At 54.9% G+C, this 140,669-nt stretch overlaps 2 protein-coding genes and 1 pseudogene across 7 annotated transcripts; 2 read left to right on the forward strand and 1 right to left on the reverse strand.

Annotated features, from left to right (window-relative positions):
- Positions 1-7,650: 7,650 nt before the first annotated feature.
- On the forward strand, positions 7,651-74,797 carry LOC133083659 (serine/threonine-protein phosphatase 2A regulatory subunit B'' subunit beta). 5 transcript variants are annotated; one of them, XR_009699218.1, is made up of 14 exons: positions 7,651-8,482; positions 31,813-31,998; positions 60,987-61,090; positions 61,327-61,429; positions 62,196-62,270; positions 62,920-63,006; positions 64,190-64,346; positions 68,333-68,381; positions 68,928-69,017; positions 69,425-69,600; positions 70,247-70,365; positions 70,484-70,590; positions 73,366-73,653; positions 74,001-74,086. XR_009699218.1 is itself a non-coding variant. In XM_061179761.1 (13 exons), exons 1-13 carry the CDS (start codon positions 8,150-8,152, stop codon positions 74,149-74,151), a joined length of 1,737 nt encoding a protein of 578 aa, XP_061035744.1. In that variant the 5' UTR covers positions 7,652-8,149; the 3' UTR covers positions 74,152-74,797. The 5 variants fall into 5 exon arrangements, 4 of the variants coding, with proteins under 4 accessions (XP_061035744.1, XP_061035745.1, XP_061035747.1 ...); XM_061179761.1 differs by lacking the exon at positions 73,366-73,653 and having other exon boundaries at positions 7,652-8,482; positions 74,001-74,797; XM_061179762.1 differs by lacking the exon at positions 73,366-73,653 and having other exon boundaries at positions 7,652-8,482; positions 70,247-70,350; positions 74,001-74,797.
- Positions 74,798-100,475: 25,678 nt separating this feature from the next.
- Positions 100,476-112,266, forward strand: LOC133083660 (putative GTP-binding protein 6). Of its 2 annotated transcripts, XM_061179765.1 has the most exons (10): positions 100,476-100,832; positions 105,610-105,747; positions 106,317-106,387; positions 106,515-106,645; positions 106,973-107,043; positions 107,892-108,050; positions 109,448-109,656; positions 111,020-111,168; positions 111,468-111,620; positions 111,869-112,266. In XM_061179765.1, the coding sequence occupies exons 1-10, from the start codon at positions 100,484-100,486 to the stop codon at positions 111,990-111,992; spliced, it is 1,554 nt and encodes a 517-aa protein (XP_061035748.1). In that variant the 5' UTR covers positions 100,476-100,483; the 3' UTR covers positions 111,993-112,266. The 2 variants fall into 2 exon arrangements, with proteins under 2 accessions (XP_061035748.1, XP_061035749.1); XM_061179766.1 differs by lacking the exons at positions 106,317-106,387; positions 106,515-106,645; positions 106,973-107,043.
- Positions 112,267-117,126: 4,860 nt separating this feature from the next.
- Positions 117,127-122,050, reverse strand: LOC133083658 (PI-PLC X domain-containing protein 1-like; annotated as a pseudogene).
- Positions 122,051-140,669: the final 18,619 nt, after the last annotated feature.

The following is a 140,669-nucleotide window of genomic DNA, read 5'->3' on the forward strand; positions in this document are numbered from 1 at the left end:
GCATTTTTCAACGGACCTTTTATGTTGCCAAACAAGTGGCAGTGAGAGGGCCCAGGACCAAGAGGTGTTTGTCAGGGTCTCCTTCCGCTGGATCAGGATGCAGGCCTGAGAAGTTATAGGGGAGGGAGGAGCAACCCCTGTGCTCTCTTGTGAGACGGGGTGCCAGCCATTCTTGGCTTCTTCTGCTTCTTCTTTTTCTTCTCCTCCGACTTGAGACCCGCAAAATTGACACAATGTACTTATTAGAGTTTCACAGAGCATCTCGGACAACGGGGCTGGATTAAAGCTCAGATTTCTGGACTTTCCCCCCAGGACCACCCCATTTTCACAAGGACCCAGAGTGTGAATGTCCCGGGGCTGCCGTAACACATCACCCAAAAATGGGGGCCTTAAAATCCCGGGCATCCATCCTCCCCCATCCTGGAGACCAGCCGTCTGAGGTCAAGGTGTCCCAGGGCCACACTCCCTCCAGAGGCTCCAGGGGAGGGTCCTTCCCGCCTTTTCCAGCTTCTGGGGGCTCCAGGCGTCCCTGGGCTTGTGGCCGCCTCCCTCCCTTCCCTGCCTCCGTCTTCACGTGGCTTCTCCTCTGTGTCTGTGTCTCTCCTCTTCTGTGTCTTAGAAGGACCCTGTCATTGGATGTAGGGCCACCCTCATCCAGGCGGACCTCATCTCAGACTCTTCACTTCATCACACCTGCAAAGATCCTGTTTCCTAATGAGGTCCCATTCACAGGTTCTGAGGTCAAGATGAGGGCATAACTTTTGGGGTCCCCCGTTGAATCCCTTACACCGGGGTGACGAGGGAATAGTCATCTCTGTCAGAACAGTGCTTCCCTTTTCAGAGGCCACACGAAGCTTGGGATGACTTTGCCGGGGTTTCGTTCTCCAAACTTCTCCGGCCACTTGTCAACTTGCTTCAAATGCCTCCGTCAGTCACACACGGCTGGCTAATCAGACCTACGTCACCAGGCGGTTTTAAGGCAAAACGAGAAGCAGCGCTCGCCTTGGTGCTGAGTCGGCTCGGAAGCCTCAGGTATTCAGGGGCGGCCGAGGAGACATGCCACCACGTCCAGTCTTCCGGCTCCTGGCCTGAGGTCCCTCTCTTGGCTGTTTCCCATTTTTTTCTCTACCTGCGTGCTTTCTTTTCTTTTTTTTTTTAAATTAAGGTGAAATTCACATGATATAAAAATAAGCATTTAAATTGGACAACTCAGTGACATTAAGCCCATTCACAATATTGTGCAACCACCACTTCTGTCTGGTTCCAGAACATTCTATCACGCCGAAAGGAGACCCCATCCCCATGAGCTGTCACTCTCCATCCCCCTCCACCAGCCCCTGTCAACCACTGATCTGCCTTCTGTCTCCATGGATTTGCCCGTTCTGGACATTTCACATAAAAGGAATCACACAGTATGTGCCCAGACATTGCACTCACTCAACAGACTTTATTTTGTTGTTGTTTTGTTTGTTTGCTTGCTGTTGGCTATGGCACATGGCTTGCTGGATCTTAGTTCCCCAACCAGGGATCGAACCCAAACCCCCTGCAGTGGAAGCACAGAGTCCTAACCACTGGACCGCCAGGGAAGTCCCCAACAGACTTTAAATGGATGCTTAAAATAAGCTCAAAGAGCTAAAGGAGACCAGGAGAATTTTAATAAAGAGACAGAAATTATAAAGAGGAAGCAAGAAGAAGCAGTCTTTTCTCTGCTTCTGAGTTCTTTGCTGCTTTTTTGACAGGTGAGGTTTCCAGGCAATAGTCATGGCTACCGTTCACGATGTCTCATGTTCCCAAGACCCCTCCCCAGCCCACCCTTTCACCTGTTACGGGCTGAACCATGTCCTTGAAATTCCTATGTTGAAGTCCTGACCCCCAGGGCCTCAGAATGGGGCTGTATTTGGAGATGGGGTCTTCAAAGACGTGATTAAGGTAAAATGAAGTCTCTAGGGTGGGTCCTGATCCCATAGGACTTCTGTTCTTATAAGAAGAGGAGATCAGGACACAGACACACACAGAGGGACGACCACGTGAGGACACAGGGAGGAGACGGCCATCTACACGCCCAGGAGAGAGGCCTCAGGAGGAACCAGCCCTGCCCACACCTGGATCTCAGATTCCAGCCTCCAGGACTTGGAGAAATACATGTCTGTTGTTTAAGCCCCAGCTGTGCTACTTCCTTATGGCAGCCCCAGGAAACTAATACCAGTGGTAAAAGGGACTTCGCAGATGTCATGAAATCAACGGTGTTGAGATGGGAGGTGATCCTGGATTATCTGGGTGGTCCCAATGTCACCGCAAGGGTCCTTTTTGGAGGAGGCAGCGGGAAATTTGAAGGCAGAAGAGGTGAAGGCTGTGCGACTACAGAAACAGAGATTGGAGTGATGAGCTTTGAGGATGGAGCAAGGGGCCATGGGCCCAGGAAGGCAGCTGTCTCCAGAAGCTGGAAAAGACACGGCACAGATTCTCCCCTGGAGACCCCAGAAGGAACCAGCCCTTGACTGCAGCCCAGTGAGACTGATTTTGGACTTCTGACCTCCACAACCGTGAGAGAGGACATTTGGGTTCTTTTTAACCACTGAGTTTGTGGCTTTTTGTTATAGCCGACCTAGGCAACTAATGCACCCGCTAAAATCCCTTACAGCCTTGGAATCGTTGTCTAGATTCCCATGCCTGTAACTCATCTTCCTCCTCACTGTCAGAGTTAAAGGCCTCAGACATACTGGATCATTTCAATCCCTGCCTTTTGCGTTTCAATGGTCTGCCTTTTGTGTATCAGGCAGTTAGTGGTGTGTAATGACCATCCCCAAACTCTGTGGTTACAATAACAATCATTTCTTCTCCATTGTGCATCTGTATCCATGGCTGGGAGTTGGCTGACGTGGGCTGGCCCTTCTCTCTAAACTCAGTGACAGGGATTCTGGGCTCTTTCTCAGAGTCCCCCACCCACAATTTGCCCACTCTAGTTCTTTCAGAGGTCTTCACAAAGGGAATCAAACCTGCATTAGGTCTTTTCTCCAAGGTTGTGTTATAGTGGACACACTTCTGATTGGATGAAAGAAAATGGATTCAATTTCTAACCCTGCAATTTGGGGGCTTGCCCTTATTCTCTGTAAAATTCTGGTGGCAAACTGGCCCATTCTTTTCTTTTCTTTCATGTAGAAACTGATGGAATGCAGTTGGTCACAACCAGCCTGCAGTCTTGTTTTCAGATGGTTTCCCAGAGCTGCTGGTGTACAAGGCACATGTTTTGCCTCCCAGGTTAATGCAAGTCATGGTTTTACCAACTATCCCACCATAACTTAACATGATCACTATGTTTCCTCATGGTTCTACCAGCTATCCCACCATAACTTAACATGACCACTATGTTTCCTCATGGTTTTACCAACTACCCCACCATAACTTAACATGATCACTATTTTTCCAGCCTCCTAATTTAAGGTATTTGTGCATGAAAACGTCCAAAGTCTCTGCCTGGCACAGAAGCCCTTCACGACAGACCCTCAAACAATGGTTCTAGCTTCAATTCTTGTGTGTTCTTTCCATGCAGCCTGCTTTCCACTATTAATCATCCTTAACAACTCTGCTTAAATAGCGCTCTCCCCGACCCCCCGCAAGCCTGTCCTGTCTCCCCACGTTCACTTTTCTATCATCCTTCTGCATCATACTGTATAATTGAACGTTGAATTATCTAATTAAATAATTCCCCTCTCCCACTCCATTCCGCTACTGGATCTCCGAGATCACGAGTTGTTTTATTTATCTGTGTCCTCAGGCGTGTCGCGCACACTCAGACGACCCAATACTAACCCGTTTAATTATGCTGCGTCCCAGCATAACAAATAAATTGTTAGTAAATTAAAAGACAAGGGACTGATAGAGGCAGGCGAGCTGATGTCGTGAAGTTACAGCCGGATCACAACCATTACAGCTGACAGCTGGACAAATACAACAAAAAACGGGGCAGGGTCAAAGGTCATTTAGAGGATGGGGTCCTGAGCCACCATTTAGAACTGGGATGTTGAATCAAGACCACCAGTGGATGTCTGGAAAGTTTCGTTATAAATAGTACAAAACCATGCACATACTCAACTTCTGTAAAACTCTTTCTTGTGGATAAAAGGGCAGATTATATGCACACTCCCCAATTTTTTTTTTTTTTTTTAGTTTTCATTGGAGTACAGTTGATTTACAATGTTGTGTTAGTTTCAGGTATACAGCCAAGTGAATCAGTTATATATATACACTCTTTTTTTTCATATTCTTTTCCCATATAGGCCATGACAGAGTACTGAGTTCCCTGTGCTACACAGTAGGTTCTTATTAGTTATCTATTTTATGTATAGTAGTGTGTGTATGTCAATCCCAATCTCCCAATTTATCCCTCCCCCCTCCAATCTTTAAAAAAAATTTTTTTTTAAATTTTTAGCATTTGAGATTTTTCAGTTCTCTTTAGTTTGGTTAGAACTGCTATGAATTTGTTTCATTTTTCCTCTTTTGTTCAACATTCTTATTCTTTGAAAGCTTATCAAAATGGATGCTAACAAAAAATTTTTTTTTTTAATTATCAGGTCCATATCGCATTTTACCTAAAATGCTACTACTTATATAGGAAACATTCAATGGATTTCCCCCTCCTTTTTGTCCTGGCTGCAGAAAAACCTTACACATAAGGAATGCTGAAAAAATGTTCAAAGGCCATTTGATCCCTGGTTCTGTGTCTGGAAACCTTTCCCTGAAACCACCTTGCTTTCAATGGAGGGAAACTCGGGGGCACTGCGTCCGGGGTTTGCCTGAGTCCCACAAGTTAGAGGGTGCAGGGGTGAGCGAGGTTCACAGGAAGGAAATGGTTCCTCGACGATCAGGGAATGTGCAGTATTCCCGTAACGGCATGTGTCTGCCGGGGCTGCCCCACAGTGATGGGATGCACCAGCCACTTCCTCCACTTTCACATTGTCTGAAAGGAAGTCTTATCCAGCAAGAAACCAAGGCTGAAAAGGAAATCAGTCGGGAATAAAGCAAAGCAAATAAAGACAAGGAAGGGAAAAGACAGAGATGGAAAAGACACGCCAATCAGAAAAGAGCCTCCACACTGTACTTGATGGAACTCCCCATTAAGTACTTTGAGAGGAAGTCACTTGAAATCAAACACATGCACCCTCGTGGCTGTTCAGGAGTCCGTTTTCACGAGAAAGACAAAGACCAAAAAAAAAAAAAAAAAGAAGAAAGAAAGAGAGGGAGGGAGGGAGCGAGGGAGGAAGGAAGAGAGGGAGATGGAAGGAGAGAAAGAACGGAAGAAAGGAAGGAGGGAAGAAAGAAGAAACTCAGGTGGAACAGCTGTGGCAGCTGTCCTAGCTGCACAGGACACGTATATTTGGAGCTCAGGGTCAGCCCAGGACCAGTGAGACTGACCACATAGGACACTCTGTCCAGGGCGTCTTCACGCCTCACGCCTGAGTGTGCAATCAACCACCCGACCTGGGCTCTGGTGACAGGCAGGTGTGACTCAGAGCCACAGGATGTTCTGAGCGCCTGCCTTTCCGAGCAGCTCCACCTGGGGCTTTGAGTTGATGACCACAGAGGGACCTGAGCTCCCGTGGACGAACGAAGGACTGCCCTCCCTCCCACTCCCCTGGATAAGCTCCGCCTTCCTACATGGGGAGCATGCGCAGTGCATGCCCTCCCCACAGGGGAGCCTCTGGAACCTTCCTCTCCACGTGCACGCTCTTCACCCCCACCCCCACCCCCCCCCACCCCACCCACCGCCCTGAGACCTCCGCCACCCCTGGCAGGCGGTTGCAGCCAGCAGCGCTTCCATTCCTGCCATCAGCAGAGTCCTGCCTCTGTTCAGGGGTGGGCGGTGCAGGCCCCTCCGGCCTCTGCCCCACCGGCCTCGGGCCACACAGCACCTCTCTGTCCCCTGCGGCAGGATCCACCGCACAGACTGAAGGAGGTTCTGTTTCCTTCACGGAGTTTGTTGCTGTCCCGTTGGCAGACGCACAGGCCTTTCCTTAGGCCCCGCCGAGCCCCGGGGTATAAAGCCGTCTTGTGCAGGGACTCAAAAAGACCATTTCCCCCCCAAAACCACATGGATGAATGGCAGCTCGTTTACAGACCCCGAGTGAAAAGCACATTTGTTCTTGGACAAGATGTCTGTATGTGATAAACTCAGAGACATGTATTAATATTTACTTCTCTCCAGAAGTGACAGCCTGCGCACACAAGCATTAGCTTCCCAATGAATAGAAATAACCGCACAGAATTCCTGCGTTATGGCCCTGTCCTGACCCAGGATACTCGGATTTTTATCTTCAAGCCATATCAGTAAACAAAGGATATTGCATCCATCAAGCCCTCAGCCACTGCAGGCACCCTGGACTGTGCACCCTGGGGGGACTCAGGATGGAGAAAAGCAGGATCCTGGTCCCAGATAGCATATCAAAGGAGTGATTTCCTATCTTTAGCATCTTCCCATCCATAGAAAAGTGCTAAATTCATTAACTTGAGATGCCTGTTTTTCTTTCATTAACAGTAACCTTCCAACTATCTTATTTTTTGTTGCAAAAAAGGCCTCTGTACCCTGGCTCCTCCCTGACCTCTTGGAAGAAGTCCCTCAGAGCCATCTGAGAGGCTACCTCCCTGGCTTAAGTCCTCAGCAAGTCCACGGAATAAAACATAATTCTCAACTCTTAGGCTGTGCATTTTTCTTCAGTCAACAAACACAAATGAAGTTTGAAATCATTGTAGGCACAAAATAAACCCATAGTTTAAGAGTTATTTAGTGAGTCTAGCTATATTTTTACTCCTGAGAAATAGGAGAGCCCGGCTCATAAGACCTCGAAATTACCTCCTAAAAGAGAGCAAACCCAAGTGAAAACTCATAATGTTAAGAGAAAAAAAAAACTTAGAAAAAAGATCAAGGCATTAAAAAAAAAGAGGTGCATGTGTGCTGTGTGGATGATTTATCGACACTATTAAAAGGATAAACTGAAATAAGCTAGTCATGGGGCCAAAGTCATTTAAGTAATTACTTCCACTTCCATCAAAATAGATTTATTATTTTTGCAATTACAAAAGCAGTTCATTCTCAGACTGAAAGGCCAGCTTTAAAGCAGTTGCACGCCTCCAACCCGTCACTATCATCATTTAACAAATTTAACGTAACCGCAACCATTGCGGCATGAAGGGGGCTGTTTTATCTAAAAACCGCATTTCCCGGCAACCGCCGCCACGCCCGCCCCCCCGCTCGCTCCCGCAGCGCGCGTGCTCGCTCCCGCGGTCGGCGGGCACGCCCTGCGCATGCTCCTCCCCTGTACCACGCCCTCTCCGCGCACAATGCCCGGCCTCCGACTAGCTCCCGGCGGGCACGCACTGCTCATGCTCGACCGACAGGCCTCCCGAGCGCCGCCACTACAGGCATGCACTGCGCATGCCCAACAGACCAGCCGACTACCCCCCGCCCATCCCGGCGAGATCGCACCGCGCGTGCTTGCACTTCCGCGGACATAAGGGCACGTCGCTGGTGCGGGCCGCACGCCAGGAAAGCCTAAAAGCCGAAAGACGGGGTGGGGTGCCCGCCATCCCCCGCCCCCGTCCGCACTCCAGCTCCTGAGCGCCCTCCAGCCCACCGAAGCGCCCCGGCACAGCCGCGGCTGGAGTCGTGGGCGCCGACGGGCGGCGCCGTGATGACGCCACGCGTCACGGTGACGCACGACATAGGCGACCTTCTTTGAGAGCGCAGCCGGCGCGCCCGTTTTGAAGCTGCCCTGAGCTGGGCGGGCCCCGCCGCGGTCCAGCCTTCCGCCTCCGCCGGGCCCCCGAGTCCGCGGAGCCCCTGGGCGCGGCGCCGCCGTACCCCTACCCATGACCCCGGGCCCGCGACGCCCGCCGGGCCGTTGACTCCACACCAGACCCCGGGCCCGCCACGCCCGCCGGGCCGCTGCCTCCTCACCGGGCCCCGGACCCGCGACGCCCGCCGGGCCGGCCGCCTTCACCCGGGACCACGAGTCCGGGACCCCCGTGGGGCTCGTCCCCTTTGGCGGCCGTTGCCTACTACGCGGAGGTCCATTCAGGCCGGACTTCGGTCCCGGCTCCAGGCACCTGTGCAGGAGGAAGGGGTCCCCCTGGAAGGAGGATCCGAGCCCCGGAGATGCCGCCCGGCAAAGTCCTGCAGCCCGTCCTGAAGATGAAGGTGGACGAGCTCTTCCTGTGCTGGCTCAGCGAGTCCAGCACGCAGGCGATGCTCCAAGACTGCTTGCAGAGGATCAAGATGCCTGGGGGGCCCGAGGGGGTCGCGGGAGACGCAGGGCAGCCCGGGCCCCCGTTCGCAGCCCCGGCCCTCGCCTGCAGGCCGCGCGGGTTGGATAGCCCGGGGGCGCCCAGCCCGTCCCCCGCGTCCACCGCTCTCCCCCTGGGAGCCGCCTCTAGTGCCCGGAGTGGACCACCTGTTCGAGGGCCTCGTCGATCCGCAGGGACGAGAGTAGTAAGTTACTCTTCCTTCTCCTAACGCCTGCGGAGGTAACTCGGGTCGCCTACCGACGTGTAGCTGAGGGTGGTCGAAGATGCTGGAGGAATGTCAGGCGTGAAAGCGCTTGCACGTCTAGTCTCTTCCCCCTGCCAAGAAAGTCTCGCACACAGAAAAATGTTGTCTTTGACAGATTCCCAAGTTGGTCGTCATTCTGGAGTTTGTTTCCGGTTGGTTTTAGTTATCCATGTCTCAGCTTCTTCTATTCTGCCTAGCTTCTGAACCTAGAGGTTTTATGCCTCATTTATCTACAATAAGGACAGCTGGACAGCAGTATATTTAATTTAAAAAAAAAAAGGGTGCTTTTTGATATTTAATACTGTGTCGGTTTAAAGTAATAAAGCGCCTCCAGGTGCTATGGGAAGACGTATGGTTGGTGCATATCGTACCCCTAGCGTACGCCTAAGCCTGAAGGAGTGTGCCTGTTCCATTGGGACTTGCTGGTAACATTTAAGTTTTTTCGGTTGAGCCCGCATCCATCCCATCAACAGCACTGAGCGTATCAGGAGGAGGGACTTCCCCCATCACTTAGTGTGCTGGTTTCCCAGCCACGAAGGGGAGAGTGAGAGGTGGATGTCAGTCCAGAAGGAACTCGCCTGGTTCCAGGTGATTGGAGGGTGTCTGACATGTTCTCACGGATCAAGGATATTTTCCAGAAAGTGAGCCTCCAAGGAGGATGGGAGGTAGACCCAGAGGCAGCTTGGGAGACCCTGTAGAAACGCCCCGAAGGAGGCTTATCTGGATCTGCAGGAACGTGTGTCCTGGGACCCATCCCTGAGTCTGACCGTCTGCAGTGCCCCCACTGACCTGCAGAACCACAGTGCTCCAGAAGGCCTGCCTGAGCCCCCATTGAACTGAGGAGGTGGGTACGTGAGGGGGGCCAGGGCTCAGTAAGCCCCCTCTAGCAGTGACAGCCCCCCGCCCGTCCCCCCCCAAGGCGCTCTTCCTCCCTGGGATCCCTCAGGTCTTCTGTGGGGAGCTCCCCACTTTGTCACTAAGTGTGCTCTGGTGACACCGCTGGAAGATGAATTCTTGCGTTTCGTGACCCCATGACCTGGTGTGAGTCCCCTTAGGTCTGGAAATGTCTACAAAAGGTCAGCTCGTGCAAGGAGGGTGACCTGGATGCATGTGAAGAGAATGTGTTTCTGCGCAGCAGGTAGGAAGTCACAGACCAGTGGAAGTTAAGTTCCGTAGGTGTTCACAGCGGGGAGAGGCCATTCCTCTCCGTCTGGAGGGATGGGGCGTGGAGGAAGTGAGCTATGGGACTAGGGGGTGCCCTGAATTAGGGGAGGGCGCCTGCGGGGCGGAGGGGACGTGGGGGGGGCCTATGTTCCAAGTGTGAGGACCAGATGTTTATGCTCAGAGACCAGAGCCGTCGCACGGCGGGCTGCTGCGTCTGGGCCGCACCAGCCGGATTCGGATTGAGCCAGAAGCAGAGCTCAGGGCTGGGTAATCTCTCTGCCTCTGTGGCCGGCTGCTGGGCTTCCCGAGGGCAGCGACACGGCGGGAGTGGTGTTTCCCCAAGACCACGTTATTGCATTGCTCTGCACTGCATGGGGCCGCAGAGAGATGCGCTTCTGCCTGGAGGGGTGGGGCGTGGCCTGGGGGGCGTGGCCAGGATGGAAAGGGGGTGAATGAAAGGAAGTGCTGACGGAGGTGGGGTGAGACTGAAGACCCCTCCTCTGGTCTGTGGTTTCCATGACCAGATAAAGCAAGTCAGCATGAGAAACCGGTTTTGAGGGAAAACAGAATGACTTTCTCTTAGTCGTCCCAAGAGTTTTCAAAAAGTGATGACGGACCTTGTCTGGTACTTGAAGGTGACTTTAAACACGTCTCAATGTATTTGGAATTTATGGCGTGCTTCACTTGGATTTCGAGAAGCGAGTAACCCAAAAGGATGTTTGTCATTCGGACAAAATGATAAGAGCTCTTTTGCCTCAAGAAATGGATAATTAATTTCAGAAAAACGTTCATACATAAAGTGCTGTGAGAAAAGTTCTGAACCTTTTTTTCTTTAAGAACTAATAGGAAGCGAGTCAGACTCACGTGAGGCCCTCACCCATGGGAGCGGTGGGGAGGAGGCTGGGTCCTGACCCTCCACGCAGAGCCCAGGACACCTCAGAGTCCTGGGAGTAACAGGCAACAATCCACCCTCCCCCATCCTGGAGACCAGATGTCTGAGGTCAAGGTGTCCCAGGGCTGCGCTCCCTCCAGAGGCTCCGGGGAGGGTCCTTCCTGCCTCTTCCAGCTTCTAGGGGCTCCAGGCGTCCCTGGACTTGTGGTCGCCTCCCTCCCGTCTCTGCCTCTTGTCTTCATGGGGCTTCTCCTCTGTGTCTGGGTCTCTCGCCTTCTGTGTCTTAGAAGGACCCTGTCATTGGATGTAGGGCCACCCTCCTCCAGGAGGACCTCATCTCAGACCCTTCACTGCATCACATCTGCAGAGACCCTGTTTCCAAATAAGGTCCTGTTCTGAGGTTCCAGTGAACATGAATGTTTGGGGCACGGTTCTGCCCCTCCACTGGGCACTGGTCCCTCCCCCTTTGCTGCTGTGCCTCCTCTCCCATTGCCATCGGAAGCGGAGGGCTCAGTTTTATCTCTCTGCCGCCTGCTGCGTCCCGGGTGCCTGGACACACTCAGACCTCCACGGCGGGTTTGCTGAGGGGTGCGCGTGCCGGCTGACCCCGCAGCCCGGCAACAGCCGAGCCCCTCCCCGAGTGTGGAAGCAGAGGTGTCAGGGAAAGGGGGGCGGGCTTGTTCTTAACCCTTGATTTTTGAAAAGCCCAGTTTGTGGGGGGTTAGTTTACATACAGCGAATGGTGCCTATAGGTGTGCGGGACGGTCGTCACACTCGCGTGTGAACACGCCAAGGAGCAGAGCGCTTCCCGCCCCCAGGGCCCCGTGCCCCTCGCCCGTGCCCCAGGCAGCCACTCCCGCTCCCAGGATCTGTCTGAGGTGCTGCGGGCCCTGCTTCCCTCTCCCTGCCGAGTAGGATCCCGGTGCGTGGATGGAGCACAGCCTGATTGTCACTTCAGCACTGGGGGCCACTCGAGCTGTTTCTGCGTGTGCTTCTCATGAATGAAGCTGCTGAGAACCTCGTGTGGACAGCTGTTTGCATCTCTCTTGGATGAATGACCTCGGAGTGGAGTTGCTGGGCTGTGCGCTGTGTGTGTGTTTAACTTAAAAAGCAAACTGAAAAGCCTCCAAAGCCCCTACACTGTTCTGAGGCAGGTGTCATGTTCCATTTCCCCAGCCATGCGTGTGGGTCCTCGTTCACGCCTCCCCGGCACTGGCTGTCCTTAGACTTGTACTTCAACCGTCCCGGCGGGCGTGTTGTGTGTCATGGTTTTATCTGCATTTCCCTGTTTTCTGGTGACGGCGAGCCTCTTTTCATGACTTATCAGCCGTTGTGCACCGTCTGTCCAAATCTTCTGCCCATTTTGAAAACTGGGTATTTCTCTGTCATTGAGTTGTAAGGGCTCTTTATGTAGAATCTGGATGCAGCTCCTTTATGAGACACATGTTTTCACATATTTCTCTTCAGTCTGTGGCCTGTTTTGTCATTTGTTTAACATGTGATTTGAAAGCAAAAGCTGTTTGTTTTTTGATTCTTTCAATTTTATTCTTTTATGGTTCTTATTTTTTACATCCGATCTACGAAATATGTGCCTATCCCAAGCTCTCAGGGTTATCTGCTCTTTTCCTTCTAAAAGCTTCCTGGATTTCGCTTTTGCATTTAAACTTCTGATCCATTTCATGTAAGTTTCTGCATGTGGTGTAAGATATCCAGGTACACAGCAGTTTTGAAATCTCTCCTTTTCCCATTGAGTTGCACTGTCTGAAATCAATTGGCCGTATGCGTCTGGGTCTATTTTCTCATCCCTAACCCACTGATCTGTGTTTGTGTTCTCACTCTGGGGCGCTTGTAGACTAACGTGTGGAAAGTGGGTGGTGTACGGCCAACTCTGTTCTTTTAAAACAGCTCTGGCTATGCTGACATTCGCATTTCCACCTAACATTAAGAATCAGCTTATGAACTTGTACAAAAAAGTCTATTGGAATTGTGATTGGGATTGCACTGAATCTGTAGATCAATTGGGTGTAACTGATACCCAAAAACAGTTGAGTTTTCCAGCCCATGAGCTCTAGATGTTTTTCCATTTACTTACACGTCCCATAATTTCTCTCAGCAATGTTGTGTGCGTACAGGTGTCACGCCTCCTTGGTTAAATTTATTATCCATCTATGTAGATCTTGCTCTGCAGCCGTTTTGTAGTTTTGGGGGTATCCAGTTAACCGTTGATTCCCTCAGGACATGCGACCATGTTCTAGGTTAGAAGTGCGTTCCTTGGAGACACACTCGTGTGTACGTGCAGATGCGTGTACACACAGCAGGCACGTGTGTTTACTTTGATGCGTCCTTAGATTTTCCTGCAGATGTGTTGGAGACAGAAAGGACCTGGAAGTCCTCGGAGCAGAAGGGTCAGGATCCTGAGAGCGTTTCTGACGGGAGCCTTGAGTTTGCCCGGTGACCGTGACTTCACAGAGGGGCTGAGCTTGGCCACGTTCCATTCTGTGGATCTCTTAGTGAAGAACGATTTCCAGTTTTCGTAGTTGGCATCAACGAGAATCTCTGTGCAGGAAGGAGGGGAAATACTGAGAACTTTTTATCGCTGGTCAAGAGTTTGCCACATTGAAGTGGCACGAACCTAGACGCTCTCCATTCTCTTCCTGACGAGTGGAACCAGGAGGTTTCTCGGGATCACGTGGTGGGGGGTGTGTGAGTGCTCTTTTCCTGTCCTCCCGGGCCTCCCACACAGGGCCCTGCACCTGCAGCCTGCATGTGCCCGCCAAGGGCACCTCACTCTGGTACCCAGCGTCCACCTGGGTGCTGCCTGGGCCGCCACTCCTGTTCCCGACTGGCCACAGAGCGGGCTGCGTGAGGAGCCTGAGGGGCCTGAGATGCAGATTGGCCACAGCCCACTCCCCAGCGATGGTGGGTATCGCCTCGCCCCCAAGTCCTCAGCTCCCCCAAAGCTGCCTGTGGGCGGGCCCCCTGTGGACCAGCTTCCCCCGGCCTTGTCCAGGCTGCTGGGCCGAAAGGGGCCGACTTGAGGCTCGGCCACTGGATGGCCACTGAGGCCCGGGGGGGGGGACACTACATGGCAGAACCCAGTCCAGGGGAGCCCTGGATCAGAGGTGTGCTTCTGGAGCCCTGGTTCAGTCCTGGCAATTCCGTCCTGGTTCAGGGCCCTGGTTCAGTCCTGGCAATTCAGTCCTGGTTCAGGGCCCTGTTCAGTCCTGGCTTAGTCCTGGTTCAGGGCCCTGGTTCAGTCCTGGTTCAGTCCTGGTTCAGGGCCCTGGTTCAGTACTATTCAAGTCCTGGTTGCAGGGCCTTAGTTCAGTCCTGGTTCAATCCTGTTTCAGTCCTGGTTCAGAGGCTCTGGTTTAGTTCTGGTTCAGGAGCCCTGGTTCGGTCCTGGTTCAGGGCCCTGATCCAGTCCTGGTTCAGACCTGGTTCAGGAGTCCTGGATCAGTCTTGTTTTAGGAGCCCTGGTTCAAGTCCTGGTTCAGGAGACCTGGTTCAGTCCTGGTTCAGAGGCTCTGGTTTAGTTCTGGTTCAGGGACCCTGGTTCAGTCATGGTTCAGGAGTCCTGGTTCAGACCTGGTTCAGTCCTGGTTCAGGGCCCTGGTTCAGTCCTGGTTCAGTCCTGGTTCAGAGGCTCTGGTTTAGTTCTGGTTCAGGAGCCCTGGTTCAGTCATAGTTGAGGAGTCCTGGTTCAGGGCTCTGGTTCAGTCCTGGTTCAGGGCCCTGCTTCAGTGGTCCTGGCTCAGTCCTGGTTCAGTCCTGGTTCAGGGCTCTGGTTCAGTCCTGGTTCAGGGCCCTGCTTCAGTGGTCCTGGCTCAGTCCTGGTTCAGTCCTGGTTCAGGGCTCTGGTTCAGTCCTGGTTCAGGGCCCTGCTTCAGTGGTCCTGGCTCAGTCCTGGTTCAGTCCTGGTTCAGGGCTCTGGTTGAGTCCTGGTTCAGGCCCTGCTTCAGTGGTCCTGGCTCAGTCCTGGTTCAGTCCTGGTTCAGGGCTCTGGTTCAGTCCTGGTTCAGGGCCCTGCTTCAGTGGTCCTGGTTCAGTCCTGGTTCAGGGCCCTGGTTCAGTCCTGGTTCAGGGCCCTGGTTCAGTCCTGGTTCAGGGCTCTGGTTCAGTCCTGGTTCAGGGCCCTGCTTCAGTGGTCCTGGTGGCTCAGTCCTGGTTCAGTCCTGGTTCAGGAGGGTGCTAGAGCTAAAGCCGGGGAGCGTCTCCATGCGTTCCCCATAGAGCAGGTACCTTCAACCTGGGTCTTTATCCCCAGGGCCCCACAAAGGCAGAACACGGCCATCACGTTGCCCCGTGTTGGATGGGACCTTTGAATGGGGCTTGTAGGGGGGCAGGATCAGGGCCCTCCCCACCCCAGAGGACTCACCTGCGGAGTCGCCGGTGGTGTGTGCCTGCAGGGGGGCCCTCGTGGCGGCGCCTCGGAGCCCAGGGCCTCAGGAGCTGGGTTGGTGACTGTCTAGAGCAGGGCTGTGCACCACCCCTCACCCCTGTTGGTGACGGAATTGCCTAGGATTTACGCTTGTTTCTTTGGAGCATTCATTTTCTCAGCACTAGGCAGTACTGTGCGGGCCGCATCAGGTCAGCGCCAGACTCGGGGGGTCTTTCAGAGCCTTGAAGGGCAGTGTGGGAGCAGGTCCACAGCAGAGAGCGCTGTAGGAGCCTCTGTGAGTGTTGTGACCTGGTGACCTGCTTGGCGGAGCTGATGACATCCTTCAGGAGGGCCCTGGGGACGGATGGATGAAGGGACAGATGAGACGGTCTTCGGGGCAGGTGGGCCGTGGATGGGAGGGTCCTGAGGCTGGATGGACGTGTGGGTGTCCTGGGGACAGGCGGACAGGTGGAAGGGAGGCCCGTGAAAACAGTTGCTGACCCCTTTCCAGAATTCCAGTTTCGGGGGCTGCGGTGGTGGTGGAATTTGCGTGTCTACCCCGTTCCAGGGTCTGCTGCTGGGAACCCCTGGGAGGACCCGTGCTCGGAGCAGTGGAGACAGTCAGTCAGTGCAGGGGACGGGGGGGCTCTGAGGAGGCACTTCGGACCCCGCAGCAGGACCGGGGCCCTGCTGTCTACACAGTCTTCACCTTGGCCCGGAAGCGGCGTCGCCGTGGGAAGCGCGGCTGGAGGGGCCGGCGTGCGTGACTGCGGCGGGAGCTGGGCCCACGTGCGCCCGCGTGCGCCGCCTCCGGTCCGCGCGGTTAGGACGGGATCGGGGGTGCCAGACCGCGTCGCGTCGGCTCCCTGCGGGGAAGCTGCGGAGCAGGGGCTCTGGGGGCTCGGAGCCGCTGTGCTCACACCACGGGCGGGCCTGCTGGGGGGCCACGGCGGAGGCGTCCGTGCTTTCGGAAGTAGGTCCGTGGTGTTCCCATGGGTCGTGGTTGTCCGAGCGACCCGGTGCCGTTTCTGGAGTCTGTGCTTTTCAGGATCAGGTGGAAGTTGAGCTGCCGGTGCCCCGAGACCAGCTCCCAGCACAGAGCCCGGGGGCCAGTGAGTGTGTCGGTCTGGGGCCACAGCACCGCTGCTCACCCGGCGGCCGCGTGCGCCGCGTTTCTGGTTGTTGCAGCTGGGGGAGGGGCCCCGGCCTCTGGGGTGGAGACCAGGGCTGCCCTCCCACCCACCACCCCCCCCACCCACCACCCCCCCCCACCCACCACCCCCCCCACCCACCACCCCCCCCCACCACCCCCCCCCCACCCACCCCGCAGAAGGTCGTCCAGCCCCCACCCCCCCGCCGTGCGCACAGCGCCGAGGCCGAGGTCTGCTCGGGAGGCCCGCTGGCCGGTCCCTTCACGATGTCCCCTCCTTGCCCCGGGCTGCAGTGTCCTGACGAGCACAGAGCCAGCGGACCCTGTGGTGGGTCAGAGGTCAGACCCCGCTGTCCCGGTTCCCTGTTCGCCTGCTCTAAACAGCGTGGTTAGGCTTGGGTGTCCAGGAGGGCGCGGTCCCACAGGAAGCCTGTCCACGCAGACGTGTTCCAAGGGTCCGTTTGTGTGCTGAAGAGCACTTCGTATCCCCACGCGGGCTGTTGGCACGAACGCGTGTGTAATTAGACCGGGATGAAAGGAGGAGATTTCGGGAGCGCCGTGGATCAGAGTCTTCTGGGCAGAGTTTGCGTGTCAGGGGCCGGGTGCGACTGTTCCGGGTCCCCCCAGGGGAAGGCGGCAGGGTCCCCGTGGATGCTCCCCCTGCACCTGCCGGGGCCAGAGTGCTGGTTGTCTCGCATGTGGGGGGTCGGGGGCAGCATTTGGGCCTGGGCTCCCGGGCTGTGCTGCGTGTCCTGCCAGCTTGACCACCCACCGTGCACCTCTTCATCCCCTGGAGCCGCCTGCTTCTCATCTGTCTGCGCTGCAGCCTCGGGGAGGTGAGGCGGGGCCTTCCCTGCGCCTTGCCTCTTGCAGGTGCCCCATCAGTGGTCCTGGAAGAAGGAAGCACCTTTGCAAGGCTGTGCTGGAAGGGAGAGTGAGGACGCGTGGTGCACGGGTCCCTGAGGATCCCCAGGGCCCCAGGAGAAGGGACGCAGGGGCACCCTGGAGGACGCTTGCTGGGGAGGATGGCGGAGCTCTGGGGGTGGCACCAGCACCCAGCTGGGCACCCGGGCAGGGGTCAGAGGCAACGGAACGGGGCTCCTCAGGATACAGAGGACAGGGGCTGAGGGGAGGGTCGGGGGGCTGCACGAGGAGGTGGATGCAGGGTCTTCAGGAGGACGTGGGTGCGGGTGGTCTCCATGAGGAGGTGGGGGGCAGCTGCTGGTCCTTGGACTTGCGGGGCTGCCTGTGGCTGACAGGGGTCCTCTCAGGCCTGCAGCTGCAGGGCTCTGTTGCCGCCCTGGGTGGAGGTCCTGGCTGACTGTGACCCGGGCTTCTCCAACTGCTGTGGAGTGGCTGGGAAGTGCCGTTCCCCGTGTGTCAGCCGCGTCTCCGCTTTGAAGTGGGGTGGCCTGGTGTTGGTAGCGTCGTGTGCTGGAGGGTGCTGCAGGTCACCGGGCTGTGCAGAGGTGCGGCAGACCGTCCAGGGCGGTGCTGTAGTGTCCCTCTGGCTGGCCGAGAGTGGATGGCTTAGTTTTGGAGATGCGGTGCCTTCCCATTTAGGGTTCCAAGGATGTGAAAAGTTGTGCACAAACCCTCTCCCGCCTTAGCCACCCCCTGAGGCAGCCAGGGCTCTCAGCAACGTCCATAGCAGTCCGAGGTCTCCTCTGCAACTGCAGGCGGACTTTTACCAGCTGCGTTCACGTGTCCTTCTTCCCATAAAGGTCACCGAGTTCAAGTGCGTGCTTCTTCGCCTCGTCTCCTTGCTGAGCACTGCTCCCTGAGCGGGGGTGCCTCGTGTGGTGCCTGCTGGACCTTGGGCCTGTCCCGGGCTTTGAGCTCACGGGTACTCGTGTGAGCACATTCGCGTGTGAGTCCTCGTGAGGACCGTGTCTTCACTCACCTTAGGGACGGGCCTAAGGAGGAATCGCTGGGTTTTATGGCACATGTGCCTTTTGCTGTCTAAGAGACTGTCAAATTGCCTTACAAGGGGGCCGCGCGGGGGGTGTTCCTGCCCCATCCTGACCAGCCCTGGGTATCGCCAGGCCTCTGACCTGCCCCGTTCTGGAATGTGGGCCTCTGGGGGCACCTCTGCGGCTTTATCTGCCTTTCCCTGGTGACGGTGATGTTGGGCTTTTTTGCTGAAGTGTCCGTTCAGATCCTCTACCATTTCCCCCACTGGGTCTTTGGTTTTCTCATTCAGTCGGTAAGTCCTGTGTGTTTGCTGGATACAACTCCTTTATCACGTACAGGATTTGCAAATTGGCTTCCTAGTGAATGACTTCTCTTATGTTCCATTTCTTCCACCTCTTTTATGAAGATATAATTGACACTCAGCACTTCATAAGTTTAAGGTGTACAGCATAATGATTAGACTCACGTAATCGTGAAATGCTGATCAGGATAAGTATAGTTCATTATCTCATATAGATACAACATTAAAGATATATAAAAAAAGATACTTTTTCTTTTGTTGTGATGAGAACTCTTAGGATTTACTCTTAACAACGTCCATATGTAGTAGTGTTAATTATCTTTACCATGTTGTACATTACATCCCTAGTACACATGTATCCCTTAACTGGAAGTTTGTATCTTTTGACCTCCTTCATCCAATTCCCTCCTCACACCCGCACTTCCTCTAGTAAGGAATCTGATCTCTTTTTCTATGAGTGTTTGTTTTGAAGTATAATTGACCTATAAAACTATGTTCTTGTTATACAAGATAGTGATTTGGTATTTCTATGTATTTCAATGAATCTAGTAATGATATGTCACCATACAAAGATGTTACATAATTACTGTTTCCCACACTGTACATTTATACCCTTCACTCATTTATTTTGCAACTGGAAGTCTGTATCTGAGTCTCCTTCACCTTCTCTTATATTCTTATTAGTGTTTTCTGAAGCAGAAAAGTTTTTAATTTTGATGAGGTCCAATTTATTACTTATTTGATGTTCCCAAAAGTATAATCCATAATCTAAACAATCTTTGTCAAACCCTAGGGCAGACAGGTTTTTTCCTGTGTCTCCTCTAGAACTTTTCCAAATTTCGCTTTTATGCTTAGACTTATGGTCTCTTTCAAGTTAATTTCTATTTGTGGTCTGAGGTAAGTTTCAAAGTGTGCTGTTTTGTACGTGATTACTCAATTGCTGCAGCGTTGCTTTCTGAAATGATTTCCCATTGAATGGTGCCGGCACCTTTGCCGGAAGTCCCGTGTCCGCAGGTGTCTGGGTTGGTTCCCGGACCCTCTGTCCCGCGCCTGTGGGCACCTGTGTGCGCACTGCAGGTCTCTGTGCAGGTCACCCCGCGTTCTGGTGACCTGAAACCAGCACCCCGCCCCGGTGCACGACTGTTGGGATGGCTTTTCTGGGTGCTTTTTGCTTCCGTGGACTTTTAGAGTCATGGTGCCAAGTTCTACACAAAAGGGCGGCTGAGGTTTGGCTCAAGGCCGCGTGGTCTGCAGACCCTGTGGGGCAGTGGCCGCCCGGCAGTGCGGGTCCCCCGTCATGGAGGCGCCCGTCCTTGTCCGCGGGGTTTCTGGCTGGGTGGGCAGGTCTTACGGTTCCTCCCCTAGACGAGTTCCTGGGGCGTTTGTTCCCTGTGGTGCTACTGTGAGTGGAACTGTCTTCCCGTCACCTCTGCGTGCTCACTCCCGACAGCCGTGCACTTGAGTCCCCACCCTGTGAAGTCGCTGACCCGCTGATGAGTTCTGCGGTCAGTAGATGCTCGAGGACCCTGCACCAGGATCGTGCTGGCGTGAGGGACAGCTGTCCCGCGTCACCCCTTCCGGCCGGCGTGCCTGGGACTTTCCTTCCTGCCCGACACTTCAGCTGGGGTCTCGGGGCCTGGTCAGGGGTCAGCGCTGAGAGCGGAGGTGCTCGATTTGTCCCGGCTCAGCCAGAAAGCATCCCATCTTCCTCAGGATGACATAGATACAGGTGTTTATATAACGCCCTTCGCAGGTTGAGGAAGCTACCCTGTATATTTAGTTGGTTGGGAACTGTTAACATGAATGGGTGTTGAATCTTGTCCAGTTCTTTATGATCACGTGATGTTTTCTCACTTGATCTGTGGGTGTTAACCAACCTTGCTTCCTTGGGTGAATCCACTGATCCCAGCTGATGATCTCACACGTTGCTGGGCTCTGAGGGCTCCCATGTTGTGAGATCAGTGTGTCTGTGGTCGGGGGACACCCGTTTCCTGTCTTCTGTGTGATGTCCTTGGCGGTGGTGTCAGGGCGATGCTGGCCTCCCAAGAGGAGCTAGGAATGGTTACTCCTTGCTCTGTTTTCTGTAAGAGTGTTCAATATCGGTATCATTTCTTCCTTAAAATGCTCTATGGAATCTAGGCAGGGGGTGAATCTGGTCTCCATTCCTCTTTTGTCTGGAAGCAGAAGTTTCACCGTCCCTGTTGAAAGATACCTCTCTGGGTGTTGAGTCCCAGACCACAGAGCCCGTGTGAACAAACGTCACATCCTTCCCGTCCTACAGACCACACGCTGTTGTCACAGAGCAGCGTAGAGATCAGCGTTGTCAGATAAGTCCAGAAACTTAAGAACAGACTTCCAGAAAACTCCTTTGCCAGAGGGGAAGTGCCGTGAGCTTTCTGAGATCGCTCAGACCACACAAGGAGGCTGGCACTTCTTCGTCTCTAGCCGCTTCCATCTGGGGGCCTCGTGCGCACGTGGCCTGGCCGCCTCTGGGCCTTTTAGGAGCCGGGGCAGGAGATGGGCCAGGGCCGAGTTGACTCTGTAGCCGGGTTGCAGAGCTGATCGTCGGGAATCGTTATTTTATCTGAATCGACGCTAAATTGTGGACAGGACATCACGTCTTAGTTTTTCTGGCCAGCATTTGGCTCCGAGCTCAGAGAATCATGGGATGAGCAACGTGGGGAGGGGGTGCTGGTGGCAGGGATCGGCTGTTCTCTGCCGTGCCGGGGACTTTGGGCCTCCACGGAGACCCGGGGCCTCAGGGGTGCCCGTGGCCTGCTGCCAGCCCCAGGGTCTGCACCGCCGGAGTTGGGCGCCGTCCATACCGGGCGTGGCTAAGAGGAGTTTTCACGGGTGTTTTCCCAGTGAGGGGCCGCCCCCTGGCCCCCGTGGCTCTTTCTGTTCCTCGTGACAGTGTCTCCAGCCTGGCTGGGGGCTCAGGTTCCGGAGCACCAGGGCCTGGGCTGAAGGAGGGGAAAGAGAGCCGGTGATGCTGTGTCTGCACGTGCTGAGTGCCCGCGTGGTTCTGGACGCTGCCTCGGTGGGTGTGCTGCTCTCAGAGCAGTGGCCGCGGGGGGCAGATGTCCCCCGCCTGTGGAGCGCCCCGAGCCGTCAGTCCTGCGCAGCGTCAGCTGCCTTCCTGAGCCAGGCCCACTCCACCCCGTGGCCTGCGGCCTGTTTCCTCACCTGCTCCCTCCGTCCGGGGCTGTCCTGCGGGTGAGCCCTTGCTCGGGGGCAGAAACGTTACTGAAGGTTGCTGGGGGCCTCAGTCTCCCTCTCTCCTGAGCTACCTTTGAGCGTTGGAGGAGCCATGGATTTTTCCCCAGTTTACCTAGAAGTGGAGAAATGAGTAAAAGATTCCTTTTTTCTACTTGGATTAAATTTCTGGTTTGTAGCCAAATTGTAACCTACAAGTGAGGGATCTTGGGGACTCTCTCGGTGTCCGTTTCATGCACCCTCAGCACTGCAGTTGACGCACGCATACCAGCATTGCTACAGAAACTTAAACAGAAAAGTCGAGAGCTGACTCGGAAAGGCAGAGTCTGTATGGCTGGGAGGCCCTGCGGGCAGGTGTGTAGTTCCTGTGCGGCCCCCACCTGCCCCTGTGCTCAGCTCTCACGCTCACTGCAGCAGCGCCGGGCTTTGCTGTGAAAACTCAGCCCTGGGCTTAGCAGCCCCTGTGTTCTCGGCAGGACCTTCCCCAGTCTGTGCCGGCACGGGACCGGCGGCCACCCCGTGGGCTGGTTGGCCAGGGCCAGGCACAGGGACAAGCCCAGGTCTGGGGCAGCGCACGTGCTCTGCCTTCCCCTGGAGGAGCTGCATGGCAGGGGCCAGCAGTGGAGGGCCTGGACAGTTCTTCAAGCTGCAGGAGGAGCTCCTCTTCCCTGGGGTTTGCAGGGGGAGGGGGAACGAGAGGGAACCTGCAGGTGTGGCCGTTCGTGGCAGAGGCGTAGCGCAGAGTGACAGGGCTGCGCCTGGGTCCGGAGGTCTCCCTGAGCCACTGATGACCCGCTGCTGACACCCTGAAGTCAGAAGTTCATCCTGAACCTGGTCCCTGCCTGGGGCGTGGTATTGGGGGCCTTCCTGCATGCTGTGTCCGGGTCTGGACAGGGCAGGACTTAGGCCCTGTAGCCTCACACCGCCCGGGGCGGGTCTGTGGCCACGTTGGGGTGCCTACACTGCCCCTGTCTGTGTGTCTGGAGAACCAGAGGGGTCGCCAGCCAACCTCTGAATCTTTGAGGGTGTTCCAGGAATGGGGAGAAGGACGGGACAGGGTAAAGAGATGGGAAAGAGGCAGAGGAGAAGGACAGGAGAGAGGGCACTCCCCCGAAACAGGAGTTTGAAGAGGAATTTGGGGCGGGGTGATGGTGCAGATGAAAGAGGAAGCGGGTCTGAGAGGCTGCAGCCCTGTGATCCCAGCTAGGGGACACGCCGGGAAGGGCAGACCCCTGCGGTCCCGGCTAGGGGACACGCCGGGAAGGGCAGACCCCTGCGGTCCCGGCTAGGGGACACGCCGGGAAGGGCAGACCCCTGCGGTCCCGGCTAGGGGACAGGCCGGGAAGGGCAGACCCCTGTGATCCCAGCTAGGCTTAGGACAGAATACGGACACAGTAAGAGGTCAGTGTTGGGGAGCGACATGAACATGCCCGGGCCCAGGGGACTCCAGGGCAGCGACCCTGCGCTGTGTGATGCAGTAATGGTGGACACACGTCACTGTGCGTTTGTCCAGACCCACAGAATGTGCACCACCGCGATGCGCCCTAGGGGGAACCGTGGACTATCTGTTCATAGCAGCGTATCAGTATGGGCTCATCCTGGGTGCTCATTGCTGTAACAGATGCAGCACCCAGTGCGGGGTGTTTGTGACGGGGAACCTGGTTTCCTTCCGCAGGGGCAGCACACGGGAGCTCTGTACTTTCTGCCCAGCGTCTCTGTAAAACAAAAACTACCCTCCCCCCCAAAAAAAGTCCATTAGAGAGACAAGGAGGAGGGTGGATGGGTGAAGTGCCTTTCGACCCCTGAGGTCATTTCCCCAACGTCTTTGTCTGGGGGCAGAGGGAAGGGGGCAGGGAAGGTCAGCTTTGGCCGGAGCAGGCGTTCCTGGGATCCTAGGATTTCAGAGGTGGGACATGCAGGCCCGATCTAGACGGTATGTGGGGGGAAAGCCCCGCCCAGAAGGGGGGCCTGGCTCTGCTCCTGGTTCCTCCTCGTGTCCGGGGCTCAGTCGCGTGCTCTCATCGCTCACGTGACACGACAGTATGCGTCATCTGTGTCGTATTCCACACCATGCACACCATCTGTGTCATCTGCGTTCCACTACACTCTACACAGCCGTGTACGACAGGGCGAAAGCTGTAAGACCCCGAATTCCACCCCCACCCCGAGTTTTAAACAAAGGCCGTCAGAGCGTCCTCTGCCGTTTAAGTGTATGTTCTCAACTCCTGGAGGGCTGGAGGGTGCCCCCTTCGTTTGGGGCCGTTTCCCCGACGTACCAGCTCTTGGGCTGCACGTGGGCTGTCGGGCGGGCGCGGCCGGGGCGCCAGCCGCGGGCTCTGTAACAGGTTCCGCTTAGTCCTGGATGGGCTGCCCTTGTCCGGAGAGAAGGCCCACCCTCCCGGGAGCCGGCAGGCGGCGTTTCCAGGTCCGCTGCTCTGGCCGGCCTGCCTACAGGCTGAGCCGAGGGAGGCTCTCGGCGGGAGAGCCGCCTCCGCGCGCAACAGGCCAGCTCGGGGCGGGCGTCCGGCGCTCCGTCCTGCACCGCGGAGCACAGCCCGGGCCGCGGGAGGGGCTGCGCGTCCGCCACGCCTCCCCTGCCCCGCCGCCGCGTGCGCCCGCCCGGCCCTGCCTGAGGAATGCGCGCGCCCGAGGCCCGGCCCCCAGAGCGCCGGCCGGCGACGCATGGAGCGCGCTGAGCCCGGCCGCCCGGACCGCCCCGACCCCGCCGGCCCCGGCCAGCCGCAGATCCAGCCCCGCGAGCGCGCCCGGCCCGGGCCCCGGCGGCCCATGCGAGCCGACATGCGGCTCCGGGACCTGTCCCTGCGCCAGGACCCCGACCTGCGGCAGGAGCTGGCCTCGCTGGCCCGCGGCTGCGACTTCGTGCTGCCCTCCCGCTTCAAGAAGAGGCTCAAGGCCTTCCAGCAGGTGCGGCGGGCTGGCGGGCGGGCGGGTCCGCTGCGTCCGCGGGCCCCTCGCCGCTCTGGCGAGGTCGGGGTGGGGGGCTGCCTGGGCTCGGGGGACTCCACCTGCGCCCGTGCGCGGCTCCCCTGGAACAGCGCCCGTGCGCGCAGAGAGCAGGTGTGCCCGTGCAGTTTGTCAGGGAAAGCGCTGTGAAGGGAAGCGCGGGCATCTCCTTTCCTGGAGTCCTAGCAGCGGATACCCCGGGCGCTGGGCAACGTCGTGGTGTGTCTTGCGCGAGGCGGGGAGGTGTCGACCTCGGGCAGTAGGAGCTTTCGGAACTTGACCCTCCGCAGGTGCGCAGCGAGCCTCCCCGTGTCGTTGGAGCGTGTGGCGCCCTGGGTCATAACAGCGCAGCGCTGCTGGAAAAGGAGAGCGTGGTTTGCCGCCAGCGCCTGTGTTGCTTTAAGGGCTTTATCGCAGGCACGTACCAGCCGGAGCGCCTTTCTCCGCGGCTTCAGTGACGACTGGGCTTGTAAACATCACGGCGCTTCACAGAAGCAAACCCCGTGTCTGTGCCTCGTGTGTGCTTTGTAAATTCGTGTAAGGGGACCATGGAATTTAAAAGTCATGGCCACCTGGGATCTTTTGGCAACTGGAGGTTCTGCTGCCTTACGGGTATTTGGCACGTTAATCACTTGTATTTTCGCCCGTTAAAGGTCATCTCGTGGCCTAAAAAAAGTCACATCGAATCAAACCAGGCTGTTTGGGGTGGGAAAAAAGACCTGCTTTCTGCTGGTAGTGTAATTGGATTTTTTTCCTGGGATCATGTCTCAACTTTTACAGGGCTTCTGGTACTTTTCTGTCTGATCTCTGTCCTTCAACTTGTGAAATTCTGTCTGCAAGTGGCTGATGCTTGTATGTTTGTTGCTTGTGGAGAAGGAAAGTCTATTTAGAATCTGAACGTGGAGACCTTAAAGTGGAATCAGCTAAGGGTGATCTACAGAGAGGAGGTCTGATGTTTGCTGGTTATTGTTTGTGTGCGTGGCGCACACATGGTGCACACAGGCTGCGCCGGGGTGTTCCCTGGATTGGGGAGCCCTCCCCCCTCCCCCCACGGCGGCTGTGACTTGATCTTGGTGGTGGGGGGGGGGGGTCCTGGCTCCACGCAGAACTGTTCATGGAAGCCTGGTTGTTCCAGGACGGCTGTTCGTCTTACAGAATCACTTTTTGGGATACGCGATTCGCGGTTGCCTTTAAGAGGAGGAAGTTTCACGTTACGGCAGATACGTTCCAGTGACGTCTCCCACGAACGTGGGCACGTGCTGCGTGGAGTGAGCGCTTCTCAGGGGCGGGCATCGGGGGAGTGTCGGGGAGGAGAGTGTTCCTGGCTTCCTTCGCCCCTTGGTGTTTGAGTGTGTACTCGGCGCAGAGCTGTGGGTGGTCGGCAGACCTCAGGGCGTGGGGAGGTGGGGGGAGCGTGGGAGGAGATGCTGGGGGGCGTGGGGAGGTGGGGGGAGCGTGGGAGGAGATGCTGGGGGGCGTGGGGAGATGATGGGGGCGCGGAGGGCAGCGGGGGAAGGTGTGGGGAGGAGGGCATGTGGGGATGGGGGCGTGGCCGGAGAGGATGGCCTGAGGGAGGTGGGGTTGGCCTTGTGGGCAGACAGGGACTGTGGAGGGATTGGGGGGGTTCTTCGTACGTGCCGGCCCTGCTGCCAGCTTGGGGCGTCCGCGCTGGACTCGGGGCCAACGGAAGGTGTTGGCCTCCCACAGCGAGGCTGTGTCGTGCGTGGGAGGCCGTCCTGCTCCTGCGGCCCGTGTCCGCCCGCCTGCCCTGCCTGTGGCGCCCGCGCCTTTCGCGCTCGGAGCAGCCCTGAGGCCCCCAGGTCGTCCCCCCGACGTTCCTCAGACCTTGTCCCAAGCGCACGAGGGCCCGCTATGGCCGTGCTGCCCGCCCTGTCCTAGCCGGGTCCCAACCCTCCGTCCCCCGGGGATTGACTCTCGGGCTCTGCACACGCTCTCCTCCGCCGTCACCGTGCCCTGGTCCCGCTCACGCCCGTCCAGCTTCCCCGTGGGGTCCTTCAGGTGGATGCACGGGCCCCACGGGGCACCGAGAGCCCAGCGCAGCCGCCCCCCGGGGGACAGTGCTGGGTGTTGACCCGACCTCTCCTCCACACGGTAACAGCCTGGCCTGGAGACTCTGGCCGTCTCGGACACCGCGTGGGGTCACGGCGCTGCGCAGCGTGGGCCCTGAGTATCCTCTTGATCCGTGCTCCCAGGACCCAGGGGTCGGACGTGGTCCTCCGGGTCCCTGAGCCCACGGATGTGACCCCTCACGCCACCCCCCATCCCGTCCACGCCCCCAGCCCTGCCTTCCGGCCCCGTGGGGCCCCAGCGTCCTCTGGCCAGGGGTGCAGACCCAGCCGACGTATCAGGCCCCTGCCTCGTGGACGTGGATCCCGGCCTGTCCCCTCACGGCAGCCGCCCTGCTCGGCCCAGCTCGGCCCAGCTCCTCGCGGCTCTGAGAGTTTGCTCTCCAGCCACCTTTTCTCCCCTGGAAAGCTCCGTGGCTCATGTGGCCCCTCGAGGCCAGTTCCTCTCCTGTGGTGGCTAGAGGACTTTTGAACAAACCCACGCGCAGGGCCAGCCGTTCTCATCTTTGTTTTGGCGCCTCTGCTTTAAACTTTCACAGTTGGACTCTTGCTGTCCGTCCAGCGGGCCGTTGGCAGGTCTAGCTGGGGAGCCTGCCGCCAGCCGGTGGGGAGGGGCCCTGGGGTCGCAGCAGAAGCAGCTCCGGCCTGCAGGGCCTCTCAGTCCGGCGGTGGCCTCTGGTGGGCGCCGTGCCCGCCCGTGTCCCCGCGCCGCACGCCAGGCTCGGCCGCTGCCCCTGGGTCTCGGCTCGGATGGGGCCGGCCCGCTGGCTGCTGCCCCCGGGCTGTGCCGCGCTTGCCCTGCGTCCTGCCCTGGCCGAGTCGGAGCCACGGTCGTTTCCGCCGCCCCAGCTAGTGCGTCTGCCCGAGGGGGCGCTGCGTGCGAGGCTGCGTTTAGAGAAGGCTGGCCTGGGCGCTTGCTTGTGCGGGCCCACCTCCCGGGGCCCCTGCCGCTGCGCGGGGACGGCCGTGCTTCCCATGAGGCCGAGCCTTCAGCCCGCCTGTGTTCTGGGGGCCCCGGGCGTCTCCGTGATGTCTGGAATCGTGATGAGTCAGGCAGCGCTGGTGTCCGTGCCGGCGACAGAAATAGCTCTTTGCAAGCAGGTGTCATCTTGACCGGTGCCCGGGTGACAGCCGGGAGGCGGGCGTCAGGCGTGTCGCTGGGAGGGAAGCTGCCCTGCTGGGAGCCGAGTGCCCCACCTGCTGTGTTGGCTTCTGAGAGGCTTCAGCCCTGCTTGAGAATCCTCCCTGTCTGTCTGTCTGTCTGTCTCACACACACACACAAACACACACGTGTTTGTGCCACGTCTGCTTTCATTGTGGACGTCCAGCCTGGTCGCAGGTAGCTCAGGAAACAGCCCCCGTGGTCACCTCAGGCTCTGCTGAGGCCTGTTTGGGGCCGGGAGGTGGCCGGCTCCCAGCAGCGCCCCGTGTGCTGGAAAAGAACGCGTGTCCTGCAGCTGTGCCGGCCGCGCTCTATTTATAGCCCAGAGATTACACTGTAAATCTCCCGTGTCCATGCCCAGCTGTTTGTTTTTCCGTCATCCGGTGGTCCGTCAGGGGTGGCGGGGGAGCGGGCCTGGCCTGCCTCTGTGCCGCGTCCCCGCATTTCCCCAGCACCTTGGCTTGGTCGGCGCCGAGGCTGTGCTGGGGCACCGGTCAGCTCCGGGTCGGCAGAGCTTCCCGTGATGGGCGCCCAGTGTGGTGTCCTGACCATCTCTCTCTGTCACATCCAGATCTTCAGCCCTATCTGAGCGTGAATACGGCAATGCCAGCCTTCTTTTCGTCACTGTTGGCTGCTGTATCTTTTTCCACTTGTTAAAAGTTTTCAACCTCTGTGTCCTTTTATCTTACACGTGTTTCCTGTAAGTCTGTCTTACTTTCTTTTTTCCGCCTGATCTTTGTTTTTTAGCTGGAACATTTAGTCCATTTACATTTATAAGGATTATTAATCCATTCTGTTTTATTTTCACGATCTTATTTATGTTTCTTTTTATGCTCTCCTTTCCCTCTTTTTTATATTTTCCTCGTTGGAGTACTTAATACTAGCTTACTGCTCATCTTACAATGTCAGTGCCTTCGTTCTTCTAGGTACAGAGTCAGTATCTTTACCCTCCAACTCAAAACTCTCAAAGCCTTCACTGCCGGCACCCTCTCGTTTCATGATGTTGTCTTGAGAGAGTCTTTAAAGAGAGGTAAAACAACATGCTTGTTACCGATGTGCGTGGCGGGCGTGTGCGTGGATTTACCCACGTAGGCACCACGTTCCTTGCCCTTCGTTCCATCCTGCAATTCAGACCTTCCGTTTGGGAGCACGTTGCTTCCTGCCCGAGCCCAGTTCTCCCGGGAGGGGCCTACGAGCTGACCGTGGGGCAGGCGCCATGGAGCTGGTGACGTGGGGAGAGCTCACCGCGCTGAGGAGGTGAGGCTCCACTCCGCCGTGTCCCTGGCGGGTCCATTTCCCTTGGCTTCCCGGTGGCTGGTGAGGGCGGCGTCCCCGTCCTGACAGCGGAGAAAATAGCGCATGCTGTTGAGCGACACCTTGTCTCTGTGTGTCTGCGGCCGTGGCTGGGCAGGTGGGGACACCTGCCCTGGGACCAGCCGGCCCAGCTGCTTCGGGGACGGGCGATGGTGGCACCCGGCGCTGAGTGCCGCCGTGCCGGGGAGGATGCCAGAGGTGTTGGGGCAAACCGGCAGCCCTTTCTGCAGACGTGAGCCATGAGCTGCTACAGGTGACAGCCCAGGACACGGGGCCTGCGCTCCATCCTGCCCTCCAAACAGAGGCGAGGAAAACTGGGGAAAACTGAACCCGCCCAGAGGAGTGAGACTGGGGGAAACATTCCCCAGGTGAACCCTGGGCGTCCCCAGGTGAACCCTGGGCGTCCCCAGGCGACGCGTGAACCCTCGAATCTCTCCGTCCTCAGGGTCGGCGCTGGGTCTTGCTTCCCCTGCGGCTGTTCTTTGCCGCCGTAGGTGGGCATCACAGCCCAGCAGCTCTGCCCCGAGACCAAATCCCAGAGACAGGATGTCCTTGGGCTGGGAGGAGGGGGTCAGCCTCTGTCCCTGGGCGCCGACAGGGCCAAGTCCGAATGAAACGTGGGCCGAGGCGTCCCGCAGCCCCTCCTGGGTCAGGGGCTCCTCCAGGGCCTGTCCTCCCGCTTCCTGCCGTCCCCCCGCCCCATCCCCGTGCTGTCCCTGCCCCAGCCCGTGGCTGTGCCGGCGCTCAGGGCCGCCTGCCGCCCCTCTCCTTCCCCTCCGTGCACCTCCCCAGCTCTCCTCTCGCCTCTCAGGACTGAGCCAGATCTGCACGCAGCCCCTCAGGATGGTGTTGGCCCCGTGGTGATCACAGAGCTCGTTGCCCATTGTCCCCAGGCTGCCACACAGACCTGGTACAGCTGACTCATGACGGCCGCACCTCCTCTTGATGCGGTCACCGCGCCATGCAAGGTCACCGAGCACTGAACAGCTGCCTCAGCTGGGACCTCAGGAAACACAGGAGACGTGGGGCATCCCCGATGTGACAGAAGGGACGCGGGACATCTCCTATGTGGCTGACGGGACATGGGCCGTCCTGAGATGTGACCGAGGGGACGTGGGATGTCCCTGATGTGACCGAGGGGTCGCGGGACGTCCCTGATGTGACCGAGGGGTCGCGGGAGGTCCTGAGGTGTGACCGAGGGGGATGCCTGCCGTCTGCTGCTGTGTTACGGGTGGAGAAGCGGTCCGGGTTGCAGGCTGTAGGAGTGACGTCCACTCACAACGTTAGAATCAGTGCACAGCGTGACTCCTGAGGGCCGTGTGCTGTGTCTCGGCTGCGGGTTGGTGGTGGGGCCTCTGGCGCTTGTGGGCGTGGAGCTGTGCTGTGTGCACCTGGTCGGGGCAGCTGGGACGGAGGCACCCCGCCGTGAGCAGACCGCCACCCCGCCCCGCCCTTGGCTGTGCGGGCCTGGCTGCCCGCCCCCCTCCTGATGTAACCACTCTTGGCGGGGGCCTGCCCGTGAGCCCTCTCTCCTGCGTTCGCCTTCCGTCTGCTCTTCCGCGTGTGCCTCTGGACGCCCAGGGGCCGTGGGCTCCGTGTGTCCGTAGTGCCCTGTGTGCGCTGAGTTCCCCAGGCCTCGTTGGCGGGCGTACCCCTCGCCGTCCCCTCTCCGGAACACCTGGTCACTCCCCGTCCCCCGCCGGTCCCGTGGCCTGAGGCCTGTGTGCGCCTCCCTCGCTCCAGCGCTTCCCACCCGGACCCTGGGCTCTTCCTGCTGCGTCACGGTGTGTCCGCGTGTCCCCAACCACAGGGAACCTGGGGTGTGTCTAGGAGGTGGGCCGTGGGCTGGACCTTGCTTGCCTGTCCCTGCCCATCAGGGATGCCCGGATGCATGAGTCTCCACGGGCATTACGGGCCGTGACTCGGGGCAGCTGTTTCTGGCACCCAGGAGGCCTTCCCGGGTCAGTGCAGAGGGACACTGCGCGTCCTGCAGGGGGACGGTGCCCCGCAGTCCAGGGAGAGAGCGTCGCCGAGTGCGGCCGCCCTCCCGGCCCCCCAGACCTGCCCCGTCCCAGCGCGTCCACTCCCGCAGGTGCTTCCTGAGTGGTTCCGCTGGCTGCTCCCGGCTGCTCGGGGCGTCGCGAACGCAGCCCTTCTCTGCACACGTGGTGCACGCTTCTGACCCGTGACTGCACCCAGCTAGCTCACAGGTCACCCCGCCGGCCACCGGGCAGACGTCCTGACACTGCCATTTGGAAGGCGCGGTGTGGGCTCCAGGATGGCTTCCTGCCTCTCCCTGTGCCAGGATGCCAAGCCCTCGGGGCTGTGGTGCTTTCCGAGGGCCGCGCCCGGCTACAGCGCTGGCCTCGCCTCCTGTCCACAGGGAGGGACGGTGTGGGGACAGGCGATTTCAGGCGCGAGATGCAAACGAGGGGACAGCCCGCCTGTGCCGACCTTGACCTCCCGGGAGGGCAGGAGGGCAGGTTCTCTCAGCAGCCGTCCTCGTCCTGAGGGGTCACACCCGAGGCAGGATCGGGGGAAGCAGGGCCACGTGTGGCGCTCCGCCACGGGCCGCGTCACCTCCCGAGTCTGCAGTCAGCCCGGCGATGGTCTGGGTTCTGTCCACAGTCGGGTTCGCTGGGCTCGGGGCAGCCGCTCTGGTCCAGTCCGCGCTGGCGGGAAGCAGGTGCCCGCCGTGCTGGGTCCTCACTGCTCTCTCTCTCAGGTTCAGAAGAGGAAGGAGGAGCCCCTGCCGCCCGCTGCCAGCCTGAGCATTCCCACGTTCTACTTCCCCCGAGGCCGCCCGCAGGACGCGGTGAATGTAGACGCCATCATCGCCAAGATCGAGAGGACCTTCGCCCAGTTCCCGCACGAGAGGGCCACCATGGGGGACATGGGCAGAGTGGCCAAGGTGGGTGTCTGCGCGCGGGGACGCGGCCCGCGGTCCCTCTGCGGTCGTGGCCATGCGTGAGCTCACCGCACCTGCGTCCCACTTACTTCGGTCCTTAGTGATCTGAGGCACAGAGGGATCCGTGTTAGGCTTTGTCCTCGGGCGTGTCTGCCGTCCTCCCAGGCGTGGGCGGCTTGGAGGGACCCTGCGCAGGGGCTCTGTGTCTCTGCTGTGCAGGGTGGTGGTGTTCTGGGCGCGCGCGTGTGGACCCACGGTCCGCGTGGACCAGCACCGTGTGTGGGGTTTTCAGCTGAACCCAGGTGTTCCCACGCCGTGCGCACCCGAGCGGTTCGGTGTCTTCTCCTAGCGCGCGCGTCGGGGTCCCGCGTGCGGGCGCCCCGGCGGCTCGGCGTCTTCCCCCGGCCCGCGCGTCGGGGTCCCGCGTGCGGGCGCCCCGGCGGCTCGGCGTCTTCCCCCGGCGCGCGCGTCGGGGTCCCGCGTGCGGGCGCCCCGGCGGCTCGGCGTCTTCCCCCGGCGCGCGCGTCGGGGTCCCGCGTGCGGGCGCCCCGGCGGCTTGGCGTCTTCCCCCGGCGCGCGCGTCGGGGTCCCGCGTGCGGGCGCCCCGGCGGCTTGGCGTCTGCCCCCGGCGCGCGCGTCGGGGTCCCGCGTGCGGGCGCCCCGTCGGTTCGCTTGCTGCACCTTCTGTTGCGGGAACACGCCACGGTGTACTCGTCCCTCCCCGGTGGCTGGCTGGCTGCCCGTGGCGAGGGACCCGGGTTCTGCGCGGTCCCTCTGGTGTCTCACCCTGGGGGCGGGCTTGCTGGACAGAGGACAGTCCTCACCCTCACCTCCATGAGATGCCCCAGGTTGCCCAGAGGTGTTGTGCCCCCGTGGCAGGTTCCCGCGCACCCAGCCCCCCAGCTCTCTGTGTCGTTGGCAGCTGCGTGCGGGCACTTCCTGGCGTTGGAGTTTGTACGTCCCGGTCCCCCGTGGGTCAGGCTGCTTTGCAAAGTGCTTCTGAATTCAGCATTGGGGTTTTTAGTGGGTTGCTTGTGCCTCTCCTTTGCCCCTGGTGCTGCTGGGGTGAGTTCTCTTTTTTCATTCTCCCTCCCCGCCTGTAAAATTTCTCTTTGCGTCCTGGCGGCTGATCCTCTGTCCGTTATGTGCATTCTGAAAAGTTCTCCTGTTCTGTGTGCTGAATAACTTCATGTGCTCCCTTTTGCTTTCAGTTTTCAGCGGTTGCCTTCTTTTCTTTTTCTAACAGCTTTCTTGAGATGTAATTCACATGCCACACAATTCACCCATTTAAACTGTACAGTAAACTCAGTAGTTTTTAGTGTATTCACAGAGTTGTGCAACCATCACTACAGTTAATTCTTATCACCGCAGAAAGAAACCTTATATCCTTTGGCTGTCATCCCCTAATCCCCTTCTCCCCCATCCCTAGGAAACCACTAATCTGCTTTCTGTCTCTCTGGATTTGCCTGTTCTGGACGTTTCCTATAAGTGGAATCACACACTGTGTGTCCTTCTGTCTGGCTTCTCTCACTGAGCAAGCATCATGTTTTCAAGGTTCGTCCACGTTGTAGCCCATGCTTCACTCCTTTTTGATAAATTTATTTGTTTATTTTTGGCTGTGTTAGGTATTCGTTGCTGCACGTGGGCTTTCTCTAGTTGTGGCGAGCGGGGGCTGCTCTTCATTGCGGCTTCTCTTGTTGCGGAGCACGGGCTCTAGGCGCGCAGGCTCAGTAGTTGTAGCTCGCGGGCTCTAGGAGCGCGGGCTCAGTAGTTGTGGTGCATGGGCCTCGTTGCTCCACGGCATGTGGAATCTTCCCAGACCAGGGCTCGAACACGTGTCCCCTGCATTGGCAGGCAGATTCTCAACCACTGCGCCACCAGGGAAGTCCCTTCACTCCTTTTAATATTCCTTTACATATTTATCCATTCATCCTTTCGTGGACACTTGGGTTGTTCCACCTTTTGGCTCTTGTGAGTGGTGCTGCTGTGAACATCCATGTGCTACAAGTTTTTGTGTAGACGGACATGTTTGCATTTCTCTTAGGTAGATACTTAGGAGTGGAATTGCTGGGTTAGACGGTAACACTATTTAACTTTCTGAGGAACTAGGAGACTGTTTTCCAAAGCAGCTGCCCCGCTTTATATTCCCACCAGCACTGTGTGAGGGTTCCCGTTTATTCACATCCTCGCCAACGCTTGTTACCTGTCTTTTTGATTATAGACCATCCTATCTCAGTGTGTGTGAAATGGTACCTCCTTGTGGTTTGGATTTGCATTTCCTTCATGGTTAATGTTGAGCCTCTGTTCATGTGCTTATTGGCCATTTCTATGTCTTCTTTGGAAAAACGTCTCTTCAGATCCTTTGACTATTTTTTCAGTTGGGGTATTTGTCATTTTATTGTTGAATTGTAAGAGTTCTTTATACAGTCTAGATAGAATCCCTTATCGGATATATATAGCGTGCAAGTATTTTCTCCCATTCTCTGGGTGAGTTTTTTCACTTTTTAAATATTAAAGTTGTTTTACATTGTTGTGTTAATTTCTGCTGTACAGCAAAGTGATTCAGTTATACAGGTATACCCATTCTTTTGTATATTCTTTTTCATTATGCTTTATTGCAGGATATTGAATATAGTTCTCTGTGCTATACAGTAAGACCTTGTTGTTTATCCATTCTATATATATTGGGTTGGCCAAAAAGTGCCTTCGGTTTTGGTTTTTGTACTTATTTATTTATTTATTTCTAGCTTTATTGAGATTATTGACATACAACATTGTCTAAGCTTTATTGAGATTATTGACGTACAGCATTGTGTAAGTTTAAGGTGTACAGCATAGCGATTCAATAGATGTATTTATTGCAAAATGATTACCACAGTAATGTTAGTTAGCACATCCATAACCTCACATACTTACAACTTATTTTTTTTTTAATTGGGGTATAGTTGTTTTACAATGTTCTGTTAGTGTCTAGCGTACAGTGAAATGGAGTTCCTTGTGCCATACAGCAGGTTATTAGTCATCTGTCTTATACAGATTAGTGTATATATGTTAATCCCAATCTCCCAGTTCATCCCACGCCCGCTTCCCCACCGTGGTGTCCATATGTTTCTTCTCTGCATCTGTGTCTCTTAATTCTGCCTTACAAACTGGTTTATCTGTACCATTTTTCTAGATTCCACAAATATGCCTTAATATACGATATTTGTTTTTCTCTTTCTGACTTACTTCACTCTGTATGACAGTCTCTAGATCCATCCACGTCTCAACAAATGACTCAATTTCGTTCGTTTTTATGGCTGAGTAATATTCCATTGTATATATGTACCACAACTTCTTTATCCATTCGTCTGTTGATGGGCATTTAGGTTGCTTCCATGGCCTGACTATTGTAAATAGTGCTGCAATGAACATTCGGGTGCATGTGTCTTTTTGAATTACGGTTTTCTCTGGGTATATGCCCAGTAGTGGGATTGCTGGGTCATATGGTAATTCTATTTTTAGTTTTTTAAGGAACCTCCATATTGTTCTCCATAGTGGCTGTATCAATTTACATTCCCACCAACAGTGCAAAAGGGTTCCCTTTTCTCCACACCCTCTCCAGCATTTGTTGTTTGTAGATTTTCTGATGATGCCCATTCTAACTGGTGTGAGGTGATACCTCATTGTAGTTTTGATTTGCATTTCTCTAATAATTAGTGATGTTGAGCAGCTTTTCATGTGCTTTGTGGCCATCTGTATGTCTTCTTTGGAGAAATGTCATTTAGGTCTTCTGCCCATTTTTGGATTGGGGTGTTTGTTTCTTTAATATTGAGCTGAATGAGCTGTTTATATATTTTGGAGATTAATCCTTTGTCCGTTGATTCGTTTGCAAATATTTTCTCCCATTCTGAGGGTTGTCTTTTCGTCTTGTTTATGGTTTCCTTTGCTGTGCAAAAGCTTTGAAGTTTCATTAGGTCCCATTTGTTTATTTTTGTTTTTATTTCCATTACTCTAGAAGGTGGAATTGTAGTTTTGTCCAGATATATGCCCAGGACTGGGATTGCTGGAACATACGGTAACTCTATTTTTAGTTTTCTGAGGAACCTCCATACTGTTTTCCATAGTGGCTGCACCAGCTTACGTTCCCACCAACAGTGTAGGAGGTTTCCCTTTTCTCCACACGTTCTCCAGCATTTGTTATTTGTAGGCTTTTTAATGATGGCTCTTCTGACCAGTGTGAGGTGGTATCTCATTGTAGTTTTGATTTGCACTTCTCTGATAATTAGCGATGTTCAGCATCTTTTCATGTGCCTTTTGGCCATCTGTCTTCTTTGGAGAAATGTCTATTTACGTTCTCTACCCATTTTTTGATTGGGTTGTTTTTTTGTTGTTGAGTTGCGTGAGCTAACTGTATATTTCAGAAATCAATCCCCTGTCGGTTGCATCCTCTGCAAACATTTTCTCCCCTTCCGTAGGTTGTCTTCGTTTTGTTCATGGTTTCCTTTGCTGTGCAAGAAAAAGCTTGTAAGTTTGTTTAGGTCCCATTTGTTTATTTTTGTTTTTATTTCTGTTGCCTCGGGAGACTGACCTAAGAAAACATTGGTACAATTTGTGTCAGAGAATGTTTTGCCTATGTCTCTTCTGGGAGTTTTATGGCGTCATGTCTTGTATTTAAGTCTTTAAGACATTTTGAGTTTATTTTTGTGTATGGTGTAAGGATGTGTTCTAACTTCGTTGATTTACATGCATCTGTCCAACTTTCCCACCACTACTTGCTGAAGAAAGTGTTTTATTTCCATTGTATATTCTTGCCTCCTTTGTCAAAGATTAATTGACCGCAGGTGTGTGGGTTTATTTCTGGGCTCTCTGTTCTGTTCCATTGATCTATGTGTCTGTTTTTGTGCCAGTACTACAGTATCTTGATTACTGTAGCTTTACAGTATTTTGTCAAGTGTGGGAGGGTTATGACTCCTGCTTTGTTTTTTTCCCTCAGGATTGCTTTGGCAATTCTGGGTCTTTTATGGTTCCATATCAACTTTAGGATTATTTGTTCTAGTGCTGTGAAAAATGTCATGGGTGATTTGATAGGAACTGCATGAAATCTGTAGATTGCTTTGGGCACTATGGCCATTTTAACAATATTCATTTTTCCAGTCCAGGAGCATGGGATATCTTTCCATTTCTTTGAATCATCTTTAACTTCCTCTGTTAATGTTTTATAGTTCTCAGCATGTAAGTCTTTCACCTCCTTGGTCAGGTTTATTCCTTAGTTTTTTGGGGTTTTTTTTGTTTTTTGTTTTTTTGGTGTGATTTTAAAAGGTTTTTTTGTTTGTTTGTTTGTTTTTTACATTCACTTTCTGCTCTTTCATTTTTAGTGTAAAGAAATGCATCTGATTTCTGTATGTTAAAGTGTAAAGAAATGCAAGTGATTTCTGTATGTTAATCTTGTATCCTGGTACCTTGCTGAATTCGTTTATCAGTTCTAGTAGTTTTTGTGTGGAGTCTTTAGGGTTTTCTATATATAGTATCCTGTCATCTGCACGTAGTGACAAGTTTACCTCTTCCCTTCCAATTTGGATACCTGTTTCTCTTTCTTGTCTGATTGCTGTGGCTAAGACTTCCAATACTATGTTGAATAGAAGTGGTGAGAGGGGGCATCCTTGTTCCAGATTTTAGCAGGAAGGCTTTTAACTTTTCCCCGTTCAGTGTATATCGGCTGTGGGTTTGTCATAAATAATTTTTATTATGTTTAGATATGTTCCCTCTATACCCATTCTGGTAGGAGTTTTTATCATGAATGGATGTTGAATTTTCTCAAGTGCTTTTTCTGAATCTATTGAGATGATCATGTGGTTTTTGTCTTTTCTTTTGTTGATGTGGTGTTTCACATTGATTTGTATATGTTGAACCATCTTTGTGAACTAGGGATGAATTCCGCTGGGTCATGGTGTATGATCTTTTTTATGTGTTGTTGGATTCGGTTTGCTAGTATTTTGTTGAGAATTTTTGCATCTATGTTCATCAAAGGTATTAGCCTGTAATTTTCTTTTTTGGTAGTGTCTGGTTTTGGTATTGGGTTGATGGTGGCTTCATAGAATGTCTTTGGGGGTGTTCCCTCCTCTTCAGTCTTTTGAAAGAGTTTGAGAAGGATTGGTAAAAGTTCTTCTTTGTATGTTTGATAGAATTTGCCTGTGAAGCCATCTGGTCCTGGACTTTTGTTTGTATGGAGTTTTTTTTTATTACAGATTCTATTTCACTTCCAGTTTTCAGGCTTTCAAATTATCTTATTTCTTGTTGATTCAATTTTGGTGGGTTTTATGTTTCTAGAAAGTTGTCCATCTCTTCTAAGTTGTCGAATTTGTTGGCATATAGTTCATAGTATTCTCTTATGGTTTTTTGTATTTCTGTGGTATTGGTTGATATTTCTCCTTTTTCATTTCTTATTTTGTTTATTCGAGTCTTCTCTCTTTTTTTGGTGAGCCTGGCCATAGGTTTGACAATTTTTGTTGGGTTTGTTACCCTTTCAAAGAACAAGCTTTTGGTCTTACTGATTTTTTCCTAGTTTTTAATCTTTATTTTATTTATTTCCTCTTTATTATCTCCTTCCTCTTGCTGACTTTAGGTTTTGTTTGTTCTTCTTTTTTCTAAGTCTTTTATGTGGTAGGTTAGGTTGTTTATTTGAGATTTTTCTTGTTTCTTGAGGAAGACCTGTTATCTCTATGAACTTCCCTCTAAGAACTGCTTTTGCTGCATCCATCCCATAGATTTTGTATGGTTGTGTTTTCATTTTCATTTGTCTCAAGGTAGTTTTTAATTTCCTTTTTGATTTCCTTACTGACCCATTGGTTTTTTAGTAGCATATTGTTTAGTCTCCATGTAATCTTTTTTTCTCATTTCTTTTCCTGTGGTTGATTTCCTGTTTCATGCTGTTGTGGTCAGAGAAGATGCTTGAAATAATTTCTATACTCTTAAATTTGTTGAGGTTTGTTTTGTGGCCTAGTACATGGTCCATCCTAGAGAATGTTCCATGTGTGCTTGAAAAGAATGTGTATTCTGGTTTTCTTGGATGTAATGTCCTGAAAATATCAATTAAGTGTAACTGTTCTGTTGTATCATTTAGGAGCTCTATTGTCTTACTGATTTTCTGTCTGGAGATCTGTCCATTGATGTGAGTGGGGTGTTAAAGTCTCCTACAATTATTGTATTCCTATCGATTTCTCCCTTTTATGTCCGCTAGTATTTGTTTTATGTATTTGGGTGCATATATGTTGATGAGTGTAATATCCTCTTTTTGTGGTGATCCTTTTGTCATTATATGGTGTCCTTCTTTATCTTTCTTGATGGCCTTTGTTTTAAAGTCTATTTTGTCTGATATGAGTGTTGTGACCCCTGCTTTCTTGTCATTTCTGTTTACGTGAAATACCTTTTCCCCTCCCTTTACTTTCAATCTGTGCGTGTCCTTTGCCCTAAGGTAGGTCTCTTGTGGGCAGCATATTGTAAACTCTTGTTCTTTAATCCAGTCTGCCATTCTGTCTTTTTTTTTTCTGTCTGCGCCGAACGGCTTATGGGATCTTAGTTTCCCGAGCAAGGTTTGAATCTGGGCCATGGAAGTGAAAGTGCTGAGTCCTAACCACTGGACTGCCGGGGAACTCCTCTGTGTCTTTTGATTGGAGCATTTAGTCTGTTGACATTTAAGGTAATTATTGGTAAGTAATGTATTCATTGCCATTTTAAACCTTGCTTTCCAGTTGATTATATGTTTCTTTTTTGTTTTTCTTTTTGTGGCTTGATCATTTCCTTTTATTTTATGCTTGTGTTCTCTTCTCTTTGGTTTTTGTGAATCTACTGTATGTTTTTGATTTGTGGTTATCCTGTTTTTTCAAGTGTGTTAAACCCCTTCCTGTATCTGCTTACGTTAGACTGATAGTCATATAGGCTCAGACACGTTCTAAAAAAGAGAATCTACGTTTTCTTACTCTCCTCCTCCACATTTTATGATTTTGATGTTCTCTTTTACATCTTCATGTTTATCCTTTTGCTGTTCCTTGTGTTTATCATTGCTTTCACAAATAGGTTTTTTTTCTTTTTGATTTGTATACTGGCTTATTTAAGTGATTTATTGCCCAATTGTGATTTCCTCTTTCCTATATCTTCTTGCTTCTTTTCTAGTTAGAGAAGACCTTTCAATATTTCTTTCTTTTTATTTTTAATTTCTTTATACTGGAGTACAGCTGATGAACAGTGTTGTGATAGTTTCAGGTGCACAGCAAAGTGACTCAGCCATACTCGATATTTTTTTTAGGATAGGTTTAGAATTGCTGTATCCTTTTAGTTTTTGCTTGTCAGAGAAATTCTTTGTCTCTGCTTCTATTCTAAATGATAATCTTGCAGGGTAGAGTATTCTGGGTTGCAGATTTTTCCCTTTCAAGACTTTGAATATGTTTTGCTACTCCCTTCTGGCCTGCAGCATTTCTGTAGTAGAGAAATCAGCTGATAGCCTTATAGGGGTTCCCTTGTAGTTAACTCTTTGTTTTCCTCTTGCTGCCTTTAGAATCCTCTCTTTAACTTTTGTGATTTTTGTTATAGCGTGTCCTGGTGTAGGTCTATTTGGGTTCTTCTTATGTGCGACCCTCTGTGCTTCCTGTATCTGGATATCTGCTTCCTTCTTTAGGTTTGGGAAGTTTTCAGCCATAACTCTTCAAATAGGTTTTCAATCTCCTTTTCTCTTTCTTCTCCTTCTGGAATCCCTATTATGCGTAGATTGTCACACTTTATATTATCCCGTAGGTCTCTTATATTGATTTCATTTTTTTTCATTTGGTTTTCTGTCTGCTGTTCTGATTGGGTGATTTCCATTATTCTGTTGTCCGGATCACTTATTCATTCTTCTGCACTATTCTCTGCTGTTCATTGCCTTTAGCTCACCTTTGGTCTCAGGTAATGAATTTTCTAATTTTTCTTGGTTCCTTCTTATAGTTTCTAGTTCCTTTTTTTTACAGTAATCTGCATTTCTGTCGATAGCCTTTCTTACCTCATTATTGACCGGGGGCTTTTTGCAGAAACTAATGCCCGTGGTGGCAGTTTTTATTTTGGCTGGCCCAAAAGTAATTCTGTTATTTCACTAACACTTTGTAGGTTATTACATTCAGTAGTTGCACCTGACACACCTGTTAAATCTTCTAATTTTCGTGAAATGTTGTCTTCAGTCCACTCTTCTGCAGAAGCAAAGGAGCATTCTCCTGCACCGTGAGTTTTGTTTTCACTTTCCGTATCAGAATCAATCACTAAGGTGTTTTGTCTTTTTGTTGGTCTAATGTTCACATTGTCTGAATCAGAACTATATTCTGAAGCACTGTCATCTTCTGAGACACTAGTATATCTGTCGCTCAGACAGTCAGAGAAAGTACCTGCATTAAATTCACCGAAAAATTCTTCTCCACTCAAAAGTTTGCAGTGCGTCATTTTTGAAAACTTTACATTTATAATATACACAAGGTTGGAACAGAAACCTAATGGAGCAAAATGTAAATGATAACGACAGTCATAAGTTGTATAATGAACCCTTGATCAGTTTTAAGCTCTAGCAACTTGTCACTGTGATGTTAATTGTATCACTCTCTACAAACGTATTGATAGGCCTCCAGTCAATAATGTTCGGGTAACAAAAGATGTATTAATGTGTCTGGTCAATAATGTGTTAATTCCTTCAGTATTTTCTTTATTTTTTTTTTTTATTGGCATATAGTTGCCTTACCATGTGTGTTAGTTTCTGCTGTACAATGAAGTGAATCAGCTCTATGTATACATATATCCCCTCCCTCTTGGACCTCCGTCTCACTCCCCCCCCGAATCCCACCCATCTGGTTCATCACAGAGCACCGACCTGAGCTCCGTGTGCTATACAGCAGGTGGCCATCTGTATGTCTTCTTTGGAGAAATGTCTGTTTAGGTCTTCCACCCGTTATTTGATTGGGTGGTTTGTTTTTTTGATATTGAGCTGCATGAGCTCTTTGTATATTTTGGAGGTTAATCCTTTGTCAGTTGCTTCGTTTGCAAATATTTTCTCCCATTCTGAGGGTTGTTTTTTCGTCTTGTTTATGGTGTCCTTTGCTGTGCAAAAGCTTTTAAGTTTAATTAGGTCCCATTTGTTTATTTTTGTTTTTATTTCCATTTTTCTAGGAGGGGGGTCAAAAAAGAGCTTGCTTCAACTTACGTCAAAGAGTGTTCTTCCTATTTTTTCCTGTAAGAGTTTTATAGTATCTGGTCTTATTTTGAGTTTATTTTTGCGTATGGTGTTAGGTATGTTCTAATTTCATTCTTTTACATGTAATTGTCCAGTTTTCCCAGCATCACTCATTGAAGAGACTGTCTTTTTTTCCAGTGTATATTCTTGCCTCTGTCATAGATAAGGTGATCATAGGTATGTGGGTTTATCTCTGGGCATTCTGTCTGTACCATTGCTCTCTATTTCTGTTTTTGTGCTGGTACCGTACTGTCTTGATTACTGTAGCTTTGTAGTATAGTCTGAAGCTGGGGAGCCTGATTCCTCCAGCTCCATTTTTCTTTCTCAAGATTGCTTTGGCTATTTGGGGTCTTTTGTGTTTCCATGCAAATTAAAAAATTTTTTGTTCTAGTTCTGTGAAAAATGGCATTGGTAATTTGATAGAGATTGCTTTGGATCTGTAGATTGCTTTGGGTAGTATAGTCATTTTCACAATATTGATTCTTCCAATCCAAGAATATGGAATATCTCTCCGTCTGTTTGTATCATCTTTGATTTCTTTCATCAGTGTTTTATAGTTTTCTGAGTACAGGTCTTTTGCCTCCTTAGGCGGGTTTATTACTAGGTATTTTATTCTTTTTGTTGCAATGGTAAATGGGATCGGCTCCTTAATTTCTCTTTCTGATCTTTCATTGTGAGTGTATATGAATGCAAGCAATTTCTGTGCTTTAATTTTGTATCCTGCAACTTTACCGAATTCATTGATTAGCTCTAGTAGTTTTCTGGTGGCATCTTTAGGATTTTCTGTGTATAGTATCATGTCATCTGCAAACAGTGATAGTTTTACTTCCTCTTTTCCAGTTTGGATTCCTTTTATTTCTGTTTCTTCTCTGATTGCCGTGGCTAAGACTTCCAAAACTATGTTGAATGATAGTTGCGAGAGTGGACATTCTTGTCTTCCTGATCTTAGAGGAAATACTTTCAGTTTTTCACCATTGAGAATGATGTTTGCTGTGGGTTTGTCATTATATGGCCTTTATTATGTTGAGGTAGGTTCCCTCTATGCCCACTTGTTGGAGAGTTTTTATCATAAATGGGTGTTGAGTTTTGTCAAAAGCTTTTTCTGCATTTATTGAGATGATCATATGGTTTTTATTCTTTAATTTGGTAATATGTTGTATCAGATTGATTGATTGATTTGTGTATATTGAAGAATCCTTTCATCCCTGGGATAATTCCCACTTGATCATGATGTATGATCCTTTTAATGTTTTGTTGGATTTTGTTTGCTAGAATTCTGTTGAGGATTTTTGCATCTGTGTTCGTCAGTGACATTGGTCTGTAATTTTCTTTTTTCTTTTTAAATTAATCAATTTGTTTTTGTTTTTGGCTGTGTTGGGTCTTCGTTGCTGCACGTGGGCTTTCTCTAGTTGCGGTGAGCAGGCTTCTCATTGTCGTGGCTTCTCTTGTTGTGGAGCATGGGCTCTAGGCATGCAGGCTTCAGTAGTTGTGGCACGTGGGCTCAGCAGTTGTGGCTTGCGGGCTTTTGAGCGCGGGCTCAGTAGTTGCGGCGCACGGGCTTAGTTGCTCCGTGGCATGTGGGATCTTCCCGGGTCAGGGCTCGAACCCGTGTCCCTTGCATTGGCAGGCAGATTCTTAACCACTGTGCCACCAGGGAAGCCCTGTAATTTTGTTTTTTTGTGATATCCTCATCTGGTTTTGGCCTTGTAGAACGAGTTTGGGAGTGTTCCTCCCTCTGCAGTTTTTTGGAAGTTTGAGAAGGATGGGTGTTAGATCTTCTCTAAATGTTTGATAGAATTTGCCTGTTAAGCTTTCTGGTCCTGGACTTTGATTTGCTGGAAGATTTTTAATTATAGTTTCAATGTCGTTACTTGTGATTCGTCTGTTTATATTTTCTAATTCTTCCTGGTTCAGTCGTGGAAAGTTGTACCTTTCCAAGAATTTGTTCATTTCTTCCAGGTTGTGCATTTTATTGGCACAGAGTTGCTTGTAGTAGTCTTTTATGATCCTTTGTATTTCTGTGGTGTCAGCTGTAGTTTCTCCTTTTGTATTTCTAATTTTATTGATTTGAATTCTCGCCCTTTTTTTCTTGATGAGTCTGGCTAAAGGTTTGTCAATTTTGTTTATCTTCTCAAAGTACCAACTTTTAGTTTTATTGATCTTTGCCACTGTTTTCTTCTTTTTTGTTTTCTTCATTTCTGCTCTGATCTTTATGATTTCTTTCCTTCTACTAACTATAGTTTTCTTTTGTTCTTGTTTCTCTAGTTGCTAGGTGTAAGGTTAGATTGTTTATGTGAGATTTTTCTTGTTTCGTGAGATGTGATTGAATTGCTGTAAACTTCCCTCTTTGAACTGGTTTTGCTGCATCCCATAGGTTTTGGGTTTCTGTGTTTTCATTGTCATTTGTTTCTATGTATTTTTTTAATTTCCTCAGTGATCTCTTGGTTATTTAGTAGCTTCTTGTTTAGCCTCCATGTGTTTGTATTTTTTTACAGTGTTCTTCCTGTAATTGATTTCTAATCTCACAGCGTTGTGGTCGGAAAAGATGCTTGCCACGATTTTCAATTTTCTTAAATTTTCCAATGCTTCATTTGTGACCCAAGATGTGATCAATCCTGGAGAATGTTCCGTGTGCACTTGAGAAGAACGTGTGTTCTGCTGCTTTCGGGTGGAATGTCCTATAAATATCAATTAAATCTGTCTGGTCTGTTGTGTCATTTAAAGCTTGTGTTTTCCTATATATTTTCTGTCTGGATGATCTGTCCATTGGTATAAGTGGGGTGTTAAAGTCCCCCACTATTATTGTGTTACTGTCAATTTCCGCTTTCATGCCTCTTAGCAATTTGCCTTATGTACTGAGGTGCTCCTATGTTGGGTGCATAAATATTTATAATTGTTATATCTTCTTCTTGGATTGATCCCTTGATCATTATGTAGTATCCTTCCTTACCTCTTATAATAGTCTTTATTTTAAAGTCTATTTTACCTGATATGAGAATTGCTACTCCAGCTTTCTTTTGATTTCCATTTGCATGGGATATCTTTTTCCATCCACCCCCACCCTCTGCCACTTGCAGTCTGTATGTATCCCTAGGTCTGAAGTGAGTCTCCTGTAGACAGCGTATATACAGGTGTTGTTTTTGTCTCCGTTCAGCCAGTCTGTGTCTTTTGGTTGGAGCATTTAATCCATTTGCATTCAAGGTAATTATTGATGTGTATGTTCCTATTACCATTTTTCAATTGTTTTGGGTTTGTTTTTGTGGGTCTTTTTCTTCTCTTGTGTTTCCCTGCTAGAGAATTTCCTTTAACATTTGCTGTAAAACTGGTTTGGTGGTGCTGAATTCTCTTCGCTTTTGCTTGTTTGTAAAACTTTTGATTTCTCTGTCGAATCTGATGAGATCCTTGCTGGGTAATCTTAGTTGTAGCTTTTTCCCTTTCATCGTTTTAAATATATCCTGCCACTCCTTTCTGACCTGCAGAGTTTGCTGAAAAATCAGCTGATAACTTCATGGGGATTCCCTTGTATGTTATCTGTTGCTTTTCCGTTGTTGCTTTTAATATTTTTTGTTTGAATTTAATTTTTGTTAGTTTGATTAATAAGGGTCTTGGTGTGTTTCTTGTTGGGTTTACCTTGTATGGGACTCTGTGCACTTCCTGGGCTTGGGTGGCTATTTCCTTTCTCAAGTGAGGGAAGTTTTAAATTGTAATCTCTTCACATATTTTCTCAGATCCTTCCTCTTCCTCTTTTTCTTCTGGGACCCCTGTAATTTGTACATTGGTGTGTTTAATGTTGTCCCAGAGGTCTCTGAGACTGTCCTCATTTCTTTTCATTTTTTTCCCTTTATGCTGTTCCTCGGCAGTCGTTTCCACCATTTTATCCTCCAGCTCACTTATTCGTTCTTCTGCTTCAGTTATTCTGCTGTTGATTCCTTCTGATGTATCTTTCATTTCAGTTATTGTGGTGTTCATCTCTGTTTGTTCTTTAGTTCTTCTAGGTCCTTGTTAAACACTTCTTGTATTTTCTCGATCTGTGCCTCCATTCTGTTTCGGAGATTTTGGATCGTCATTACTGTCATTTCTCTAGATTCTTTTTCAGCTAAGTTGTCTATTTCCTCTCCATTTATGTGGTCTTGTAGGTTCTTACCTTGCTCTCTCATCTGTAATGTATTGTTTTGATGGGTGGGGCTGTGCTCTCTCATCTGTAACGTATTGTTTTGATGGGTGGGGCTGTGTTCCTTGCTCTCTCATCTGTAACATCTCATTCTTTTGATGGGCGGGGCTGTGTTCCTGTTTCTTGCTGGTGGTTTGGCCTCCGGCGTCCAGTACGGCAGTTTCCAGGCAGTTGTGTAGAGCCGGGTCTTGGTGCCGAGATGAGGACCTCCGGGAGACCTCACACTGCCTAGTGTTCCCTGGGGCCTGAGGTTCTCTGTTACTCCAGCGGTTTGGACTTGGTGCTCCTGCCACAGGAGCTGAGGCCCGACCCCCGGCCTCGGAATCGAGATCCCACAAGCCACGCGGCACAGCAAAAAAAAAAAAAAAAAAAAAAGCAAAGCAGGGCAATAACAAAGAATAAAAACTAAAATAAAATTAGAAAAATAAAAATATTATAAAATTAAAAATGAAACAACAACAACAAGGCAAAACAGAACCACAACAGCAAAAAAAAGAAAAAAGGGGGCTGGAAGAGGCCTGAGGGGTGGGGCTTAGGTGGGGTGCGGCTTAGGCCTAGCGCAGCAGGAGGGGCCCTGGAGGGCTGAGGGTTAGGCCCAGGACCCCAGCAGGCTCGCCGGGGCTCGAGTGGTCGGGGGAGACGCTGGCCACGTTCCCCTCTGATCCCCTGATCGCCTCTCCCCGTCCCCGCTGACCCTCCTCCGCTGTGGGAACCCCTCCGCTCACCGCCCCGAGGGTGCCGGTCCCACCCCACCTCCACGTTTCCTCCCCTCCTCCTTCCCCTCCACGTCCCGCCCGGTCGCTTGGGGACCCCTTCCTTCCCTGTAGATGTCTGAGGCCCCCACTGCACCTGGCCGGCACCCCGCTTGTGAGGAGACGCGAACTCCGCCTCTTCCTGTGTGCCATCTTGACTCCGCCTCCTCCTTCAGGGTGTTTATTGCCCCCTTTTTAACTCGTGTCTGTTAGAATGACGCGGTCTGTTTCATTGTTTGTCCCTTCAGGGGAATTCTCTCGGTCTGTTAACTGCAAGTGGTTTCTTTGCTTCTTGTACTTACTTACGTTTCTCTTACTCTGTGAGTTTAGGAGAAACAAGTATGTATTGTAGTCTTGGGAGGCTGTTTTATGTGGGACTGTCCCTGTGTAGCTTGTATGGGCTTAATGTGTTTGGCACAAGGGCAGCTTTTAGTTTGGATGCTTGCCACCTATTTCCTCAGCGTGTGCGTGCTGTTACCCCCTTAATAGGGGTGTGCAGGGGCGGAGCCCGTGCGCACTCCCGGGGCCCCTACCAGCAGGGGCAGTGATTGGCGCCTGTGCCCAGGTCTCTCAGCAGGGGCACCGGTGGCCCGCACACCCTCCTGGGACCCCGTGCTGGCGGGGGCAGTGATTGGCACCTACTCGCGGGTCTCTTAGGTACAGTGGCAGCCGGCCTGCTCCCGGGATGGCGGGGGCAGTGATTGTTGCCTGCTCCCTCGTCTCTCGCAGCAGCGGTGGCTCACGCCCACCCCGGGGCTCGTGTAGGCGGTGTGCTGTTGCCTGAGAGCGTGCGCGCTTGGGGAAAGAAGCTTCTTTGGTGGTCCTGCCGTTCCCCTTGCACCTCCCTCAACAATCGTGCCTTGCCTCTCTGGGGGGGCCCAGGCTTCTTCCACGTTCATCCTCCGTTGCCACACTCCAGCCCCTTCCAGATGTCTCCGCGCAGCCAACCCCCGTCCTCTCCCCGAGTCTGACCTCTGAAACCCAAGCTTCAGCACCCAGCCCCCGCCCGCCCCAGTGGACGGGTGTCTCAGTCTGGGGCGCACAGGGCAGCAGTGACCACCGTCTGTGCAGGTCACTGTCTACGTCGCCTTTTGCAGACCTGTTGTTGTGCTCTCTCTGAGGCCCTGAAGCTCCCCCTTCGTCCAGGCTGATCTCCCTGCCAGCGAGGGCACTCTCCAGGGTGCAGGAACCTTTCCTCTTCCACAGCTCCCTCCCTGGGGCCCAGGTCCAGTCCCCATTCCTTTCTCTCTCTCTCTTTTTCTCTTCTTCTTTGTTTTGCCCTGCCTGGTTCCATGGAGATTTTCTTGCCCTTTCTGAAGTCTGAGGCCTTCTGCCAGCGTTCAGTAGGTGTTCGGTGAGAGCTGTTCCACACGCAGGTGGATTTTTCATTATTTGTGGGAGGACGTGAGTTCCACGTCCTTCTCCTCCTCCACCGTGATCGCTTTCCTCCACATTTTCCTCTTTGAGTTTTAATTTCCTTTAATGTTACTGCTTTATTTACGGGTTTTAATTTCTGGGGTCAATTTTGGTCATTTATGTTTTTTTCTAAAACAATCGTTGTCATGATTATAAATGTATTACTCTAAAGCTTTTCCTTATCTTCCCATATGATTCTTTGAAAATTTTTGTTTTCTTTTGGAGTATAGTTGATATACAATGTTGTGCTAGTTTCAGGTGTACAGCAAAGTGATTCAGTTATACATAATCTATTTCTTTTTCAGAATTTTTTTTTCCCACTTAGGTTATTACACGACATTGAGTAGAGTTCCCTGTGCTATACAGTATGTCCTTGTTGATTATCTGTCTTATATGTAGTAGGGTGTATATGTTAACTCCAAACGCCTAATTTATCCCTCCCCATTGCCTTTCCCCTTTGGTAGCCATAAGTTTGTTTTCTGAGTTTGTGAGTCTGTTTCTGTTTTGTTAATAAGTTCATTTGTATCATTTTTTTAGATTTCACGTATAAGGGATGTCATATGGTTTTGTTTTTCTCTGTTTCACTTACTTCACTTAGTATGATAATTTCTAGGTCCATCCATGTTGCCGCAAATGGCATTATTTCATTCTCTTTGATGGCTGAGTCATATTCCATTGTACGTATGTACCACATCTTTATCCGTTCACCTGTTGATGGACATTTAGGTTGCTTCCATGTCTTGGCTATTGTGAATAGTGCTGTAATGAACATTGGGGTGCATTTATCTTTTCAAATTATGGTTTTCTTTGGATATATGCCCTGGAGTGGGTTAGCTGGATCACATGGCAACTCTGTTTTTAGGTTTCTGAGGAACCTCCACACTGTTCTTCACAGTGGCTGCACCAACTTACATTCCCACTGGCAGTGTAGGAGAGTTCTGTTTTCTCCACACCCTCCCCAGCATTTATTGTTTGTACATTTTTTAACAATTGCCATTCTGACCAGTGTGAGGTGATACCTCATTGTAGTTTTGATTTACATTTCTCTGATAGTTAGCAGTGTTGAGCATCTTTTCATGTGCTTTTTGGTCATTTGTATGTCTTCTATGGAGAAATGTCTATTTAGATCTTCTGCCCATTTTTCAATTGGGTTGTTTTCTTTCATACTGAGCTGCATGAGCTGTTTGTATATTTTGGAGATAAATCCTTTGTCAGTTGCTTCGTTTGCAAATGTTTTCTCCCACTCTGTGTGTTGTCTTTTCTATTTGTTTTGATGGTTTCCTTTGCTATGCAAAAGCTTGTAAGTTTAATTAGGTCCCATTTGTTTATTTTTGTTTTTATTTTCATTACTCTGGGAGCTAGGTCCAAAAAGATACTGCTGTGATTCATGTCAGAGTGTCTGTCTTTGTTTTCCTCTAAGAGTTTTATAATATCCAGTCTTACATTTAGGTCTTTAATCCATTTTGAGTTTTTTTTTGTGTAGGGTATTACACAGTGTTCTAATTTCTTTCTTTTACATGTAGCTGTCCAACTTTCCCAGCACCACTTATTGAAGAGACTGTCTTTTCGCCATTGTATATTCTTGCCTCCTTTGCCATAGATTAATTGACCGTAGGTGCATGGGTTTAGCTCTGGGCTTTCTATCCTGTTCCATTGAATCGTGTGTCTGTTTTTATGCCAGGACCATACTGTTTTGATTACTGTAGCTTTGTAGTGTAGTCCAAAGCCAGGGAGCCTGATTCCTCCAGTTCTGTTTTTCTTTCTCAAGATTGCTTTGGTTATTTGGGGGTCTCTGTGTTTCCATATAAATTAAAAATTTTTTTCTTCTAGTTCTATGAAAAATGCCATTGGTAAATTGATAGGGTTTGCATTGAATCTGTAGATTGCCTTGGGTAGTATATTCATTTTGGCAGTATCGATTCTTTCAATCCAAGAACATCAAATCTGCACATTTGACCCTTTGTCTTCGTAGGGTTATTTATCTCTCCATTTGACTAGTCATGCTAGAGGTTAACTTATATTTTTTCAGATAAGAATCTGTCAGCTTCATTGAGTACTTTAATTTTTTGTTCATCTCCTTCATGAACCTCTGCTTTCATTTTTGTTACTTTCTTACATTTTTTCTATTGTCACTTTTTTCCAGCTTCTTGAATTGAACAATTAATTTATTTTTCAGTCAGCTTTACTGAGATATAATTGACACAGAGTAAGACTCCCCAGTTCTAAGTATACAGTTTGACAGAATTTGATAAATGTTCACCCCTGTGGATCCACATCACCGGCAAGGTAGGGAACACTAATAACCCAGGGACGTCCCTTGGACTCCTTGATCAGTGGGTTGGGCCAGAGGGAGTGGCTTGGGCATCTGCCTACCCCCTTGGTGGTGCCATGTACAGGGATCATGGGTGCAGGACCCTGCTTTTGCTCCTGGCACTGCAGAAGTGACAGTTAGGTTCTGACTTTTTTGTGTCTTGTTCATAATTTGCCCCAGCTGCACGTGTGTGCAGTTATTTTTAGTCCCTTATAGTTTCTTTGTATCTGTTGCTGGAGGAGACGTTTGTCCATGTGCAAGCCCTGCAGCAAAGGGTCCCAGGTCCCGGCCTACCTCACCATCGCTCCCTGGCCCTATGGTGCTATTGTTTTGCCTTTTCTAGATCATGTGGTGGGTTGTCTTGGGTTTTTCTGGCCTCTTTCACTCAGCCTAATTGTCAATGTTCGTCCTTAGCATTTACTGCTAAGTAGCATTCTGTGCACGCACGTCCCTTGGTGTATCTGTTTACTGGTGGATGAAAGGTTGTTCCCAGTTTTGTCTCATGAATAAAGCTGTTGTGTACGTCTGTACACAGGATTTGTGCAACACCTTTGCAAGTTCTCTGAGGTGAGAAATGCTGCAGAGTTGAATTGCTTGGTCATCTGGTGACTCTATGTTTAATTTTATAAGAAACTGTAAAACCATCTTCCAGTGTGACTGTCCGTTATGTGTGTCCAGCCAGCAGTGTGTGAGACGCCAGTTGCTCTGTAAGCCGTCAGCACTTGGTGTTGATATTTTTTAACTTTAGCCGAGCTGGTGCCCGTGCAGAGGTCACTTACTGTGGCTTCGTGTCTCATTTCCCTAACGATTATGTTCAGTCCCTGGTTATGTGTTTGTTTCTCATCAGCAGCTTTTTCTTTTTTTGGCAGCTCTCTTGAGGTATAACTGATGTGAGGTAAACAGTAGATGTTTGCGGTGTACCATTTGGTGAGCTTTGATGTGTGTGAATCCCCGTGAGACTATGCAGACAGTCGAGATGAGAAGCATTTCCAGCCTCCCCCCAACTTGGCTCCTTTACAGTCCATCCTGGCCCAGCCCCAGGCCCCCACTGGTCTACTTTCTGTCGCTGTGGATCAGTTAGAGTTTCCTAGAACTTCATGTAAATAGAATCACACAGTAGGTACTTATTTTTTTTAATTGTGGTAAAATTCACATAAAAATCTATCAGCACGTTAGCCATTCTAAAATCTAAAATTTAGAGGCCTTACTACACACACAGTGTTGCACGACCCTTACCACTGCCTAGTTCCGGAACATTCTCCTAACCCCAAAAGAAGCTCTGGGCCCCTTGGCAGTCGCTGTATTCCCCCTCCCCCAGCCCCTGACACCGCTCATCTGCTTCTTGTCTCTGTGGATTTGCCTGCTCTAAGTATTTCATGTTAATGGAACCATACACTAATTGTCCTGTGTCTGCCTTCTTTCCTTTACTTGGCATCACGTCCTCAAGGTCCATGCACGTGGTAGCCTGTGTCAGAGCTTCGCTCCTTTCCATGGCTGGGTCATATTCCATTAGGTGCTTGGACCCCATGCTGCTTATTCAGTCATCCATAGATGGGCGTTTGGGTGGTTTCCACCTTTTGGCTGTCGTGAGCAGTGCTCCTGTGAACATTTGAGTACGAGTGTTTGTGTGAGGCCCCGTTTTCAGTTCTTTCGGCTGGGGGGGCGGTGGGCGGTGGTGTGTGTGTGTGTACACATACCTAGGAGTGGAATTGCTGGGTCATATGGTGGTTCTGTGTTTGACTTACTGAGGGACCACCCAACTGATTTCCACGGCAGCTGCGCCATCTTGCATCCCCACCAGCATGCGTGGGTTTCCGTCGCTCCGCATCCTCAGCACGCTTGCTTTTCTCTCTCTTTAATTGTAGCCATTTGTCTTGGTTCAGGCTGATGTACCAAATCCTGCAGACTGGGTGGCTTATAAAGAACAGAAGTTTACTTCTCATAGTTCTGGAGGCTGGACGTCCGAGATCAGGGTGTCAGCAGGGCTGGTTCTGCTGAGGGCTGTCCTCTGGGGTACAGAAGTTTCTTGCTGTGCCCTCACACGGAAGAAGGGGTGAGGGAGCTCTCTGGAGTCCCTTTTATAAGGATACTAATCCCCTTCATAGGGCACCACCTTCATGACCTCATCACCTCCCAAAGGCTCCACCTCCTAATACCATCACCTCAGGGATTAAGTTTCAACATAAGAACTTTGCGGGGTGGGGTGGGGACACAAACATTCAGACCATAGCTCTATCCTATTGGGTATATGGAGATAGTTTGTTTTAACTTGCACATTTCTAATGACTAACAGTACTGAGTGAGCATCTTTTAAATGTGCCCATTTATCATTGTATGTCTTCTTTGATGACATGCTTGTTCAGATAGATCATTTGCCCATTTAAAAATCTGGTGTTTTCTTACTATTGAGTTATATGTGCTTTGCATACATTCTAGATACAAGTCCTTTGTCAGAGGTACTGTGTAGCAGATGTTTTCTCCCAATGTTCGCTTGTCTTTCTGCTCTCGTAACAGTCTTGGGAATTGCAAACGTTTTTCATTTTGATTGTGTCCAGTTTTCAAATTTTTTCCCTACTTGGTTTATGCATTTGTATCCTTGATGGGAAGTGTTGGCAAATCCAAGGCCAGTAGGATTTTTCTCTTGTGTTTTCTTCTAAAGGCCGATTCCGGTAACTCTTCCCTTCAGGTCTGTGCTCCACTCTGAGTTGGGTATTGGCACATGTGGGGTAGGAGGGAAGGTGCATCTCTGCACACGGTGTCCAGTGGCCCCAGACCCGCTCGTTGGGCACCTCGTCCTCCCGCTGACTTGCCTTGGCACCTTCTTCCGACGGGAATTGCCGTACGTGAGTCTGTCCCTGGACGCTCTTGGGTGTCGGTGATGGGCCGTCTGTCACAGCAGGACAGCACTGGCCCCGCTGCTGTAGCTTCACTGCTGTGTTCATGTCTGGCAGTGCTGATTTTCCTGCTTCTCCCTGATTCTCAAGTGCTGCGACTGCTCTGGTGTCTCTGCATTCCCACGTGAACTGCAGAATCACCGTCCCCACGCCTGCGAAAGGAGCCTGCTGGGATTCGGGTTGTGATCGTTTGAGTGTGTAGGTGGATTTGGGGACAGTCCACGCCTTTCCAACATCGAGTCTGCCGGGTTATGACCCCGGCATTTCTCAGACTCTAAGTCATCATTAATTTCTCTCAGTACCGTTTTGTCATGTTCATCTTTCCTCAAACGTATGAATACGTGGGCATAACCCAGTGTTTCATGTCTTTGATGATACTGTCAGTAGCGTTATTTTGCTTCAGTTCATGGTTGTCCCTTGAAGTGTACAGAACTGCTGTTGATTTTTGTGTGTTGACTTTGGATGACACATACTCATGAGATCACTTTTTCAGGTTCCTTAGGAGTTTCCAGTAGACGATCACATCCTCTGCAGATAAAGAGAGTGTCCCCGTTTCCTCTGTAATCTGCGTGTCTTGTATCCTCTTTCCTGCCCTGTTCCCTGTGCTGGCTGGGCCTCCGTGAGGACGTTGACGCGGGGTGTGGGAGCAGCATGGCCCTCGCCCCCCCAGCCTTGGGGCGCGTCATTCCGCGCAGACGCAGCGTGGGAGCTGCAGCTGCTCCTGTGTCCTTTACCAGGTTGAGGAACCTAGTTTGCCGAGAGCCCTTTCACTGGGTAAGATCCTGAACGCGTGTTGAAATTTGCCCAGCGCTTTTCTGCATGTATTGAGTGCTCCTGTGGCTTTTCTTCTTCCCTCAAGCCGTCTTCCGTCTTCGGATGAATCCCATTTCATCATAAATCCTGTCTCTTCCTCCTTACGTGCTTTTGGATTCTGATTGCTTGTGTCTTGTTAGGGTTTAAATCCAGGCTCCGGAAAGACGCCCATCTGGAGATGCCTTGTCTAGTGAGTTCTCTGGTGCGGTAGCAGGGTGGCCTGGCCTCACAGAATTGGTTGGGTTATTGCCCTCTTTTCCGGAGCCGCGTGTTTAGAACTGGGATGGTGTTTTACGTTAAACGTTTGGCAGAATTCACAGTGAAGCGTTTGGGATTGGACATTCTCTCCCTGGGAAGGTTGTGGACATTGAGTTTGATGGGGTAGTTCCCGTCTTTCAAGTGTGTGCCCAGCTCCCATGGCTTGGTGCATTTATTGACACACGTTGTTTATAAGATTCCACACGTTTAGGGTCTGTACTGACTGACGTCCCTCTGCCACTTCTGATGTTGGCATTTGTGTCTTTTGTCCTTATCCTCAGTCAGTTTGGCCGGAAGTTTTTTATTTTGCTGATCTTTTCTGAGAACTAGCTTTTAGTTTTGCTAACTTTTTTGTAATGATTTCCTATCGCATTGATTTCCCGTCTTTATCATTTCCTCTCTTCTGCTCACATTAGGGCTAACTGTTCTCCTTGCAGTTTCTCAACGAGGCAGCTCTGTCCACTCAGCCTTTCTGCTTTGCTCGCGGAAGCACTTAATGCTCTGAACTTCCTTCCGAGCGCTGCTTGACCGGCATCCCAAACGTTGTTGATGTGTTGGTTTTTGGTTTTTTGTGTGTTTTTTTTTTCCCTTCTCATTCAGTGCAAACTACATTTGTGTTTGTCTTGTAACTTCTCCTTTGGCTGATGCGTTATTTAGAATTTCGTTGTTTTGATTTTCAGCTCCTGCAGCTTGTTTAGACATGTTTTGGTTACTCATTTCCAGTTTAGTTCTGTCGTGGGCAGGGGTGCTCTGTCTGGTCTCAGTGCTTCCAGATGTACTGAGACTTGTTTTCTGGGCTGAGGGTGGTCGTCTTGGTAAATGCGCACGTGAAGGTCGTCCAGCCCTTGAGTGTCGGTTTGCTCCCTGGGTTCCGAGCGTGTCCAGGTCCCGGCGTTTCGGCAGGTTCTGCCTGTTCCGTCAGTTACGGGAGAGGGTGCGGCTCCCGATGGTGAGTGAGTGCGGGGTTTCCTTGGGGAGCTGTGGGCTGGGGGTCGTGGCCTTTGTGCCTCTGTGGGCTGCTGTGTCGTGTGAGGCCCTCCTGTCCCCAGATCAGCTCCGTCCTCACACCCCTTCTTCTCTCTCGTCATCGCGACACGGCCCTTGTTCTTGCCGGAGACGTGCTTCTCAGGAGCCTGCGTGCCCGAGATGGGTGGACCCGCTCCTGTGAACACAGAAAGGGGCAAACGGCTGATCCGTGAAAAGGGCAGTCTCTGCTTCCCTTCCCTGCTCACGGGGGCCCCTGTCGGCACACGTGTGGGCTTTGATCTGGGCGTCCTGCAGTTCGTCCCGTTCTGAGCCCTGCTGCCTGGAGTTAGCACGGGGGGTGCTGAGCCCACGGGGCTGCCCCCATTTCACACGCCAGGCCCGAGTCCCAGGCTGTCACCTGTGTGTCCGTCTGGCTCTGGATTCCGGGGCTTCCCACGACCCCCCTCATGACCCCCCTGCTGTTGGTTTTTGTGTGTTGGCTTTGGACGACACACACCCATCAGATCACTTTTTCAGGTTCCTTAGGAGATTCTAATAGACGATCACGTCTATTCCGCAGTTCCGCGGTTTGCTCAGCAGCCCACAGGACTCAGGGAAACACCAGTTCGTCATAAAGGGTTCCTTGTAAAGGGTGTGCTGAGGGGTACCGGTGAGCAGCCTGGAGAAGAGGCGTCAGGGTGAGGCGTCGGGGGCTCCCCAGCGCAGCAGTCTGTCCCCGTGGAGTTGGGGTGCGTCTCTGTCCTGGTGCGGCGGATTTGTTCCCTAGCTTGGAAGGCCCCTGAACCCGCTCCTTCAGGGGATGTTTCAGAGGCTTCATCCCGTGGGCATGATCGAGGTTTCTCTCCACCTCTGCCCTCGCCCTCTGCAGAGAATGCCGGGGCGCTGAAAGTTCCAGCTCGGTACCCATGGCGTGGGCTCTTTAAGGACAGCCCCATCCACGACGAAACAGGCTCCCGTCCCCCCAGGAGATTTCAAGGGACTTCGGGGCTCCGTGTCCGGAGCCAGGGGCAGAGGCCAAATATCAGCGCAGAAGCCGCTCCTGGCACCAGGTGTTCGTGGTGGGAGCGCAGATGCTCTGGGAATCCCTCCCTTAGGGGACCCCATGTGGTCAGGAGCCCCGTGGGGGGAGCCGGGCAAAGGCCAGCGTGCACCTGCTGGTGGTCCACACGCAGAGTCCTGCACGGGTGGATGTCAGATGCCCTGTGCCACGGGAGCCGAGCCAGACCCCAGGCCCCAGCCAGATGCTGCTGTGTTCAGGACAGGCTGTGTGGACGGACGGGGAGCTCCGTGTGTGCGCGGGGTCGGGGGGTGCCGTAAGGGGCGTGAGGGAGGGGATCGGGGTCACCACGGGGCTGCTCCTGACGGTGACGCTGGCCTCGGCGTGTGCCCGGGTCTCCCGTCACGTACACTAGATGGAAGTTATAGACCTGTAAAACCTTACCATGTCGTGTGTTTTTCCCTTCAGGGTGGCGTTTTACCATATTTTTAAACACGTTTCTTCGTACCTCTGGATTTCAGAGTTGGTGTTTACCGTTCCCTTAGAATGTTTGCAGACGGTCCTGAGAGGTAGCGGACGGAGGTCACGGTGAAAGTGTTAGGATGGACTCTCCAGCTGCCTGTGGGGTGGGTGGGCTTGGAAGTGCAGGCACCGCTCGTTCGGGGACGTGAATGCAGGTTTCACCCCACGGGCAAGGGCACAGCTCCTGCCTTGCGGTGGACGGACGCACGGCCCTGGGACGGGACGGTGCCATCGCCCGAGTCCGTCCAGCGAGTTCTCACGTGCCCGCGCGAGCGCTCCAGGCGGGATGACCGAGGTCCCTGGCTCCCCGGTCCCTGCCGCCTGCGCCCTCCCGCACCAGGGAGTGGCCAGTGCCCCCCGCGCCCCGGCTCACACAGCCCCCTCGGGGCCCTGGCGCCAGCATCCCTGGCAGGAGGCCTCCGCTGCCCGTCGCCCCAGGACGTGCGCCCACCTGCGCGGAGCAGAGGCTTTTCAGCCCGCACTGTGCCCGAGCCTCGCCCCGTGGTCCCCGCCCCAGCGTGTGCGCGAAGCCACAGAGCGTCCAGACGCACGGCTCCCGCGCAGCTGGGCTGCTCCCTCCCGGGGCGCCGAGGATAAGGCGCCGGCGCGTTCTGGGCCTGGCGTGGTGGGCAGGAGCGGACTCCGGCGGTCTCCCCCAGGGCGGCCCCTGGCCACGGGCGTGCGTGGCCGGTGCTCGGGTCCTGCCAGACCATCTGCTGGCAGCTCTGCCGCCACCTCCCCGATCCACGGGAGATGCCCGTGACCTGGGTCCTGTGAGCGCCGTTGCCCGTGTGGGCTTCTGTGGGGACCCGGTTTGCGCCTTTCCTCTGCCTCTCCCTCCGGAGTCCCGGCCGTGTTCACACCCTTCTCCCTGCAGGGCCGGGCAGGGCCTGTCGCTCTCTTGGGCCCTTGGCCTTTTTTTCTGTACCTTCGCCTTAGTTTGAAGTCTGTGTGTGACCCCGTTGTCAGGATAATGCCCTGCAAACGTTTTCCTGGTCTGCGGCTTGTTTTTATGCCCTCGGCGACGTCTGCCCCGGAGTTCTGGTGGGGAAGCGGTTCAGTCCACCCACCTTCTCTTTCAGAGTTTTGGTGTTTGAGTCACGTTTAGGGAACCTTTGCTTCTCCAGCATCGGGACGATCTCCTACATTTCCTTCTGGAAAGTTTGGAGTTTCACCGTCCACGCTTGGGGCTGGGATCCCTCCCTCATGGTTTTGTAGAGTTGCCCCGCCGACCAGCTGGGCTGTCACTAGAGACGATCGTTCCCTCTGAGCTGCCGCCAACTTTGTGTGCTGAGTTGGTGGGTGGCACGTGGGGGGTCTGTCCCTAAACTGGTCCCTTCCTCTTTGCCCTGATGCACAGCCTCACTGCTGTGACTGCACGGAAGGCTTGACAGTCATGTGCGTTTGCGTGTGGGCTTTGGATGAGCTGGTTGATTTCTGCAAAACACACCTTGCTGGGTGTGCATTGCCTTTGCGTTGAATCTGTGGGTCGTCTGGGGAACAGTTGACATTTTAACACATTATTGACTGGGAGATTTTTGCAGAAACTAACGCCTGTGGCTGTAATAATGTTTCCGGTCAAAAATGTGTCAACAGCATTAAATGTCCAGTCCAGGAATCTATATGGTCTGTCCCTCCATTTGGGGGGGGTCTTTGATTTCTCCCAGCCACGCTTTCTCGTTCCCTTTGTAGAGGTCTCGCACTTTCAGTTACGTTTACCTGTAGGTTGATGTCTTTTATGCTTTTCGTAGACGGCACTGTTACATTTTTTATTTTCTAATTGCTTGTCGCCAGTGTGTGGAAATATAATTGATTTTTGTACATTGTCCTGGGATCCCGCAGCTTTGCTGGTTTTCTGTTACAAGTAAGTCTCCTACGTACACACCTTCAAGTTGCGAACTTTTAGAGATGCGAACGTGCTTACGGTCAGCGTCAGGCACGAGTGACGTTGCAGCTCGCCCTCCGTCTCCTATTGCTGACGATCCTTCAGTTCTACCATCTCCCACCTCCTCTCCCTCCTCCAGGCAGTAACTCTTCTTGCCTGTTCACTCGATGCCAGCCCCTGTGTGCCAGCTGTTGTACTGGACTACTGTACTTTTCAAGGTACTGTAAAAATGTAAAAATGTTTCTTCATCTTTTGTGTTTGTTTTTTATGTATCATTTGCATGGAAAGTATTGGAAACCTGTTAGAGTACAGTACTATGCAGCCGACTGTGTTAGTTGGGTACCTAGGCTGACTTTGTTGGACTTACGGACAAACTGGACTTCGGAACGTGCTCTCGGAATGGAACTCGTTCGTGTGTAGGGGGACTTAGTGTAATTCTGGTATTTCGTAAACCTTTCGGAACTCTCCCTACCATCGCGTATTTGTGAATTACCAGAGTTTCCTCTTTGTCTCTGCCCCGAGCGTCCCCTCCTCCATCTCTGCTGCTGGAGCCTGTCCCGTTCCAGCTCAGGGCAGAGCCGGCCAGCGCGTGTCCCCACGTGCAGATGTGAGCCGTGGGCTCCTGTGAACGCCCCTGATTACAGTGCTGTGTTCCTTTCTGTTCGTAAGTTTCCTGGCCTGTTGTTTGTTACTGTGACTTTTTTTTTTACTGCTGGATTCGATTTGCTGGCCTGGATTTGTGTGGGATGTTGGCGTCTCTGTTCCTGGGAGCTGAGGGCGCCTGATCTCCCCTCACAGGTGTCAGGGTCCAGGACGTGCAGCCTCGTAACAGGAGTTCGGAGATGTCCCTTGTTTCCATTCTCTGGAAGAGTGTGGGTGCCATCCACGTGATTTCTTCCCTAAAGCTGGGCCTGGGATTTTCTTAGTGGGAAGGCTTTAAGCCACGGGTTGGGTCTCTTGAAATGTAGAACCGTCTGGATGTCCGTTGTCAGTTCTGGTTCAACACGTCCGTTAGTCAAGGGGTCCGCCCGTTTGCCTGCAGTTGTCGCGTTTCCTGGCCTCCAGTTGTTGGGAGTGTCCATTGCCTGTCTGTCCAGCGCTGGCGGGCTCTGCAGTGACCGCTGACGTGGGGAGTGCGCGTTTCCCTTTTCTGCTTCTCCAGGAGTGTTGCTGAGGGGTAATTGCTTGCGTAAAAGCTTTCCGAAGAGCTGACTCGGCCTTGTTGACTCCTCTGTTGCGTATCTGCTCTTTTTTTCTCTTCTCTCAGCTTTTGTCGTTTCCGCCCTGCTGCTGCTGCGTTTTCGGGAGGGAAGCTCAGAGCGTGGGCCTGTGTCCCGGTCAGCACCTGCGTTGACAGCTGTGGCCGCCAGCCCTGCGGTCGCCTCGGCCCCTGAGATGTGCCCGGGTCACAGCCTCACACTCTGAACTGAAGGAGTATCTGTCGCTTACGCCGCCCCGACGCGTCATCGGAGGTGCTGCACGTCCAGGGCTGGGCACGTGGTCGTCGCCTCCCTACAGCTGCCGACGTGCCGCCTCCAGTTGCGGCAGGCGGTCTGTGCCGCGTGCTCGGGAGCGCCGTTGCCGTCGGCGTCTCCGGAGTGACGGCTGGGAGAGGCTGCCCCTCCGCCTAGAGGCCCGTGGGGCTGGCGCAGGCGCAGGCGCTGGGCTGCGCGGTCGGGCTGTCTGCGCGCGGTGCGCTCCTGGCCGCTGCGGGGGCTCGGGCAGCGCTAACCCTGTGTCCCCTCCCCCTCCGCCCGCAGGCCTGCGGCTGCCCGCTCTACTGGAAGGGGCCGCTCTTCTGCGGCGCCGGCGGGGAGCGTACGGGCTCCGTCTCCGTGCACAAGTTCGTCGCCATGTGGAGGAAGTGAGTCCCGGGGCGGGAGTGGTGGCCCGGCCGTGCCTCTGCCTCCACTGGCCGGTGCTCCTGCGGCCGGGACAGTAAGGGACGGAGACGGATGTCCGGGGGTGCCCGGCACGCACCATGTCCCTTGCGGGGCCCCGTCCATCTGTGCCCGTCCTCACGGAGCACCCGACCCCGGAGTCTGGGGAGGGGCCTGTGGACGCGCGCGGGGTGTAGCTGGGGTGCCCTCTGTCGCCCAGGATGCTCCAGAGCTGTCACGATGACGCGGCCAAGTTCGTCCACTTGCTCATGAGCCCCGGCGGCAACTCCCTGGCGCAGGAGGACTTCATCCCTTTCTTGCAGGTGCGTCCCCGCCTCCCCGCCGCACACGCCTCCCATCCCCACCTCCCCTCCGCACACGCCCTTGCCCCCTCCTCGCAGGCGCGCCCCGGTGTCTACACCCCGGGGGCTGGCGGGCTCCTCCGAAGCTGGCTCCGTGCAGCCCCTCCAGACCTGCGTGAGAGGCAGGACGGTGTGGACAGCTGCACACCTGAGCCTGCGGAGCGTGGAGTCGCACCTTCGGGTGCCGGGCCGCCCACGAGAGGCCGCTCGCGGTTTGCAGAATGCTCATTTCCAGATGCCGTTCTGGTTCCTGTAAACACGATTTTGTTTAGCGCTGTCTGTTACATCCTGTAGAGGGGAATCGAAGGCGGTCTCCGGTTACCCGCGTGTTCCACGTGAACACGGAGTAACCGACGTTGCCAAACCATTTGAATGGAAGCGACTTAAAGGGCTCCTGGGACTGCAGTGCTTTGTTAAGTGAGGATATCGCCAATTTTCTTTCTCAGAACCTGGGGTGGAGTTCCACGGTGGTCTTTTATACATTTACACGTGTCAGATTGTTACCTTCGGCCGCGACAGGTGGCGTGCTTCCTTAGCTCGTGGCCCAGATGATTCCGTGTGATCCTTGAATTTGATGTGATTTCACGTAACCGTGTGTCTGGGGTGACGCTGCGTGAGCGGCTCTGTGGCTGGATGTGTGAACCTGGGTGTCGGTAGTGGACACGTGCACGCTTAATCCTGGGCCTGGCGGCACATCCCAGGGCCGTGTCCTGTCCCCCGTGTGCAGGACGTGGTGAACACCCACCCAGGCTTGGCATTCCTGAAGGAAGCGTCGGAGTTCCACTCCCGCTACATCACCACGGTGAGTACGAGCGCGTCCGCTGCCCCTGTGGCTTCCGTGGGCACCTGAGGCCCGGGCTCCAGGCCCGCCGTGAGGGAACGGACACCCAGCCCCCGCACCCATGGCCCTTCACAGCCCGCTTTCTCACCAGGAAGCAGAGCTAAGCCCCGTGGCCAAGGTGGGCCTCACCGTGCAGGGGGCAGGGGTCACTGTCTGGCCTTAAGTTAACGTTTTTCATTCTGTGGTCAGTTGAGCGTCCGTGGAAGCATTGGGAGCAGTGTCTCAAACCACCCGCAGTGTAAGAAGGACTCCCAGCCACGCAGGAACTGCGTGCCCATGCCGTCCCAGCTCAGGTGTGGCCATCTCACCCGGACATCCCCCCGCATGTGGCAGCGGGTCCGCTTCTCCTGCCACCTGTGTCCTCCCTGCAGCTGGAGGCAGGACTGCTTCCCCCCCACCGTCTTTTGACGTGAGGTGCGGTCGCCCTCTGCTGGTGACACGGGGCCCTGCGGCCCCGGGTGCGGAGCTCCTGGTGAGGCCAGGCAGGAGCTCGTAGGCGAGGTCCCAGGCGGGGTACCTGCAGGACCACACATGGGGTTGCTGCACAGTCACGTGCGGGGCCCCCAGCCCCCTGCGTCCCGGTGCTCAGCCGACGGGCCTCCTCCTACAGGTCATACAGAGGATCTTCTACACGGTCAACAGGTCCTGGTCCGGGAGGATCACGTGCGCAGAGCTCCGGAGGAGCACGTTCCTGCAGGTGGGTGGCGGCTGGCCGAGGGGACACGGGGCCTCCTGCATGCCCCCGCCCACTCATCCAGCCTCCCGGCATCCACCGCGACCCATCCACCCATCCCTCCACCCGCCCCCCATCGATCTCCCATCCCTCCACCAACCTGTCAGCCCTCACCCCACCCGTCTGCCCACCCGTCGTCATTACCCCATCCAGCCTCCCTCCCTCCCTTCCCTAGCGTCATCCATTTCTCCGCCCACACGCCAACAGTCCATTCTTTATCCATATACACGTCGTCCGTCGGTCTACCCACCTCTCCACCCACCCGTCGTCTCTCCCTGCACCCACCAGCCTGTCACCCGTCCCTCCATCGGCTGACGCATCACCTGTTTCCCCCACCCGGTCCACCCCCCCGTCGTCCATCTCCTTGTCCATCCACCCAGCCGTTATCCATTCCTCCACCACCCTATCATCTGGTTCTGCATCCATCCCCCACCCACCATCCCCTTCTTCATCTACCCACGCACTCGTCGTTCATTCCTCCATCCCCTCACCAATAGCCCGTCGCTACACCAACCCCTAGATCATCCCTTTGTCCACTCTCCCATCCTCCATCCCCCTCCCTCCACCCACCCACTCTCCATCCCTCCACCCAGCACCTAGCTTATCCGCGGTCACCCCATTCATCTGCCCATCTGTCATCATTACCCCACCCACCTTCCGTCCCTCCACCGTCATCCATTCCTCATCCCCCGACTCGTCCATCATCCATTCATTTTCCTTCCTTTCCTTTATGCATCCGCCCACCCTTTTTCTTCTTCCGTTCATCGTGTACCCTTCCTTTCCCCTCGTCCATCCCGGAGGCACGGCCCTGCCCTCTGGGGAGCGGGTGCACCCGGGTTCTGTGGACCTGTGCGTGTCAACAAGGGTGGGGCTGACCCGCTCGCGTCAGGAGCCCCCAGCCACGAGAGCGTACGTGCTTGGGCTGCTCCGTGCTGCAGTCTCGGGGCCCTGACCGGTGCTCCCCGACCTGCGTGCTGGGCTCCCAGCCCTCAAGCAGGTCTCCACCAGCGCTGACCCTCCACCCTCACGACGTGAGACTCCTGGGGGCGGGGGGCGGAGGGGCGGGGGGGTTCCCACCCGCGGGAGGCCTGTCTCCACGCTGCAGCCGGAGGTGCCTGGCAGCGGTCTTCTGGGTCTGTCCTGGTAGAATGTGGCGCTTCTGGAAGACGAGGCGGACATCAATCAGCTGACCGAGTTCTTCTCTTACGAGCACTTCTACGTCATCTACTGCAAGTTCTGGGAGCTGGACACGGACCACGACCTGCTCATTGACGCGCAGGACCTGGCCCGGCACAGCGACCACGGTGAGGGCGCGGCCGGCGGGCGGCGGGGACGCGGCATGGGACGCACGGGGACCGGGGCGGACGCGGGACACGGCACGGGACGCACGGGGACCGGGGCGGACACGGGACACGGCACGGGACGCATGGGGACCGGGGCGGACACGGGACACGGCACAGGACCTTGGGGACCGGGGCAGACACGGGACATGGCACAGGACACACGGGGACCGGGACAGACACGGGACACGGCACAGGACACACGGGGACCGGGGCGGACACGGCACAGGACGCACGGGGACCGGGGCGGACACGGGGAACGGGGTGGACACAGGATACACGGGGACAGGGGCGGACACGGGACACGGCACAGGACGCATGGGGACCGGGGCGGACATGGGACACAGCACAGGATGCACGGGGACCGGGGCGGACATGGGACACAGCACAGGACGCACGGGGACCGGGGCAGACACGGGACATGGCACAGGACACACAGGGACCGGGGCGGACACGGGACACGGCACAGGACGCACGGGGACCAGGGCGGACACGGGACACGGCACAGGACACACGGGGAACGGGGTGGATACAGGATACACGGGGACAGGGGCGGACACGGGACACGGCACAGGACGCATGGGGACTGGGGCGGACATGGGACACGGCACAGGATGCACGGGGACCGGGGCAGACACGGGACATGGCACAGGACACACGGGGACCGGGGCAGACACGGGACACGGCACAGGACCCTGGGGACCGGGGCAGACACGGGACACGGCACAGGACCCTGGGGACCGGGGCAGACACGGGACACGGCACAGGACACATGGGGACCGGGGCAGACACGGGACACGGCACAGGACACATGGGGACCGGGGCAGACACGGGACACGGCACAGGACACGTGGGGACCGGGGCAGACATGGGACACGGCACAGGACACATGGGGACCAGGGCGGACACAGGACACGTGGGAATGGAGCAGACACGGGACACAGCACAGGGCACATGGGGGTCGGGGCAGACATGGGACACAGCACGGGACCCGCGGGGACCGGGACGCACAGGTCCTGCCGTTGGTGGAGGCGCTCTCTGGGGGGCGTGGAGCCCCCGTCCTGAGCAGAGGTAGCGGCTGCCCCACACAGGCTGCGTCCGTCCGTCCCCCCGCTCTCCCCACCCCACCTCTCCTCCATTTGTCCTCAAGTATTTGGGGGCCACCCCACCCGTCATTTCACGCCAGGTCTCATGATGAGCCCCGGCGTGGGCCAGTCTGGGTGCCGCCCTGAGCCCCCAGCACCTGTTCCCATAGATGAGCAAACTGTTCCCATATGCTGTATCTCTCGGCAGCGTTCCCCTCGCTCCCTCCCTCCTCCCGCGGCTTCCTGCTCTGTGTCGGGGCCTCGAGCGGCCCGTCTGCGGAGTGGACGGTGCCCTGTCTGCGTGGGCGGCTCTGGGCACCGTCCTGAGGCCAAATTCCAGCTCGGGGCCACTGGGGCCGGGGCGGGTGGGACGGCGGCGGCGGGCCCCCGGGAGTCGTCCTGAGGGGAGGGAACGGCGGAGCGGAGACGCGGTTCTCTGAGAGGTTTCACTTCTGGCTTCTGGGTTAGACTGTGAGCTTCCGTGCCTTCTCACCACAGAAAGTCCTGACAGGTTGCACTCCGGCCTCTCACAGTTGGGGAGCAGCAGGGGGGAATCCAGTGTCAATGCTTCTTTGATGAGAGAAAACTATCACCTCCCATCTCCCGTGACAAGAAGTCACATTTTCAGGGTACACAGAGTGGGCCGGAATTTAAGTGCGCCGTGGGTTCTTAGTTTTAGAAACAATTTTCTTAAGACTGCACGTTTTCACGTAACGGATTGTTCACGTACCCACACGCACAACCGAATTTCTGAATCCTCAGGGTGTGGGTTTTGTCTGTGGTCGACGGGGCCCGGACGTGAGCTCCCTGGGGCACTGTCTGCTTGCTATATCTCTCGGACTGGCCTTGTGAACGCTGGCGTGTGGAGAGAGACGTGGGTCTCTCTCAACTCCGTCCCTAAATTTGACGCCTGGTCTCAACTCCAACTCCTTCTGTGATCTCGGGAATAGCTCCAGGCGCAGACCCGTGGTGGCCGGCACGTGGTTCCCCAGATCAGGGGTCACCTGTCCCCGCCCGTCCCCACGACCCTCTCCTGGTGCCCACATCCCTGTGTCCCTGTGTCCACCCCGTCGAGGTCTCACGTCAGGGCGTCTCGTGGGGCCGGTGTTGGGGCTTTGTCACCAGGCAGGGCTGGTGGCGTTGTGGCCTCGTCTGTCCTGGAGACACGACTGACTGTGGGGACCGTGGTCTTGCGGCCAGCACAGGACACTGGGTGGCTTCGGGCAGTCCCCCAGCTGTGGACGTGAGTGCCGTGATGCGTCCCTCCCCTTCCATCTGCCGCTTCCTAACCTACCAGGTCCTGCACGAGAGGTGGCAGGGCTCCTCCTTACGTCGTGGAAAGGAACGGGCAGAGGGGCAGAGCTGACCTGTCCCATGTCCCACGGACGAGTGGGTTCTGGTCTCGGATTGCCGGTCGTGGCAGTGAGTCTGAGTCAGCTGTCCAGTTCCCTGGGGCTGTCGTCATGGCGGGGTGGGGGGGGACCCTCAAAGAACAGGAAATGATCCTCCCAGTTCTGAGGCCAGAGGTCCAAAATCAACGCATTTATGAAGGACTGTCATCCAGGAGGGGCTTCCTGAGGCAGCTGTATCGGATGACCGCAAATCGGGGGCTTAAAATCCATCCTCCCCTAGCCCTGGGGACCAGACATCTGAGGTCAAGGTGTCCCAGGGCCGCGCTCCCTCCAGAGGCTCCAGGGGAGGGTCCTTCCTGCCTCTTCCAGCTCCGGGGGGCTCCAGGCGTCCCTGGGCTTGTGGCCGCATCCCTCCCGTCTCCGCCTCTGTTTTCACGTGGCTTCTCCTCTGTGTCTGGGTCTCTCCTCTTCTGTCTCTTAGAAGGACCCTGTCATTGGATGTAGGGCCACTCTCATCCAGGAGGCCACCTCATCTCAGACCCTTTCACTGCATCACTTCTGCAGAGACCCTGTTTCCATATAAGGTCCCGTTCACAGACCAGGAGTCAGGACGTGGACATGTCTTTCTGAGAAACACTGTTCAGCCTCTGACACCATCCGGTCATTTCCCATTAGAGGTGACTTTCATTGAGGCAGGATGATTTGGGGGAAAAGACACTTTGTCTTTATTTCCCCATTTTTGTGGTTATAGATCTTGGGTATGGGCTGAAAAGTGTCCCCAAAATTTACACGATGAAGCCCTGACCCCCGGGACCTCAGGATGTGACTCTATTTGGAGATGGGGTCTTTAAAGAGGAGATGAAGGTAAAATGAGGTCACTAGGGTGGGTCCTGATCCCATAGGACTGGTGTCCTTATAAGAAGAGGAGATCAGGACCCAGACACACACAGAGGGACAGCCCTGTGAGGACACAGGGAGGAGAGGGCCGTCTACACGCCCAGGAGAGAGGCCTCGGGAGGGACCAGTCCTGCTGACCCTTGGATCTCAGACTCCAGCCTCCGGGACCGGGGGAGAAATAACGTGTGCCGTTTAAGCTGCCCCGTCTGCGGTGTTTCATTATGGAACCCCAGCCGACTGATTTGGTGTCTTTCACTCTTCCATCCTCTTAGTTGCCGGCGGGTTGGATGCATTTGTGTGCTGATCACAACAACTGAGTGTTTGGAGGCAGAGCCTCCGAGAGGGTGGACGTGTGCGTCCTGCCCTTCACCGCCCGCTCTCTCTTGGGGCTCCTGGGCCAGCTCTTCACTCTGCTTTGCCCTGGGCTCAGGTTCTGCACTGGAACGTGCCGGGCAGCGCTGAGGGAGGCCGGGAGCAGGAGGTTCGGTCCCGAGGGTTCCGCCTGACTGGGCTCGGGTCTCGGCCTTCAGACCTGAGCCCGCCCGGCCACCTGCACGGCTGCGGCGCTGGGCCAGGAGCAGCGTGCGGGGCTCACGGCCGGCTTCCTCTTTTGCAGCCATATCCACCAAGATGATCGAGAGGATCTTCTCCGGAGCCGTGACGCGGTGCGTCCCAGCCGCCCAGCCGGTCTTGTCAGGGTTTGGGCTGACGTTCCGCACGCGCATCCGGGTCTGACTCATTTGCTCCTGATGTGAGGTGGCCATGCTCTGGGAGTGCGTGCCATCGTCACATGAGGTCGTGAGTTAGGGACACGCGTACACACCTTTGTTACACGAGGTCGCGAGTCGGGGACACATGCCACTCACATGAGGTCACATGTAAGGGACACGCCATTGTCACATGAGGTCGTGAGTTAGGGACACGTGTACACACCTTTGCCACGAGGTCGTGAGTCGGGCGACACAGGCCCCTGCCCCTGAGGCTGTGAGGCGGCTGTGACCACGGCGGCTGCTCCTGCCCCAGCTGGGCCCCAGGGACCCTCCTCCGGGTCACGTGGTCTCTCTCAGGCCTTGTCCCGAGTAGGAAGCAAGGGTGCAGGACTGGGCCGGGTGCAGGGTTCCCCACGCCCCGGGGGAGGTGGGCTGGGACCCCGCCTCAGGCCGCTGCTGCCTGACGCAGTCTTTGTCTCTCGGTTCCGGCCCTGAATCCAGAGGGAAAAAAGTGCAGAAAGAAGGAAAAATAAGCTACGCTGACTTTGTCTGGTTCTTGATCTCCGAGGAAGACAAGAAAACCCCGACCAGGTGAGTATCTGGCAGCTGCTCTTTGCTCCACTTGCTAGAACACTTAGAAGCAGGGGCTGGTGGTCACCCCCGAGCGAGGGCGCCCCCCCCCCCGCCGTGATCCACCTGGGCAAGGTCAGACACAGGCAGGGCTCGCACTGGGGGAGGGGTCCCCGGGTGGTGGCGTCTGTCCCAGGCGGGGCTCGCACTGGGGGAGGGGTCCCCCGGTGGTGGCGTCTGTCCCAGGCGGGGCTCGCACTGGGGGAGGGGTCCCCCGGTGGTGGCGTCTGTCCCAGGCGGGGCTCGCACTGGGGGAGGCGTCCCCGGGTGGTGGCGTCTGTCCCAGGCGGGGCTCGCACTGGGGGAGGCGTCCCCGGGTGCTGGGGTCCGTGCTGGGCGGCCATGCTGACCGTGGCCCGGTGTCACAGCATTGAGTACTGGTTCCGCTGCATGGACCTGGATGGGGACGGGGTGCTGTCCATGTACGAGCTGGAGTACTTCTATGAGGAGCAGTGCCAGCGGCTGGACAGCATGGCCATCGAGGCCCTGCCCTTTGAGGACTGCCTGTGCCAGATGCTGGACCTGGTGAAGCCTCAGAGCGAAGGTGATGCCGGGGGGCGGGATCCCCCAGTGAGACAGGGACACCCCCGGGGGAGGGGGTCCCGCGACCCCATGGCCCTGTGCCTGTGCTCCTTCACGGCCCACGTGGGGAGCCCAAGCCCGGGACGCCCGGTGTGGGCACTTCAGAGGGCCCCCCGCCCTCGGCTCCCCCTCGTCCGGCCCTGTGCTGGGGCCTCCGGGCTGTGTTTGGTGGGTGTGGGAGCCGGGAGCCCACCAGGTGCGTCCATCCAGGGGCGCCCAGGACACCTTCCAGGGTCAGAGGCTGGCTCTGCCCGGACCCACCCGTCTCAGTCGGTGTCGTGCGTCCGTGTCCTGGGCCCTGGTCTCAGGTGTCGTCACTGGGGGCCACGGTGTCCTGGGCCTTCCTGCCCTGGCTGGGGGCTCCTGCCCCGTGTCCGCGGGTCCAGGGCAGCTCGGGTCCCGCCCTCAGGTGACTCGCGCGCGGCCCTCACTGCGTCGGGCCCTGTCTCCCGACCGCCCCCTCCCTCGGGCTTCTGCCCACACCCGTGGCCTGGTTCGCGGCAGGGGGCGCCGGGTCCTGAGGCGCGTCGTTACGCACGCATGGAGGGGACGCGGCTCCTGGGCGCACGTGGGAGCTGCGTGAGCTCACGTGCCGCCCCTGCCCGCAGGGAGGATCACGCTTCACGACCTGAAGAGGTGCAAGCTGGCCAGCGTCTTCTTCGACACCTTCTTCAACATCGAGAAGTACCTGGACCACGAGCAGAGAGAGCAGGTCTCCCTGTTCAGGGTGAGCGGGGGGTGGGGGGGCGCCTGGGGGGGCGCGGGGGGCGGGGCGCGTGGGCACCTCCGGGTCCCCTCCCCCTCCCCTCCCCCCCCGGGTGACACGACGCGCGTGTTTCCCGCAGGACAGCGAGAGCGAGGGCCCCGAGATGTCCGACTGGGAGAGGTACGCCGCCGAGGAGTACGACATCCTGGTGGCTGAGGAGGCCGTGGGGGAGCCCTGGGAGGACGAGTAAGGGCGCGGCGGGGACACGGGGGCCCGGGACGCGGGGACGGCCAGCTGGGGGGGACGGGGACCCGGGATGCGGGGACGGCCAGCTGGGGGGAACGGGGGCCCGGGATGCGGGGACGCAGGTGTGGAGACGGGGGCCCGGGACGTGGGGACGGACAGCTGGGGGGGACGGGGGCCCGGGACACGGGGTGGGGGGACGGGGGCCCGGGACGCGGGGACGGCCAGCTCGGGGGACGGGGACACTCCCCCCGTGTCACAGCCCGAGGAGCCTGGAGGCAAGAGACGCCTGCTCTGCTTCACGTGCCGCCGCCCCACCCCGGGGACAGGGACCCATGGAGGCCGGGCCCGCAGCCCCCCGCCCTGTCCCCGGGCGCTCACCCTGCTCCCGACCACCCGGCCTCACGCCGCCCCGGCCCCTGGAGGGCTTCCTGCTGAATCAGGCCCTGCCCCGGCTCCACACAGGGTTCTCCGGGGTCCCGTGTGCCATCTCCCGAGCTCCCTCGCCCTCGGGGGTGGGACCGGCAGGCGGCTTGAGGGGCGCAGAGCCCAGCCCTGCGGAAGGGTGGCCGGGGGAGCCGGCAGGGCAGCCCCGTCGGGGAGCGTGGTTGTAGCTCAGTGGGCGCGCCTGCCGACGACGCCCCTCCTGCCCCGTGGCTGGCGGGTGTGGACAGGTGAGGGGGGCCGGGGCCGGGGACTGCGCGTCTCCCCCAGGGCCTTGGTCCTCAGGCTTGAAAGCAGCCTTGCGGTAGAGGAGAGTTGGGGTCCAGCGTTCATGCCTGGGTCCCTGACGGACTCGGACCCCCACCCGGTCCCGCCCAGAGCCTCCCCACCTGCCTCTTCCCCTGACGTGGCTGCTCGGCACCAGGGCCGGGGCTGGCACGGCTCCTCGTGTGTGTGGTGCACGGGTGGCAGTGGAGCCCGGGGCCTGAGGGTCACCCTCCGCCTCTGAGGAGGGGGCTTCAGCTTGCCGACAGCGGCGCTGCCTGCCCAGGGGTCCTCAGACTCCCACCCCGAGGGGGTTCAGAGTGGGCGGGAGTGTGAGCACGCCTGTCACCCCAGACCCCGCCCACCCTCAGGGCCTGTCTTTGGTCCAGGTGTTTGGCCTTTTCCAGAAGGTCACAGAGGTGGAATCCCCCAGCCCCTTCACGCCCGCCTTTGCTCTCAGCACGCGGCCTCTCAGAGCCCCGCGCGTCCCTGGGCGCGTCAGGAGGTTGGGCCCCTTCACACCTGGCTGCGTCCTCACCGGCAATGGATGTTTACTCGCTGGTGTCCGTTGCTTCGGGCCTGGGCACGCGTGGACGGCTGCGCTGTTGAGACGTGCGAGCTGGTTTCGTAGGGCTGTAAGCGCTCGTCTCCTGGCTCAGAACCTGGGTGGGAGGTTCTGGGTCACCTCCACGAGCCACCCACCCATCTTCTCACGTGGCTGCGCCACTTTGTGTCCCCGCCGGTGTCGGGCGTGAGTTCCCGCCGCTCCACATCCTCACCGGCTCTGCCATGGTTACGGTTGGTTTGTTTTTTAAATTGTAGCCACTCGGACGTGTGCAGCAGGATTGCATCCCAGCTTTAGCTGTCCTTGTTGTCCTTTTCTGGTGAAGGGCCGTGTCTTCTGTCTGTTCCCCATCGTGGGTTATTTGTTTCTTTCTGATCGAGTCTCAGGGGTTCTTTACGTCTTCTGGATACAAGCCCTTCAGGAGAGAGAGGACTTGTATTTCCTCGCAGTTTGTGGTGTATCTTTTCCTTCTCCTAACCTTGTGTATCACGGAGGAGACGCTCTGAACTTTGATGAACTGCCATTTGTCATTTTGTCTTTATGGGCTGGGCTTTGGTGTCACGTGTAAGAAATGATTGCCTAATCCAAAGCCACAGAGACTCTTCTGGAAGTTGCAGCGTTTTCCACTTTATGCTGGGTCTGTGATCTGCTCTGAGTGACCTCCCCTGCGGGGCATGGGGTCTGGTCCCGGTTACTTTTTTATGCACGTGGATGTCCAGTTGAACGGAAGGCCACCAGGTCGGCATCTCTGTTGAGAATCAGTTGACCGTGTCTGTGGGTCTGTGAGCTGCTTCGGTTCTGTTGACGCTCGTCTCTGTCTGGCCCCCAGTGCAATGCCGTCTCGCCTGCTGTGGCCTCGGGGTGCGGCAGTGACTCACGTAGCGAGGCCTCCGACTCTGGTCTTGCTTAGAATCGTCTGGGTCACTCCGGTAGAACCGTAGAGTCGGCCTGACTGTCCAGGAAGCGCCTGGGGGACGTTTACTGGGCTGAGCCGGGTCTCTACATGGTGAGACTTGGCACCGTGACCGGGTGACCACCTGTGAGTTGGTCTCGGGACCGTCTGTCCCGTGAGCGGTGAGGCTGGCCTCTGGCTGTCCACCCGGCTGTGCTTCCTGCAGCTGCGAGGTAACCCGGCCTCTGCGTGGTGAGACCCCGCATGCTTCAGCGTGGTGTCGGCTCTTCTGGTTCCTTTGTTTTGACGTGGACGTTTACGAACAAGCTTGTCTCTACACAATATTAAGCTGAGACTCTGAGGAAGGAACGAGCGCTCTGGGGACAGTGACACCTTAGTGACATCGAGCTTCCTGACCCGCAAAGCACTCTTTATAGACGCCTCTGACTTCTCCTGCCAGTGTTGTGTAGTTTTCAGTGTATGGACCTTACACGTATTTTGTGAGGTTTGTACTTGAGTATTGAAGAGGTCCTGCTGAAGTCTCCATCCCAGCAGTTCACTGGTGATGTAGAGAAACATGGTTTATTCATCTTGTGGTTCCTCTACCACCCAGCTCGATGCTGAATGAAAGTGGTGACGGGAGACGGCCTGGCCTTGATCCCACGTCAGGTGTGGAGTCCCCCGCTGCCCGGGAAGCATGACGCTGCTGTGGGATGCTTCCGCCCACGTGCTTCCCCAGCCTGCGGACACTCCGCTTCACTGCCGTTCGCGGAGACACTGAATCCTGCACTTTGTCAGCTGCCTTGGCCAGGTGGCTCCTCGCCTGTCGTCTGCCGATACAGATACGGCGTGGTTCTCGTGGTTGAACCGGCCTTGCCTTCCCGTGACAAACCGGGTCACGGTATGTGGGCCTTCTCGTTTGTTCTTGGATTCTGCTGTGGCGATTACTTGCAGTTTCTTGTGACACTGTGCCCTGCTTTGGCACCGGGGTCACGTGGGCCTCCTGGCAACCATCCTGGAATCGGGGTCACGGCCTCCTGCAACAGTGAGGGTGCCTCCTCCCACCCTCCGGAGGAGTTTGGGTGGGGGACGTGCCTGTTTTCCCCGCAGGCAGGACTCAGCAAGGAGACCGTCGGCGTGGCGGTCCTGCGCTCACGCGTCGCGGGGCTGCCAGCAGCGCCTCCGGCCGTGGGGGAGCACAGATGGGGGGTGCGCCCGCCCGCGTCCTCATCAAGCCCCTCCCTGCAGGTACGAGGCGGAGCTCAGCCCCGTGGACCAGAAGCTGGGCGCGCTGCGGTCTCCGCTGGCCCAGAGGCCCTTCTTCGAGGTGCCAACCGGCCTGGGCGCCGTCGAGCTGTATGAGTACGAGTGCGGGGATGACGACCTGCCGCCCTCATGACCTGTGGCCTCCGTGGGGCGTGAACGCGGCCTCTGCCTCGGGAACAGAACGGTGTGCTTGTGGAGCTCTTTTACAGAAAGTGAAGTGCGTTTGTATGGAGAGACGTTCTTATTTATTCAGCACAGAAGCTGGCCAGAGACGGTCACTGAGGGGGGCCCCACCCGCCCCAGAGGAGCTGCCGCATGCGCGAGAGCCCCAGCCCGGCCTGGCGGCGAGGACACATGTGCCCCAGTGTCCCCGGCAGTCAGGGCGACCTCGGCCCCGCTGTCCAGCTTCCAAGTGTAGGTGTTTCCAGACTCGCGTCGTCTGGCCGACGGTTCACCTCGTCTGGCTGAGCGGCTCCCAGGTGCCACCCCAGGAGATCTGCCTGCGGTCGTGGAGGTGCGCTGACTTCGGGGCGGGGTGTGGTCGTCAGGAACATTCCAGGAGCCCCGGCGCCTCCGTCCCGCGGGCGCCCCCGCAGGGGCCACTGTCCTGGCCACAGCTTCTCCCAGAGGGAGCGCCCACGTCAGCAAATCATCTTTTTTTTCCTGTTTCTGTGTAAATGTACAGAATATGTAAAGTTGAGCTTTATTTGCTGTGCAGAGCAGTTTAAAAACGTTTTATGAGATCACGTTTGTATTTTCAAATAAAGAATTTAAGGATTTTCAGCCCCAGGCTCACCTTGGGACAAAAACGGACACAGCGGCCGGGGATTCCGAACGCAGGTCACAGAGGGACGTGGGGACAGACGGTGGTGTCACTGCGGGGAGACCGCAGGGTGTGGAGGCCCTCAGGGCAAGGAGCCGGGGGCGCAGGTCCCAGGCCCTGGGCCCCGGGGCTCTCGCAGCCTGACCCTCCAGCCACGGTGGGCCCGGGTGGCCGCTCTCGCCCGCGGTCACTTCTGATCTGTGCGTGACGGGGCGCGAGCCTTCCCTGCAGGCACCACAGGGAGGCCCCGACGCCCACCCTCCACACCGCTCGGGCCACCCCCGGGTCCGGCACAGCTGAGTCGGCACCAACCTGAGACTTGAGGGGAGGGCGCGGCCCCGCGTGTCCAGGGGGAGGTGGCCGACGAGCGTCCCCCTGCCCAGGCCAGGGACAGACAGGTCGTCTAAGGTCTGGGCACTGAGCAGACCTCAGGGAATGAGTCCGTCCACCCTGCAGCTGGGCCCGCGGCGCTGGACAGAAGACACGCCCACGGCAGGGCTGGCAGCGAGAGGAGGAGCCGGCCCCCGCAGAGCCACACCACGTGGGACCACACAGGGCCGAGCCCCACGGACGGGAGCAGGGCCGGCTCTGGCACCTGCCTTCCCAGCCGGGCACGGCGACTGGCCATTGAGGAGGCTGTGGGCAGGCGGCTCCCCAGTTGATGGTCACACAGCCCCGTCACCCGCCCCGCAGCCTGGGGGCCCCGAGGCCTGGGTCATCGGCACACGCTGGCCCCTGGGCACCTGGCGATGGAGGAGGAACTGCCAACGTGAGCTCCAGCGGGTGTGGCTCGCCTTCAGTCAGACCCGCCCTGCGGACAGACAGACAGGACAGGTGCTCAGGACACGTGGACGGATGCACAAACGTTAGGGCCCGGGACCGACAAACACGGGGCCAGAGGTCAGCCCGGCCGCCCACAGGGTGGTTCCCACTCAGTTAGGGACAGTTTGGCAAGTGCCCAGAAGGCAGATGGGGAACCCTCACCTGCCACAGCTGTTGGGGCTGTGAAGACAGCCGGGGGCAAGGCCAGCCGCACTCCCGCCCAGAGCCCCCCCCGGGCTGGTGCACTGACCACGCGGGGTCTGCACAAGGTGCCTCGGAGGGGGGCACCTCTGCTCCTAAAGGGCCGTCCCAGGCCCACACTCACCGGGGCTCCGGCAGCACTGCCCCAGCCCAGAGTCAGGAGGGACGCCAGGACCCCAGGGCGCCCCCGACCCAGTGGCCTGAGCCACGCGGGCCTGGGCGCACGTCTGAGGCTCCCGAGCGAGCCCCAGTCTACACCTGGGGTATCAGAGCACCTGGGGTGGCTCAGCGGGGCCTGGGCCACCGGACAACCGGCCAGCCGCAGGTGATGGTGCACACGGTGGCCCTGGGTCACTGGGACCAGGGCCTGGATCCCCGGTGCTGACTGCACAGGGGCCCCTCCCATCCCCAAGCTGGGCTCAGGTCTCACCTGGGAGACACCAGCGGCTGCAGAGTCCCACCTGCTCCCTCGCTGCCCCCCAGTACCCACAACACAGGGGACGCCTCACCTGCTGGACTGGGGACCCTGCAGACGGTTCTGGGTTCCGTGCCGGCCAGGGGGTCCAGGTGGAGCTCGTCCCCACGGGCAGCTCTGCAGTGGCAAGAGTCGTCAGCCGCGGTGGCACAGCAGGGCTGCTGCTTCCCCAGCCGAGGCCGCTCCCTGTTCTGAGGACGCCCGCCTCTCACCCCCCGCCCCCCCACCTCCCCACAGACCCCTTGGGGGCGGCAACGGGTTGTCGACAGGCTCCGCGTCCCCCTCCCCCAAGGCCTGCACGCCCTCGGGGATGAAGTCCCACAAGTGGGCGAGCCTGCAGCAACAGGGTACCTGGATGGGGTCGGGGACGGGGGAGGGGACCCCCCAGGAGCCCACCTGTGCCCCCTCCCCACGCTCACAGCGGCGAGGACGCCGTGCGGGGACACGGAGGCTCGGGGGCGGGGGAGCGCCCTGCCCCGCGGGAATCCCCCCGGCCCTCCTCACCACAGCGCGGGCCGGGCACTCACGCTCTGCCAGGATCCTGCGGAACTGGGCGAGCAGGAGCAGGACGCCGAGGTTGGGGACGCGCTGGCCTCTGTCTTTCCGTCCTTCGCCTGGGGCTCCGGGGCCTCGGGCCTCCGGGAAGGCGAAGGCCTGCCCATCCCTGGGGGCGGGGCTCAGGGAGAGGGCGGGGCTTATACAGGCATGGGCCCGAGGGCGGGGCCAGTGTGGGTGGGGCCAGGTGTGGGCGGGGCTCAGGACAGAGCTGAGAGAAGTGGGCGTGGCTCAGGTGGAGGGGTGAGGCTTAGAGACGGGGTGGGTCCAGAGGAGGGGCGGGACTGCTGGGGCGGGGCCAGAGGTGGGCGGGGCTCAGGACTTGGCAGAGCTCTGATGGGGGGAACCGGAGCTCAGAGAAGTGGGCGGGGCTCAGGCAGAGGGGCGGGACCTAAGCGTACCTGTGCACCCGGTGGGTGGCGTGAGCACCAGGCTGTGAGCCAGCAGCCCGTGGAGTAGCAGGGGACGCAAATGCACTCAGTGGCGTCGCTGCCCAGGCCGTATGTGTCCAAGGACGCGCGGGGGTGTCAGGGGGCACCTCCCATGTGCAGGGGTCTGAGAGACCTTCCCAGTGCAGGGTCAGGGGGCCCTCCCATGTGCAGGGGTGGGCGGTCTGGGGGCACCCAATATGCCAGGGTCCGGGTGAACCTGCAGGGGTGGGAGGAGGCGGTGTCCCAGCTCTGGGGATCCGTATCTGCATGTTTTACCAAGAGAAGCCATCGTGGCCTTGACACCCCCTTTCCTTCCAGGGGAAGGGTGTGGGGCTCCTCATCCCCAACAGAGGCTGGAAAACCTCTGTGCACCGTGGCCACACCCACAGGCTTGTGACCCAGGTCTGAGCTGAGCTGCAGGGGTTTGGACCCCAGACCTGCCTGGGGCCTCCCCCGGCCCCCATACTTCAGGGGAGTGGGCCGGTGTCTGGATCAGGTTGTCAACCAAGACAGCAGGGCAGAGCCCCCTCCCCAGGTGACCCAGGTTCAAGACAATCCAGAGAAGAATCCGGAAGAGCCTCCCCACCTTCGCCTCCCCCAGAGGCAAAATAATGACAGGGTCCCGGGAAACAGGCGTGTGGTCGAGGGAAGCATGACCCACAGGCTGATGCTGTGCAGGTGAACGGGGACCCTTGAGGCTGGAGACACTCAAGGGGCCGGGGAGGGGGGCACAGAACCACAGCAACACACACACACGGAGGCCACTGATCCACGGCCGAGATGCTGGGGGCAGGGTCTGCCTACATCCAGCTACACCCGCACCAGCCATGTCACCTCCGGTCCACGGACGCCGTCACAGCCTTTCAACACGACGACCGGACGGAAACCCGCTGACCGGGGAGACGCTCACGATTCATTACCAAGAGAGAAGGGCACGTGTGGAGTCCGACGTGGCCGCCAACGTTGGACGCTCGGTTCCTGGAATTTGGGGATCGTCTGGACGTCTCGGGCTGCTCCACAACGAGGAAGAAACGAGGCTGTTCCCGCCCAGGAGCAAACTGCAGGAAACCTAACGTGAAACCTGAGTGTGAGGATCTCAGAAACTGCAGAAATGGGGAGGCTGGTCGCCACGTCCCTGCAGGACGGGGAGGGTAAAGGGCGTCCGACGGCTGTCCAGGGGAAGCTGGGCACCTGGCCCGTGCGCAGCCCTGGATCTTGAAGGACCCGTGCCGGCCGGGAACGCCCGCCCAGCGCTCACGCTCCGAGAGGGGCTCCGTCCCGGCCCTTCCTGAGAAACCGCCGCAGCGCGCGAGGGGCAGGGGGTCAACCCCCAAGGGGGGAGAATCCGCGGCAGCAGCAGCAAGCCTGAGGCCCGGGGGCTGCAGGCCGTCCCTACCAGGGCTCAGACACGGCGCCGAGCCCAGACGAGTGGACGAGGCGAGAAGAACAGCACCGCCTCCCCCGACACGCTTTCGGGACCGAGACCAGGTTGGCCCCGATTCAAGGCGGGCTCATCAGAGAATCTGCCGACACTTGTGAGTAACCCCCGATGTGAAGGCAGGGGTGTTGGCGAGGGAAACAGATGAGGAAACACAACCCAGCCTGAGACAGCCACTCGCCACACTCCGGACGCCACGATTCTGGGGTCAACTCTTCCACGAAGACGAAGAATCAGAAAACGAACCTCGCTCCCACGCCGTCATGACAACGTGACAGCTCAGATGAGACAGAGGATAGATAGATGCCCACCCCGAGGGACAGGGAGACCCCTCCCCGCGTCACCGTCGGCAGCACAAGTCCCCAAACTCAACACGAAGCTCACGCACGGGGCCCTCCCTCGTACCCTGTGTAAGGATGGGCCAAGGTCGGGTGTGCGGGGATGCCCAAGTGGGCGGGTCTACGGAGGGGACAGTCTGCAGCCTGACCACAGAGCAGGCGGCTGCAGGAACTGCCCAGACGCCCCGGGATGAGGGACACCTGTCCCCGGCAGACGCAGAAGCACCTGTAGGTAAGTGCTGCCCTCACCCGGCCCCTGAGATGCCCTGGGGTTCCTGCAGACGGCAGGAAGGTCCCGGGCTCAGCTGGGAAAGCCGCCCCCCACCCCGGGGACAGTCCAGCCCAACACAGAGCCACAGGTTACTCCCCAGCCTGGGCAACAGGGCGAGACCCCCCCTCCATGTGCCATCCCCGACCTGTCACATATCCCAATGACACACCAGGGCCGTTTCCTCCCATCCCCTCCTCCTGTCCTCAGGGACAGGACACAAAGGCCAACGTCCCTAAGGTGGGGCTGACTTCATGAGCCACACGGGATGGACTCAGTGTGCATGTCCCCCCAAATCCACATGTGGAGGCCCTAACCCCCCAGTGGGACAGGATTAGGAGGTGAGGCCTTGGGAGGTGATCGGGGTTAATGACGTCACACACGTGCGGCCCCATGATGGGGTCAGAGTCCTTGTAAGACTCAGGACAGAGCTTCCCCTCCGCCCTGTGCCCTGTGAGGACACAGAAGGGGCCGCCTATGACCCGGCCCAGAAGAGGCCTCTCCAGAACCTGACCCGCTGGCACCCTGGTCTCAGAGTCCAGCCTCCAGGACAAGAGACAAATGTCTGATGTTACAGCTGCCCCGTCTGCTGTAACCACTGCCCAACAGGACAGGACACCAGGATTCCCCGTGCCCATGCGCAGCCGAGGACACACTGCAGACCAGGGCGGGTGATTTCTAAGGAGGCAGCAGGTGACGCCGGTGTGTCCCCGCCGTCCTCAGGCCCCGGCGACTCACCGTGACTTCACGCCCCGGCTGGGTGGCCGCGGGGCACCGTCAGACCTTCCAGGCTTCCTGCTGCGGCAGAAGAGCAGGGATGGGGCGTTTCAGAGCCTGCGGTTATGTTCGTCCTGGTCACCGTCTCCTCGAAGGTGTCACCAAAGTGGTGGCAATGCTGGGAGTTGCAGGAAGGGACGGTTACCACGGCAACACTTTAAGCACACACTGGTGGCCACTGTGTTCCAAAACTGAAAGTCACAGAGCGGGGACAGCCACCTGTGGCCCAGCCGCACTTCCTGGACCCCGGACTAACTGTGCCTGCGGTGCCCTCAGCATCCCCCGCCCCTCGGGTCCGGCCTTGGCCCAGCGCGGAGGCGCGTCCAACACCCACCGGGGAGGCTGGACCCTGAGCCTCGTCCTCGGGGCGAGATGCACCCTCAGCAGAGGGTCCAAGCTACGGCCGCCGTGCCGGGCCCTCAACCGGGGACGCTCCTTCCGTGGGGAGGGTGGGGCCCCCGGGCAGCGAGGGGGCCACGGTGAGGCTACACGGCCACGCTGACCAGAGCTGAACTGAGCCACGTGCAGACGCGGCCCCCGGGGGGCACGGAAAACCCAGCAAAGGAAGGTGGAGAAAAAACCGGTGAGACTGTGTCCTCACCCCTTGTAGAAAAGCCCCGGGGGGTCAGAGGTTGAAAACAGAGAAGAACCCGTCCCGAAAGTAAAACTCAAAATAAAAGGCAATCCAGGAGATTGGTTCAAGGTGGCAGAGTAGAAGGACGTGCTCTCACTCCCTCTTTCGAGAACACCAGAATCACAACTGGCTGCTGGACAATCATCGACAGGAAGACACTGGAACTCACCAGAAAAGACACCCCACATCCAAAGACAAAGGAGAAGCCGCAGTGAGATGGTAGGAGGGGCGCAATCACAATCAAATCAAATCAAATCCCATACCTGCTGGGTGGGTGACTCACAGACCGGAGAACACTTATACCACAGAAGTCCACCCCCTGGAGTGAAGGTTCTGAGCCCCACGTCAGGCTTCCCAACCTGGGGGTCCGGCAACGGGAGGAGGAATTCCTAGAGAATCAGACTTTGAAGTCTACTGGGACTAGATTGCAGGACTTTGACAGAACTAGGGGAAACAGAGACTCCACTCTTGGAGGGCACACACAAAATAGTGTGTGCATCGGGACCCAGGGGAAGGAGCAGTGACCCCATAGGAGACTGAACCAGACCTACCTGCTAGTGTTGGAGGGTCTCCTGCAGAGGCGGGGGGTGGCTGTGGCTCACCGTGGGGACAAGGACACTGGCAGCAGAAGTTCTGGGAAGTACTCCTTGGCTTGAGCCCTCCCAGAGTCTGCCATTAGCCCCACCAAAGACCCAGGTAGGCTCCAGTGCTGGGTCACCTCAGGCCAAACAACCAACAGGGAGGGAACCTAGCCCCACCCATCAGCAGAAAAGTGGATTAAAGTTTTACTGAGCACTGCCCACCAGAGCAACACCCAGCTCTACCCACCACCAGTCCCTCCCATCAGGAAACTTGCACAAGCCTCTTAGATAGCCTCATCCACCAGAGGGCAGACAGCAGAAGCAAGAAGAACTACAATCCTGCAGCCTGTGGAACGAAAACCACATTCACAGAAAGACAGACAAGATGAAAAGGCAGAGGGCTATGTACAAGATGAAAAGGCAGAGGGCTATGTACCAGATGAAGGAACAAGATAAAACCCCAGAAAAACAACTAAATGAAGTGGAGATAGGCAACCTTCCAGAGAAAGATTTCAGAATAATGATAGTGAAGATGATCCAGGACCTCGGAAAAAGAATGGAGGCAAAGATCGAGAAGATGCAAGAAATGTTTAACAAAGACCCAGAAGAATTAAAGAACAAACAAACAGAGATGAACAATACAATAACTGAAGCGAAAACTACACTAGAAGGAATCAATAGCAGAATAACTGAGGCAGAAGAATGGATAAGTGACCTGGAAAACAGAATGGTGGAATTCACTGCTGCAGAATAGAATAGAGAAAAAAGAATGAAAAGAAATGAAGACAGCCTAAGAGACCTCTGGGACAACATTAAACACAACAACATTCGCATTAAAGGGGTCCCAGAAGGAGAAGAGAGAGAGAAAGGACCCGAGAAAATATTTGAAGAGATTATAGTTGAAAACTTCCCTAACATGGGAAAGGAAATAGCCACCCAAGTCCAGGAAGCGCAGTGAGTCCCATACAGGATAAACCCAAGGAGAAACATGCCGAGACACACAGTAATCAATTTGGCAAAAATTAAAGACAAAGAAAAATTATTGAAAGCAGCAAGGGAAAAACGACAAATAACATACAAGGGAACTCCCATAAGGTTAACAGCTGATTTCTCAGCAGAAACTCTGCAAGCCAGAAGGGAGTGGCATGACACATTTAAAGTGATGAAAGAGAAAAATCTACAACCAAGATTACTCTACCCGGCAAGGATCTCATTCAGATTCGATGGAAAAATCAAAAGCTTTACAGACAAGCAGAAGCTAAGAGAATTCAGCACCACCAAACCAGCTCTACAACAAATGCGAAAGGAACTTCTCTAAGTGGGAAACACAAGAGAAGAAAAGGACCTACAAAAACAAACCCAAAACAATTAAGAAAATGGTAATAGGAACATACATATCGATAATTACCTTAAACATGAACGGATTAAATGCTCCAACCAAAAGACACAGGCTCGCTGAATGGATACAAAAACAAGACCCATATATATGCTGTCTACAAGAGATTCACTTCAGACCTAGGGACACATACAGACTGAAAGTGAGGGGATGGAAAAAGATATTCCATGCAAATTGAAATCAAAAGAAAGCTGGAGTAGCTTCATATCAGATAATATAGGCTTTAAAATAAAGCATGTTACAAGAGACAAGGAAGGACACTACATAATGATCAAGGGATCAACCCAAGAAGAAGGTATAACAATTATAAATATATACGCACCCAACATGGGAGCACCTCAATACATAAGGCAACTGCTAACAGCTATAAAAGAGGAAACCGACAGTAACACAATAACAGTGGGGACTTTAACACCTCACTTACACCAATGGACAGATCATCCGAACAGAAAATTAATAAGGAAACACAAGCTTTAAATGACACAATGGACCAAATAGATTTAATTGATATTTATAGGACATTCCATCCAAAAACAGCAGATTACACTTTCTTCTCAAGTGTGCACGGAACATTCTCCAGGATACATCACATCTTGGGTCACAAATCAAGCCTCACTAAATTTAAGAAAATTGAAATCATATCACGCATCTTTTCCGACCACAACGCTATGAGATTAGAAATCAATTACAAGGAAAAAAACGTAAAAAACACAAACACATGGAGGCTAAACAATACATTACTAAATAACCAAGAGATCCCTGAAGAAATCAAAGAGGAAATCAAAAAATACCTAGAGACAAATGACAATGAAAACACGACGATCCAAAACCTATGGGATGCAGCAAAAGCAGTTCTAAGAGGGAAGTTTATAGCTATACGATCCTACCTCAAGAAACAAGAAAAATCTCAAATAAAAAATCTAACCTTACACCTAAAGGAACTAGAGAAAGAAGAACAAACAAAACCCAAAGTTAGCAGAAGGAAAGACATCATAAAGATCAGAGCAGAAATAAATGAAATAGTAACAAAGAAAACAGTAGCAAAGATCAATAAAACTAAAAGCTGGTTCTTTGAGAAGATAAACAAAATTGATAAACCGTTAGCCAGACTCATCAAGAAAAAGAAGGAGAGGACTCAAATCAATAAAATTGGAAATGAAAAAGGAGAAGTTACAACAGACACGGCAGAAATACAAAGCATCCTAAGACACTACTACAAGCAACTCTATGCCAATAAAATGGACAACCTGGAAGAAATGGACAAATTCTTAGAAAGGTATAACATTCTGAGAATGAACCAGGAATAGAAAATATGAACAGACCAATCATAAGTAATGAAATTGAAACTGTGATTAAAAATCTTCCAACAAACAAAAGCCCAGGACCAGATGGCTTCACAGGCGAATTCTATCAAACATTTAGAGATGAGCTAACACCCATCCTTCTCAAACTCTTCCAAAAAATTGCAGAGGAAGGAACACTCCCAAACTCATTCTATGAGGCCACCATCACCCTGATACCAAAACCAGACAAAGATGCTACAAAAAAAGAAAATTACAGACCAATATCACTGATGAATATAGATGCAAAAATCCTCAACAAAATACTAGCAAACAGAATCCAACAACACATTAATAGGATCATACACTATGATCAAGTGGGATTCATCCCAGGGATGCGAGGATTCTTCAATATATGCAAATCAGGGCTTCCCCGGTGGCGCAGTGGTTGAGAATCCGCCTGCCAATGCAGGGAACACAGGTTCGACCCCTGGTCCGGGAAGATCCCACATGCCGCAGAGCAACTAAGCTCGTGTGCCACAACTACTGAGCCTGTGCTCTAGAGCCCATGAGCCACAACTACTGAGCCCGCATGCCGCAACTACGGAAGCCCACGTGCCTAGAGCCTGTGCTCCACAATGAGAGAAGCCACTGCAATGAGAAGCCTGCGTACTGCAACGAAGAATAGCCCCCGCTCGCTGCAACTAGAGAAAGCCCGCGTGCAGCAACGAAGACCCAACACAGCCAAAAATAAATAAATAAATAAAATAAATTAAAAAAATATATACGCAAATCAATCAATGTGATACACCATATTAACTGAAGAATAAAAACCATATGATCATCTCAACAGATGCAGAAAAAGCTTTTGACAAAATTCAACACCCATTTATGATAAAACTCTCCAGAATGCGGGCAGAGAGGAAACTACCTCAACATAATAAAGGCCATATATGACAAACCCACAGCAAACATCATTCTCAATGGTGAAAAACTGACAGCATTTCCTCTAAGATCAGGAACAAGACAAGGATGTCCACTCTCACCACTATTATTCAACATAGTTTTGGAAGTCCTAGCCACGGCAGTCAAAGAAGAAAAAGAAATAAAAGGAATACAAATTGGAAAAAAAGAAGTAAAACTGTCACTGTTTGCAGATGACATGATAGTACACACAGAGAATCCTAAAGATGCCACTAGAAAACTACTAGAGCTAATCAATGAATTTGGTAAAGTTGCAGGATACAAAATTAATGCACAGAAATCTCTTGCATTCCTATACACTAATGATGAAAAATCTGAAAGAGAAATTAAGGAAACACTCCCATTTACCCCTGCAACAAAAAGAATAAAATACCTAGGAATAAACCTACCTAGGGAGACAAAAGACCTGTATGCAGAAAGCTAAAAGACACTGATGAAAGAAATTAAAGATGTTACCAACAGATGGAGAGATATACCATGTCCTTGGATTGGAAGAATCAATATTGTGAAAATGACTATACTACCCAAAGCAATCTACAGATTCAATGCAATCCCTATCAAATTATCAATGGCATTTTTTACAGAACTGGAACAAAAAATCTTAAAATTTGTATGGAGACACAAGACACCCTGAACAGCCAAAGCTGAGTCTTGAGGGAAAAAAACGGAGCTGGAGGAATCAGACTCCCTGACTTCAGACTATACTACAAAGCTACAGTAATCAAGACAATATGGTACTGGCACAAAACCAGAAATATAGATCAATGGAACAGATAGAAAGCCCAGAGATAAACCCACGCACCTATGGTCAACTAATCTATGAAAAAGGAGGCAAGGATATACAATGGAGAAAAGACAGTCTCTTCAATAAGTGGTGCTGGGAAAACTGGACAGCTACATGTAAAAGAATGAAATTAGAACACTCATACACAAAAATAAACTCAAAATGGATTGGAGAAGTAAATGTAAGACCGGACAGTATAACACTCCTGGAGGAAAACATGGGAAGAACACTCTTTGACATAAATCACAGCAAGATCTTTTTTGGTCCACCTCCTAGAGTAATGGAAATAAAAACAAACAAATGGGACCTAATGAAACTTAAAAGTGCAAAGCAAAGGAAACTACAAACAAGACGAAAAGACAACCCTCAGAATGGGAGAAAATATTTGCAAACGAATCAATGGACAAAGGATTAATCTCCAAAATATATCAACAGCTCATGCAGCTCAATATTAAAAAAACAAACAACCCCATCCAAAAATGGGTAGAAGATCTAAATAGACATTTGTCCAAAGAAGACATACAGATGGGCAAGAAGCACATGAAAAGCTGCTCAGCATCACTAATTATTAGAGAAATGCAAATCAAAACTACAATGAGGTATCACCTCACACCAGTTAGAAAGGGCATCATCAGAATATCTACAAACAACAAATGCTGGAGAGGGTGTGGAGAAAAGGGAACCCTCTTGCACTGTTGGTGGGAATGTAAATTGATACAGCCACTATGGAGAACAGGATGGAGGTTCCTTAAAAAACTAAAAATAGAACTACCATACGACCCAGCCATCCCACTCCTGGGTGTATACCCAGAGAAAACCATAATTCCAAAAGAGTCATGTACCATTGCAGTGTCCATTGCAGCTCTATTTACAGTAGCCAGGACATGGAAGCAACTTAAGTGTCCATCAACAGATGAATGGATAAAGAAGATGTGGCACAGATACACAATGGAATATTACTCAGCCATAAAAAGGAACGAAATTGAGTTATTTGTAGTGAGCTGGATGGACCTAGAGTCTGTCACACAGAATGAAGTCAGAAAGAGAAAAACAAACACCATATGCTAACACATACATATGGAATCTGAAAAAAAGAAAATGGTTCTGAAGAACCTAAGGGCAGGACAGGAATAAAGACGCAGACATAGAAAATGGACTTGAGGACACGGGGAGGGGGAAGGGTAAGCTGGGACGAAGTGAGAGAGTGGCATGGACATATATACTCTACCAAATGTAAAACAGATAGCTAGTGGGAAGCAGCCACATAGCACAGGGAGATCAGCTCGGTGCTCTGTGACCACCTAGAGGGGTGGGATAGGGAGGGTGGGAGGGAGATTCAAGAGGCAGGAGATACGGGGATATATGTATGTGTATAGCTGATTCACTTTGTTGTACAGCAGAAGCTAACACACCATTGTAAAGCAATTATACACCAATAAAGATGTTAAAAAAAAAAAAAAGCACAGGGTCTCACAGGAAGGAGACCCAATGCGGGGTGTCAAAACCCCCTCCTGATGCCGAGTCTGGCTAGAATGAACCCACTTGACCGGGCGTCGGGACCCCGTGAGGAAAAAGGAGGTGGCCCATCTGAGTTGGGGCTGCACTGAGCGAGTTAGTCCCTGAATATTATGAGACATGAGGAATTAATGTACATACTACCTGTGTCCATTGATGGGTGAACAGAAAACCAAAACATGGTCCATCCACACAAAGGAATGTTATTCAGCCTAAAAAGGAAAGGAATTCTCACACAGGCTACAGTGTGGATGACCCTGAGGGCATTATGCTCAGTGACATAAGCCAGACACAAAAGGACAAATCCTGTGTGATTCCCCTCACACGAGGCCCCTGGAGCAGTCAGATCCACAGAGACAGGTGAGAATTTCACCTTCCGTCATTCTTGGGGTGTAACCTGCACTTTTAAGCAACACCCAGGGGTCCTGTGCAGAGGCTGAAAGCCCAGCCCCACACGGTGTCCAGTCCCCCGTGAGACCAGAGCCCAGGAGGAAGGGTGAGACGGGCCTGTTTACAGGACCAGCATCCTACGGTCTCATGTGAAGCCAACGTCCTGTGACATTGTGAAGCAACGTCCAGGACGTCTCCGCGTCCTGTGAGAGCAGCTCCCCAGGGCGCCACGCGGGCAAGACAGACTGGTCAGGGCCACGGTGCTGCCTTCAGTTCAGGCCCACTCATGGTAGCTGTCTCGCTGTAAAGTGCGGAGGCTCCAGGGGAGGGTCCCTCCTGACTCTTCAAGCTTCTGGGGTCTCTAGGCGTCCCTGGGCTCGTGGCCGCATCCCTCCCGTCTCTGCCTTCATCTTCACATGGCTTCCCCTCCGTGTCTGTGTCTCCGCTCATCTTATAAGGACGCAGTTACACAGGACTGGGGCCACCCTAAGGCCCCTGTCTCACCTACTTACACGACCAGGCCCTACTTCCAAATGAGGTCATGTCCTGAGGCCCTGGGGTCAGGACATGGACGTCTCTTTCCCTGGGTGGACACAGTCCCCCTTCCCTCTGAGATACCAGATAACGTTGCCCAGAAAACAAGCAAGCCCCTTACCTAAGCCAGCCCCTCAAAGAGGTCCGAGCCCGCCTGGTCTCTTGGAACCTGACTGGGCAGGAGAGTGCAACTCATGACCCGAGTGTGAAGGACATCAGGAAGCCCCCGTGCGAGGCTCCCCTTCGCAGTGGCAGCCCTGGACCAGCTGATGAGGTCCAGCAGGGCGACTCCGACCTCCTCATAGGACTCGACCCACGTGGCCTGGGGGCGACAGGCAGCGGTGAGCACACCTGTGAATGTGAACGATTAGGTACACATGACGAGACACTGGGTCTGAGGATAGGGGACCGAACACCCCACCTGGGGTCGGGGGAGGGGACACGGTCTGCAGGCGGGGCCTCAGCCAGGCTTTCTGATCCTCCCTGGGCCCTGAGGGGAGATCACAGCCTCCAGCCTCCATGGGGAGGCTTCCCCGCCCATGTCCCTGCCACAGCCTGACAGCCGGGGTCCTTGACCTGCCACCATGGCCATGAACCACCAGCGTCCAGGGAGGCCCGCATGCATGCCTGGAGGGGCGGAGACCTGTCCCCCAACCCTGTCTGCAGGGTTACAGGGCACCCATCACCCCACCCGTCAGGACCCAGGATGGAGACAGGGAACTCAGGCCAGCGACCAGGGACAGAAGTCCTGTGGGATGAGTGAGACCACAAAACATAGGCAGGGAACCGCTCTCCCTGCGCTTCCGGGGAGGGCACAGCCTATGGGGCTGGCAGGAGGGGTCGAGACCACCGCAGCCTCGCGGGGCCACAGAGTCTGGAATCATGGCAGAACCCGGGGTCATGGTGGAACCCAGGGGTCATGCCTGGAGATGGTGCAACCTGGGGGTACGGTTGCGACAGCAGAAACCAGGGGTCACATGTGGACGCAGTTGCCCGACAGGACTGTGGCCTTCCCCGCAGACTGTGGTCAATGTCCACGGGCTACAGCGCTGAGCCCAGGTGGCTCCCTGCCGCCAACAACTTCATTGCGACAGGCCCCTGATCTTGCCTGAAGGAAGCGCCGCTGACTCAAGTACACGGAAGGGACCTCACCTCAGCCGCATGCTCCCAAGTGTCTTCAGGAAAATAAAACGACAAGTGTACACACACACACACACACACACACAGGTTAAAATGATGCACGTGTGTATGATAACTAACGTGAGGAATCGGGGGGAAGGGTATACGCTCACTCTTTCTACTAATTTTGCAACTTTTCTGTGAGTCTGAAATGATTTCAAATAAAACATCTTGAAGTTCTTCAACACCTTGTCTGCTGCTACCTGGCTCCCCAGCCCTGGATGTAACGTAACTCAGTTAACCACCACTCCCCCTTGGGATATTTACTGCTGTTACACATAATACTGCAGAAAATGCCTTTTGTATCTCTCAGTTTTAACCCACTCCTGAGATGCTAACAGGACAAGTTGAGGCCAAAGGTAAACGTTGCTCCGTGTGGCTGGCAGGGCCGCCCTCGAGCACCAGCGAGCACTGCAGGCACCAGGCTCCTTCCTACCCAGGAGGGGATGTAGGTCCACACCGCACGTGCACTGGGCCAAGAACAGGGCAGGGATGTCTGCTCCTACTCCACTGTGTCCCAGAGTCCTAGTCAGTGCAAGGGAGAGAAGGAAATGAAAGGCCCAATAAGACTGGGAAAGAACAAACAAAGTCACCTCTATTTGCTGATGACATGATGGGCTACGCAGAACATCCCGAAGAATGTAACCAAAAAGTCTCCTCAAACTCAAAACTGAATTTAGCAAGGCCGCAGGATACAAGGTCGGTCAGTATAAAGAAATCAGGCATATGTCTATAAACAAGCAATGAAAAACTGGAAACTGAAACTTAAAAAACAGCGCCATTTAGAAGAGCACCCTAAAAAGTAAACTCTTAGGTATCATTCTAACAAAATAGGTATAGGATCTGTGCGCTGAAAACTACAAGACTTTGATGAAAAAATCAAGTAACATCTTAAGAAACAATGAGATATACCATGTTAATGGAATTGAAAGGGGAAACAGACAGTGCTCTACAGAAATAGTTCGTGGCTTCAATACCCTCTTCTCGGGAATGGGACGGCCAGACAGAATATAAGTGGTGAAAAGGGAAATGAACACAACAAACCAACTAGGTTAACAGGCAAATACTGAACTCACTACCCCAAAACAAAAGCACACACCTTCCACTTATGTGCACAAGGGACATATTCCAGGATATACCATATGTTAGGCCACAAATTAAGTCTCCACAGATTGAAAAAGATAGCTATCATACAAAGTTATCTTCTCTGACAACGAGGGATAAAGTGAGAAATCAGTAACAGAAGGAAAACCAGAAAATTCACAAAACTGTGGAAATTAAACAACACAAATTTAAATAATCAATGGATCAAAGAAGAAATCACAAGGGAAATAAGAAAATATTTAGAGATGAATTAAAATGAACACATAAGATACCGACACTTATGAGATGCAGGGAAAGTAGTGCTAAGGAGAAATTTATAGCTGTAAATGCTTTCACTAAAAAACAAGAAAGATCTCAAGTCAGCAACATAACTTTATAAGTTAAGGAATTACCAAGAAAAAATGAAATCCAGAGCTAGCAAAAAGAAGGAAATAATAAAGATTAGAGCAGAGATTAATAAAATAGACAAGAGAAAAACAATAGAAGAAGAATCAATGAAACTAAAAGTTGGTTCTTCAAATAGATCAACAGAGTTGACAAACCTAAAGCTAGGTGGACTAAGGAAAACAGCGTGAAGACTCAAATTACTAAAATCAGAATTATGAAAGTGGGAACATTACTACCAATTCTACAGAAAAAAAAAAAGGATTCTAAGACAGTACTAAGGATAATTGTACACCAACAAATGGAATGACTAGATGAAATGGAAAAATCCTAGAAACACAAAACCTACCAAGACTAAGTCACAAAGAAGTAGAAAATCTGAATAGCACTATAACTAATAGGAGATGCAATCAGTAATCAAAAATCTCCTCAAAGAAAAGCACTGGATCTGATGGCTTGACTGGTGAATTCTACCAAATACTTAAACAACTAATACCAATCCTTCTCAAACTTCTCCAAACGTATAAGAAGAAGCAACACTTCCTAACTCATTCTATGAAGCCAGTATTACCATGATTCCAAACTCAAAGACACTACAAGAAAAGGAAACTACAGATGAATATCTCTTATGAACACTGATGCAAAATACTAGTACATCAAATTCAGCAACATATTAAAAGAATTATACACCATGACCAAGTGAGATTTATTCCTGGATTACAAAGATGGTTCAACATGCAAAATCAAAATAAGATACCACAACAACAGAAGTAAGGGACAAAACCACATGATCATCTCAATCGATGCAGAAAAAGCACTCAACAAAATTCAACACCTTTTCATGATCAGAAAAAAAAAACTAGGAATAGAAGGAAACTACCTTAACACAATAAAAGCCAAATATGAAAAACCACAGTAGATTAAACTCAGCGGTGAAAGACTGAAAACTTCTCCTCTAAGATCAGGAATAAGACAAGGATGTCCACTTTTGCCACCTCTATTCAACAGAGTACTGGACTTCCCTGGTTGCGCAGCGGTTAAGAATTCCCCTGCCAATGCAGGGGACATGGGTTCGAGCCCTAGTCCGGGAAGATCCCACATGCCACAGAGCAACTATGCCCATGAGCCACAACTACTGAGCCTGCGCTGTAGAGACCGCGAGCCACAACTACTGAGCCCGTCTGCCACAACTACTGAAGCCCACGTGCCTAGAGCCTGTGCTCCGCAACAAGAGACGCCACCGCAATGAGACGCCCACACGCTGCCATGAAGAGTAGACCCCACTTGCCACAACTAGAGAAAAGTCCACGCACAGCAATGAAGACCCAACACAGCCAAAAATAAATAAATTAAAAAAAAAAAGGAAACCTAAACAGAGTACTGCAAGTCCTAGCCAGAGCAAGGAGGCAAGAAAAAGGCATCCAAATTGGAAAGAAAGAAGTAAAATTATCTGTTTGTAGATGATAGGATTTTACATGTAGAAAACCCTAAAGATTCCACAAAAAAACTGTTGGAACTAATAAATTCAGCAAAGTAGAAGGATACAAAGTCAATACAAAAATCAGTTGCATTTCTATACACAAACAATAGCAATCTGATAAGGAGATTACAAAAATAATTCTATTTACAATAACATGAAAAAAGAATAAAATCCTTAGAAATTAATCAAGGAGGAGAAAGACTTTTACAAAGAAAATGACAAAACATTGCTGAAAGAAATTAAAGAAGACAAATAAATGAAACACAATCTATGTTCATGGACTGAAAGAATTAATATCATTAAAATGTCAATATTGCCCAAAGTGACCTATAGATTCAATGAAATCCCTATCAAAATCCCAATGATGTTTTCTGCACAAATAAAAAAACTCATACTAAACTTCATATGGAATTTCAAGGGACCCCAAATAGCTAAAACTATCTTGAAAAAGTAAAACAAAGCTGAAGGACTCACACTTCCTGATTTTGAAACTTACCACAAAGCTACAGTAATCAAAACAGCGTGGCATTGGCATTAAGACAAACACATGATCCAGCAATTCTTCCTCTACGTATATACCCAGAAGAGTTGAAAGCAAGGTCTGGAAGGGATATTTGTACACCCATGTTCATCGCAACCTTATTCACAATAGCTAACTTGAAAGCAACACAGTGTCCATCGACAGATGAATGGATAAGCAAAATGTAGGATATTCATACCACGGAATATTATTCTGCCTTAAAAAGGAAGAAAATCCTGCAATATGCTATGACATGAGTGAACCTTGAGGACATTATACTAAGGGACATAAGCCAGTCACAAAAAGACAAATAATATATGATTCCAGGTCCTCAGAATAATCATAGAGATAGAAAGTAGAATGCTGGTTACCAGGGGCTGGGGGGGCAATGGTGAGTTATTATTTAATGGATGTGGAGTTTCAGTTTTACAAGATGAAAAGAGTTATGGAGATGGTTAATGATGATGGTTACACATTATAAATGTATTTATACCACTGAAGCGTACAGTTAAGGATAGTTATGACAGTAAATTTTATGTTATGTATATTATACCACGATTAAAAACACTGGGGAAAAAAGGAAACAGTGAGATACACCATGTTCATGGACTGGAAGAAAGAATATTGTTGAGATGTTCATTCTTCCCAAAGTGATCTGTAAGTTCCATGCAATCCCAATCAAAATCTCACCACAATTTTCTGTGTATATTAACAAACCAATTCTAAAATTTATATGGAAAGAGAAAGGAACCAGAACAGGCAAAACAATTTTGAAAAAAAAAAGACAAAGCTGGAGGACTCACTCATAAAGCGACAGTAACAAAGACAGCGTGGTGTTTGTGAAGGAGGGTCCCACGGATGGAAAAGAACGGAGTCCAGAAACTGATGCACAGAAACGCAGTCAACTGCTTCTCACAAAACTGCACGGGCAACTCAATGCAGAAAGAATAATCTGACCTACATCTTTCACCTTAGGCCAAAATTAACCCAAAATGGGTCATGGCCCCAATGCTGAGATGTAAAACCATAAAACTTCTGGAGGAAAGAATTTTGCGATCTAGATCCATCACCAAAAAACGTAATCCACAAAAGAAACAACTGATCACAATTCAAACCTCTGTTCTGTGGAGGACACTTGGGAGAGTGAACAGACAAGCCAGCGTCTGGCAAAAAATACCTGCAAAGCACATTCCTGGTAGAGGTCTTTATAAAGATGTCTCAAAACTCAACCAGAAGAAAACAAACAATTCAACAAAAAAAGGCCCAGAGATGATCTCAACAGATTCCTCTGCGAACACATACAGATGGGAAAATCAGCCATGGCAGGACGCTGCACATCAATAGACATGAGGGAACGGAGACTGAGGCCACAGGGAAATGCCGCTTCACAACCACCCCAAAGGCCCACAGCGGCTGGAGAGGACGCAGGGCCACCGGGACGCAGATGCGAGTGTGAAACAGGGACCAGCTGGGAAAACAGTTTGGTGGGTTTGTAAAGCGTCAGACGCGTACCTACCATATGCCTCAGCCACTCCACTCCCGGTATTTACCCAAGAGAAAGGCAGGCATATTTCCACACAAAGACATGTCTCCAAAGAACACACACAGACGGCCGACAGGCACATGAAACCATGCTCAACATCGCTAATTATCAGAGAAATGCAAATAAAAACCACAATGAGGTACCACCTCACACCGGTCAGAATGGGCATCATCAAAAAGTCTACAAATAACAAATGCTGGAGAGGGTGTGGACAAAAGGGAACCCTCCTACACTGTGGGTGGGAATGTAAATTGATGCAGCCACTATGGAGAACAGGATGGAGGTTCCTCAGAAAACTAAAAATAGAATTATTATATGACCCAGCAATCCCTCTCCTGGACATATATCTGGAAAATATAAAAAGTCTAATTTTAAAAGACACATGTGGAATATTTAATAATTAGTGGAATATTTTTTGCTACTACCTTCCATGATTCTTTCAGCCTATTTCCAAACCTCACCTATGAAGTACCTCCTTTTTGTCCTTCGACAGTACAAGAAGTAATACCAGGAACCAATCACACACTTGTTTTATGTTTGGCCCCATAGTCTACAGTACAGTTATATGTCCTTTATTAGAATTCTGTAGAATTATCCCCACATTAGTCTATTTGTTCAAGTTCTCTTTTGTGTACTTTTGAAACACTGTAAAGTTTTATTCATATCTGTACATATTTCACATTCCTTGTTAAGTTTTTTCTCTCAGAAACTTTACATATCTCTTGCATGGTAAATGAAGCTCTCTTATTAAATCCTATCTTCAAACACACAAACACACACACTTTTATAATATGCATATATAAAATTTCTCAACATTATATTGTTGTCTCCATGTGCCCTACTGAATTTTCCTAGAGGTTAAAGCAGTTTTTAGTTGATATTCTTGAATGTCTGCAGTACAACATATTCAAACAACAGTAATTTTAACCATTTGCTTTAAATATTTTTCTTTTGTAATTATTTTAGATAATATACTAAAAATAGTAATATGTGCTAGTCTACATTTTTATCTTGATTTTGGCTTTAATGAGGTGGCCCTAGTGTTTCCCCAGTCAACATGATAAAGACTTTTAGACTGAGACAGATGTTCTATCATGTTACAGAAAATGCAACTCTTCATATTTTATAAATGCTTAAGTCAATAATAATGCTGAGTTCTATTAAATGGCTTACCAACATTGTAAACATGAACAGCAATTAGTATGTGAATTTTCTCCTTAAATCCATTAATTTCAAAAATTGTCACATTATTTCAATACTAAAAAATCTGGACATTTTCAGAAATAAAAAAATTAAAAAATAAATAAAAAATGAAAGATACATGCACCCCAATGTTCATAGCAGCTCTATTTACAATAGCCAAGACGTGGAAACAACCTAAATATCCATTGACAGAGGAGTGGATAAAGAAGATGTGGTACATATATACAATGCAATAGTACTCAGCCATAAAAAAGAATGAAATCATGCCATTTGCAGCAACATGGGTGGACCTAAAAATTATCATACTAAGTAAAGACAGACAGACAGAAAAAGACAAATACCATATGATGTCACATACATATGGAATCTAAAAAAAAAAAATGATACAAATGAACTTATTTACAAAACAGAAGTAGACTCACAGACATAGAAAACAAACCTGTGGTTACCAAAGGGGAAAGGGGATGGGGGAGCGATAAATTAGGAGCTTGGGATTAACATATACACACTACTATATATAAAATAGACAACCAACAAGGACCTACTGTATAGCACAGGGAACTATATTCAATATCTTGTAATAACCTATAATGGAAAAGAATCTGAAAAAGAATATATATATATATATAAATGAATCACTTTGCTGTATATCTGAAACATTGTGAATCAACTATACTTCAATTAAAAAAAAAAGGTTCTCACTCACTCATGCTTAATGCCCAAATGAGAAACTCCTCTACATTTCAGTGATTTGCCCAGTACAACTATCCAAATTAGAGTCGGGCTGCCGCTTATTTTCATATGAAACGCATGAGGGGTGAATAGAGAACAGTAATCCCACTACACGGCAGGCACATCCCCAGGCATCCATGTAAGCCCAGCTAACATGAGGATTAAGTAAACGATGAAATGTCCACTGAATCACATTCTACGCAGTCAAGACACAGTGCTACTTTATGTACTGAAAGTATATGCAGGATACATTTTAAGTTAAAAATTTTATAAAACAATATATACTATATGAATCCACAAACCTGTGTGTATATGTACGTTAAAAAAACTGGAAGACTATATACCAAAATCTTAACAATAGTTATCTCTGTATGGTCATATTGTAGGTGATCTTTATTTCCTTCTGGGTTCTTTTCTGCACCTTCTAATTATCTACACAAATATGTCACTTTCTTTCCATGGAGGGAAAATGCATTTTCAAGCCCAAGTAACGAACGTATATAAATTGAGCAGATCGTTATCCTGACAAAATCCCTAATAAGGAGCGTTTACACACATTCTCAGGGCCACCGCCTTTTGAGACGGACTCTGATTTCATCACAATTTGGCCAGACCTTCATCTAAGGTACAAGAAAAGTCAAGTTGCTAAATGCAGCCCTTGAAGCTGTAAGCCATGTAATGACACTGCCACCCCGACTCACTCACAACATCTCTCCCAAAGGTGCGGACACCCCCAAACCCTGGGGATGTTAAGTGCACAGCCCACCATTAGCCTTCTTAACACCTCTTGTCAGTAGAAGGAAGCAAGTTACAAAAAGGGAGCCACTGAAAAGAAACTGGCAACAACCATGGGGACAGAGGCACCACATCAAAGTCATCGTTTCCCACTGCTGCGAAGGGGGAGAGGTGACCCACCAGCTCTCCTGATTCTAAGTGCACGATCGTCCATGAATCAGAGACTTCTCACCCCCCAAGCAAATCTGTAATGGCTGGGGCTTGTCTGTTTTTTTTGGGGGGGGGCGGAAGGGTGGTAAAAAGTTATTAAATCAACGATGCATCTCAAAATCACTGGTAGGAGAGAATCAAAGAAATGGAATACGTTCCACGCCAAGCTGCAGTCTACACTGCGTCTCCAGCCCTCTGGCTCTCGGTGCACCTTTGGGAACCCGCCATCACACGACGACACCAGGCAATGGTCACTTCTTTCCACCTGGTTTCCCAGCTCCTCCCACAGCCTCATCATCATCATCACACCAACATCTATGCCGTTTACCATGAACGGTAGATGTTCTACGACTGTCTGCTGAGTCGTCTCCGCAGAGGCCTGGATTTTCATCTCGGTAAGGTTTTAGGGTTCCCAGCGTACTCAGGGGGAAACCATCTACCCTCTGTCAGCAGCCATATGACATGCGATCAATAGTAAAGCAGTAAACAACTGCGTTACCTCATGATCGAGTGTGTTAACTCTCCCCCCACACACCCCTGGAAACCCCGGAGAAGGCAGGCTCTGGGGGACAGCCTGGTGACGACGCCAGGGCAGCACAGAGACAAGTCACAAAGCAGAGAAGAGCCGGAGAGGTCTGTGTGCAGGAGGGGACCAGCGCTTCCCTCCGACCGAGTGCTCAGCAAACAGGAGCTCCGGGCCTTCCACCCCCCAGGTAAGGCCGTGCAGGAGGGCTTGGAACGAGGTGACCTCTCCGCATCTCCCGCCAGGCAGCGTGGCAGGACCGGAGCAGCCAGCCACCCTCCCCATGCAGCCCTGAACCACCCCAGCACCAGAGCCGGCCCTCCGGACGGACGCACCCGTGCTGGGACAAAGGAGCTCGAGGTTTTAACAGGACCCGGTCTACGACATTCCTTGGGCCTCCTGGCTGTCTCCCGCCGTTGTGATGGAGGAGGGCAGGGAGACTAGCCACAAAAGGACCAGCCACCAGAACTTACACATTCGTGATTTCCATGTTGCGAGTTTTAATTCCGCCTCTCGTTCTATCCACAGGGAAATGGCCCCCAGGAATGACCACCTGTCCGGGGCTCCACTGGCAACCCTGGGTCGAGATTCTAAGACTTCACCCGTTTTCTTTAAGGCTGATAATCTCCATCTCAATTTAAACTTGTAATTCTGCACAGCCTGATCACACTTGCCAGGCTGTGTACATGACAGGTCCTGGCCTCAAAGGTCCCTTTTCACCCTCTACACCCATTCCTAAATGGAAATTGTGTCTGCAACCCCGTTTCAGGCCACACGTCTCCACGTTCCTCTGGGGTCTCCCTCCTTCTCTTTGTTACATGATGTGGCTGAACATCGTCTCCTGAAACATCAGACAGGCCATGGCTTTCTGCAGATACTTACGAAGGAACATTCCAATTGAAACCGTTCTGTAAAAACAAGAACCCCCTAGAGATGGCTGGGATTCCTTGTGACGCTCTCAACACCATGCCATTTTTAAGTTTTGCCAAGAGGATATGACTGATTACAGTCTGAATGGGAGGGGTGCTCCTTTGCAATCAGCCCGCCTCCCACTTTCTGTGATGCCGTGGACTCTGCTATCATGAACCAAGCTCCATCTGCCAGCCGGATTCGGACCCTCAGGGCAGGGCCTGAGATCCCTAGCATGACTCACACCCTCCACGCTGCACTCAGGCTACCATCGCAGACTTTGGAACACCACCTTGTCCTACTGGGAAGCCCCGACCAGCATTTGGGACCCATGAAGGAGGACAGCATTGGACACTCATGGCAAAGTCAGGGGCCCCTGGGGATGGGCTTGGACTCCCATGGCAGGGTCTGGGACCCAAAGCGCGGCACTCCAACCCCCCAAAGCAGAGCCCGGGAATGCACTGTCACAGACTTGGGCCTGCAAGGCAAGGCTGGGGACTCCCGGAGCTGCACTCAGATCCCGTAAGGCAGGGTCTGGGATCCCCAAGGATGGAGTGGAACCCCCAAGACAGGGTTCGAGACCTCCAGGGATAGGATGGGACCCCCAAAGCAGGGTTCATGACCCCTGGAGTCCCACTAGGACCCGCCCCCCCCTCCCCCGCAAGGCAGGGTCTTGGGCCCCAGGGCTGCATTCCCACACTCGAGCTACCAACGCTGACTTCATCCCCGCAGGGCCAGACAGGAGACTCCAAGGCCAAGTTTGTGACCTCTGGGCCAGACACACAGGCCCAAGGCAGAGTTTAGGATCCACTGCGACTCGCCTGGACCCCCAGGGCCACAGTCAAGCTACCACCATAGACTTCAGATCCCCGGACTGGATTTGAAACCCCCAAGCAGTGTTTGCAATACCCGCCCAGTCCAGACTCCAGACCCCAAGGTAAAGTCCGGGACCTCCAGGAATGGGACTGGATCCCCAAGGCAGGGTCTAGGACCCCCGGGGCCGCACTCGGACCCCTAAGGTAGGATCCGGGACCCCTCCCCAAGGCATGGTCTGAAACCAGGCTGCACCGGGACCCCTAAGGCAGAGTTCCGGGCCCTCAGGGCTGCACTCAGACTCCCCTTGAGGCAGGGTCTAGGACCCGGGTCCGCACTTGTACGCCTAGGGCAGGGTCTGGGACCCTCAGAAATGCACTTGAACCCCCAAGGCAGGATCTGGGACTCCTGTGACACACTCAGAGCCCTAAGGCAGGACCTGGGACCCCAGGGCTGCACTCGGACCATTAAGGCAGCGTTTGGGACTCTCGGGGCCACCCTCGGACCCCCACCAAGGCAGGGTCTGGGACCTCTGGAGCCACACTCGGATCCACCAAGGCAGAGTTCGGGGTTCCGGAGGACGGAAATGATCCCCAGGACCGGACCCCGAACCTGCGCGGAGGCCTGACCGGGGCGCGGCGAGGTGGCAAGCGTGGGGGAGCGCCCACCGGGTTGGGTGCCCGGCCTGGCCCTGCTCCGGCACCACCTGCCTTGGGAGGTCGCCTCGAGCATCCGCGGCGGAGAGAAGCGTGCCCCCAGGCTGCGGCGTCCCAGCCCTGCCTCCCGGCCCAGACCGCGCGCACCAATCTGGCGGCGGAGAGCACGTGACCCGGACGGCCAATGGGCAGCCTGCACGGGAGCATGCCTCCGAGGCCCCGCCCCGTTGCGTAGGAGCGCCTGCGGTATGTGGGCCCTGCGAGCCGCCGTCCGCTCGGGGCACTGGTTCTCTCGCGTGGTTCGCGGCTGCCGGGCTCCGAGGGCCTCGCCGCCGCTGCCGCCTTGCCCCGTGTGCGCGCTCGCCACCTTCCGCGGGGGCCTGGGGGGCCCGGAGGGGCGGGGCCCACGTGCAGATGGCCGGAGAAGTCGGACTGGTGGAAAGGAGGATGAGGAGGAACCAGAAGATGCGGAGGAGGAGGAAGAGGAGGAGGAGGAGCTGCTGAGGAGGGACCCTTTGCTGCCAGCGGGGACCCAGCGCGTGTGCTTGGTTCACCCTGACGTCAAGTGGGGACCCGGGAAGCCGCAGGGGACCCGAGGTGACCGGGACTGTGGCTGCCGACTCGGGGGGTGTTTGGGAGTCGTGAAGAGCGCCAAGGCCCGGAACTTAAAGGGCGGGGACGCTGGGGGCGGGGCTTCTGGGGGTGGGTTTCGAGGTCTGGCGCTCTGGGCAAAGACGCCGAAGGGCGGGGCTTCTGAATGGCCGGGCTGAAGGGGCGTGGTTTGGGGGCGTGACTCTGAGGGCTGAAGCCCGTAGGGGCTTCTGGGAGCGGGACTCCGAGAGCTGGAGCTCGTAGGGCGGGGACGTCGGGGGCGGGGCTCCTGAATGGCCGGGCTGAAGGGGCGGTGCTTATGGCGGCGTGACTCCGAGGGCTGGGACCCCTAGAGCCGGGCTTATGGGGGCGGGGACTCCGAGGCTGGACCGCCCCCACCCGACCCGCTCCCGGCAGCCGCACCCCAGCAGCGGGCCTGGAAATCCTAATTCTGGGCTGGGGCGCCTTCCCCCGTGCACATAGCGGGTCCGGGGCCCCTTCCCCTTTCGGCCGGGCCCCAGGTTGTCGCTCGGCCCTGCTGCCCCGCGCAGCCTCCCCATCTGTAAAGGAAGAGAATCCAACAACTAACGCCAGTTTGCACGGGGTGTGTCCCTCAGCTTTAAGCCTTTATTGACCCGCTTCCACTGTGTATCGCTGAGTACTACGCCCAAAGGTTGTGCACAAGCGTGTTCACACGCCCTTTGTAGCAGAAACCGTGAACCCGGCTGAGTCCCTGAGCCGCCTGGGACCTGCATCCATGGCCCTCGGCCATCAGCAGCCCCACTGTACCCGCCCCGGTCGGGCTGGGGGGACAGCAGACACGCCGGGCAGGAGCCCGCCGCCTGACCTGAGTGCTGTGTTAGAACCCAGCAGGAAGGCGGACGGACGGGGGCGGGGACGGGGCCGTCTCACCAGGGTGGTCCTGGATGGCCTGGGGAGACGGACCCCACAGATGAATAGGGACAGTGTCCAGGGTTAGGGCTCCTGAGGGAGCACGTCCTGGGCCCTCCTGGGACCGCTGCCCCTCGACTGTTTAGGGGCTATCAGAGCCAAGTCACTGCAGTGGTGCAGCCATGCAAGGACTCAGGTCATCACAGGTACTCTGGGTTTGAGCAGAGCAGTGACCCAATTGGGGGGGGGTGGCATTCTCCCTATTCCTTTCCTCCTCTTAGACCTTTATTGAGATACAGTTCGCAGAGCATAAGATTAACCACTTTGAAGGGTGCCGCTCAGAGGCGACTAGTACGTTCACAGTCTTGTGCAGCCACCACCTCTGTCTGGTTCCACAGCATTCTCGTCTCCCCGGAAGGAGACCCTGTACCCTCAGTAGTAGGCCTCCCCCTTGCTTCTCCCCCACCCAACCCCTGGCAACCAGGAATCGGCCTTCTGTCCCCGTGGATTTGCCTGTCCTGGACGTTTCACGTGAGTGATATGTGGTCTTTTGTGTCTGGCTTCTCTCACTGAGCGCCATGTTTCTGAGGCACGTATATGTTGTAGTCTGTGTCAGTGCTTCATTCCTTTTTTTTCTTAAAAACTTTTTTTAGACTGCTTTTAGTTTCACAGCAAAATTGAGAGGAACGTATAGATATTTTTCATATATACTCGCTGCCCTCACCAATGGATGGCCTCTGCCGTTTTCAGCATCCCCACCAGATGGTGAATTTGTTATAACTGACGAGCCTATGTTGACATAACATCGTCACCCCAAGTCCACGGTTTACGTTAATTAGGGTTCACTGCTGGTCTTGTACATTCTATGGGTTTGGGCAAATGTATGATGACATGTATCCAACATTATAGCATCACACAGAGTAGTTTCACCGCCCTAAAAATCCTCTGTGCCCCACCCATTCACCCCCCAACCCCAAACCCCTGACAACCACTGGGCCTTATACTGTCTCCATTGTTGGGCCTTTTCCAGAGTGTCATAGAGTTGGAATCACACAGTCTGTAGCCTTTTCTCACTGGCTTCTTTCACTCAGTCATATGCATTTAAGGTTCCTCCATGTCTTTTCATGGCCTGACAGCTCATTTCATTTTAGCGCTGAATAATATTCTATTGTCTGGATGGACCACAGTTTATTTATCTAGTCATATACTAAAGGACATCTTTGTTGCTTCCGTTTTGACAATTATGAATAAAGCTGCTATAAACATCCGTGTGCAGGTTTTTGTGTGGATGTAAGTTTTCAACTCCTTTGGGTAAATACCAAGGAGTATGATTGCCGGATTGTATGGTAAGAGTATGTTTAGCTTTATAAGAAACTGCCAAACCATCTTCCAAAGTGGCCGTACCGTTTTGCATCCCTCGCAGCAATGAGTGGGAGGGATGGTCCACATCCTTGCCAGCATTTCGTGTTGTCAGGATTGTGGATTTGGGCTATTCTAATAGGTGTGGAGTGGTGTCTCATTGCTGTTTTAGTTTGCATTTCCCTGATGACAGAGGATGGGGAGCATCTTGTCATATGTTTGTTTGCCATCTGTATATCTTTTTGGTGAGGTGTCTGTTAAGGTCTCTGGCCCATCTTTTAGTAAGTTGTTTTCTTATTGCTGAACTTCAAGAATTGGTTTTATGTTTTGGATACCAGTGCTTACGGATGTGTCTTTTGCACGTATTTTCTCCCAGGTCTGTGGCTTAACTTCTCAGTCCGCTGATGACATCTTTTGCAGAGCAGACGTTTTTAATTTTCTGTGTTGTCATGTGCTCAAACTCCGGGATCCTTTCTCTGCCAAGTCCAGTCTGCCAGCAGGCCCACGAGAGGCGCTCCTCATTTCTGCTAGAGCACTTGTGATCTCTAGCAGTTCTTTTTGGTTCTTTCTTGGGATTTCCATCTGTCTGCTTGCCTTGCCCGTCCGTTCTTGCATGCTGTCTACTAAATCCATTAGAGCCCTTGGCATATTAATCATAGTTGTTTTAAATTCCTGGTCCAGTAATTTCAACATCCCTGCCACGTCTGGTTCTGATGCTTGCTGTGTCTCTTCAGATTGCCTTTTGGTGCGCCTGGTAATTTTTTCTTGATAGCTGGACGTGATGCACAAGGTGAAAGGAACTGCTGTAAATAGACCTTAGTGGTGAGGGCTGACGTGTGGGGGAGGGGAAGCCTTCTGTGGTCCTGGGATCAGGGTTCGGTCTCTTATGGTGCCTGTGCCCCTGGGCTGTGACCTGCACAAGTGCTTCTCCGTTTCCATCCCCACCGAATCCTAACCCTGGCCTTCGGGGTGGGGTTGTGGGGTGCCAGACCCCCAGGCAGGCAGCTGTGGGAGTGGCCAGAGGAGCAGTGCAGCAGGAGGGAGGCCGTTGGCACCCGCGCAGGCACTCACCACGGAGCTGGGGACGTGGCCCCTGGGATCAGGAGAGACAGCACCTGCAGGGATTACTGCTGGGTCAGACTTGGGGTTGAAGGACGGAGGTCAGGCGTGACCAAGCACCTGACCTGAGCGACCAGCAGGTGGAGGAGGTGGGACAAGCTGGCGGGCCCATGGGGAGTCACACCCAAGAAGACTCTGCCTCCCCTTGGCCTAGAGAATGGGGGGACCCCGTCCCCCATGTCCCAGAGGATGGGGAGACCCCACCCCGCATGTCCCAGAAGATGGGGACCCCCGCACAGGCCAGAGGATGAGGACCACAGCCCAGAGAATGGGGGGACCCTGCTCTGTGGCCTCAGACCCAGCCTGGCTCCTACTCCCCAGCCTCTGGCCTGTGTCCTGGCTGTGCCCTGAGGAGGGTCAGGTGGCCCCAGAGACAGCAGCACCCAGGTGTCAGGGGAGTGGGGACAGCGAAGCAGGGGCGCCACAGAGGGGCCGCGGCTCTGAGATTCTGTGTAAGGGTGGCCTCCCAGGGGGCGGGGGCACGGGGACGGGATGGGGGGCCGGCCTCCCGTGGGGCTTGGGGCACGCGCTCCACACCTCACAGAGAACAAGCCCGGGGCCCCGCAAAGCTGTCCTCCAGGCCACCGCCCCTCCAGACCTGAGTCAGCCCCATCCACCCCGTCAGGGCCCAGCCCTGGGACACGTTGGCGTCACTGCCCACCTGCCTGCTGTCCCTCAGGGGAGAGTCTCGGCTGCCCTGTGCCCCCTTCCTGCTCGGGAAGGACCGTCAGGAGGAGAGCCTAGGGCGGGGCAGCTCCCGACAGCCCTGCATCCACGGCCTGTGCCCTCAGTGTCCTGGGCTCCTGCCCCGGGTGGGCCCTGCCTCTCCCACCACCCGCCCCCAGCGCGTGCACGCGCACACACACACGCACACACACGCACACACACATCCTGACCGTTCACGGCCAGGGGCCCCGGGTGGGCGCTGCCTTTCTTGGGCCAGGCCCGGCAAGGGCAGCCACTGGGGCCAAGCTAAGACCAGGCTGGGCTCACCCAGGACAGGGCACCCACGGGGACTCAGCCCACCCCGCAGGCAGGGCGGCAGGGTCTATGGGCCCTTGGGAGCCTCACAGGGGATGCTGTCCAGTGGGTCGCAAGGGACCATGAGCCCCCACGGGGCAGACATCCCAGATTCCAACACGGGGGGCGGCCATCCCCGCGTCCCTGCTCGGTTCAGGGCCCTCCTCCCCTCCCCGGTCCTGTGTCCACCCCTCCTGACCATCTGCCCAGAAGAACAGAGCTGCATTTCGAGCAAATGCTGATTGGGGCGCTTTCTCGGGACCTTTGTGTAGGCGGGAAGCAGGAAGCCGTCCCAGCCTGGGGCACGTGGCCCAGGGCCCTGGGCAGGGCTGGACAGGGCCTGGGGCTGACCCAGCCGGAAATGACCCTCACACTGGCCTGTCTCTCCCCAAAGCTGAGTGGCAGGTGGTGGAGGCACAGGCGCTGGTGCACACGCTGGATGGCTGGTCGGTGGTGGACACGATGGTGGTGCCCACCAAAACGCCAGACAGGAAGCTCATCTTCGGCAGAGGGACCTTGGAGCACCTGACAGGTGAGTCCAGCACACGTGTCCCCGTCACCCTCCCAGAAACAGAGCAAGCATGGCCATCCCTCTGTGCCTCACAGGAACTTGGATCAGACGGCAAAAGCCACCACGCCCGCGTCAGAATTCAAACGAGGCCCCAGGACACAGGCGGGACCTTTGAGAGTCGGGCGCACGCCAGCCCTGCGCCCCAGCCCTGCGCCCCAGCCCAGCCCACCCCCTCCCCAGTGCCCTGCGGAGGGGATCCTGCGTGTGACCCCTGCCCTGCATGGACCCCGTCGTCTCCACCCCAAACCCATGTCTAGCTCACAGCTCAGAGCAGGAGACACGCCAAGCGGGGAGCTCACCGCCCATCTGTGTCTAACAGGCACTCAGTCCCCACGGGGTTACGGGACCCCCATGTGTGTGAGATCTACTCCCCTGAAGATGGACCCAGTCCGGTCCTCCCCAACCCACGACCCACACTTGACAAATACTGTGCTCAGAGACTCAGGGTGTCCGGGGAACACGGCCAAAGTGCAGGATCCCCAGACAGACATGGGCGTGCAGACCTCTGAGAGGCCATCCTCTTTTCCTAGAGAAAATCAGAGGGTCCCCGGAAATCACCGCCGTCTTCCTGAATGTGGAGAGGATGGCTGCACCCACCAAGGTACCTCAGAAGCTCGCTGTTTCCCGCCCACGGCGGCTCAGGGAGTGGGTCAGTGTCCCCGTGAGGACACAGGTCTCGACGGGCCTGGGGTCACCACAGGACCCCTCCCTCGCGCTCCGTCTTCTAGAAAGAACTGGAAGCCGCCTGGGGTGTGCGGGTGTTTGACCGATTCACGGTGGTTCTTCATATTTTCCGCTGCAACGCCCGCACCAAGGAGGCCCGGCTGCAGGTGGCGCTGGCCGAGCTCCCCCGGCTCAGGTACCTGCAGAGCCCGGGCTCGGGGCAGACGGAACCCTCCTTGGACCCCCTCTTGCTTTCCCATATCTGGACTGTTGCCAGGGTGGTGAGGGTGGAATGTGGCCAGTGGGGACGTGTCCAAGCAGCACACCTACCAGGGCACGTGGCCCACGAGGAGCGCCACCCAGCAAGGGACCCTCCGTCCCCGCCCGTGAAGGCCCACGCAGCGGGGAGGCCCCCCGCGAGCCTCTTCTTTCTGTCCAGATGCCCACCCCCCACCCAAGGCTCTGTCCCAGCCCCCCACGGGCACGTGCTCCCGTCTCCTGAGCCGACCCGTTTCCACACCAGGTCCCACCTGAAAAATGACGTTGCCCACCTGGGCGGACGAGGAGGGGGCTCTCGCCACATCATGGGGTCAGGTACCGTGTCTGAGGTCTTGTCACCGGGCGCTCAGAAGGGGGGTGTCGTGGCCACCACCCCTACAAAGGGGACGACGTCCCTCAGAGGTCCTGATGGGGCCTCGTCTGTGGTCGCAGTCAAAGGAGGGTATCAAGATGTTTCCCTGGTGTGGCCGTAACGAAGGACCACGAACCGGTGCCTTAAAACCACAGACATTCATCCTCCCTGAATCCTGCAGACCAGATCAAGGAGTTATAAGAGCTGGTTCCTTCTGGAGGCTCCAGGGGAGGGTCCTTCCCGCCTCTTCCAGCTTCTGGGGGCTCCAGGCATCCCTGGGCTTGTGGCCGCATCCCTCCCGTCTCTGCCTCCGTCTTCACGGGGCTTCTCCTCTGTGTCTGGGTCTCTCCTCTTCTGTCTCTTATAAGGACCCTGTCATTGGATGTAGGGCCACCCTCATCCAGGAGGACCTCATCTCAGACCCTTCACTGCATCACATCTGCAGAGACCCTGTTTCTTAATAAGGCCCCATTTGTAGGTCCTGGGGGTCAGGGTGTGGACACATCTTTGGGGCACCACTCAGCCCACTGTGGGTATCATGGGGGGCACTTCTGAGGCTCTCCCCTTGGCCTCTTCCTCCTGGGTAAAGGGGAGCCCAGGTGACCTCAGGGGGCAGAAGTGCGAGGCCACCTCGCGCCGGGCAGAGCCGTCTCAGAACAGAAGGTGTTGGGGCCAAGTGCATAGGAGAGCAGGCTGGGGTGGGGGTCCCTGCAGCCCCAAGAGTGAGCCTGTCCACGTCCCCCACAGGCACCCCCATGGCTCTTGCCCCTTTTGTGTCTGCTCACTGACTCACCATCTTGGGTGTTCCTAGGAGAGTCTTTCCTGCAGGTGCAACAGCGTCTCCTGAAAGATAAGGAAGCGAAGATTCGGAAGGCCCTGGACAAACTCCGCCGGAAGAGGCTTCTCCTGGGGCAGCAGCGGAGGCGGCGGGAGTTCCCTGTGGTCTCCGTGGTCGGATACACGAACTGCGGTGAGGAGTGGGCCCTCCCCGGGGCTGGGCGGGTGTACGCTAGGAGAACCCACTTGCCCACCTGGCGAGATTGAGTATTCGCGGAGGGCTAGCCCAGAGTGAGAAGGACTGGACTTGGGCCCCATCCCTGGGCATCCCAGGGGCCACGGCGGCCCCCCGTGTGACTGCTGTGGGCTGGCATCCCTCTTAGTGGATGTCCTCCAAACTCTGAGAACGAGGAAGTAGTGACAGTTTTAAGTCCGTTGAGAGTGGACAGGATCTTCCAGGGATCAGAGTGGTTCAGATGTTACCGAGGAAAGCTTCACAGTCTGTTCTCAGCTTCGTCTGCACGAGCACATCAGGTGGCCTCCTCGTGGGGAACAGAGTGCAGGGCGTCCTTTAGGGTCACAGGTGCCCTGAGATAAGTGGAAAGCACCCGGTTCCCTCCACTGTGGAGATTCAGTCCACAGCACTTGCTGGGCTCCCCTGAGGCCCGGCCCCACCATGTGCTCGGGAAGCACCGCCTCACGGTCTGCGTCCAGAGGAGGGCGGGAATGTCCCACGAACGTGCACGGGAAGCCGTGGGGCGTCCAGGCTTGAAAAGTCATAAATGTCTACGGGTAAAATCGCCCGTGCCAGGAAATGCCAACTGCCCCTCCTGGCTGCATCCTCAGAGGGTGGCGTGTCCTCCTCTAACTGCCAGAGGATCCAGTGAGTGTCGGCTTGATCCCGACTCTCACCGACCGGGAGTTCGGGGTCCTGCACGGAGCAGGGGCGTCCAGGCTGAGCCCCGCCATCCAGTTACTCGACGGCAGGAACCGCCACCACCTCCTGGTGGACCATCGGCAGGACTTACAGGCGTAACCAGGGGGTATCCCTGGGCTGGACGGTTACTGCTGGCGCCCCTGAACCTGGGCTCACGTGACACTTTCCAAGTGTCAGGAAAGTCTGTGGCGGAGGGTGTCCTAGGCCACCTCAGGTACACACAGCACCGTCTACACCCTTACTACCTGTCTGCACACAGTGCACCCCCTACTCCACCATCCCCTCGTCTACACGGACACCACACCACAGCTCGGTTACGCCACTGTACCATCCCTCCGTCTGTGTGGACGCCTGCCCGCCTCACATGCACGTCACCACTGTCTGTGTCTACGCCGTCTCTCTCGTCTACACCAGCACTCTTGCCCTGGCCCTGGTCCATTTTACCCTGAAGCCTAGACCGTGGCAGCTGAGTCCTTGCACAGCCCGCGCAGCGTCCCACGGGTCCTGCGGAGAGTTCCGAGCGCATAGACCCTCCTGCCCCTGCCCACCCTCCAGCGGCCTGTGGTCAGTGTGGGGCAGCCCCGAGGTCCACAGTGGTCGGTGGGGGACCGGAGGGGTCTGAGACGCATGGTCCCCTTGTGCCCGACGTGCAGGAAAGACCACGTTGATCAAGGCCCTGACAGGGGATGCCGCCATCCAGCCCCGGGACCAGCTGTTTGCCACGCTGGACGTCACAGCCCACGCGGGGTGGCTGCCCTCCCGACTGACCGTCATCTACATGGACACCATTGGCTTCCTCTCCCAGCTGCCCCACAGCCTGGTCGAGTCCTTCTCGGCCACCCTGGAGGACGTCCGCCATTCGGTGAGTGTGGAGGGCCAGGTCGCCTCAAATACCACAAATGGGAGGCAGGTCCCCTCATCCCAACATCAGGGGCCTGGGTCCCCTCATCACAGCATCACGGGCCTGGGTCCCCTCATCACAGCATCATGGGCCTGGGTCCCCTCATCACAACATCAGGGGCCTGGGTCCCCTCATCACAGCATCACGGGGCAGGGTCCCCTCATCACTGCATCACGGGGCAGGGTCCCCTCATCACTGCATCACGGGGCAGGGTCCCCTCATCACTACATCACGGGGCAGGGTCCCCTCATCACTACATCACGAGGCAGGGTCCCCTCATCACACCATCACGGGCCTGGGTCCCCTCATCACACCATCACGGGCCTGGGTCCCCTCATCACAGCATCACGGGGCAGGGTCCCCTCATCACACCATCACGGGCCTGGGTCCCCTCATCACAGCATCACGGGGCAGGGTCCCATTACACAAAACCTCACAATGACTGGATCCCCCCATCCCTGCCCCTCAGTGAGCTGTGCTCTGACTGTACGATTGTAAGTGCTGTAAAGGCAATGCTAATGAAGAAGGGGTTCTCTGCACCTTTTGGCTGCACTGGGGCCCCGAGACAGTGAACCCTGACAGCCTGGCATTTACTCAGGGTACAGGGGCTGCGGGGCCCTATGTGTGACAGATGCCCCAGCACCTTCGAGGTCACAGCAGCTGAGCCTGAGGGCCACGTGCAGCTGCCAGCACCATCCTCAAAAGTTTCTGAAAATCTAGAACTTCTGAACTGAAACACTGATTAAAAGAAAATTTAAGTTCATCAAAAAAAGACAAGCCAGAAGCGAGCCCCCCAAACTGTAAAGGGCACATCCTTCCTGTGGCAGAATTACCCTCAGCTGCAATTTCTCCTTTTCTGTCTTTTCTGAATTTTGCACAAGGTACCTGCCTGTAAAACGTATGGAATAGGGGTGGAAGCCTTTTTAGAACGTGAGCTTGGTTTCACAGAAAAGTGGAGCGGCCCGGAGCCTCGAGCACAGCACCCGCCGGGTTGGGGGTTGGGGACGGGGGTCACTGGCCGCACGCAGGCGTAGGGCCAGCACCTGTCGGGCGGGGACACGAGGCGGCCCCTCAGTCTGGGTGCACCTGGAGCGGCAGCCTGGCCCGAATCGAGGGCACTGGGGGGGCTCCGTGCACAGCAGAGCGGCTCTGTGGTCTCGGGTCTCACCCTCCCCCTTGGGGCACAAGTCTCCGTGGGCAGCCGCACCCACCCCCCACAGAGAGCGGTGTGGAGCCCCCATCGTGGGCCTGGCGGCCCCTCCCGGGCGGGGCCGGACACCGCTGGCCCCGAGCTCTCCGAACGCCCGGCCCCTCTGGTCCTCAGGATCTGGTCGTCCACGTGCGAGACGTGAGCCACCCCGAGACAGAGCTGCAGAAGGCCAGCGTCCTGTCGGCCCTGCGGGCCCTGCAGCTGCCGCGCCCGCTGCTGGACCACATGGTGGAAGTGCTCAACAAGGTGGACCTGGTGCCCGGGTGAGCGCCTGCCGCCCCGCGGCCGCCGGACCCCTCGCGCTGGCGACCAGGGCGCGCGCGGGTCTCCCGCTCGAGCAGCGCTCCGCAGCGCGCGGGGTGGGCTGCGCGTTGGGACCCCTTCGCCCCGCGCGCCCGGACCGCACCCCAGCCCCACGCACGTCTCGCTCTTCCCACCCCCACCTCTCACCTTCCGGCGGGGCCGCGTCCTCGACCGGCACAATCCGAGCCCGTCACGGCTGGGCCTGCGGGCGGGGACCCCGCTCCGGTCCCCCTCGCTGAGCGGGCGGCCGCCCCTACAGGTACAGACCCGCTGAACCCAACGCGGTGGCCGTGTCTGCGCTCCTGGGGCTCGGGCTGGAGGAGCTGAAGGCCAGGCTGGAGGGAGCGGTTCTGAGAGCCACGGGCAGGCGGGTCCTCACGCTCCGAGTGGGGCTGGCGGGGCCGCAGCTGAGGTGCGTCGGGCCGGCCCGGCGGGGGGCGGGGGTGTCCTTGGCCTGGGCGGGGAAGGCGGCGCCAGGTGGGGCCAGGGTGCGACGCTGGGGCAGCCGGTCTGGCTCCTCAGGCATGGAGCAGGTGCCGGCCGCTTAGCCACACGCCGGGGCCGTGGGCGAGGCCGCCTACCAAGAAGCGGGACGCCCTGCTGGGGGCTTCGGGGCTCCGTCGGGGCCACCCGTTCCCACCAAACGCGTCTTCCTCCCAGCTGGCTGCATCAGGAGGCCACGGTGCAGGCGGTGGACGTGAGGCCTGAGGCCGGGGTGGCCGACGTCAAGGTCATCATAAGCGACTCGGCTTACGGCAGGTTCAGGAAGCTCTTTCCAGGGTGAAAGGATGCCCAAGGGTGGGGATGCTCCCCGAGGACTGAGGGGGTCTCCCCGGGGGCCGGGGGGCTGCAGCGTTCCCGCCTCAGAGAGGAGCGGGCGCCCCGCGTGGGCCCTACGCCCCCGTGAGCCTGGCGGGAGGGCCGCTGGGGCTGGGAGCTGGCGTCGATGGTGAGACTCTGAGCCGTTCCGGTTGACCGTCCGGGGCGTCTGGAGAGCTGACGTCCCGTCCAGGGTGCTTGAGCCGCGAGACAGTAAAAGCTTTGTGTGTGTTCGTGAACCAGCCTTTCCGGTTCTTCCGTGCCAGCCGCCCGGCCGAAGCCCTGTGAGCACTGGCCGTGAAGGGGGCAGGTCCGGCTCCCCGTCCCCTCTGTGTCCACGCGTTCACGGCTGCCACTCCTCGCCCTTCCCCACGGTAGCGTCAGGGACATAATTAAAATGTCTCCCGAGAGCCCAGCAAGCAGGAAGAATCTCCCCGTTTACAGGGCCAGGTGGCCGGGACCACCCATCACACACCCGTTAGTTGTCTTTACCCAAAAGAAAAAATACAACTTTGGGCATCTTGTCGACAAGCAGGGAATCACATCCTGGGGCCAAACTCCCCCACGGTGAGGCAGGACCCCCTTCCCGATGTTCACTTTGCAGAGAGGCTCCAGGGCCCCCAGGCAGACATTCCCGGAATGCAAACAGGCCAGGGGTCCTTCTGCTTAAAGAGATTCACACACATCTCAGGGAGACGGGACACTACGCTGCAGGTTTTCTAAAGGGAAAGCGAATGAGAAGGGCGTTCCCTTGCCCTTTTGGCACCAGGAAAGGATTTTTTTCCTTACCTCTGTATTCAGCATTATAGGGGCGTTTCCTGAGTTGTCCCAGGCTTTCAGCACAGCTGGAAGAAGTCTCTGCGCTTCTCCTAAGCGTGTGGATGCAGGGTGTGCGTGTGAGCTTTACCTGTTTTCTGAGGCTCGGCTGTGCACACGCGGCGCTGCAGGCCCCCCACTCAGTCCTTGGTGTGCCCAGGCCTTCCACGCCTGCTTCTGTAACTGCCATCCTGTGGAGTTTCCGCCTGGGACAGTGTGGCAGGCGGAATCGTGTCCCCTACAACGTCCACGTCCTAATCCCAGAGACACCCCCCTGCCCCCGAGGCACCCAGGTGAACCCACCAGCCCCCTCCCCGTGGGTCCCCGCGAACAGGAGGCAGAAGTGAGAGTCGGGGCAGGTGCGAGGACAGAACTGGAGTTTGGACTCAGAGGAAAGTGTGACTCTGCGGAGATGCTGCTGTGAGGTGCAGAGAGGGGTCCCGACCCCAGGAACCCGGTGGCTCCAGAGCTGGGAAAGGGATGAAACAGCCCTCCCTGGAGCCTCCAGAAGGATGAGCCCTGCCCGTCCTGGGCGTCTGCCTGGGGGGGACACGTGCGACTGCTGCCTGCGGGACGGGGACAATTAATCTGTGTGTTTGCAGCCGCCATCTGGGCGCCTGTGGCAGCGTGTACAGGACCCGCGTGATACCCCGGGGGGGGGGCACCCGCATGGAATCATGGGGCACGGGACAGTCAGGATGCGAGCCCCTGAGCCCGCATGCGCAGGACGGCCTTCCCGAGAGGAGCTGCCTCCAGGGACCCCACAGGCCGAGTGCGGAGCGGGACCACGCCCCACAGCCCCATCCGGTCCTCCTGCACGGGGTGGAGAAGGAGGGGCTGCAGGGTGGCACCCGGGCGCAGAGCCTCCTCTCCGAGGGAGGACCAGGCCAGGGGATCAGCCAACCAGGGCTTCACAGCAGGTGCTCCGCTGGCCTGTCCCCTTCCTGCCGCTCAGACCCTGGGGGTCTCATTCCTACAGGGTCCTTGAGGCAGGGGAGGCTTTGCATAGACCCTGCTGGGTGGGGAGCATCCCGGCTCCCGGAGTCCAGCCCCCCAGGCTCCCCGGGTCCAGCCCACTCGTTTGCCAGGCTGGGGGTGCCCACGTGGTCCCAGGGGCCCCGTCAGCCATCCTCCCTGCCGGGGACCCCTGGGCTTGGCTGCCCAGCTCCTCCCAGGTCCAGCCTCCCGGCTCGAGTCTGGTCCACCCCCAACTCTTCCCCGGCGGCAAGACACAAGCAAGGGCTGTAGGGGGTCGGTTCTGGCCTCTGGCTCCCTCTCCTGGTGCCCCTCAGCCGCTGCCCGGGGTCCCCCCCACCCCCAAAGCCCCCTCCCCAAGGACTCAGAGAGGAGGCGAGCTCAGCCCGCGGCTGGCCCCGGCGCGGGCGAGATGCTGCAGGGCCAGACACGCCCCCGCGGGAGCTGAGTGAGCGCGCCCCAGGCAGGAGGACGAGGCGGGGCCTCCCGGGGCCTGGGGGAGGGCAGGGGTCTCGGGGGGCCCGGAGGGAGGGAACAGGCTCGTGTAGGGTGGGAACAGGTATAAGACCACCCCTCCCCCAGTACCCAGACCCTCCTAAGACCCTTCTGCAGAGACGGTCTCCCCTCCCAACCGGGGTCCACTGTGCCTCGGGTTGCCTAGGGCTCTGAGAACAGGCCCGGGTGTGTGGCAGGCTGTCATCACAGGAAGCGGATGTACTCAGGGCCACGTGGCCACGCCGCCTCTGAAGACGTGACCCCGCCCGGCTGGCTTCACCTCCGTGGCCGGCAGCCCGAGCTCCCAGCCTCGACACTGCCCCACCAGCGACATCCTTCTGCCAGAACTCACCCCTCAAATGCGAAAGTCTCCAAAACTCATCTTGAAAACGAACACAGAAGCTTCACTTAATATCCCCATGGGGAACTACAGATATTCCCAAATGCACACCTTTGATCCAGTCCTTAAGTTTAGAAATCAAAATAAACAGGAGGAAGGAGGCATGGTTTGATTTCTGAAAAACTCACCACGACGTGAGAAAAGTGCTCCATCAACTTTGGATTTCTAAGGATCCTCCCCAAGCATTACCATGAAAGCCGCCAACAGCCTCTCGGTTGTTTGGTAACAAAAATCCACAAATGCAACTGACTTTAATGTCTTTTAATCATTCTGTAGAGTTAAATGATCCATGTCGAACCATTCCTGACCCAAATGCGAGGTAATCGCGGTTGGATCCAGCGGGAGACACTGATTATTGAGTCGTAATTACCGGTAACCACACGCCCTGATCTCCACCTGATCCCCCAAGCGTGAGTTCCACGGGGCCACCGAGCAAGTTCAAGGCCGAGGTAGCCCCTCAGATGACCCGTGAGTTTCTTCTTCTGGGTTTCAGGCACCTTTGTTCAGGGAGGGATCCTGGTACCAAAAACAAGCAGATTTTCTAGTGGAAAATGAGTACTTTGATCCCAAAGGGAACGCCTTCCAACGTGGATTAAATGGCCATTTTCCAGGCTATCCGGAGAACCTAGTCCCTGAAGTCCTTGCTTTACAGTAAGACTGTTCCAGAACACGAGACACAGACTCCCCGGGTACCCTCTCAAGAGGGATGTGACATTAAAAGTATGGTTGGGGTCCATCCTTTGGCTGAGATGTACAAAACGAGCTATTTCTGTGCTCTCTGAGTTTGTGAGACTCCTGGTCATCAGAAAGTGAGGCAGAGGCCTCGTGGGCGATGCCCATCCTCCCTCAGGACCAGGGGCAACACGGGGCCTCATTTCTACCTGTGGGGTTGGAGCTTACAGAGGCGCCTGAGCCAACACGGAGAGACGTGACCAGGATGTCCCAACGCCCAGGAGAAGGGACGCCCCGCACAGCCATGGGGGAAGCCGTTTGGGTCGGGAGGCAGAGCGCACAAGGCCACGGAGTGTCCATGGGAATGGCAGACCGGTCAGCATTGGCCTGTCTGATTGATTCCAGGGGCCCCGGGTTGCAGGGATGGCCTCTGCCCGCCTGGGCCAGGCCCCAGGTGTCGGGTGCGGGGAGGACTGTCCTGGCGTGTGAGCCTTGGACAGCAAGGTGGTCAGCTCACATATGGCCGGCACTCCTACGTAGGTTGTTTTATCCTTAGGGGTCAGCAAGCCCTCCCGGGGCAGCCTCCCCCGGGTCTGCAAGGCCCCCCCGGACGCCAGAGCGTCAAGAACACAGAAAATAAGAAAACACAGTTAATGTGACGAACAGATAGTCGAAGAGACCACAGAATGGGGCAAGTTGGGAAACTGATAAATACCCCCTGGGAGAACAAGAAGAGTTTCAGGCGTGGCAAAGATCCAGGCATGGCAAGGAGGCCAAGGGCAGAGGAGGACCAGTCGGCTTCAGTTCAGCACCTGAGGGAGGAGGACAGTCCCGCACCTGGGCTGGAGAGCTGGGTGGAGGAGAGGGGTGGGCAGTTGACAGAGCCAACGTGAGCGGACACAAAGGACAGTTCAGAGGAGGACGAGGGTGTGAGGGCGGCATCCCAGCACCGGCATGGACATTGTGCCATGTCACCTGGGTCCTCACACCTGCACCGTATCATTCACAGCTGTGTCCTTATACCTGTGTCCTACTGGCTACACCTGCATCATGTCACTCACACTTGTGTCCTTATACTTGCATCATTCTGCTTATACCTCTGTCCTCACACCTGCGTCCTTGCACCTGCCTCATGCTGTTTGCAGCTGTGACCTTAACACTGATGTCATACCCCTCACACCTGGGCCCCTAGACCCATGTCCTTACACCTGCGTGGGGAAAATGTCCCAGCAGGGCTCTGGGAATGGGAGGGGCCGTGTGCTCAGCACCACCCGTGTTCGTCTCGGTAACAAACCCCCAACCGGTCCCTCACGCTCACTCCTACGACAGTGGGGGAAACCGAAGGAAACCAGTGGCCCCTAGGAAGCCTGTTGGCCTGGGGCAAAGGGAACAGCTGTGATTTCCTTAGAATCAGACACAGGTTACTCCCGTCATCTGATAAAGGGGCTTTCTCGGTGGCATTCCAGTACGCTCAGTCCCCTCCCGCAGACACGATACTATAGCCCCTCGAGCTGGGGCTCATCGTTCACTGCTGGCAGCCCCCAGGGGAGGGGTCGCCCAGAGCCTCTCCCACCAGCCGGCACAGCGCAGCCGGGGCTGTACCCACACAGACGCCAGGATCCAGGTAAGCGTCCTTCGTGGATGGGATCGCACAGTCACCGTTAATCATCGCCTCGCACGCGGAATCCGCCCAGAGAGGCTCCGAGGAACGAGGGGCCGGGAGCGCTGAGGGCCGTCCGCGTCACGGGCAAGGCGCGGGAGCCGCCGCCCGGCCCCGCTGCTCTGCTCTCCCCCGTTCAGGGGGCAGCGGTGGCCAGCCCCGCAGACGGAGGACAGAGCGGCAGCCTTCGCGGCGCTGGCTTCGCGAGGGCGCCGTCAGCTCCGGAGCAGCTTTGCGTTCCGTCCGGACGAAGGCGTCGGCCCCGATGAAGTCGCCCGCCGTGATGTCGGTGCAGGGCGTGCCCGGCCCCGGGCGCTGTGCCCGCACCCAGGTTCCCAGGTTCGGCAGCCCGGGCAGCGTCATCTCCTCCAGGGACGCGGACGGGTGCGCGGGGACCTACTCCAGGCTCTCCGTCCGGTTGCTTCCGGCCGCGGACAGCCTGCCTGGAACAGGGAGGACAAGGGGCTCACGTGCCCGTCTACGCGGCCACCCACCCACGTCCTGCCCTCCGTGGCAGCTCCGGAGTTTCAGATCTCGGACAGAGACACGAGTTCCGACAGCAGGGGCTCAAAGGGGTGTCAAGTCATTGAATTTCTTCTGTTATTCGGGATGGTGGGCTGAACGATGACCCCAGAGACGTCCACGTCCTGACCCCCATGGGGGGGTCACCAGCCTGTCCCCGGCTGCCTCTGAGCTGCTCTCCAGTGACAAGTGGCTCAGCTCTCGTGGCTATGAAAGGCCGCTGTGTGGGAGCCCAGAGCCACACGGGAGTCAGAGCCTCGTGAAGGCCCCCAGGTGCAGTGTTTAAAAATGGAAGTAAAATCCGCTTAACGTAAACTTCGCCACGTTACAACTGAGCAGCATTTAGCACATTCTCAACGCCGTGTAGCCGCCACCCCCGCCTGGTGCCGAGCATCCTCACCCCGCAAAGGAGACCCCGTGCCCATGAGCCGTCACTCCCCGTCCGCCTCCCCCAGCCCCAGCACCACTGACCCGCTTTTCTACCTATGGATGTGCGTGTTCTGGACGTTTCCTATGAATGCAATCACACACTGTGTGGCCCTTCGTGTCTGACTTCCTTGAACCTTGTTTTCAAGGTCCATCCTCGTTGCTTCTCATGGACAAACAATATTCCACGTGGGGGTGGACCACGTCTGTCTGTCCATCCAGCCGGCCATCGGCGTTTGGGTGGTTTCCACCCTGGACGCTTCCCAAACCTCCTGACACCACCAGGACTGGGACCCGGCTGATTCCAGATCCAGCCAGGTTGGGCTCCAGGACCTCCCCCGGCAGACCCCAGGGTCCGGCTGTTCTCGACAACTCTGCCCCAAAACTGCGCCACCGAAGCAAGGGTGCCTTCTGGGAAAACACACCAGGAGACCCCAGGGAGCCCAGAGGTCAGCACGGCGTCGAGGGTGAACATGGCGGCCGTTTTAGCGGAAACGGGGGTCGGATGGGCAGGAGCAGCCCTCGGATGCCGGCAGAGGTGCTGCAGGGGCAGCTGGGTGAGCACTGCGGGTTTCGTTGGATGGAAACCATTTTCCATCACGTCGGCTCAGAGAAAACAGCGGGTGAGTTGGTACACGTAGTACCAAACGTAACACAGGACGGATTCGATCGCCAGCTGCTGACTGATGACAGGGAACTGAACAAGGGGCCCTGGGGCCCCCAGTGTCCACTGCAGCCATGTGCCCTTGACCCAAATGTAAAACACCTAGACCGGGGGCAACCATCAGTAAAAGTTCCCCTTCATCAGACCAACAGCTACAACAAAGCAAAACATCACCGACCCTCAAAGTAGGCAGAAAAGGGCCCATTTCCTTAAAGAAACCAACAAACCACTAAGACAAAGCAGGACACCCACTCGGAAACACCCCCGGCTGAGAACGTGTTCCCCTAGGGGGGTAGAGGGGCCCGAGACTCCCGGCTGCTCTCCCCAGGGCAGGACACCGGCACCCAGCACACAGCTAGGAGGACACCCCAGAACTGAACAAGTGAAATTTGATAGAGAGAGAGGGCAAGAGAGACAGAGAGACAGACAGAAGGAGAGACAGAGACAGTGAGAGGCACAGAGACAGAGACACAGAGGGAGTGAGAGACAGTGAGAGACAGAGGGAAACAGAGACAGTGAAAGACAGAGGGAGGCAGAGACAGTGAGAGAGAGACAGAGAGACAGAGGGAGAGAGAGACAGTGAGAGAGAGAGAGACAGAAGGAGAAAGAGACAGACAGACACAGAGACAGAGGAGGTGGAGCTGCCGGGCGGGTGGGCGGGCATCACCCTCCTGACCCGTCCATGGGCAGAGCCACGGGTCCACTCAAGGTCTGCTGTGAAGATGGACAGGCTCACGTGTGTAAACCCTGAGCAGCGCCCGGCAAATAGAAGTGCCAGCCACTCCTCGCCCTGAGGCCCGTGTGCAGGGAAACATGCATGACTGAGGGAAAACCACGGTGCATGGGGACCCGCTAAGTCCTGCTGGATGGCACAGCCTCACCCGCAGAGCAGAGCCGGGTGGTGGACCTACCTGGGGAGGCTCCCTTTAGACACCTGTGTTGATGCCGTGTGTATGTGTGTGTGTGTGTGTGTGTGTGTGCACACGTGCACCCGCTTGTGCATGGAACCTCCTGTATAAATTGTGTGGGGATGTGTGTACATGTGTGTATGTCTGTGCACTTACCTGTGTGCGTGGGTGTGTGTACATATACACATGTGTACATGCACACATGCGTGTACACCCTGACACATATGTTTATTCATATACAGGCACACAGAGGCATACACACAGATGTTTGTGCATGAATGTGTACACACAGGCATATACACATGCGTTTATGCGTGGATGTGCACACAGGCATACACACTTACATTATGTGTGTGTATGTACGTGCGCATATGCACACGTGTTCGCGCATGTATATGCACACAGGCGAGCATGCGCTACTGTTGCGTTTCTTCACTTGAACCCGAAGCAAAGCCTGTGCCTGATGGCACACGAGAGACTGGGTGGAGGTGGGGTCTCTGTGCAGAGGGCACCACAAACCTGGGCAGCCGCAGCTCTTCATGTGCTCCAGGTGGTGGACGAGGTCCTGGGGCTTCACCTGGTTCCCCCACCAGTAGGGGACCCCAGGCCACAGCTCCACGTGCCGGCTCTCGGATGCCTCATCCTCGTAGGACAGGATGACCTGCTGGCCCCAAACCACAGCCGGCGCAGCGACGGCACCTCCTGGAGGGAAGAGTCATCGGGGTGCCCGTGAGCCGCGTGCGGAGGGTTACAGCGTCGCCTGTGACGTGGGGCTGGGGGACACATTGGGGTGTCTGTGAGTGTGGACGGAAGCGGGTGGATGATGGGGGTGTGTGAGTGTGGACGGAAGCGGGTGGATGATGGGGGTGTGTGAGTGTGGACGGAAGCGGGTGGATGATGGGGGTGTGTGAGTGTGGACGGAAGCGGGTGGATGATGGGGGTGTGTGAGTGTGGATGGAAGCCGGTGGATGATGGGGGTGTGTGAGTGTGGACGGAAGCGGGTGGATGATGGGGGTGTGTGGGTGTGAGACAGAAGCGGGTGGATGATGGGGGTGTGTGAGTGTGGACGGAAGCGGGTGGATGATGGGGGTGTGTGGGTGTGAGACAGAAGCGGGTGGATGATGGGGGTGTGTGTGTGGACGGAAGCGGGTGGATGATGGGGGTGTGTGAGTGTGGACGGAAGCGGGTGGATGATGGGGGTGTGTGAGTGTGGACGGAAGCGGGTGGATGATGGGGGTGTGTGAGTGTGGACGGAAGCGGGTGGATGATGGGGGTGTGTGAGTGTGGACGGAAGCGGGTGGATGATGGGGGTGTGTGAGTGTGGACGGAAGCGGGTGGATGATGGGGGTGTGTGGGTGTGGACGGAAGCGGGTGGATGATGGGGGTGTGTGGGTGTGGACGGAAGCGGGTGGATGATGGGGGTGTCTGTGAGAGCAAACAGTGGTGGGGACCCCATCTCAACAGCACTGTGGCCTCTGGATTCCCACAAGGCCACAGACCCTGAGCTCACATGGATCCTCAATTAGTGGTAAGTATTTACAATGAAGATGAAAGTATGTTATGAGTTTACACGTCAAAGGACCATCATGCTGTCCTTCTAGAACTGAATGTCACATTTCCCGACCTCCTTCATCCCCAGAACTGTGACGTCCCAGGTGGGAGTTGGAGTGGCCGGCATGTGCCCAGGGCACCGTCTCCCCAACGTTCCCCTAGGGCCCCGAGTACCTGGTGGCCGGGTCTCACGGCAGGTCCGTTGTCTCTGTTTTAGCCCAGGCCACACAGGACTGGTGCTTTCTCCTGTTCTTACAGGATGTAATTGGAGAAACGCCACACATATAAGGGTTTGAAACAAATTGATGTAAACTCGACCGATATGGATGGGGATTTAACTTCTCAGGCTCCTGGGAAACCAAGGGGGGCCACACACCAGCCACCAGCAGCAAACAGAGACAATTATGGACATGATCAACCCACAGCTTGTGTCACAGGCTGAACTGTTTCCTCAAAATGTACATGTTCTGACTCCCAGGACCCCAGGATGGGGCTGTATTTGGAGATGGGGTCTTTAAAGAGGGGATGAAGGTACAATGAGGTCACTAGGGTGGGTCCTGATCCCATAGGACTGGTGTCCTTATAAGAAGAGGAGATCAGGACCCAGATACACACAGAGGGACAACCACATGAGGACACAGGGAGGAGAGGCCGTCTACAAGCCCAGGAGAGAGGCCTCGGGAGGAACCAGCCCCGCCCACACCTGGATCTCAGACTCCAGCCTCCAGGGCTGGGAGAGGATAAACGTCTGCAGTTCTGAGGCTCCTGGACTAACTCAAGGAGTTAGAGAAGACCCTCTGGGGCGCTGGGAAGAGTCCACACGAGGAGTGTTCATTTGCTGACGTCTGGTTTGTCACCAGAGCCGTGAAGGTTAATTCCTTAGCCAGGAGGTTGATTCATACCTTCCTCTGCGTTCCTTACTGAGAATCTCCATTGCTCTTGATCGACATTCTCCAAATTGTTAAACTTATTTCCGGGCATTTTATATTTGTTAATGTAAATGGAATTTAAAAAGATTTTCTAACTGGTAAGTGTTGCTGTAAGTAGCCTATTTCAAGTTATTAGCCAACGCACTATCTTCCCCAGTGTCTGGACCCCGTGGTCAGGCAAGCTCGTCCTCCTCTTCCCTGCCATTCATCCAGGGCTCGGCCCGAGACTGGGGCTGGGCTGTGCCCCTCGCGGACGGGCCCGCGGGCAGGCTGCTGAGGGCAGGACCGTGACGCGGGGTCAGGAGGGGTGCCCCCGCCGTCGTGCCGTGCAGGGGGGACACCCCGTCTCGGGGGGAGCCCTGCGGAAGGGAAGCCAGGCCCTCACGCTTCCACAGGGCTGCCGATTGGGCGAGGTCGCAGCTCCAGAATTTTATCTGAAATAAATCTTACCGTGACTAACATGTTTCCCTTGCTGGGGTTCCCAAAAGGCAAAGGTGCTAAAGAGATAAACAAGGGTCTCATAGCAGATGGTCCGGCCCAGAAGCGCTCCCCAGGTGAGAATAGGCCACTGGGACAGCAGAGTGCGGAGGAGGGCCCTTAGGTGCCAGTAGCATCGGATGCAGAGCTGGGACCCCAGCCAGGCTCACCGTTCTCCTTCACGTCCCCCCAGCCTGGCCCTCGGCCCGTCCACCCCACACATGACTGGGCCTTCCACGGTAGGGGTGATTGGAGCATGAGAGTCCTGGGATGGCCATGGCAAAGGACCACAAACGGGGGGCTAAAAACAGAAGGCATCCATCCTCCCCCATCCTGGGGACCAGCCATCTGAGGTCAAGGTGTCCCAGGGCCGCGCTCCCTCCAGAGGCTCCAGGGGAGGGTCCTTCCCACCTCTTCCAGCTTCTGAGGGCTCCAGGCGTCCCTGGGCTTGTGGCCGCGTCCCTCCCATCTCTGCCTCTGTCTTCCCGGGGCTTCTCCTCTGTGTCTGGGTCTCTCCTCTTCTGTCTCTTAGAAGGACCCTGTCATTGGATGTAGGGCCATCCTCCTCCAGGAGGACCTCATCTCAGACCCTTCACTTCATCACGTCTGCAAAGACCCTTTGTCCAAATAAGGTCCTGTCCACAGGGTCAGAGGCACGTGAATTTGGCAGCAGGCAGGTCAATCCGCACACCTGGGTTTGCGTTGTCTCCCCCCCAGTCCTGCCTTGGGCCCTGCGGGGACATGGGCCTGACACCCAGGGGCTTCTGTCCTCTCTGAAGTTGGCCAAGCCATTCCAGTGATCGGATTCAGGCCATGGTGGGACTCCAGCTGGTGGGACACCTGGGCAGCTATCTGGAAAAAATACAGACTGGATCCTGCTCCATTAAAATAAAACACGTGTGAGTCAAGGATTTAACTGTTTTTTTAAGTCATAAAATTCCAGAAGGAACCCACTCGTGGATGTGAAAACGTGACTAAGCCTCAAAAACATTGCTGAGTGAGAGCAGAGACCCTGGAGTATTCGCTGTGATTCCATCGGTAGAAAGTTCTGGAAGAGGCAACACTGAACTGGGGTGAAAGAATTCAGAGCAGCCTTCTTCCGTGAGGGGAACGTTGGCCGTCCAAAGGCACGAGGCAGTGTTCTGCGTGATAAACTAAAAATCTGTGCTTCCTCTCACATTTAGATTATTTGTTAAAAAAACCTACGTTGGAAAGAGTAATAGCAGGAACACAAATGATCCACACGGTGAGATACCGTCGCTGAGCCAACAGACTGGCAAAGTTACAAGGTCAGCGTCGTGCGGGCAGAGGTGCAGGGACCGGAGGGAATGCGTCACCGCCTCCCCGGGGAGAACCGGGCAAAGGTCCATCCAGACGGGAAACCCGCGTCCTCTTGGACTGAGCCAGTCCGGATCTGCTCATGCGCGCAAGCAGGGCTGTACTGTGCGGTGCCGTTGTCCACGGAGCTTCTTGCTGTAGAAGATGGGAAACGCCTCTGTGCTCATCGACAGGTGTTGCTTAAATTAATCCTGGGCATCCATACAGCGGGATTCCATGCTCGTTTAAAATCGGAGGCAGAAATCGAGGTGATTCCCAACATGGGTGGGTAGGGGGGGCACAGCAGGGTCCCACCTGGGGGACCCCAGCTCCCGTTTGTGGGAAAGGGACAGAGGCCCCCCCAAGTGTGATGCTTCTGTGTGCCCAGAACGTCCTTGAAGGGTTCTTGGACCCCGGGGGCAGGAGTAGGATTCCAGGGAGCCATGGGCTCACCTCCTTTTCTCTCCGTGTCCTTCTGGTGTATCACCTATTTCCAAAAAATGCTCATACAATTCTGCCAAGAGTATGCAGCGTACGAAATGAAAACAGGTGCCCAAACAAATATTTGGACACAGCACTATTCACAGCAGCAAAAACGTGGAAATCACCCAAGTGTCCATCAGTGCACGGATGGACAGATGGATGGACGGATGGATGGACGGATGGACACACAGCGTGGGGTCCATGCACACAGCGGACTATGAGTCAGCCGTGAAAAGGAGCGAAGCTCTGACCCGGGCTGCCACGTGGATGGACCTTGAACACACGGTGCTCAGGGAGAGAAGCCAGACCCAGAAAGACACGTTTCGTGTGTCCATTTATAGAAATGTCCAGAATCGGCAAATTTACGCAGACAGAGGCAGATTAGCGGTGCCAGGGGCTGGGGGAGGGGAACGGGAATTATTATTTAACGGGTACAGGGCCTTGGCCAGGAGACCGACCAAGGGCCCCTCTGTGGGCGCGAGGCCTGAGGATCCGGAAGCTTCCTTCCTGTGAGGTGCCCACAGCCGTCCCCACGGGGAAGCACCTGGCAGGGCTGAGAGAGCGGGGCTGCGGCCGGCTGACCCCGCGTCTGGGTTTGCCGGCGGGCCCTGCAGCCCGCAGGGGAAGGGACGGGACAGGTGGGCGGCGGGTCCCTCTCCTCCCACGGAGCGCGGGGCAGCCGGCGCAGAACCCAAGAGCCGTCAGGAAACGAACCAAACAGAAAACTCCCCCACCCACCGCGAGAAACAGTTTAAAGCCGGCGTCCAAGTGAAGCGGTACTTTCTGTTTGTCCGACCGTCCCTGCAAATGGGAGATGGGCCAAGGCGGCCAGCGGGCGGGGCGGGCGTCACAGAGGCAGGCGAGGTGCCCAGCGTCCGCGCGGCTGCAGGCCGGAACGGGGAGCACCTGCGCCCTCGGGCGGCGGTGGCGCGGTGCTGGCTGGCGGAGGCCCTCGCCTCCCCGCTGCGGTGCCTCGTGGCCATCCCCGCCAGCGTCCTGAGCGCAGGAGTCTCACCCCGGAACGGCTGGCCTTCCCCGTCACCGCGGGGCGCCCCTCAGGCCGAGACGCCCGTCCAGGGCTGAGCTTTGCAGCACGTTCTGCACCAAAACGGGCTCGAGTCAAAGCTTCTTCCGTTTGATTGCAAAGCCCCCGACCGCTTACTGAGTCGTTTGGGGACTGGACCCAACTTTGGACCCTCCAGGTCCAATCACAGAAGACGCTGCACGGCCTCTGACGGAAAACGTGGACGCGGAGACGAGGGGCCTGAAATTCCCAGGGGTCCCTGGGAGGAGGACAGGCTGCCTGAGGGGAGCGCTACCCCAATTCCCCCGGGCTGTCACGTCTCCTGCAGCCTTGCTCTCGGTGGTGCCCCAGGTGCCTCCCGGGCCTCCCGGGAATGAAGTGGGCAGAGAAGGCAAGATGCTCGTGCGTGTGCACGTGTGCGCACGTACGTGCATGCGTGTGCGCGCACACGCGGGGCCCGTGAGGCTTCCCCACGCAGCTCGCAGTCGGCATCCCCGTCGGAACGCAGGGGCCTCCCCCGCGACGGAGAGGTGGTGGAGGGGCACGTCCTCCGGCGGCGAGCACAGCGCCCAGCACAGCGCCCACAGACGTCCGGTCCTCGTGCACATTCCTGGCGCGGGGCGCTCGGGAAGCTGCTGGTGTGCTCGCCTGCCCACCCGTCGGCAGCCAACCCCGTGCGGTCTGGGGAAGGAAACGAGGTTTCGCATCATTAAAACAGCGTGTCCAGAAAGCGCGGTGCTGGTTGCACGGAGGCGCGGCTTTGAGAAAAAGGAGCCAACGGACTTCTTTCAAAGAGAAAGGAAGAGGGAGCGATGGGGAGTAGGGGGGAGTGGAGAGGACTTCTGGAGAGAGACAGACACAGACAGAGACCGAGACCGAGGGAGACCGAAGCACAGAGAGAGACAGACAGACGGGGGAGGGGAAGAGGGGGTTTGAGGGAGAGGAAGGAAGGGAGAGAGAGGGAGGGAGACAGACAGGGACAGACAGACAGACCCCGAAGCTCAAGTCCGCCTTCCCGGCGGCGGCGGCGGCGGCTGGAGCAGACGTCCCGCCCCCAGAGGATCCCACACCCTCGGCTTGTGCTGCAGCCTCTTCCGCTTGGGCCGGCAAGAGGGCCCAGGCTGAGCCTGCGGGGTGTCCAGGCGCGGGGGCTTCCGTCCTAGGGGTGGTGCAGCCTGCGGCCTAGTCCCCAGCCACCTTCACTCCCCGCCTCTTGGGTGCTGGCGCAGGGAAGGCGATTGGAACGGTTCCCAGGAGAAGCGCAGAGCGGACGGCAGAGGGAGACGCCGGGCAGGTTAGAAGCTGGGGCTGACTTCCCCGAGGACCCCCGCGCGTGCCCGGACCTCAGTGCTCCCGCGTCTCTCTGCGGACTGGAAGAGACCTCCTGGGTCCTGCAGTCTCAGCGGTAGCTGCCGCTCTCCGAGTCCCCACTGCAGGCGGCGATGAATTTAGGCTCAGCATGAGCCGACAAGCCGCCGTGCATCCTTCCCACGCCCGCCCGGGGACAGGAGGCTGACAGAGGCGTCCGCGGTGGTGCAGCGAGCGGGTAGGACCGGAAGCCCCAGGCCCCCCGGATGCTGAGGTCAGCACCGCATCCACCATGGTGCAGCCCCCCGACCCACCTCCTCTGCCCAGGGCCTGAACTCTGCTCCCCCAATCCCCGGTTGAAGTCCTGACCCCCAGGACCCCAGAATGTGACTGCTTGGATATGGGGCCTTTCAGCGGTCACGAAGACAAAATGAGGTCACCAGGGTGGGCCCTGGTCCCGTAGGACTGGCGTCCTTATAGGAAGAGGAGATCCGGACACAGACACACCAGGCGCACACCTAGGACCACGTGAGGTGACCAAAACTCTCCTCAACCGTATTTCCCCCAGGCCCTGTGCTGGCCCCGACCTTGGCCCCGTCCTTGCTGGCCGGCACGGCCCGATCTCCTGCTGAGTCAGCGCAGAAATGGGGGCACCAGAGGGCACCGCCCCAGAACGTGCGTCTTTGGTGTGTGGGTTACTTTGAGCTGAAGGCCACCAAGAACCAACAGATGCAGGGGAAAACCTAGAAGGGGGCCCAAGCTTTCCTCCTGCAGAGGAAATTCACATTTACAGAGGAGACGCCCACTGGACAAACCCCGCTAAACACCCTCGTTCACCGTGGTTTCCTGGCTGCCTTCCCATGGCTCACTCCCCTCTAAGGAAGACCAGGGTCTGAGTGTCCCCTCCTCCTGCCACAGGTCAGGTCTGAGTGTCCCCTCCTCCTGCCACAGGTCAGGTCTGAGTGTCCCCTCCCTCCTGCTATGGGTGGCTGTGCTGGGGGTGGAGAGGGACAGGGGCGTAAAGACACTGGAACTCTTAGCCGTCGTGAGACCGAGCAAGGCCACCCGATCATGGAAGGAGAAGTTTAAAACCTCAGTCACCTGGAGACACAAACCCCAACTTTGGAGCAGCTGGGCCCCCAAACGGTCCCCCACTGCGGGCCCTGGTCTTCACCCGTCCGCTCGCCTGGACCCTGACCTCGCTCCTGAGCCTCTGTGCCTTGGCTTCCCCACCTGTGACAAGGACGAAGGCCCTCTGGACGATGTGGAAGGTGACCTGAGGGCCCAGAAATCCCCTCACCCTCTGCGTCCGGGAAAGGGCTTCCCGCAAAGACCCTTCCCCACAAAGACTCAGCTGAGACTCAGGATCCCCCCTTCCCTGACCAGGCCACACAGACCCCTCCCCGGGCTCATCAGCCAGGAGCTGACCCTCTCCTTCACGGGATCAGTCAGAACAAGGGCTGGTGACCCATGGGATCCTGTCCTCGCCGGCCTGAACTGCGGCCACTGCCCTCCACGTGGGCAGAGGCCTCGCTCGGGGCACGTCCTGAGTCGGGGCCTCTGGTCCACGTGCTGTCAGGCCACCTTTCATACCAGCCCCATGCCCGGGCCTTTATCCCTGTGTTTACTCCTCTCCATGGAGAAACCTCCTTTGCCCCAACTCTCCAGATGCTTGCAGACCTTGTCAGGATTTACCCCTATTTTCATAGTCCCCCCTCTACAGTAATAGTCCCCCTCTATTGTCATGGTCCTTCCTCTACAGTAACTGTTCCCCCTATAGAGTAACAGTTCTCCTTTATTGTTACAGTCCTGCCTACATTGTCATACTCCACCCTCTATTGTAATAGTCCCCCCTCTGCAGTAAGAGTCTCTCCTCTACTGTAATAGCCCCCCCATTGCCATAGTCCCCCCTCTACAGTAATAGTCCCCCTCTATTGTCATGGTCCCCCCTCTACAGTAACTGTTCCCCCTATAGAGTAACAGTTCTCCTTTCTTGTTATAGTACTGCCTCCATTGTCATACTCCACCCTCTATTGTAATAGTCCCCCCTCTGCAGTAAGAGTCTCTCCTCTACTGTAATAGCCCCCCCATTGCCATAGTCCTCAATCTACAGTAACAGTTCCCCCTTCTATTGTCAAAGTTCCCCCTCTACAGTAACAGTGCTCCTCTATTGCCATAGTCCCTCCTCTGCAATAATAGTCTTCTTTGATTATAATAGTCCCCTTCTATTGCAATAGTCACCCTCTGTTGTCACAGTCCCCCCTCTAGAGTAAAAGTCCTTCTCCATTGCTAGAGTTCTCCCCCCACAGTAACCATCCCCGTCTATTGTCATCGTCTACCCCCTATTGTAATAGGTCCCTCTCTACAGTAATAGTCTCTCCTCTACCCTAATAGTCCCCACTCCATATTAATAGTCCCCTCTCCATCATAATAGTTCCCCCACTACAGTAACAGTACTCCTCAATTGCAATAGTCCCCTTTCTATTGTAGTAGCCCCCCCTCTGCAGTAATAGACCCCCATTCGTTAGAATAGCCCCCCGCTATGTCATAGTCCTCCTCTATTGTCCTAGGCCCCCTTCTTTTGTAATGGTCCCCTCTGTACAGTAATAGTCCCCCCTCTATAGCGATAGACCTCCCTCTATTGTAATAGTCTCACCTATACTATAATAGTCCCCTCTGAACAGTAAGAGTCCTCCTCTATTATAATAGTCCCCCTTCAGTGGTAAGCATCCTCTCTCTGCAGAAATAGTGCTGCCTCTACTGTAACAGTCTCCCTCTACAGAATGGTCCCCCTCTAATGTAATAGTCCCCTTTATTATAATAGTGCCCCCTTTGTCATAGGCCATCCTCTATTGTAACAGCCCCCCACATTACCATAGTCCTCCCCATTGTAACATTCCCCCCTCTACAGTAATAGTCCCCCCACTACAGCAATAGTCCTCCTTTATTATAATACTCCCCTCTCTACAGTAATATCCTCCCACATTGTCAGAGCCCCCACAGATTGTCATATTTCCCCCTCTATCGTAGTAGTCACCCCTCTACAGTAATAATGCCCCTTGTACAGATATAGTCCTTCCTTTATAGTAATTGTCCCCTCGCTACAGTAAGAGTCCTCCTGTATTATGAGTCCCCTCTCTAGAATTATATAGCCCCACATTGTCAGAGCCCCCACTGATTGTCATATTTCACCCCCTATCATGTTAGTCACCCCTCCACGGTAATACTGCCCCTTGTACAGATATAGTCCTTCCTCTACAGTAATCGGTCCCCCCTCTATTGTAATAGTCCCTCCCCCATTAGTAAACGCTCATCCCCTTGTAACAGTCCCCCTTCCCCCTCACAATAATCCTTTGGAATAAAAGTCTCTTTTCTAATCCAGATATGATTTTATTTCATAGGTTGCAACAGAATACAGGTATAATATATAGCAAAACACTATCTCAGACCTCCAAGCATGGGCATTGTGGGGGGCACCTGTGGATGTGTGTCCCCATCATGTAGGGCTCCTGTTGGTGTGTCTGTGTCACCACCATGGGGACACCTGTGCGTGCATGTCTGTCTCCCCATCACAGAGGAGATCGCTCCCCATAACACAGGTCACCTGAGCACTAGGTGTCCTGTCCCCATGACCCCAGATCTCTCCCCATAACACGGGTCATGTGACCACTGCGTGTCTTGTCCCCTCCTGTCCCTACGTCCCCAGACCTCTGTTTCATCAGAGTCTGGGTCACTCTGTAACAAGTCCCTCATCCTCCCAGTTGCCCTGGCCTGAGATGGTGATGGGTTCATCCATAATGGGAGGAAAAGCGTCGCATGCCCGTGGACACCAATCCTGCACTTGCCAGGCACTCTCCTCCTCCCAGGTACACGGGGGGGGGGGTGTCACCTGCCCTCTCCCCTGTCTGCAGACCCCACCTCTCTGGTTTCCAAGTACAGATTCAGGTGTGCTCAGCGCTAGTGCAAACCCAGAACTGCCCATGCGATCCCCACTCCCCAGTTGCAGCCCCAACCCCGAGTCCTCGGCAGTACCCCTGGAAGTCAGCCAGGTGCACCTGCACACCCCGATGCCTTCCCCACCAAGCGCTTCCTCCGCTGGGCCCGCTCCACCCTTTGCTTTCAGTCAATGCCGGACTCAGGTGAGCAAGTGGGACGGGTGCAGGATGAGCCGAGGTTGCAGCCCCGCTGACCCGCCCTGGCCGGGTGAGACGCCTGAGCCGCCCACCTGTGGCTTGCAGGGAGGCTCCTTCTGTCCCCACACGCCTCTGCAGCTGGTGACCGGCACATAGCAGACACCCAGGAGGTGGTTCTCAGGTGAATGAACGGATGTTTGCGCACAGCCCGCAAACCCAGCTGACGCTCCTGTCCTCCTCCTCACCCAGGCCCCCAGATGCTCACCCAGCCCCCTGCCTGGGAAACAGGCTCCCCAAACACCAGGCCCCCAGACCTTCATCCAGGGCCCCCGGATACTTGCTGGCCACCTGAAACGCTCACTGGGTTCTCCAAACACTCATCTGGCTTCCCAAACAAACACTCACCCGCCCCCCAAAGGCTCAGCAAACTCCCGAACGCTCATCCACACCGACGGGCCCTATGGTCCTGTCCCTACAGCATAAGGGCAGGACACCAGGATGGGTCAACAAGTTCTTCCCCTTCCGCAGGGCACGGGTCAGCGGTCAGCGGCACAGGAGACGGCGGCATTGCCACAGCGTCTGCAAGCCTCAGTGCAGGGGCACCTGCGGACTCAGCTGTGCTGAGCCAGTGGGGCTCCCACCCTCCACGCTGGGGACCCCAGAGCCTGTGGGTGGACGCTTCCCCTAGGTGGTCCCGGCCCTCCAGCCCCTCTGCTGCCCCTCCAGCCCCTGGCTCCCAGGAAGGAGGAGCTGGGACCTGAGGGAGAGGAGCGCGGACCACCCTGGACCCCCGCCCCACCTCTGGAGCACGCCTGCCCGTCTGTCTCCCCAGGGGACTCTGAATTCAGACAGGCGGTGGCACTCACCACGGCCGCTGGGTCCAGCGGGGTCCAGTGGGGTCCAGCGGAGTCCCGCGGGGTCCAGCGGGGTAAAGCAGGGTCCAGCCTGGTCCAGCGGAGTCCAGCGGGGTCCAGCCGTGTCCAGCGGTGTCCAGCGGGGTCCAGCGGGGTTCAGCCGTGTCCAGCGGAGTCCAGCGGGGTCCAGCGGGGTTCAGCCGTGTCCAGCGGAGTCCAGCGGAGTCCAGCGGAGTCCAGCGGGGTCCAGCGGGGTCCAGCGGAGTTCAGCGGGGTCCAGCGGGGTCCAGCAGGGTTCAGCCAGGTCCAGCGGAGTCCAGCGGGGTCCAGCGGGGTCCAGCGGAGTCCAGCGGGGTCCAGCGGGGTCCAGCTGGGTCCAGCGGAGTCCAGCAGGGTCCAGCCGTGTACAGCGGAGTCCAGCGAGGTTCAGCGGGGTTCAGCGGGGTCCAGTGGGGTCCAGCCGGGTCCAGTGGGGTCCAGTGGAGTTTCCGGCAGCTCAGCCTCTTCTCCCTCCCCGCTGCAGGAGCCTCAGGCGCTTCCTAAAACACTCTCGGGTGACTGGATGCCGGGAACAGCCACTCCTGTGAGGGTGTGGGAGGAGAGGCGCCTCCCAGAGCTGACCTGCCCTGACCCCAGGGTAGACAGCAAGCAGCACCCCGGTCTCCAGACGGGAGACTCGTCTGGTCCAGTCTCTCCGTACGCGGGACCCCACAGTGCGAACAGCACTGCCTGGCCAGGGGTCCACGGGTCCTCACGGCGGACAGTCTGCAGGGACCAGACTCTCACAGGGGACGTGGGGACGTCCTGACTGTGACCATGGCATCCAGTGGTCAGAGGATAGGACGTGGGGACACCCTGAGTGTGACCTCGGGGCCCGGTGGTCAGAGGATGGGGACACCAGGACATCCTGGGTGTGACCACGGGTCCCAGTGGTCAGTGGACTGGACGTGAGGGTGACCTCACCGCCTGACTGAGCTCTGGCTGCTGCCCATCACTGTGGTCACTGGAGCCCAGGGCAGGAGCAAACAAGATTCTCACCCCAGGGTCTGTTGCATCATTTCCCCAGGGCCCACGCTTTTGATCCCCGAGCACGCTGGTCGGCAAACGACCAAGTCCTCCACTGAAGTGTCCTGCCCTTCTGCCCCGAGTGGCCCTTGTCCCAGCCCTGACTAGGGTGTGTGGCCTCAGTGGGTGGAAGTGGATCCCCACGGCGGATCCACACCTGGGGACCCACCTGCCCGAGGTGACCACAGCCCAGGAGGGTCGGTCCCTCGCCCTTTCCCATCCTCATCTTCTCCTCCTCGGTCAGTTGTCCACTCAGTGAAGTGCCTGTCGTCCCTGCAACCCCCCATCCCGGCTAGAGGTCAAGGGAACAGAGTGGACAGACGTTGCAGTGGCTCAGAGGGCTGACGGGGGCGAATTCTACAGGTGGCCTCTCTCCCACTCTGTCCGGAAACCTCTCCCTCAGTCACCGCTGCAGGTGGACTCGGGGCCGGCTGTCCTCTTATGGGGACATCCCCTCAGCTGCCCAACAGCATCCATCCGGCTGGCTCCTCTTGCCCTCCCTCTGTCCAATCTCAGGCCGCATCGGCTCCCTCCCTCCTTCCCTCCTCCTCCCACCCCTCATATTTCCTGCCCCCCGCCCCTCTGTTCTCCGTCCGCCCTGCCTGCAGACCCTCACCAGACCCTGCCCTCCGCTCTGCCCCCTCCACAGTCCAGGGCCATGGGGCCTGGGCCACCCCCACACCCCTGCAGAATAGACCCTCGCAGAGGGGAATCGGGCTGCAGAGCAGCTGAGTGTGAAGCAGGGGCAGTTCCCTCCTCACCCGGGCAGGTGGGGCCACCACGGGGATGAGGGGCAGGAGGAGGCATCGCAGACTCTGCGGGAAGGACTCCCCCCGCCATCGCTGGCTTTGCACACGAGGAAGGGCCCCGAGCCAAGGATGGGGGGCTCCGGAAGCTAGAAAGGCAGGACCCGGACCCTCCCCTGGAGCCCCCAGAAGGGACTGCCCTGCCCACACCTGCACCAGCCCAGGGAGACCATGTGGGACCAGTGACCTCTGCACATAAGAGACTAAACTTGTGCTTTTTCTAAGCCAGACCTTTTGTGGAAGCTGCTGCAGCAGCTGCAGGGGACGAACGCAGGGTCTCTTTCCTGCAGCTTCCCTGCCGGACCCCACCCTCCATCTCCTTCCTCCAGGCCCAGCTCAGAGGCTGCCACCTCCATGCAGCCCTCCTGGCTGCCCTGAGGCCAGAAGCTCTCTCCATGCTCCCAGCATCCAGGCTCTGTGTCACTGCCCCTCAGGCCGGTGGGGATGAAAGCTACTCCGGTTTCATTTCCGTCATAAGGGAGCAGGGACCAGGCCCCACGTGCGCTTGTGGCCCAGACACTCAGCGCAGTGCTTCCTGCAGAGGAGCAGCAGATACGTCCCAGGGATAAAGACCCGCCATCATCCAAAGTGACAGGCGCCGCCACTTCCCAAGCCTGGGCAGTGGGCGACTTTTCTATAAAATCGTGGTGTAGGTTCTTTATTGCTAAATATGGTTTTGCTTTTAAAGGAACGATTCAGAGGCATTTAGCACATTCACAGTGCTGTGGAAGCACCACCTCTGTCTGCTTCCAGAACATCCTTAACCCCCCAGAGGAGACCCATTCCCCCTAACCAGTCCCCCGGTGTCCCCTCCCCTTCCCCCGAAAACACCAGGTGAAGTCTGTCTCCGTGGATTCGCCTGCTCTGGAGGATTCATACAGATGGAATCAAGAAAGCGTGGCTTGGTGTCTGGCGTCTCCCACTGAGCATCATGTCCTCAGGGTCCGTCCACGTGGGCGCAGGTGTCAGAGCTTTGTTCCTCTTTAGTCTACTGGGGAAGGAGAGTAATTTCTATGGGTTCAAACAAAAGTGACAACCTGTACATCGCATTCTGAGAGAGCAACCCAAGGGAGGATAAAGAAACAGTGACGTCCCTCTCTCTGGGCCCCAACCCCAGGTGGGCCTCCTTCGCGTGTACCCCTCTCGGCCCCGTGGCGTCCACCCTGGCAGCCCCAGCCCAGCCCTATTCCCCTCGTCCTTTACGTGTCCCTGCTCAGCCTGTGGGTGGGTCCCTGTGCAGTGGCCCCAAACTCTGGAAGAGCTCAGATGGGTCTGCCCTGTCCCTGCCTCCTGAGTTGGACATAACCTTTGTCCCTTCCATCCCTGGTTCCTGCCAGGGATCAGGAGTGTCCCAGGGGCCGTGTTCTACCGTTCTCCCCGTGTGACCAGCCCCGGAGCCAGGCCTGGACCCATGACACGGCCGGTGGTGACCAGTGGCCTGTCCCTCGTCTGTGGTCTAGGCGGTTGGGTCTTCACCCGTCACATGAGGTGAGGGCCTATTGACAGGATCCAGTTCAGCTGTGTCGAAAACACAGAGGTATAAAGCTGCTTGAAGTGAGTGGGCCAACACTGGGTCTAGTAAGTTTGTGGGGACTTCCCTGTTGACAAGGCCATCGTGCTCCCCACGATGACGGAACCCCCCAGAGCTGGTGACAGTGAGGACAGGGCTTGCCCCACCTCCACCTGCAGGGGTGTCCATCCTCACAGCCCTCCGGTTCGTGGCTGTGACCTGAGCCACGTGGCAGCATGCAGGCAGCGTGGCCTGACCTGAGGGCATTTGGGCCTTTCTTCTCTGCAGGGTGGGAAGGAGTGGGAGGGGGTGTCTACGCAGCAGACAGTGTTCACAGCAAGTCGTGTGTGGGTGTCTACACAGCCGACTGCCTGCGGCAGGGGCACCATGTCCCACGGCGTCAGCCCCTGTCAGCGGTGAAGCCCCCAGGCTGTGGCCTCGGGTGCTGGGAAACCTTGGGAGACTTGCCCGTATGGGGAAGAGGGAGGGAGGAGGGCAGCCGGTGTGGCAGCTCGGGGCCTCCTGTAACCCCTGCAGACGACGTCGTTGAGGGCTGAGCGGAGGCCCCTGGCTCCTGGGCCTCGGGGTCCCCCAAGATTTGGGTTCTGAGCTGCTGCTTCTGTCGAGCACGGGAATGAGGGGAAACCCACAGGGAGTGATTCTCAGAGCCGCGTCTTTCTTACCCCTCTATCCTGGAAAGAAGACGGGAATCTCCCCCTCTTCCCTTTGGGGCCTTCCTGGCCCACCTCCCAGCCCCTGGCCCTCAGTCCTCACGAAGGCTGGCCCTGGTACCCACGGGAGATGGTCCTGCACCCAGACGGCCCGAGCCATGTCTCCCCGCTGAACAGTGGCCCCAGGTGGGGAGAATGTGGCCCCAGGCAGGCGATAATGACCCCAGAATCGACACCGTGGCCCAAGGCAGAACGTGGCCACGGGTGAGGATATGGCCTCAGGTAGGGAAACATGACCCCAGGCAGGAGAATGCATCCCTGGGATGGGGAACATTGTCCCAGGTGGAAAGAATGTGATTCCAGGCAGAGGAAGGTGACCCAAGGTGGGAATGTGGCCACAGGTAGGGAGAACATGACCCCACGTGGAGAGAACATGGCCCCAGGCAGGAGAATATGACCAGAGAATGGAGAACGTGGCCTTAGGTGAGGAGAGCATGACCCCAGGCAGGAGAACGTGGGCCCAGGTGGGGAGAATAGGCCCTAGGATGGAGAATGCCACCCCAGCTGAGGAATGTGGCCCCAGGAGGGAGAACGTGGCCCCAGGCCCCAGGTGGGGGGTATGTGGCCCCAAGGTTGGAACAGGACCCCAGGGGGGGAGAACGTGGTATTCTCTCCAGCCGGGTTTTTAACTGTATTTCGATGTTTATCCGGCATGTGGCTGGGGTCCTGTCTTCAGGTTCGGGTTTGGGAGGTGCACGATTTTGAAAGCAGACAGTCTTTGATGTGGTGGAAAGTTCACAGCGTGGATGGTAGCAGGAGCTCCTCCTGGTCAGGAGTGCCAGCTGACGGTGACGAACACACCAAAGAGTCCTGGCCGCATTCTGTGTCTGCGTTCGGTGGGTTTGCCTCCGCCCCGGGGCGGCTTCTGGATGGGAACCAAGACAAGGCTGGCAGGGTGAACCCCCCCAGGAGAGGGGTTTGTCCAAATGCATCTTACATTCTTGACGCTTCTATGGGTATCTCCCAGAGAGAATTTATCCCAGGAGAGAATTTGTCCAAGGAGGCTGATCATAGAGGCGTTTCCTGCAGCATCAGGAAAGACTCCTGATGTCAACTTTGGGGGGACTTAAGTCCTGGCAGATGAGCCCACTGGAGCCCCACAGTCACGTTGTGGAGTTTTTAAGGATACGGGGGGAAATGCTGGCATGGGGGTCATTTCAAGTGTATTATTATTATTATTATTATTATTTTTAACATCTTTATTGGAGTATAATTGCTTTACAATGGTGTGTTAGTTTCTGCTTTATAACAAAGTGAATCAGTTATACATATACATATGTTCCCATATCTCTTCCCCAAGTGTATTATTTTTAATGCACCAGTTCTGTTGCGGATAACTGGCCACTGCAGTACACTCTTATTAACAGTAAGAGGGTTTCAGTTTCTTTCTTGAAGACTTTCCAGGCACGTCGTCGTCTGACCTGTGACACAGTGACACAGCTGCCCCCTCTTTTCCCACGTGACCCCATGTGCATGTGCAGTCCAGCGGTTTCCACGTAAAGGTGACTGTCCCAGCTGTTACTTTTCCCTGCCCCTCCCTGAAGCGACAAGAGAGAACCTCACTACGGGACTGAGATTTCATACCAATAATGGAAAGGTTTGCTAAGCCACGTGGAAGAAGTACAGTTCTCTTTGAAAGGCAGTAGAGTTCCCGTTTTTAGTTCAGTTTTCATTAAACATTGATGTTGAATTTTGGAGAACGGGGAGTTAGTGTTTAATGGGGACGGAGTTTCCATTTGGGATGAAGAAAAATTCCTGGGAATGGATAGCGGTGATGCTTCCACAACACTGTGAATGTACTTAATGCTGCCAACTGCACACTTAAAAAAGGTAAATTTCATGTTATGTGTATTTTGCTACAATTATAAAAATACCGAAAGCTGATGTAGAGTTTTTAGCGATTGTCTTTTCACATCTGTTGAAATGAACGTGAGGTGTTTCTTGCTTTTGCTCCATGAACGTGATACAGCATCTTAGTAAGTGCCCTAACTCAGGGCCGTCTTGCTTTCTGGGATGACCCTGCATGGCCGAGTGTCACGCTTGTGACCTGCTGTTGACTCCACCTGCCACCCTTCGACTTAGGACTTTGCACAGATATTCATCATGAGACGGGTTTCGAGTTACCCTTTCGCACTTTGCCATCTTTTAGCATCAAAGGTAGCATTGAGAGTGGCAGTAGGGGGAATTTCATCTTCATGTTCTACCAGAGATTAAGCAGGCAGGAATGGGCTGTTCCTCCTGCCCATCTGGGCACAGAGCAAACTACCCAGGGGCGGCTCTTTGATCGCGAATCTTCCAAGCTATTCTGTCTTTTGATTTGCACTTGTTTCTGGGGAAATTATGGTAGTTCCCACTTTCCTTAAATTTTGCCTGTTTCGTCAAAAGATTCAAACATATTGGTACAAGATTTCACACAGTGTTTGCTCATGATTTTTAAAAATCCCCTCTTTATCTGCGGTTACGTTTCCTACTTGTTTTCCAATATTGCATAATTGTGTTTTCTCAATTAGCTTTGCTAGAGATTTGTGTGTATGTATATATACATATGTAATTTTCAGGACATACCAGTTTATGTTTATTTATTCTATTTTTTTTATTGTGTGATTCATTTTGCATTATCTATTATTAGCTATTATACAACTGCATGTATATAAGGTGCTATTACTATTTATTATTCTGCTTTCAATGTGTTTTGCTTTTTCTACATTTCTGTGCTGGCATTCTATATGTTCTGATACACTTTAGTCTCGTTTCCATTGGTTTCTGTAAGCTGGTTAATACGACTGTGATTTCCTTTCTGCTTCAGCCCTCAGCCGGGTTCCCAGACAGAAGGGCCATGGGCCGGGTCTCGCCTGCAGCTTCCCCATTAAGCTGTGCGCACCGGGCAGCAGGAAGAAGGCTGGACGCGTCCCCAGGCTGCAGTGTATGTTGTATTTATTACGGTAGCCAAGTTAAGACGCCTTGCATTCATGGGGCCTTAAGGATTTAATGGCCGAGGAAGAGGGACTGCACCAGGGTCCCTCTGCACGTGAGCTGCTCTGCAGGCAGGGGTTCCAGGCCGGCCAGTTTCAGGGGTAGCTGCAAAGTGACCCCCTTCCAAACCACACACTCTCCTGCGCCCTGGACACAGGGGCACATGTCCCTGTTTGGGAGTCTCTGGTCTCAGCTGAGTTCTCCCAGGCACACACGGCGTGGTGCGTTTGTGGTCGACACAAAGGTTGGGGTTCTCGGGCACATTGTGGGGCTACCCTGAGCTGCCAGGCCTCCTGCAGGAAGGGCTGCCCTGTGTCTGCCCGCCCTTCCTGGGAAGGACCTGCCCGTGATTTTCTGAGCCGAGAATCTGACTCTGTTCTACTTCGCACACAAGTTATTTCTGTGTGTCTTTGAGAAATGCTATATTATGCAGGAAGATAGCAACTATGTGATTCTAGGAAAGCTTGTTCTCACAGTTATTCAGAACCTTAACAAGAGTTCTCCAACATTTTAGAAAATCACTTTCTGACTTACTTCACTCTGTATGACAGGCTCTAGGTCCATCCACATCTCTACAAATGACCCAGTTTCATTCCTTTTTATGGCTGAGTAATATTCCATTGTGTATATGTACCACACCTTCTTTATCCATTCATCTGTCGATGGACATTTAGGTTGCTTCCATGACCTGGCTATTGTAAATAGTGCTGCAGTGATCATTGGGGTACACGTGTTTTTTTGAATTATGGTTTTCTCGGGGTAAATGCCCAGGAGTGGGATTGCTGGGTCATATGGTAGCTCTATTTTTAGTTTTTTAAGGAACCTCCATCCTGTTCTCCATAGTGGCTGTATCAATTTACATTCCCACCAACAGTGTAAGAGGGTTCCCTTTTCTCCACACCCTCTCCAGCATTTACTGTTTGTAGATTTTTTTGATGATGGCCATTCTGACTGGTGTGAGGTGAAACCTCACTGTAGTGTTGATTTGCTATTACTGGGGCAGGAACAGAGACGTAGACGTAGAGAATGGGCGTGTGGACACCGAGGGGGAAGGGGAAGGTGGGATAAATTGGGAGATTAGGAGTGACATAAATACACTACCACGTGTAAAATAGGTAGCCAGAGGGAACCTGCTGTATAGTACAGGGAGCTCAGCTCGGTGCTCTGTGATGACCTAGATGGGCGGGATGGGGGGGATGGGAGGCAGGTACTAGAGGGAGGGGATATATGTATACATGTAGCTGATTCACTTCGTTGTAGAGCAGAAACTAACAAACACACTATTGTAAAGCAATTATACTCCAATTTAAAAAGAGAAAAAAAGAAAATTGAGTCTCCTGGCTCAGAGTTTTTTAATTGCCAGTAAATGCAGCAGGACTGCAGTCACCACAGTAACTCAAATTATATACAAAGATGCCTATTTGCCTTCATTTAAAAACATTAAATGTAAAGGTTGAATCAAGTTGAATATTATCTACCTTTTCTTAAATCTAAATTGAAGAAAAATTCAAGCAGACATCTGAGTACTTAGTGTAGTTGAAGCCAAGCACTCACCTACCAAATTATGTATTATTTCATTAAAATATATTTCTCTTTAATTCTCCTCTCTATTGTAACTATAACTGCATAGATACATACATAAATATAATTATATTTAAATTATATGTGTAGAGAGATTATCTTATCTCTGCATTTGAATTCAGAAAGGGAGGGGAGTGTCACAAAATACTGGATACAAAAGGGGTGAGGGTCAGACGGGCTGACAGAACACCCAGGACATAGAATTTCATTCCCGTTAAGGTGCTAGAATCGAAAAGACAGACAATAACAAGGGGAGAAATTGGAATCTTTAAACACCGCTGGTGAGAATGTGAAATGGTGTTGCCATTTTGGAAGACAGTCTGGCAGTTCCTCAAAATGTCAAACATGGAGTCACTACAAGA

The sequence above is a fragment of the Eubalaena glacialis genome, unplaced genomic scaffold (genome assembly GCF_028564815.1).
Source record: "Eubalaena glacialis isolate mEubGla1 unplaced genomic scaffold, mEubGla1.1.hap2.+ XY scaffold_457, whole genome shotgun sequence".
NCBI lineage: Eukaryota > Metazoa > Chordata > Mammalia > Artiodactyla > Balaenidae > Eubalaena > Eubalaena glacialis.

Coding starts and splice junctions, on each gene's coding strand:
- LOC133083659 (XM_061179761.1), top strand. CDS start 8,150: ATGCCGCCCGGCAAAGTCCTGCAGCCCGTCCTGAAGATGAAGGTGGAC. Junction 61,430..62,195: donor ACTTCATCCCTTTCTTGCAG/GTGCGTCCCCGC, acceptor CCCCGTGTGCAG/GACGTGGTGAACACCCACCC. Junction 68,382..68,927: donor TTCTCCGGAGCCGTGACGCG/GTGCGTCCCAGC, acceptor CCCTGAATCCAG/AGGGAAAAAAGTGCAGAAAG.
- LOC133083660 (XM_061179765.1), top strand. CDS start 100,484: ATGTGGGCCCTGCGAGCCGCCGTCCGCTCGGGGCACTGGTTCTCTCGC. Junction 105,748..106,316: donor GACCTTGGAGCACCTGACAG/GTGAGTCCAGCA, acceptor CTCTTTTCCTAG/AGAAAATCAGAGGGTCCCCG. Junction 106,646..106,972: donor GCCGAGCTCCCCCGGCTCAG/GTACCTGCAGAG, acceptor TTTCCACACCAG/GTCCCACCTGAAAAATGACG.